At 41.1% G+C, this 128,789-nt stretch overlaps 1 protein-coding gene and 1 non-coding gene across 5 annotated transcripts; both read left to right on the forward strand.

The window, feature by feature from the left end:
* Nucleotides 1-7,067: 7,067 nt before the first annotated feature.
* Nucleotides 7,068-109,860, forward strand: LOC116858884 (metastasis-associated protein MTA3). Of its 4 annotated transcripts, XR_004381037.1 has the most exons (15): nucleotides 7,068-7,224; nucleotides 27,579-27,642; nucleotides 31,528-31,645; nucleotides 43,392-43,494; nucleotides 46,786-46,885; nucleotides 62,609-62,797; nucleotides 72,049-72,123; nucleotides 73,612-73,670; nucleotides 78,781-78,905; nucleotides 82,668-82,819; nucleotides 83,793-84,015; nucleotides 92,245-92,331; nucleotides 95,009-95,155; nucleotides 108,500-108,573; nucleotides 109,359-109,860. XR_004381037.1 is itself a non-coding variant. In XM_032843833.1 (14 exons), exons 1-14 carry the CDS (start codon nucleotides 7,070-7,072, stop codon nucleotides 109,382-109,384), a joined length of 1,623 nt encoding a protein of 540 aa, XP_032699724.1. In that variant the 5' UTR covers nucleotides 7,068-7,069; the 3' UTR covers nucleotides 109,385-109,860. The 4 variants fall into 4 exon arrangements, 3 of the variants coding, with proteins under 3 accessions (XP_032699724.1, XP_032699722.1, XP_032699723.1); XM_032843833.1 differs by lacking the exon at nucleotides 108,500-108,573; XM_032843831.1 differs by lacking the exons at nucleotides 108,500-108,573; nucleotides 109,359-109,860 and adding an exon at nucleotides 100,530-100,639.
* On the forward strand, nucleotides 30,749-30,855 carry LOC116858971. The gene has a single exon (XR_004381052.1). It is a non-coding gene; the product is annotated as a U6 spliceosomal RNA (small nuclear RNA).
* Nucleotides 109,861-128,789: the final 18,929 nt, after the last annotated feature.

The following is a 128,789-nucleotide window of genomic DNA, read 5'->3' on the forward strand; positions in this document are numbered from 1 at the left end:
ACAAGTTTTTGAGATCCATCCATCTTGGTACTTGGATTCACTTATGCATTTTTAGCTACTGCATAGAATTTTATTACATGACCGTACTGAAATTTGTCTATTCTTCTTTTGGCCTTTTGTATTGTGTGTGTTTGATTCCTTGTCTTTTTCTCTTTTCTTTTCTCTCCTTTTTTCTTTAATTTTTTTTTTTTTTTTTTTTTTTTTTTTTTTTGTCAGAGACAGAGGGAGAGAGAGTGAGCGAGCACAGGCAGACAGAGAGGCAGGCAGAAGCAGAGGGAGAAGCAGGCTCCCTGCCGAGCAAGGAGCCTGATGTGGGACTCGATCCCAGGACGCTGGGATCATGACCTGAGCCGAAGGCAGCCGCTTAACCAACTGAGCCACCCAGGCGTCCCTAATTTTCTTTTCTTAACGGCCCAGAGCAAGGTCTTTTATTTTATTTGTCTTTTTTTTTTTTTTTTTAACCATCATGCCTTGATTTCCTAGGGAATGGGTTCCAGCAGTTCAGGCTCCTCTCCACTGGTTCTCACAAAGTGTGCTTATCTGGGTGGCACAGGCTGAGGCTTCAGTTGAACCGAAGTACCTTTCTCTTTTTCTTTTCCTGATCATTTTCCTTCATGCAGCTCTTAGAGTGCTTACTATGTTCAAAATGCACCTTCATTCACCTGGCGAGAATCTTGCCCTGAACGGCAATGCCGATAGCATGCTGCGCCATGCTGTGGACTCTTCCAGTTTGCCATGGTAGCATTTGTGGGGCACTGCTTTTGAACAGCACCTATTCCCTTGGTGTCACAGTACACCTTTCCTGTAGATGGGCATGTGTGGCAGAAGGAGCAACGCCCTGTGTTCTGAAAGGCCTAGAGAGCAGGCCCCTCTCCTGTCCGTTGTGTTGGGCATGTTGGCGCTTTACCAGAAGATGGTGGTTCTGCTGACCTTTTTGCATTTTGACATTTTTTTTTTTCAGGTTTAGCTTTTTTTCTTTCTGGTATAGTTCACATACAATATAATTCTTTTTTTTTTTTTTCTCCAAAAAAATGTATATAACTTAGTAGCTTTTAGTATATTCACAAATTTGTTTAACCATAACCATTATTTAATTCCAGGACATTTTGATCACTCTGCAAAGAAACCTATACCCATTAGCAGTCACTCATCAGCTTCCCCCTCCACCCATCCTCTAGCAACTACTCATCCACTTCCTGTTGCCATGGGTTTGCTTATTCTGGGCTTTTCATATAAATGGAATCATATAATATATGGCCCTTTGTGTCTTTCATTTTCATGATGTTTCATTTGGTATAATGCCTCAAGGTTTATCTATATTGTAGAATGAATCATCAGCACTTCATTCCTTTTTATGGCTGAATAATGCTAGTCTGTGGTAACTATGTTTAGCTATCCGAGAAGCTGCCAAACTGTGTAACAGAGCAGCAGCACCATTTTACACCAGCAATGCACGAAGATTCTGACTTTTCCACGTTTTTGCCAGTGCTTGTTATGTCTTTTTGATTGTAATCATCCTAGTTGGTATGAAATATCTCACTGTAATTTTGATTTGCATTTCCCTAGTGACTAATGATGTGGAACATCTTTTCATGTACTTACGTGCCATTTGTATATCTTCTTGGAGAAATGTCTTTTGAAATCCTCTGCCTGTTATTTAATTGTTGTTTTTTTTTCTTTATTGTTGAGTTGTAAGAGTTCTTTATATATTCTGGATACTAGACCCTTATTGGTATATGATTTGCAAATATTTTTTTCCCATTCTGTAGGTTGTCTCTACTTTCTTTTTTTTTTCTGTTTAAGTAAGCTCTGTGCCCAACGTGGGGCTTGGACTCAGAACCCCAACATCAAGAGTCACATGCTGTACCAACTGAGCCCGCCACGTGCCCCATCTGTACTTTCTTGATAGTGTCTTTTTAAGTACACTTTTAAGTACAAAAATTTTAATATTCAAATTTATATACATACATACATACATATATGATGTATATATCTATCATATATATTTATATGTATATACGTATCTGTATACGTGCGCGCATGTGTGTGTGTATATATATTTTTTGGGGGAGTTGTTTAGACTTTAGGGTGCCATAGTGAAGAAACCATTACCTAGTCTAAGGACGTGAAAAGCTATACCTGTTTTATCTAAGAGTTTTATAGTTTTAGCTCTCTCTCTTTTTTTTTTTTTTTAAGATTTTATTTATTTATTTGACAGGCAGAGATCCCAAGTAGGCAGAGAGGCAGGCAGAGAGAGAGAGAGGGAAGCAGGCTCCCTACTGAGGAGAGAGCCCGATGTGGGGCTCGATCCCAGGGCCCTGAGATCATGACCTGAGCTGAAGGCAGAGGCTTAACCCACTGAACCACCCAGGTGCCCCTCTCTCTTTTTTTTTTAAGAGAGAGAGTGTGTGCACGAGCACAGGAGGAGGGGCAGAGAGAGAGGGAGAGAGACTGCTGGACTTGATTTTACAACCCTGAGATCATGACCTGAACCTAAATCAAGAGTCAGTCGCTTAACTGTTTGAGCCACCCAGGCGCCCCAGCTTTAGCTCTTAAATTTAGGACTTTGATTCATTTTGCATTAATTTTTGTACATGGTGTGAGGGTGAAACTTCATTCTTTGCATTGGTTATCCACCTGTTCTCAGCACCATTTGTAGAATTTCATTCCTCCGGTGAATTGTTTTGACACCCTTGTCCAAAATCAATTAACCATAAAGGTATGGGCTTATTTCTGGAATCTTCACGTATATGTCTATCCTTACGCCAATACCACATAATCTTGATTATTGTAGCTTTAAAATCTGAAAGTATGAATCCTCTTAAATTTGTTCTCTTTCAAAACAATTTTGGCTATTCTGGGTCACTTACATGTCCATATGAATTTTAGGGTTTATTAATTTTTATGAAAAGGCAGTGGGAATTTTGATAGAAGTTGCACTGGATCTGTAGATAAATTTGGAGAGAATTGCTGTGTTAACCATAGTAAGTCATTCAATCTGTGAACATAGTTTCTCCATTTATTTAGGTCTTTAATTTCCTTTAACAGTGTTTATAGTTTTTAGTATACAAGATTTGTCCTTTGTTAAATATTTTTCTAAGTATTTTTTTTCTTTTGGTGCCATTGTAAATGAAATTGCTTTTTTAATTTCAGTTTTGGATTATTCATTGCTAATGATGGACATATAACTGATTTTTCTTTATTATTTGCCTCTAAACTGCCAAACTGTTTCTCTTCATTCAGGTAGTTTCCTGAAATCTCCATTGTCATAAAAATCCTTCTAGTTTTATTCAACTTCCTTATTCCTCTTTTGAAGATTTTTTTTTCTTACTAGACAAATGAGTTGCATCAATACTGAGCTATTTTCGATCCAATAATTTGGTTCAAACATTTGGGTACTTGTTAAAAGCATCTGCAGACAAATGTTTAACTGCCTGCTTTTTTGTACCGTCTGTGCCAGCTAACATCATCATGGGCAACATAGGGAAGCTTGGGAATAACCTGTGGAGGACTCTCCTCCTGTCTGCTTTCCCCTCCATCCCCCACAACTAATATGTAAGAATGAGAATTCTGAACTATTGTGAAAAACACCCAGTTTCAGTTAAGTAACTAGAATCAGTAATGGCTGCTCCTTCCCTGCATTCTGTCCCTTACTGTGCAGGTACCTAAATCCTTCATCACCAGCTCTGGTCTTGTACATGTCACATGCCCGTTCTATAAAGCTTTGCCTGAGTCCCTGATTGTCATCTACTACTGAAAAGACTGATCTCCCATATCCCAGTGCCTTCTTGCTAATAAAGTGTGGTGAAATTACCCCAGCTGTAGAGGAAGTACAGTAAAAAAATTGGTATCATTTCCTATCATTGTATAAAGTATGTATAGAGTATGGGACTTCTACTTTAATAACTTTAGGAAGGTAGCAAATTTGAAGTTCCATCAAGCTTGGTAAAATGGTTTTAAAAAATTATAGATTTTTAAAAATGGTACATGTACCATGTACCAAATTTCTGATGATGATAATTCTATTAAGTCTTTTAATTTTTTCATTGTCTAATTGCCAGTTTTGCCACTGTGGTCATTTCATGTTTTTAGGATGTTAATGGTATGGGAGTTGTTCCTATTCAGAAGCCAGTGTTAATTTATGAAAATATATAAATGGAATTTAACGCTAGTAAATTTTGAAGGTGAGTTTTAGGTGCTGTTTGGTGATTTCTGTCTTTGGCTCGGTTGCACGTCAGAGATTCTAGTCCTTTTCACCCTGTACCAAGAGGTTGTGTAAGAGACTAAGATTTGCTACGATTATTTGTAGAGCTTGTTGGAGTTTTAGTTCCGTAGGGTATGCATTAGAATTCAGTTAGTTGTGTTTTACAGGACAACAATTTATCAAATACTCATTAAGTAAGGAGTATAATTTTGCGGGTGCTAATAGAGCTAATGCACCAGTAATTTTATTGATCTTCACTGGTGAAATGTCTATGGAAGTATCTGGCCGTTTTAGTGTTGGGTTTCTTTTTGAGTAGTTGATTAAAAAGAGTGTTTGAAGAACTTTAAGTCACTTTAGTCTAAGTGAGTCTTTTTTTTTTTTTTTAAGATTTTATTTATTTATTTGACAGAGAGATCACAAGTAGGCAGAGAGGCAGGCAGAGGGAGAGGGGGGAAGCAGGCTCCCTGCTGAGCAGAGAGCCTGATGTGGGGCTCAATCCCAGGACCCTGAAACTAGAACCCGAGCTGAAGGCAGAGGCTTAACCCACTGAGCCACCCAGGGGCCCCTAAGTGAGCCTTTCTAAGTCAGTTTTTCAGGTTCATTTTCAATCGAGAGTTTTAAGAATTTGAAAGTATTGTAGAAAAGATCTGATACTTAATCCCATTCATTGCCCTTACACAGTTCAAAAACACTGCATAATTAGAAAATTATATATGTGATAAAATCTCATTTGTGGTTCTGGGTCCATAAATGAGAATTTACAAGAATAGTGAGAAGCAGAAATATACGTGTGTGTGTGTGTGTGTGTGTGTGTGTGTGTGTGTGTGTGTTGTTGCCCATCAGTGCCCCAAAAGTAAGGCCTCTGAGTCCTAAACTTAAGCTCTTCCTACCCCTTCGACTAGTCTTACCATCTGAGTCCCCTCCACTGCACCCAGCCTGGCCAGGTAAGGCTGCAGAGGGAGGATCTGTGAGCCCCTAGAGGTATTATATTAAGAAAGTTTTGTGTCTAAAATTACTTAGAATTATATTTGTAAATGATACTTGTTCATATTTTTCTTTACTTTAAAAATTTTTTTTTTTATTTTTAAAGATTTTATTTATTTATTTGAGGGAGAGAGAGAGAGAGCATAATACGGGAGAAGGTCAGAGAGAGAAGGAGACTCCCCATGGAGCCTGATGCGAGACTCGATCCTGGGACTCCAGGATCATGACCTGAGCCGAAGGCAGTTGCCCAACCAACTGAGGAGCCCTCATATTTTTCTTTAAAAAGATTATTAAATGCAGTATTTTGTTTTTTTTTTAAACTTTCATGAAATGTTGTTGTCTCCTGTCCCTTGCTTCCAACCCTGCTTCTCAAGGGCAAATACTTTGAATTGTTTCTTCTCTAATAACTTACGCTCACTGCTTGTCTCTAGCATCTCAAATAGTGCCTGTTTGGGCACCTAATAAATCTTGGTTGAATGAATGAAAGATTATTCTTACTCTGTTTCCAGACTTGATAAATAGTTTACAATTTACAAGTACAATTCTAGGTTGATTATCATTTTTCCTCTTGAATAACATTTCTCCACCATCTTAGGATAGAATAGTGTTGCTATTCATATAGAATTCCACTCTGATTCTAGATCTTTGCATGTGACCTATGTTTTCTTTCTGTAAACTTCTGTGATCTCATGTTAGCACTTTAAAAATTTAAGTATGGGGCGCTTGGGTGGCTCAGTGGGTTAAAGCCTCTGCCTTCAGCTCAGGTCATGATCCCAGGGTCCTGGGATGGAGCCCCGCATCGGGCTCTCTGCTCAGCGGGGAGCCTGCTTCCACCTCTCTCTCTCTCTCTGCCTGCCTCTCTGCCTACTTGTGATCTCTGTCTGTCAAATAAATAAATAAAATCTTTAAAAAAAAAATTTAAGTATGCTGGAAATTCAGTGTGGACGTGCCTCTCCCTCAGTAAGGGCAAATGTTCTTGAATCATTTCTTTGATAGGTCTTTCCTTACTCCCTCTCCCCACCAAAAGAGATGAAGAAGTGTGTCTTCCCTATTGTTGTCTTTCTGAAACTTTTAGTCTTGGGATGTTGGGCTTCATGAATTATTTTTATTTTATTTTATTTTATTTATTTTAGCTTTCGGTTTTCACTTATTTATCTCTTTGTCTTAGTGTTGAAATTTCTGGGAGATTTCCTTAGCAGTACCTTCTAATCCTTCCATTAGCTTTTGGTGTGTTATCAAATTTTAAAAGTGTTACCCTATTTTTTGTTTTCCAATTATTCTTTTTTACTTTTTATTTATTTACTTTCTGGCTGTTCTCTTTTTTAAATAGAAAAGTCTGGGATTTAGTTAGAGTGTTGTAGATAGACTTTCAACCTTTCCTGATGTCTTTTTCTCTTGCCCTCCCCTCTTTCTCACAATACTTGATGTCTTTGAGGTCTAAGTCACTTCAAGCTTTGTGCTTGCCTTCTCCTTGCATCTGCCTATACGTATATAGATTATCACTTCCCTCTCTTGGCTAAGTTTGCACCTTTTTTTTTTTTTTTTGCATCTGCTTTCCATCCTCTAAAACTTTTTTTTTGGCTGATTCTTCTATCGTCGTTTCCACTTTTATTGTCATTGAAATGTGTGCGCATTTTAATTGCTATTTGGTGTGGTTTTATGGGGGAAGAGGAGATAAATGCATATGTTCCATCTGCCATTTTAAAATTAGAGTTCTTCCTCTTTGTTTGTGGCCCCAATTCATGTCATTTTATGATTGTAATGCAAATGACAAGTTAGATATGTAAATTTAAAATAAAATAATGAAAGTTGGTTTGAAGAACATTTTGAATGAAAGGTTAATCTGTCTTGATGTCCAGAGAGATAATGTGCCCTGTAATAATGCGTTCTTTGAATTTTATTTGTGTAGAAGAAATTGAGGAAGAATCAGAAACCACAATTGAAGCCGACTTGACGGATAAACAGAAGCATCAGCTGAAACATAGGGAGCTCTTCTTGTCACGCCAGTATGAATCTCTGCCTGCAACGCATATCAGGTAAGAGCAGCTTAGAGGCTGATAGGAAGTATTCAGTAATATCGTGGCAATGAGAAAAAAACACAGAACAGCCTTCTTTGAAGCATTTCTATATTTGCCTCATGATCTTGCTCAACTTGGTCTACTAAAGGCATCATAATGGGATTTCATCTAGGAAATGTATAGTGTGATTACCTTATTAAAGCCCTGCAGGTGTTCTATAGTCAAGTGACCATTTTAGCTCTTCTTGAATCCAGACTTTCCCAATCCACATGCATGCCTGTTCGCATCCTGCAGAAGAGTGTCCCGCAACCACCAGGAAATGCTGTTTTTCTCCAGGTTCCTAGAACGTTACAGAGGCGGACATTAGAATCCTAGAACTAAAACACAAGATCTGGTTCCCAGGCGAGTGATTCTTGACCTTGTAGAATATATGGCCTTTTACTTTCTTTGGAGGATCTCTGGGATGAAAACTATATTCCATATTACTTAACTCGTATCTGCTCTGTACTTTTGATGGGAAGCCAAAGTGAAAAAATTCTGTCCCTGGTTTGTAGTTTGGGGGGTTGTGGAGGAACGCTGGTGGCCTTTTATGAAATATGCTGGTGGTAACATTTAAGCATACATATCTTGGAAGTCTAACAAAATGTTTGAACTCAAAAGGTAGGCAGTTACTGACTGTCAAGGTCAGGTCAGCTTCAGAAAGTAGTTGGCATTTATTCAACCTCAGAGAGACAGTGGGGCTAGCCTGGCGGCCTGTGGGTGGAGGCAGCGCGCTGTGTGCTAGGGAGGGCAGTGTCGTTGTCCGCCTCAAGTTACTGCAAGTTTTTCAGCTTTTGTTCATAATCTTTACTTAATTCACCTCTCTACTAGTCATGATTACCTTAAAAATGGTTTATCTAGGGGTGCCTGGGTGGCTAAGTGGGTTAAGCCTCTGCCTTGAGCTCAGGTCATGATCTTGGTCAGGGTACTGGGATCGAGCCCTGCATCTGGGCTCTCTGCTCAGTGGGGAGCCTGCTTCCCCCTCTCTCTCTGCCTGCCTCTCTGCCTACTTGTGATCTCTTCTCTGTCAAATAAATAAATCTTTAAAAAAATGGTTTATCTAGGGAAATACAGTATATTAATTTTATTTCAAAAATTAGCCCCTTGTCTTTCCCCCAGTGTGGGTATTGAATCTGTCTTTTTTGGCCTAAGTCAGGTTTGGAGACTTACTTAAGCTGTGATTTGGTCCTTGTATCACACACACACACACACACACACACACACCCACGCACCCACCCAGTTCCCAGGACTTTTGTGCATATTTCTCTTTTCAGAAATGGATGCAGAGTTTCTAAAGCAGAAAATGTATGACAGGGATACTAGAATTCCTCGTGCTCCAAATCTTTTCAGAAATAATTTGATCTCAGTAGTTAACATGACAGCATTGCTGAAGAAGTTTTTAATTTTTTTTAATTTGAGAACATTTAAAATATTTATTTATTATTTATTTAAATTAAATTTAGTTAATATATAGTATATAATTAGCTTGAGGGGTAGAATTTAGTGATTTATCAGTTGCATACACTACCCATGCTCATTATATCAAGTGTCCTCCTTAATGCCCATCACCCAGTTACTCCATCCCCCTCCACCTCCCCTCCAGCAACCCTCAGTTTGTTCCCTATTGTTAAGAGTCTCTTATGGTTTGCTTCCCTTTCTGTTTTTATCTTATTTTATTTTTCCTTCCTTTCCCCTGTGTTCATCTGTTTTGTTTCTTAAATTCCACATATGAGTGAAATCGTATGATATTTGTCTTTCTCTGACTGACTTATTTCACTTGCGGATACCCTCTAGTTCCAGCCATGTCATTGCAGATGGCAAGATTTCATTCTTTTTGATGGCTGAGTAATATTCCATTGTGTGTGTATACCACATCTTCTTTATCCATTCATCTGTTGATGGACATCTGGGCTCTCTCTATACTTTGGCTATTGTGGACATTGCTGCTATAAGCATTGGGGTACATGTGCCCCTCGAATCACTATGTTTGTATCCTTGGGATAAATACTAATAGTGCAGTTGCTGTTTTCCAGAGTGGCTGCACCAGCTTGCCTTCTCACCCAACAGTGTAAGAGGGTTCCCCTTTCTCTATGTCCTCGCCAACATCTGTTTTACCTGAGTTGTTAATTTTAGCCATTCTGACTGGTGTGAGGTGGTATCTCATTGTGGTTTCAACTCGTATTTCTCTGATGCTGAGTAATATTGAACATTTTCTCATGTGTCTGTTAGCTGTTTTACTTTATTAGGTTTTTTAGGGGACACTGTGTTTAAATTGGCTACAGTTAGTATATTCTGTATGACTTGGGTCCTTTGCTGGAAAAAATAATCATGCCAGGTAATGTAGAAACAGTCATTTTATCTACCAATGGGGTATTTCAAGAAGTAGGAAAGTAAGCTAATTTTTGTTCAAATCGATGGAACATGGAAACATATTTCATAATTTTCTTAAAGATGTAGATAATAGGGGCGCCTGGGTGGCTCAGTGGGTTTAGCCTCTGCCTTCGGCTCGGGTCATGATCCCAGGGTCCTGGGATCGAGTCCCGCATTGGGCTCTCTGCTCAGCAGGGAGCCTGCTTCCCCCTCTCTCTCTGCCTGCCCCTCTGCCTACTTGTGATCTCCATCTGTCAAATAAATAAATAAAATCTTAAAAAAAAAAAAGATGCAGATAATAAATGCTGAAGAGCCATACGCATTTATTACTTAATTGGAAGAAGCTAGAATATAAAGATTCATTTTAAGCTCAAGAAGTAATGTGGCTAGTCATAAGAATCTTGCCAGAACAAGAATCTGACAAATGGTTTTAAAAATGTATCCAAAACATGCAAGTACATTTTTAATTTACCATCCTGATAGTTTAGAATCTGTTTATAAGTAATGTTTCCTTGAACAGATTGCTTGGAATGGAAAAACTAGTATTGTGTTTTTCATCATCCATAAGAACGGAGACAATATATTAAAATATAATTATTAGGACACCTCTGTGTTGAACACAGAAATTGCATAGAGGATAGGATCATTCATTCAGTCACTGTTGAACATGTTTTCTGAGTATATTCTAGATTAAGGCATTTACTAGGTGCTTGATAAATTAAGATGTAAATTTAAGGAGTTTATCGGGTGAATTTACTGGCAATTCTTTTGAATTATGATGCATTATAAACATTTGAGGCTTTTAATTTTTGCTGTTCTATTCTCTAAGTTGAGAGGGAGTAGTACAGAGCCACAATTTGTCCTCTGTGGCTGTCATTGCCAAACAGCTGAACGGGGTGAGGGGCAGTCTCTGGCCAGAGCACGGAGCCGTGCTAGCCAGCCCTCATGCTGATGTAAACACGTGCACATTGGAGTGATCTTCACAGTTTGCTAATGTTGAAGTCATGCCCTGTCTATTTCTGCTGTAACAGGAGAAAATGACTGAAGCCCCATTGTTCTTTGGCAGCAAAGAGGGGTAATTTGGTGAATACTGGCTTTTTATTCTCCAGGGACATTATCAAGTGCCCAGAATTTCCTCAGTGGCATATGGAACGTAGGAGAAAACCTGACTGAGGCATTCCTGAGGTCCTTTGTAGTCTGTGAGCCACAGTACTCACTGGGTGTTGTAAGCATTTCACAGTGGCATGGAGGCACCTCTTTGTTCCTTCTGATCCCACTGGCAGAGAGGGCGAGTCACCAGCACCAGGACAGTTCTGGATGGTTAGGGATTTACTTGGTGTTCGTGAGCTACGGAGGACTTGAGCGATGAAAACATCTTTGGGATGCTTTTGGGGGTGCAGGAAGAGAGGCAGCTCACATCATGCACAGCGCCTGAAGTCATTACTAATAGATGATACGCTGCGAAGTCTCTAAAGCGCTAGAACATTGTTGTGTCATGTGCTGGACCTGTTCTGGATATATAATACTGTCTTCAGTCTTAGGCCATATTTGTCAGCCTTGGCTTTTAACAATTCTGACATTCATTGAACCTTTGTGACAGATGTTATTCCAGTTGCTTTATATGTATTTTATTTACTCCTCGCACTGACTTTACAAAGTAGGTCCTGTTATCCCCATTTTACAGACGAGACTGAAGCACGAAAAGGTTAAGTAACCTGTCAGTTTCATGACTTTTACATAGCAGATTGGGAGGTTGAACCCAGACCACACGGCTGCAGATGGACAGAATTACGACGTGTACATGACCGGTGGTGTTAAACAGCATCAGAGATAAAAGAAAAGCTATTGAGTTACTTGTTGGATGGGTAGGCTCTTTGATATTTTATTTTTTCACATAATTTTCTACTCAGATGTTCAGGTCAACAGGACAGACTACATTAAAAACTAAGTTAAACATATAAGCTGTACTATTATACTAAAAGATGATGCTGCCGTGCTAGATGTACAGTAGCCGCTGGGAACTACCTGCTTGATTGGGTGCCTGAGTTTATGGATATATCTTGTATTTGGTCCAGTGTCAGTTTTTTCCACATTTTGAACACAAAAAGCTTGGCTTTTTAAAAGCTGCTAATTACAGCATTCTGCGTATGGTGATTAATGCCTCTTCCCAGCCTCTGGTGCAGGTAGTTAGTCATTTAAAAAGAGCCAGTTCTTTCCTGTTTGCCAACTTGGGATTCTGGATCACAGCCTTTGAAGTTATGCTTCATTGTGTCTTAAAAGCATTTTCTTAGGTACCTGTTGATTATTGGCCTCAAATATTTCCTGCAGTAAGGGCTTTTGGACCTGATGATTTGTCCTCTAAGTCTGCCCTTATTGTGAAGACAGAGTGATGGTGGAGAAAGCATTATATCCATGTTGTTAGACTTGGCCTTCATTCAGAGCATCACTGGTAAGGATCCTGCCTGCCTCATTGCTTAACCTTGTCCATGCGTTTTAAGAAGTTCAGAGAAGCTATTTCAGAAAGTGATGTCAGCGGTAGGGTAAGTCTTAAAGACATAAATGCACATAGTGTTCAAGTAGTCCCTTCATGGCAGGGTGCCTCAGAGAAGTCCTTACTTCTTATCCTTTTAAACAAATTTTAGGCTAGGATTCCAGAATATAGATGATCTCTGTTCTTGCTCTGTAGAAGACGGACTGCAACCACAATCGGTAGGAACCTCTCCTTGGTTTCTGCCATGCCATGCTGCTGCTGCATGGTCTCCTCACCTCCAAAATGAGGAGCTTTCTTAATTCAATTGAAAAAATATCTTGAGCAGCCATTAAAAATCTTGGGGCTTATGTATAATTTGTCTCGATTGTTCAAGACAGGCATCATCTTAGAGTGTAAGATTCTTGAAGGTTGGTGTCTTTATTTTTGTTTTTCCTGCCTGCTGTGGAACACAGCATGAAACAGCCAGTCAGAATTCGAAGTTTGCATTGTTTTCATTTAAGTTCCTATTCTTAAAGGGCATAAAAAGTCATCAACAGATAGTAGAATAATCTCTTCTCAACTATTACTGATCATAAGTGAAATTTTAGATTATGTGCCTCCCTCCTTTCATGAGAATGAAGGATTGGATGTCTGGAATTACGGGTTACTCAGGACTCTCAGAGAGAGTGAGTTATCAGAGTCAGCGTCAGGCTTTTACCTGGAGGGCTAGGCAGAGGATAGGAAATTGTTTTTGTGTGCATACTATCACTGAATAAGGTGAGTTTATGAACAGTATATAGCAACCATGAGAAAGGGAGAAATTGAAGTTTCTAGCAAGCAGGAGTTACTTGAAGGATGGAAGACCAGAGTTCTTTTCTTGATCCCTAATGTTGGTAAGGGTAGGGAAATAGATAAATAACTCTAATATATTTGAGTGTTACTATAATTAGAAACATCAGATTATAATATGTGCATATCTAACAGTTCCATTTTTTGGATTTTATTTAACCGAAGTTCTTGATGCAAGTTTGTAGAGATACATACTCATTTGTTGTTTATTGAAGACTTATTTTATTTAGTCAGTAGTTTTTACTTTGTGAATAAATGAGATCATTCTCATTAGTAAGCATGTGTCTGCATCATGAGTATAAATAGGAATTTGGTATTTGATAGGTTTTAGATTTGTTTTAATATCAGAAAATGCAAGCAACTTAAAAAAAAAAGATTTTATTTATTCATTTGAGGGAGAGTGAGAGAGAGAAGCAGACTCCCTACTGAGCAGGGGGCCCAATGTGGGGCTTGATCCCAGGACCTTGGGATCATGACCTGAGCTGAAGGGAGACACTTAACTCACTTAGCCACCCAAGTGCCCTCAAGCAACTTTCATCTTTATGGTTTTCCGTATTTTGGGTTTTCTTCCTGAAATGCAAACACATTAGACATAGAATGGGAAGAAGTTTATTTTATAATTTGCAAATTTGGACATTAGACAGAGAGGGAAAAGACCATTTTGATTTCATTTTTATCACTTTACTTGCTGACAACATGGCTGGTTCTAACAAAGACAGAATAGATGGAAATTCATTGAGAACTCGGCTTTATCCTCCTTTCTCCAGTAGCAGAAAACTAGTATCATTAACTATTGGTACCATGTGATGCAGACCTGTTTTTAATTTAAGGGTACATTTTTCTTGCAAAATGCTCTTTCTTTCAAGAATCATTGTCAGTTCAGAGGCGCTTGTGTGGCATAGTCAGGTGTCTGACTCTCGGTTCTAACTCAGGTTCTGATCTCAGAGTCATGTGATTGAGCCCCAGCATTAAAATTTTAAAGATTTGGGGCATCTGGGTGGCTCAGTGGGGTAAAGCCTCTGCCTTCGGCTTGGGTCATGGTCCTGGGGTTCTGGGATCGAGCCCTATGTCGGGCTCTCTGGTCGGCAGGGGGCCTGCTTCCCCCCACCCTCACCCCCTGCCTGCCTCTCTGCCTACTTGTGATCTCTCTCTCTCTGTCAAATTAAAAAAAATAAAATCTTTGAAACTTTAAAGATTTTACTTGAGAGAGAGAGAGATTACATGAGAGAACAAAAGCAGTGGGGAGGGTCAGAGGCAGAGGGAGAAGCAGACTCCCAGCTGAGCAGGGAGCCTGAAGAGGGCCTCCATCCCAGGACCCTGAGACCACAACCTGAGCCGAAGGGAGATGCTTAACCTACAGAGCCACCCAGGTGCCCCTGCATATTAAAATTTTAAAATAAATTTATTTTCTGATAGTGAAAGAGTTATAATTTATTGTTGAAATGTTGAAAATACAGGAAGAGGCACGTACACAGGCACATACCCTTGTCACTCCTGCATTCAGCACCACTGACATTTGGGTGTGTCATTCCTGCGTTTCTCTTTTCTACTCTTAATGTGTACCGTTGGACTGGGGCTGTGCATTGCCGGAAGTACCCAGGAATGGCAGAGGTACTGCATTCCGTGTGTGTGGGACTTCCTCTCTCATTAGGTAGTGCTTACACTTTTTCTTTGTTTTTTTTTAAGTAGTGCTTACTCTTCAGCGTCACTGGGATCATCTTTGCTCTTTCTAGGTTGGTTGGTTTGTTTTTAAATATTTGAGAAATGTGGTTGGAAAAGGAACAATGGAACAGCAGGAGGAGGGGAGGACCGTTAAATAAAGGCTGGAAAAATTCCATTCTTGAGAAGCTGACAGACATGCCTGATAAGTTTGATATATGTGAGGGAGCAGAATAAAACTAGAGTAAGAATACTTTGTCACTCAGAAACAGTGCTCATTCAAAAACAAATCCAAGTGTCACTGCCCTGGAATAGGCAAAGATTTCCTGTGATCATGAAGGTACTACTCTTCTATGTTTTCTTGAAGTTTGACTGTTTTACCTTTGGTATTTTTTAACCCCCCTTTAAAAAAAAAAAAAAGTAGCGGCGCCTGGATGGCTCAGCGTGTTAATCCTCTGCTTTCAGCTCAGGTCTTGATCTCAGAGTCCTGGGATTGAGCCCCTCATAGGGCTCTCTGCTCAGTGGGGAGCCTGCTTCCTCCTCTCTCTCTGCCTGCCTCTCTGCCTACTTGCGATCTCTCTCTCTGTCAAATAAGTAAATATAATAGTTTTTAAAAAAATAAATAAATAATTTTTTTTTTTTTTTTAAAAGGAAGTTCTATACCCAGCAGGGGGCTCATACTCACGACCTGATCAAGAGTCTCATGCTCCACCAATTGAGCCAGCCAGGTGCCCCACCTTTTGTGTGTAAGTCTGTTTTATGTATATGGTGTGAAGAGGGGTCAGTCAGAAAACTAAGATTAAAAAGATACGTTTAGGGTGCCTAGGTGACTCAACCAGTTAAGCCTCCAACTCTTGGTTTTGGCTAGGTCATTATCTCAGCGTCGTGAGATTGAGCCTCGCTGGGTTCCTCACTGGGTGTGGAGCCAGCTTAAGATTCTCTCCCTCTCCCCTGCTCCCAAAAAAAAAGATATCATTTACAAAAGGCATCAAACACCTAGAATAAATCTAAAGAAAGATGTATGAGAAAAGGCATCTCAGATTCCACTTAAGAACGTTCTTGACAAAATAGTACAATTTATTATTTTAATAAATTTCAATTCCTCTTTAAAAATTTTTTTATTTTTTTATTTTTTTATTTTTTGGGGGTGGGACAAAGGGAGAGGGAGAGGGACTCTAAAAGTAATACCCACCCCACATTAAGATGCTGTTAAACTTCTCTCAGGTCATTTAGAAAATATAGTTTACAATATTGGGAGTTGTCTCTGTGTGTCTCTTTGTCAAGTAGACTTGTCAAATGTTTGGGAAATGCATTGTGACTCTGATAAGTTTATTCACCAGTGAAAAAACATTTCCATCCATTTCTAAAAGTTGGAATTTGAAAATTTTTTTGGTTCATGTTTTATGTAGAGCAAATAATATTTGAAGGTAAAATTTTTCTTTAGGTGGTCATGCATATCAGAAACTAATGAATGGGGGCGCCTGGGTGGCTCAGTGGGTTAAGCCGCTGCCTTCGGCTCAGGTCATGATCTCGGAGTCCTGGGATCGAGCCCCGCATCGGGCTCTCTGCTCAGCAGGGAGCCTGCTTCCTCCCCCTCTCTCTCTGCCTGCCTCTCTGCCTGCTTGTGATCTCTCTGTCAAATAAATAAATAAAATCTTAAAAAAAAAAAAAAAAAAGAAACTAATGAATGAACTGAAAATGTGTATCTATGGAGTAGAGTTGTTTTTTTAAATAAAAAATGTTCCAGAGACTGTGAAGCTGTAGTTAATAGATGAGAGTTGATGGGAATAGATTGCCATAGTGAGTTTATGAATTGGCATGGTTGGGGGATAGTATATCCATATATGGTTTGAAGTAAACTGGCATCCAAAAGCAGTGGATAATAGAGCAAATTTGTTTTGTCGTCAAGATCACAGAAAACTGATCTGCCCCCCTCCTTTTAAAAAATATAAACATTTGGTTGGAAGAACAAATACTGTTAAATGTCTATACTGCCCATAATAATCTACAGATTTAATGCAGTCCCTATCAAAATACCAATAGTATTTTTCACAGAACTAGAACAAATATTCCTAAAATTTGTATGGAACCACCAGAAGACCTCAAACAGCCAAAGCAATCTTGAAAAAGAAAAACTTAACTGGAAGTATCACAATTCCAGACTTCAAGTTATATTACAAAGCGGTAGTACTTAAAACAGTATGGTACTGGTATAAAAGTACACACATAGATCAGTGGAGCAGACTAGAAAACCCAGAAATAAACACATAATTATATGGTCAATTAATCTTTGACAAAGGAAGAACAAATATGCAGTGGGAGAAAGTCTTCTTCAACAAATGGTATTGGGAAAACTGGATAGCTAACTACATGCAAAAGAGCAAAATTGGACCATATTTTTTTACTATATACAAAAGAAAAAAAGCCCACTAAAAATGAGTTAAAGACCTAAATGTGAGACCAGAAACCATAAAAATCATTGAAGACAGCACAGGCAATAATTTCTCTGACATCAGTTGTAACACAATTTTCCAAGATATATCTCCTGAGGCAAGAGTAATAAAAGCAAAAATAAGCAAAAAAAAAAAAAAAAGGAAACCCACTTGCATTGTTGGGAATGTGAACTGGTGCAGCCACTTTAGAAAACAGTATGTAATTTCCTCAAACAATTAAAAATAGAAAAAAAAATTAAAAATACTCACTACTGGGTATTTACCCCCAAAATACAAAAACACGAATTCAAAGGGATACATGTACCCCTGTGTTTATTGCAGCATTGTTCACAATAGTCAAACTATGGAAGCAGCCCAAGATAGGTGAATGGATAAAGAAGATGTGGTGTGTGTGCGTGCACACATACACACAGGAACATTACTCAACCATAAAAAAGAATGAAATCTTGCCATTTGCAAAAAGGTGGATGGAGCTGGAAAATATAATGCTAACTGAAATAAGTCAGTCAGAGAAAGACAAATACCGTATGATCTCACTCATATGTGGAATTTAAGAAACAAAACAAAAGAGCAAAAGAAAAAAGAGACAAACCAAGAAATAGACTCTTTATATAGAGAGAACAAACTGATAGTTACCAGAATGGGGTGGGGTAAGGGCATGAGTGAAATAGGTGATGGGAATTATAGCATTCACTTAATCATGATGAAAAAAAAATTTTTTTTAAATGTAAACAGGGGCCCTTGGGTGGCATAGTCGGTTAAACATCTGACTCTTGGTTTCAGCTCAGGTCCTGACCTCAGGGTCATATGATCAAGCCCCGAGTCAGTCTCCATGCTTAGCACAGAGTCTGCTTGGGACACTCTCTCCCTTTGGGGCACTTGGATGGTTTAGTCATTAAGTGTCTGCCTTTGGCTCAGGCCCTGATCCCAGGGTCCTGGAATTGAGCCCTGTATCGGGCTCCTTGCTCTGTGGGAAGCCTGTTTCTCTCCCTCCTACTCCTGCTTGTGTTCCCTCTCTTGCTGTGTCTCTCTCTGTCAGATAAATAAAATCATAAAAAAAAAAATGTAAACATTTGGGGAGGATATGTAATATATTGACATGGCTCAAAATCATAGTATGGGGTTCAAAATCAAAATGTGGAGTACACAGTAAAATTTCTTGCTCCTATACAGCCCCCCATTCTATCACTATTCCTAGAATCTTGTGTATACTTCTAGAAACATTTCATGTACATAGAAGCAATGAGGTGTGTGTGTTTGTGTCTGTAGTAAGTCGTGGAGTAAATTATACACTATTATACGTTGTGAACATGCTATAAAGGCATCTACCTATTTGAGTTGTGTCTTTCCACAGTAAGCTTTATTCAGTCAAAGCAAGGTTAACATAATTGTAAACCGGGGGGTTTACAGACTCAGTGACAATTGTAATTGTAACAATTGTAAACTGGGGCTCCAGACTCAGTGACATTTCACTATACATTCAATTTGCCTTCATACAGGGCACACAAAGAAAAGCACAGTACAAAGTCACACAGCAGATAAGATACAGTACGGGGTAAGAAGTAAACGAACCAGATGCTCAGTCAGTCTGTGAGTGCACAGTTGAGATGAGGTCTTGGTCCCATCCAGGTCAGCTCTTGGTACTTACTGCTTATTAGGTTCGATCACTGGAGCATCTCTGTTGTGGTCAGAGATCAATCTGGCAGAGCTTTCAGGGGGCAGTTGCCTTTTTAATGCGCCCAGACACGGAAGGGTCAGCATCTAGGGAGTCTGTTTGCTGCAAAAGCCCTTCATTTTTAAAGGGGTATGGTCAGTCTTGGGCCTTTGCAGGTCTCTTCTAGTTGTACTGATTATCAGCTCTCAGTTCTTCCGGGCTGTCCTGGCTTTGTGGGTTATCAGTTTTGGAAGCCATCAGCCCATGCTGGTTTCGGTGGTATCTGGTCTTAGCTGTAATGCCCTTGGCTTTACATCATTGCTTGACATGAGTCACTGCTTGACATGAGTGACTCTATCTTACTGTCTGTGTTGTGGTTTTTAAATGAAATTATTTTGGTAATAATTCCATATCTGATAGTAAAGATCTGCTTCATTCTTTTCTGTAGCTGTTTTATATGTCTAATTTGTTTAATCCTAATTGATAAACAATTGGTTCATTTTAGTCTTTTGGTGTTAAAATGAATGCTGCAAAGAATAGACTTGTGCATGGGTCACTTCACAGTGTGATTTTGAGGAGATGTACAAAATAAATTATACCAAGTAAAATAGATGAGAATGTCCTAATTATGTTTTTTGGATTTTGTATTTATTTGTATTTCTGTGCAGGGAGATTCAAGTGAAAAAGGATTTGTGATTTGTTTTTTGTTTTATGGGTTGTTTTACTTTTTTTTTTTAAAAGATTTTATTTATTTATTTGACAGACAGAGATCACAAGTAGGCAGAGAGGCAGGCAGAGAGAGAGAGAGGAGGAAGCAGGCTCCCTGCTGAGCAGAAAGCCCAATATGGGGCTCAATCCCAGGACTCTGGGATCATGACCTGAGCTGAAGGCAGAGGCTTAACCCACTCACTGAGCCACCCAGGCGCCCCGGTTGTTTTACTTTTTAGGGTTTTGTAATTTTTAAGTCTATTAGGCCTTTTTTGTCATCTTTAGAGAAAACAACAACCAAAAAATTAACTAAAGCTCTGTGCCTAATGTGGGGGTTGAACTCACAACCCCACATGCTCTAGTGAGTGAGTCAGCCAGGTGACCTGAGAAAACAAAATTTTTTTAAAGATTTATTTATTTATTTATTTGATAGACAGAGATCACAAGTAGGCAGAGAGGCATGCAGAGAGAGAGAGGAAGGGAAGCAGGCTCCGTGCCAAGCAGAGAGCCTGATGCGGGGCTCCATCCCAGAATCCTGGGATCATGACCTAAGCCGAAGGCAGAGGCTTTAACCCACTGAGCCACCCAGGCGCCCCCTGAGGAAACAATTTTTAAAAGACTTATGTTTATTGAAAAATAGGTAGTGATGCTAACATAGAACTCCCTTAAATTTGCAGACTCTCTTCAGATTAGCTATTAATATTAAAGGAACTTATTTGGAATCTAAAAAAAGATTCTAATAAAAGAATTTTTCTTCCTGTACTAATTTTTATTATGCCAATGTTTTTATTTTAAGATGTTAGATTTTTGCGATTTTATTGCTGTTTGTAAACAAAATTTTAATTAGCCAAAAGAGTACTGTTGATGACTACAAGTAGTCCTGCTTAAGAAGCTAACACAAGAGGGGCCTGCGGCTCAGTTGGTTAAGCATTTAGCTCTTGGTTTCAACTCAGGTTATGGTCTTGTGGGTCATGGGATAAAACCCCACATTGCGGCGGCGGGGTGGGGGGGGCGTCTGCACTCAGCAGGGAGTCTGCTTGAAGATTCTCTTCTTCTGTCCCTCCCCCTGCTCACACTCTCATGCTCGTAGTCTCTCTAAAGTGAAATAAATCTAATAAAAAAAGGAAACTAACATAAGGAAGTTATTACTTAGCATTCTTAAACTCATTGGATTTCTTAGTAGAAGAAAGAGGAAAAATGCAGTGAGAGAAGATCATACCACAATTTAACATTTTAAAGTCTACATGTTTAGCACACTTCTTGAATATTGTCTTTGTATGGTATAATCTTTACCTTGAAATGATCATCCTCTGTAGGTTGAAGTGTTTCCTTCTCTGACAAGAATCCCAGGGCAGAATGGGCTGGGTGAATCCCAGAATCCCACTGGGCTGGATGAAAGTATATTCTACATGTTGTCCCAAGCTCTGGTGTTCCACATGGTTGTGAAAATGCCTGTGAGATTTTTTGGTAATCAGAACAGTTTGTCATACTGTGCTAGGAAAGAGGACCTTCCTGATGCCTACTGACTTCTTTTGGACATTCCACTTTCTTCTAGCTATAAAAGGCAAAAGCGGGGGCACCTGGGTGGCTCAGTCGTTAAGCTTCTGCCTTTGGCTTGGGTCATGATCCCAACATACTGGGATCGAGCCCCACATCGGGCTCCCTGCTCAGCAGGAGGCCTGCTTCTCCCTCTCTCATTCCCCCTGCTTGTGTTCCGTCTCTTGCTGTATCTCTCTCTATCAAATAAATAAATAAAATCTTAAAAAAAAAAAAAGGCAGAAGTGGTACCAAGAGAAGGATCTTTTTCCCCCTTGAATTCCTCTTTTACAGTTCGTTTTGTATTTATTATCAAATCTCCAGAATCATGGATTCAGGTTTTGTTGCTTTGGTTTTCTCCACATGCCACAGAGAGAATGAGCTTTCCAAAATATTACTTGTCATTTTTCTTTGTAGAATCCATTGATCTGAGGAGCCTGGGTGGCTCCGTGGGTTAAGCCTTTGCCTTTGCTCAGGTCATGATCTCAGGGTCCTGGGATCAAGCCCCACATCAGGCTCTCTGCTCAGCAGGGAACCTACTTCCCCCTCTCTTTCTGCCTGCCTCTATGCCCACTTGTGATCTCTTTCTCTCTGTCAAATAAATAAATAAAATCTTAAAAAGAAGAACCCACTGATCTATCCCATTAAACCCAGACTTCTCTTCTTGGCTTTTTATTCCTTTACCTTACCTACTCAAACACCTGTTCCAGGTTTTATTTTGTTGGCCTTCTTTAATTTTTATTTTCTAACATCTGTTAAAGCAATATTAACAGAAAATGTATCTTTGAATAGAAATATTTAAAGTCCAGGGGTGCCTGGGTGGCTCAGTGGATTAAGCCGCTGCCTTCGGCTCAGGTCATGGTCTCAGGGTCCTGGGATCGAGCCCCGCATCAGGCTTTCTGCTCAGCAGGGAGCCTGCTTCCTCCTCTCTCTCTGCCTGCCTCTCTGCCTGCTTCTGATCTCTCTCTTTCAAATAAATAAATAAAATCTTAAAAAAAAAAAAAAGAAATATTTAAAGTCCAGATTTCTTTCTCTCCTTTTGGTCCTTTTTATAGTCTAAAGATATAAAATCAGATTCTTTCACTTTTGTTTTAGGGTCTTTCAGGTGTTTGTTTCTTAAGAAATGCGTAAGAATACTGGTTCCGGGGCGCCTGGTTGGCTCAGTCAGTTAAGCATCTGATTCTTGATTTTGGCTCAGGTCATGAGGTCTTGGGATCGGGCCCCACGTTTGGCTCTGTGCTCAGCACAGACTCTGCTTCAGATTCTTTCTCCCTCTCCTTCCCACTCACTCTCTCTCTCAAATGAATAAAATCTTTAACTAAAGGAAGGGAGAAGGGGAGGGAGGGAGAAAGAAAGGAAGGAAGGAAGGAAGGGAGGGAGGGAAAGAAAGACTGGTTCATCAGCTCTAGAGCAGAGGTTCTCAGCCAGGGACAGTTTTGTCTCCTGGGGGTCATTCAGCAAAGTCTGAACAGTTTTGGTCGTCTCAGCTAGGTGTGGGGGTGCTACTCTTGTCCAATGGGTTGATGCCAGGAATACTGTTAAACACCCTGTGTACATAGGACAGCCTGCCACAGCGAAGAATTCCCTGGCTTCCTATGTTAATAATGCTAAGGTTGAGAAAACTTGGTGTAGACTCATGGTAAATAATCTTTGCTTCCTGGTATATGTATTAATTATACAAATTTATACACTTTGTTTAATTACGATCTCCCTTTTTACTTTAAATTTAAATTGTATTATTTTTAAAAGTCAAATATATGCATATAGTTATATAATAATATCCAAGGCAGTCATAAGCCTAGTTTCCCCTCCACAGGCATTTTCAGCTTTTCTCTGTGGCTTCTGTATTTACACCACTCTTACACTGCTACTGTTATTTTTTCAATTTTCTAAATCTCTCTCTACTCTCTCTTCTCTTTTCCTTTCCTTCATGTTCCCAATATATCATGTTTTTTAAACTTAATAATCATTCATTGTATTTTATGAACATGTAAGGATTCCCCGTGTATTCTTTCTTGTACAACCTTTTGTTTTCCTTGAAGTTAATTGTTTTGCCATTCTTTTCGATTAGTCTTCTAAAATAGAAAAAATTCTTAGTCCTTGCTTATCTTGAAAATATTTTCTGCACTTAGCCAGTGATTTGTTTAGGCATATAATTCTGCTTTGGAAATCATTTCATTCAGAATTTTGAATCTTTCTTTTAGTCCTATTTAACTGTGTTGCTGTTGTGAAATGTAATTTTCTGAAAGCATTTTGGATCTTTGAACTTCATTATTTTTTTGTTTGGTTGTCCATTGTATTTAGTGGATTAAATGCTGTGTAAAACTGCTTATTCACTGAATTTCTAATCACAGAACCTAGCATTGTTTTTATATGAGAAGCTGTTCAGAATCTGAGCAACTGTAAGACTCATAAGGCCATTGAGAAAAATGCCTTTTTAAAAAAAGATTTATTGGGGCACCTGGGTGGCTCAGTGGGTTAAAACCTCTGCCTTTGGCTCAGGTCGTGATTCCAGGGTCCTGGGATCGAGCCCCGCGTCCGGCCCTCTGCTCGGCGGGGAGCCTGCTTCCCCCTCTCTCTGCCTACTTGTGGTCAAATAAATAAATAAAATCTTTAAAAAATAAATAAAAATTAAAAAAGATTTATTTAGGGGCACCTGGGTGGTTCAGTCATTAAGTGTCTGCCTTCCACTTGGGTCATCCCAGGGTTCTGGGATCAAGCCCCGCATTGGTCTCCCTGCTCTGCAGGAAGCCTGCTTCTCCCTTTAGCACTCCCCTGCTCACTGGCTTGTGTTCCCTGTCTCGCTGTCAAATAAATAAAAAATAATATAAAATAAGAAATGGAAGGAAATTATTAAAAAAAAAAAGATTTATTTATTTGAGAGAAAAGGGCATGCATGTTGTGTGGGCGAGTGTGTGGGAGGGGCAGAGGGAGAGGGAGAATCTCACACAGACTCTCCCTGCTGAGCCTGGATTCCTCTTGGGGAACTTGATCTCACCACCCTGAAATCATGACCTGAGCCGAAATCAGGAGTTGGATGTTTAACTCACTGAGTCACCCAAATACCCTGAAAAATGCCTTTTTTTAGTTAAAAAAAAAAAAAAATTCTTTCATTGAACAAGAAGGGGTTTAGTCAGACCCTGCATCTCTGTACTAGTGGCTTTCAAGTTCACTGTGCTTAACGATCACCTGGTTATGCTTGTTTTCCATGTAGACTCCTTGATCCCTCCCCGAGATACTTGGATTCAGTAAATCTGACTAAGGATCATCTGGTGATACTTATCAACCAAATGGATTTTTTTTTTTAAGATTTTATTTATTTATTTGACAAGAGAGAGATCACAAGCAGGCAGAGAGGCAGGCAGAAAGAGAGGAGGAAGCAGGCTCCCTGCTGAGCAGAGAGCCCGGTGCAGGGCTCTATCCAGGACCCTGAGATCATGACCTGAGCCGAAGGCAGAGGCTTATCCCACTGAGCCACCCAGGCGCCCCAACCAAATGGATTTCTTGATCCCTCCCCAGGATCAGTGAGTCTGGTGTAGCACTAAGAAATTTGCATTTTCCTATGCAGGCACCCTAGTCAAGCTGCAGTACTATGAAACTGAGAGTCTTCAGGCAGTGGGGAAATGGATGCTCATTTCAACTTCCTCTTTTATTTATACAAATAGGGAGTGTCTTTAAATAAAAGAAATACATAATTTGTGTGCACATTTTTACATGTGGTGTTTGAGTCTCTGGGATGATGCTGAACACCTGTTAAGCAGATAACAGGCCGAACAGCACCTGCCGTTAGACATGGGACTGTGTTGTGTCGTAATTATTGATTCACATGTCTGTCTGTCCCAGCACACTGCGCAGTCTCTGAAGCAGGACAGAGGATGTTTTAAAAAACCTTTTTCAGTGATCTGTGGGAAAGTGTGTTGTCTCTGGAAATTCTGTGTTGCCGTATAGTTCCTCGTAGAAGAGTGGTATGAGTAATGATATAGGCCTGTGGTGATCTTTCTTTGTGTTAAGGTCTTTAATGAGTTTTGTATTTATATCATCATCTTTGGATATCTTTATTCCTTAAGGACTAAAGTGTGGTGGAAGAGAACAATTAGGATCATTGCTTGAGATTCATCATTGACCAGCTGGGTTATCTATATAACAGTTTGCTAATAGTTCCTTTGGTTTGGTGTAGTCTTAAAATTTGTCATATTTTTTTCTGTGAGCCAAGATTTGTTCAGCATAAAGGAAACCAGCACTTTAAGTCTCTTTTTAAACTACTTTTATCAACAACTCTTGGCGTGGTAGCACATGTGTTAATTACATATTCATATTTACTTCATAAAATAATTCTGACTCAACCTCCTGCTTTGTTAGCTGTTAGTATATGTACTTGAATATTTTAAGTGTCAGATTTTCATTTTTAATTTGGCAGAAAATACGCAGCTACAGTAAAGAAAATTAAAAAATGAAAATCACCTATTATTTTTTTATCTTTGCATAAAAGCTACATTCCTCCAAATAATTTATATTTTAGATTGGCTGGGTGTCCTCTTGATTTTGTAATCATGTCGTATCTCTAAAACAGTATCTAATCAGTATTTCCTTATCTCTTAATGTAATTATGAAAATAATGGTTTGATGATTCTGTTTAAATCATCTTGTCATTTCAGATGGTATGGAGGAGACTAATGCTGTATTGTTTGTATGAATTTTCAATGTCAGTTAACCCTTAACATCCGAATGGCTCTTAAAGAAAGTGGTATCTAGGGGCGCCTGGGTGGCTCAGTGGGTTAAGCCTCTGCCTTCGGCTCAGGTCATGATCCCAGAGTCCTGGGATCGAGCCCCACATCGGGCTCTCTGCTCGGCAGGGAGCCTGCTTCCCTTCCTATCTCTTTGCCTGCCTCTCCGCCTACTTATGATCTCTGTCAAATAAATAAATAAAATCTTAAAAATAAAAGTATCTATTAAAACATTCAGCTTTCATTAAAAAAAAACAACGAAAAACACTCAACTTAGAGAACTCTAAAAAACCAGAATTTATTTCTTCTAAGTGATTAAGTATTAAATGTTGGAAATACTGCTCTTTCAGCTGTTAGAGAGGCAAAAAAAAGAAACTGAAGCCTATTTTTGGAAAGCCCATTTGGTCTGTAAGCACACTACACGCGTGAGGCGCGCACGTCCACAGGTCACAGAACTTCTGTGGCAGCTGTAGATGTGCAATCCTCAGCAGAGCAGTTTCCCTGCCCGTAATTCTGTCCTTCCTAAGGGCCTGTCAGGTAATTGTTGACTGTGAGTGTTGTTATGTGCTCTGAAGTAATCATGTTAATTTTTCTTCTTCAGTATTATGCACGAATAAAATTAGAAAAACCAAAAACCTTTATAACTCTCGCTAACCAAATTAGAGACTTGACAGGATAATATGGAAAGAACACATGCTCTCAGAAATCTTTTGAAGTGATATTAACTAGAGCTGATTACCAGAAAAAGATGTTTTTATGAGGAGAAATTTTTTTAAATCTGAGGAATATACATTTGCAAAATGTTAGTAAACTGTGATTGTTGATCTGTGTGTGAGCATTCTGCATTTTATTTTGCTTTTGGTAATTTTTTCCTTTCAGTTGTTTTCCACTCTGATATTCCAACAGCCTGCTCTTCCAGCTTCCCATTCAACGGATATGTGATGCGTTTGGGTTTTGCTCGTCATTTTGTGGGTTGCAAGCAGTGACTTCTGTTTACAAAATCAAATGACATTATGACATTTAAAAAAATATTTTGTGTGTCCTGACCAATTATCTATAATCTGTATCAAAAGTCTTCTGTCAAATTTCTGGCTCCACAGAATTTTTCACACTAGTGAGGATAATTATACACGTGTTTGTAATAAATGCCTCTACCTGGGTAACCTTAATTTTTCTCAAGTCTAGACAAGCCTTTTCTTTCCCTTTTTTTTTTTTTTTTTTTTTTTAAATAGACATTCATTTTCAAACTTACACCCAGGGCTATATGATCAAAGGTAAATGCCATCAGACTTCAAGTTCTATAAATCTGTAGATCTTTTATTTTGCCCTTTACTTTATAGCAGTGTCTTTAAATTTTAACTAGGCTTTAGAGCAGTGTCAATAAAGGTAAGTTAGTTAATCTTGATATGAATGTGTATTATTTTTAGGTTCTCATATGCAGTGGCTACTTAAAAAAATTCAAAGATTATTTTAGGTACCGGTTTGCACAGTGAAATCTTATCTAAAGTCTTTGTATAAAATCGCCTAATATTAACTCTTTATAGATTCAGAAACTCACTTCTGATCAGAAGCTTTCATTGTACTCCTTTTGTTTTTCTTTAATAATTAGGAAATACCTATCAAGTGTTTTATGTTATAAAGATTTACTGCCTAACACAGTTCCTTCCACAGGTTAGCCTCGGAGTAAATGTCTACAGACAGTCCTGTGTTTTTTTTTTTTTTTTTTTAGGTTACACAACACCAGGATTGTATAGCAAGTCTAAGTATATACATATATGTATATTCCTAATTGCCATCTAGTTTCTTAGTATCAACTTTACATTCTGTGTATTCTTAATATTGTATATGTCATCACCATGAAGGTGATGTGGCTTTTCTTACATTTATCCACTTTTTCCCTCTTTCAACAGGGGAAAATGCAGTGTTGCCCTTCTGAATGAGACAGAGTCAGTATTGTCGTATCTTGATAAAGAGGTAATTCACAATTACACTTGTTTTGTGTTTTTTTTCTCCCTTGATTTCACACGAACCCCATACCTTTGAGTTTATTTCTTCTTGCACCAAGTTATTGCATTGCGAGAGCAGCATTATATAAAAGTATAATGACTAGAATGCATTTAGATAATTTGATTTTTCTGGTTAACTGAGATAATATTTGGCAAAAACTTCTGTGTCTGGTTTTTTTCGGTTGGTAATGAAAGGCTTTATACAGTAGGATGAGTTAGTTGGTAGTAGAACTGTTTTAGGCTTTATGAAATAAGTGACTTCTGTATACTTGGTATTCCTCCCTGTTTTTTTTGTTTTTGTTGTTTTTCAAATAAACAGTTTTTCTTTGAGACTTTTTCCAGATGAGATCTTAACTAGTGGTCTGCTTTCTTTCTTAAAATCCCAGTAAACTTTGTCAACTAAAAATGTTTCTTTCTGTAAACTTCATTAAGAAACATTTTAAACATTTTTTTAACAAGTTGAATGAGAGCATATGGTTCATCGGAGGGAGGAAGTTCCTCTAAACAGAATAGTCTACAATGGGAAAATTTTTACTGTTAATGTTTTAGTATTTAACCTTTATAATTTCATGGTATTTTTGTTTTCTCAAGTCTATTTTTTGTATGTATGTGTGTGTGTATATGTACTTTATATATGTGTGTATGTGCTTTTAAACAATTAAAGGGGGGTGCCTGGGTAGCTAAGTCGTTAGGCGTCTACCTTCAGCTCAGGTCATGATACCAGGGTCCTGAGATGGAGCCCCTCGTTGGGCTCCCTGCTCATCGGGGAGCCTGCTTCTCCCTCTCCCACTTCCCCTGCTTGTATTCCCTCTCTCACGGTGTCTGTCAAATAAATAAAATCTTAAAGAAAAAAAAAAAGAATCAAAGGGATATATTTTCTGTGAAAAAAACTTTTTTGTTATACTTAAAATTTGCTTAAAATTTAAAAAGTACTTAAAATATACTTTAATAATTATACTTACTATGTATACTTAACATGTTATACTTAAAATGTTGTCCCCTCATCTCAAATGAAGAATACATAACTGCAAAAGATATTGCAGACAGGTAGAACTATTGTACATTAGAAAATCTAATAGAGAAAACTAAGAGAAAGTAAATACTCAAGGCGGAAACAAGATTGATAGTCTTTATAACTTATACATGGGAAATTTAGAAAAGAATGTAGCAGTGTTTTTCAGTCAACATATGGATAACTGTATGGAGAAAGATAATGCTCAGAAATTAGCATTAGTTCACAAAAGCAGAAATAAAAGGAAGAAACACTGAATACGTTTCAGTGTATTTTACTGGTGTATTTGGCTGTTAAGACAGTGTAATTTTTTAATTTCTAATTTTTTTTTTAAGATTTTATTTATTTGTCAGAGAGAGAGAGAGAGCGCTCGAGAGTGAGCACAGGCAGACAGAGTGGCAGGCAGAGACAGAGAGAGAAGCAGGCTCCCTGCCGAGCAAGGAGCCTGATGCGGGACTCTATCCCAGGACGCTGGGATCATGACTGGAGCCGAAGGCAGCCGCTTAACCAACTGAGCCACCCAGGCGTCCCTTTAATTTCTAATTTTTAAAGAAGCTTTATTTTTAAGTAATCTCCACACCCAACATGGGCCTTGAACCTACAACCCTAGAATCAAGAGTCACACGCATGGTCCACTGATTGAGCCAGCCAGGTGCCCCAACAGTGTGATTTTTAAAAAAGTGGTATTTTTGCCTTCTAATTTGTCGTTAGTAATTTCTATGTGCTAAGGATTATAGGAGATGAAAATTTGCAAAGGACTTTAGGATTTTTATCCTGTCCATTTGATTTTTAAGCACTTGGTCCTGTATCAGTCTTTGGGAAAGGAACTGACGTCTCTGGCAGTGTATTTGAGGAAAACTTTTTTTATTCAGAGAGAGCAGTTTAGTAAAAATAAAACTGCTTACGTTATATTCTTTTTTCAATTTGAAAAACACTTTATTCTTTTTTTTTTTAACTTCCTTATCTGTTATAAGACCATCCTTGAGAAAATCTGGTTTTTAAAATATTGAAATTGGCATATTTGAGGATGGTAAGTCAAAGGACAACTTTCTAATCACGATTTTTTATTTGTTGAAAAATTCCATTTACATTTTAAACAATTTCCCATATCAGGCAGGACATATAAATTTAAGGAATTTGTTTTTTTTCTTTTAGAGAGAGAGCACATGTGAGTGAGCACAAGTAGGGGGAGGGGCATAGGGAGAGGGAAAGGGAGAGAGAATCTTAAATAGACTCCAGGCTTAGCACAGAGCCCAACATGGGGCTCGATTTCATGACCCTGAGATCATGACCTGAGCTAAAATCAAGAGTCGGTTGCTTAACTGATGGAATCACCCAGGTGCCCCAAATTTAAGGAGTCTGAAGCAACCTGGGTGGCCCAAAATAATAATTTCATCTCATTTTACTGACAAGTATGGCAGAATCCTATTTTTATAGAATCCTGTGCTGACATATTTTACAGAATAAAAGTGACCAGAGGTGTGTCCTCTTTTGAAGTCGATGGTGTGCCAGTGGCAGTAGCTTTAGTTCCCTACTAACACTCTTTGTTGCTCCTGTCTTCAGAGACACGTAATTCTGATTATGTATTGATCAACCTGTCAACCTATTAAGCAGGTTGATTTATATATTCTGCAGATTTTTCTTTTCCCTGGGTAGTACTTTTATATGCGTAAATTGTCACATTGTTGTGTCTTCTTAGCAATTTTATTGTTTAAGCTTTTCTTCTGACAGTGACCCATGTCACCTTGTTTTGTTCTCTCCTTTCCCTTTATTACGGTCTGTAAGAGCCCGAAAGGAGAAAGCTTTACAGTCTGGCAGGTATCTCTTACTTGCAGCCTGCTCGCCAGGGTCGTGGTAAAATGTGGATGGTAGAAACAGGCCCCTCCAAGATATAAAGCAGAGAGTCATATAGTAGATGACTCCCAGAGTCCTAGCAGGGAGCAGGGACAAGACTTTATAAGACATCTGGTTGTTTTGCAAAATTCAGCAAAGGCCTGGTGCTTGGTCATTTTATCCTTTAGGCTCAGTCAGTAGGGCCGTTTTGCATTCCAAAGGACCTCGGGTGCTGGCTTTGGCAGCACATACACTAAAATTGGAACAATACTGAGAAGATTAGCATGGTCTCTGTGCAATAATGATAGGCAAATTCGTGAAGGGTTCCATATTTTGTGACGAAAGGGGCAGGTGGGAAGGACCTTGGAAAGTTAATGGGTATGCTGGTAGTGGTAGGTATAGTTATGTTTATATGCCTATTTATATGTAAATATGAGTGCTTCAGGATTTAAAGGAGAGCTGCAGAATTGGAATTAATAGATGTTTAAATAATACAATGTGACATTTTAATGAGTAAACTGCAATTAAGCTCAACTCTTCTAAACTTTATTTAATGTGAGATGTGTATGCATTTTAACATACTGATAAAATGTGGACGGACACTTTAAAAGTAAGGGTGCCAGGTGTCCTCATTGTTCAGTATGGGCTTTAGAGATTGAAATACGACTTCAGGAGTCTTACTTGACTTACAGCTTAGCTTTGCTAGCTTTCCAGAATCTTGTTTTAGAGCGGTTAAATGGTTTTCTTTTAGACTAAAACAAACAACAAAACCTGATAGTCTACCTTTATTGTAAGCTGTTTATTTTTGCTTGATTTAGTTTTACGCTATTTTACATGATGACAGTAACATCATTTTCTTGTTCAAGATCTATGAATTTATCCACCAAAATGAAATCTTAAGTACTTTCTGAAGTTTTATGGTTTCTTTATGGTGACATTGGCCTTATTGCTGTATAAAAAGTAGAAGGAATTAAGTTTACCTAAAATTTTCTGTCATTTTTTTTTCAGGACACCTTTTTCTACTCATTGGTCTACGACCCTTCAGTGAAAACACTGTTAGCTGACAAAGGTGAAATCAGAGTGGGGCCTAGATATCAAGCAGACATTCCAGAGATGCTCTTAGAAGGTATGTTTTCCTTTGGGTTTCAGTCCTACGAAAACAAATATATCTTGAAACTCAAATATCCTTTTCCTCATCTGGGAAAGGAGACTTTTAGGCTAAAGTTTAACTGTTATAAGTTCTTCCACTTGTAGAAATACAACAAATAGCAACAGAAAATAATTTGAGGAGTTGTTTATTTATTTTACATTCTTATGAGTTTTCTGGCTGTGTTTTCCTTTAATTTTATTATATTTTATTTTATTAAGTAGACTCCATGCCCAGTGTGGAGCACAACATGGGCCTTGAACTCACGACCCTGAAATCAAGAGGGTCTGACACTTAACCAGCTGAGCCACCAGCTGACCCTATGCTTTTCCTTTTAAATGCAACTTTAAGAATGTTCATATTGTTGAACTTTTGTCTTAATGTGACACATCTACGCCTTGAGGTCCTGAATGCCCGTAAGTCATCTGTCTGAGGTGGCCTGGAATCTAGTGAACAGTTACATTTTGGAATTTGGGCTAATCTGGGGTAGTTTATGTACTGGAGGGAGGACTCAGAGCTTTACATTTTAAAAACAACTTAGAACATAACTTCCTTTCTCCTCTTATAACTGTACATTTAAAATCTTTACTTTCTGATTTTAAAAGTAAAACATTCTTCAGACATAGCAATGTATGATGTAGTGAACGAACACCATCCCCTTTCCTTCACTTCAAATCCCCGTTTCACGCCTGTGGTTGTTTGGGGTGTATTTGCGCTGGCCTGCCCCCGCCTCCCGGGACTGGTCTAGGACTGGTCCAGGACTGGCCATGTTGCACGTGATCTTCTGGAGCTGCTCTTCTCCATTCACAGTGTATCTTTCTTTAGCACCTTCTCACAGGAGTAATGTGACTTTTATTTTTTTCAGTGACCCTGCAGGTCTTACATTTGCCCGCATGTACTATCATTCCCTCTTTCAGTCCCCTATTGATAGATTGTTAGGTATTTACATTTTTCTGTGCTACAAATTGATGCTCCTAGAAAACTTACACATATATTTGTGCTGTATAAATATTTTTCAAGCATAACTTCTTGGAAGTGAGATGGTATATACATTTTACATACTGAAAATGCTCCTCTGCTCTTCCAAAACGCTGTGTTCCTGTACGTTTGAAAGAACCAGGTGCTTTCGCCAACCCTGATTGTGAGGGATTTTTTTCACCTTCCATTCCTCCCCCCCCAATTTTGATATGTCATTGTCTTAGGGGTTTTTGTTTTGTTTTGAAGTTGAGATTATACTTGCCTTAGTTATTTTTAGCTCTCCTTTAAATTTCTTGTGCTTTTTCTCCATGGTTATTTATTTTTTTATGTATTGGCAAGAATTCTTTGACTATTAAAGGTAAGTAAACACAGAAGTATTTACCTTTGTCTATAAATATTACAGATACCCTCCCCCCACATACACTTAACTATTTCATTAAAATTTTTTATTAGTGATTTTAAATTTAAATCTTTAATATTTTTTGTCATACAGAAATTTAAAATTTATTAGTCTTTTCCTTTAAGGCATTTTATGATGTGCATTCTTCACAGAAAGGCCTCCACTTTTACTTTTGCCCTCTGATTATTAAAACATCTGAGTTCGGGGCGCCTGGGTGGCTCAGTGGGTTAAGCCTCTGTCTTGGGCTCAGGTCATGATCTCAGGGTCCTGGGATTGAAACCCACATTGGAGCATTGGACTCTCTGCTCAGCGGCAAACCTGCTTCTCCCCCCACCCCCCCACCTGCCCCTCTGCTTACTTGTGATCTCTATCTCTGTCAAATAAATAAATAAAATCTTAAAAAAAAAAAAAAAAATCTGAGTTCTTCCCGGGCTCCTGGCTGGCTCAGAAGTGTGTGACTCTTGATCTCAGGATCGTGGGTTTGAGCCCCATGTTGGGTGTAGAGATTTTAAAATAAACTTTAAACAAAAATTAAAACAAAACAGGAGTTCTTCCATTGGTTCTTCTCCCTTTTTATCTTGCCATACTTCTAAGAAAATGTACACAGAAAAGTTAAATCAACAATTACTCAAGATAGAGTTTGTGAACTGTAGTACACATTGGTGTCAGTAATGCCAGGCTACAGACATCTTTCTTCTCATGAACTTAAATACCAGGAAAGGTCAGTCAATAAAGATTAAGCTCAAAGGAAAGAACTCTGTGTCTGTGCTCACCTGTGTTTGGAAATGATTTTGAACAGACTGGGAGTAGTGAACCAGTTTATTATAGGTTTGAGAAATTTTATATATATATATATATATATATATATATTTTTTTTTTTTTTTTTTTTTTTTTTAGAGCAGTTTTTTTTATTTGACAGAGCAGCAACAGAGATCACAAGTAGGCAGAGAGGCAGGCAGACAGAGAGGAAGGGAAGCAGGCTCCCTGCTGAGCAGAGAGCCCGATGCGGGGCTGGATCCCAGGACCCTGGGATCATGACCTGAGCCGAAGGCAGAGGCTTCAACCCACTGAGCCACCCAGGCGCCCCGAGAAATTATATTTAATTGGCATTCTTATCTGTGTAAATCAGCTTATCTTCCAGAAGTAGTTTTTATGTTTTTAGTCCTTAATGTTTGATATTAGACTTATATCACTGTACCTAAGTATTCACTAAATATTATTTTATTTTTTTAAAACTTGATTTTTAAATTTCACAAACAGTGCTGTAATGCAAAAATGGATTATTTTGTACTCCAGATATAAGTGGCAAAGTAGATTTGCTGAGTCATAGGGCTTGTGTGTTTGAAATTTTATACAAAATGCCAAATTGTCTTCCAGGTAGTCATTTACAGGTGGGTAGTCATTTATAGGTGGGGTTTTTTTCCTCTTGTTTTAATTAAGGTGTAATTTATATGTAGTACATCCCACCCTTTTAGGTGTACAGTTCTGTACAGAAGTGTTTGTTCCCAGTGAGATAGTTCTCCAAGTCCATCTGTGCACAGGCCAAATGCCAGCAAGGTCCCTTGTGCCCATGTGTGTATGGCACCCAGCCCAAATCCTGCATCCCCTAAGCAGCCTTTGTTACTCTTCCCTGAACGCTCATCCCTCGCATCTTTGAACTGTGCAGATGTTATCTTTTATACTATTTTTTATTATTTGACTTTAGAAATTTTAAAATCAACACCTGAGCTGTTGATTGTATGGTTTTCCCTTAAACACTGAGCACAAGCCTTGATGTATAGAAAGCCTGGAATGTTTTTTTAAATATTTTATTTTATTTTTAAATTATTTTTATTAATATATAATGTATTATTTGCCCCAGGGGTACAGGTCTGTGAAGCCTGGAAATTTTTGAGTATTGCTCGTGGATAAATGCTAAACCAGGTAATGAAGTTGGTATGTTTCGAGTAACAGTGGGCAGAACAATCAGATCATAGAATCTCACAAAATCCCATTTATCTGGAAGACTATTTAAATAAGGTATTTATGGGCTACCTGGTAGCTCAGTCGTTAAGCCTCTGCCTTCAGCTCAGGGCATGATCCCAGGGTCCTAGGATCGAGCCCCACATGGGGCTCCCTGCTTAGCGGGAAGACTGCTTCTCCCTCTCCCACTCCTCCTGCTTGTGTGTTCCCTCTCTCACTGTGTCTCTGTCTGCCAAATAAATAAATGAAATATTTAAAAATAAATAAATAAATAAATAAATAAATATGGTATTTACCCCTGAAAAATGTTAAAGCTACGTAATTTGGAAAGCATATCTCCCTAGATCAGAATTTTAAAAGATGATTTTAGGAAACAAAATGATACATGAAATGTAAAAATTTATTTTACAGTTCCCAAAACAGACTTGAAGTTCTTCTGGGTGAGAGGAATGATTCTTAACAGCTTGTGGCATTTGGGGAGTTACCTGACAAAGGCATACTTCGTATTTAGAAAATGTGATTGAGTGTTCATTTAATGTAATAGATCTTTTATAGTTCTTTAACAAGTATTAATTACCTTTAATATAGTGTTTCTCCTGGCAGTCTTCTGGGTGGGTGGTTTATAAATTTTATTTAGGTAATAGAACACTTTCTTCTAATGAAACACTACACAGTATGACCTTAAATAAAATAAGAAAAGCAGCTTGTTGTGGGTAAGGTAGAAGAGAAGGCCCCACTGGATCTCCTGAGATACCCCAGTGAGCCTTAGGGTTAAGAGAAGGACACGCTGAAGGCTGCTGTTCAGTACTTCACTCTTAGAGTCCTGTCTCTTCAGCCCAGAGAGAAGCCACTCAGATGTGTGTAGGATGAAGTCCCTTTGCAACATAGCATAACAATGGCACTCCACTAGATTCCTGTTGCAAATAATAGGAATTGTGGTAGAAAATGCAATTATACTGAAATCAAAAAGTAGTAGTTCCTCAGATCATCCCTCTTTGCCCACTGTCAAACAGCATTACTAATTTAATATGTTCTCCCTGTTTGTTACCTATCATATTGAGTTCCATGAAATTATATTCAGTGTTTAATTGTGTGACAGATCCAAGTTTATCTGTCTCTTATCCCATGTTTTATGGTAGGGTAAGTTTCCCCTCATTGTTCTTAAAATTTCCTGTGTGTGTGTGTGTGTGTGTGTGTGTGTGTGTGTGTGTCAGGGTGGGGAGGTGTCTCATCTCAGAGATATTTTTCCGACTGTTGATTTTTTTTTAATCAGTTAGTCAAATACTTCCTTCCCAGATTTCATTAGGATTCTGATTAAAATTATATTAATATTTTCTATTACTTTGGGAGGTGACTGGTCATTTCATAATATTGAGTCTATTCCTATGGGTCTGTGGGGGTCTGTTTTGAGGTTTTTATTCTGTCTGACTGGTTTGTTTGTTAATGTTCTAGGAACTCACTGGTTTAATTATAGCGACTTTGTATGTGTGGTAATACCTGGTGAGGCTAATCCTCCTCTTATTTTTCTGAATAAACTTTATTATCAGCTTGAATCTTCCTTACTATGTTTATTGGCATTTCAGTTAATTTTAAAGTTAATTTAGGGAGAACAGACTTTTGATGGCTTTGAAAAATCTTAATTAGAAACAAGGGATATCTTTTTCTTTGTTCAAGGCTACTTCTGGATCTTGTGTTTTTTTGTTTTTTTTTTAGTATAGATTCAGTCATATAGCTCTAAGTATTCATTTTCAACAAAGAAAAACACCATATTTTTCATCATAAATGAAGAAGTCACTTTGGATTCCTATTTCAGCCTAAAGCAGTTAGCATATCCAACGTGTTTCATTTCACTTGTAATTAGGCAACTAATTAGATGCAAGATCTAAAGAGCCCCCTTCTGTTTTGTAATTAATATATTTTCAGGGGAGAAGGGTGTAGGGTGGCAAATAGGTCACCAACAGTTAAACCACTTTTGGAAAACACGGACATTACCATCATAGAAATTCCTATTGTAGCTAGTACCTGTTTGCAGGGAAGTTAAATAGTAGAAAATATCATACTCAAGAACAGATATTTAGGACTTGTTGCAGTCTGGGTTTACCAACCCTTTTGATACTCTTGATTGGGTACGTTTTGACCAGTGTGGCCAGATTCCGATTTGCACTGGCATGGAATACAGAACTTGAATTACTATCTGAGTAGGTGGCAGCATCAGCACCATGCCAGAATATATGACAGGCTTGCTTTGTTTGTGAATGTGTCTTGATGGATTCTAAGACATTGTTGTGGCATTTGTCTTGCTAGTGAATAAATCTTTTTGTAGCTTCAGAATTTTTAAATTTACTTATGGCTACCCACCATCTAACAAACTCTTAAGATCTGGAAAGATCGGTATATAGTTTGCAAAAGAAGGTGAAAGTTTCTTTGATATTTTAAATCTTTTACTGAGTTTGAATAAACCACCTAGAGAACTTTCCATTGAAAAAGATGTGCTCTTGGGGAGTTTTGCTTTATTTCTTCACTGTATTATTTCACTGTAATACTGAAATTTTAAAAGTCCATTTATGTATTAAATTAAAATTTGTAACTGCAGAAAAGTATTATAACATTAATAAACTAAAATGACTGGATTTACAGATTTGTGTAAAACCTGGCAGTAATCAGTTTAGCTGAGTAACGTGGGGAAAACTAACTCCTCGAAGTTCCCATTTTCTCCTCCTTAATGGTAGTATTTGTGCACATATCCTAGTGCTGTGAGGATCCCATGAAGTAATTCTGTAGAGCATTTCGCATGGCTCCTGACTGTCCCTGTTCACTGTTGCAGTTGCTTCTCCCCTGACCCGCACTGCCTACTGCTACTGATTAAATAATTCTTGGGGATTTGGGGAGGTAGCTGTCTTTGAGAATTAAAGAATTGAAGTAGTATAGTCTCTTCTGCTATCATATTCACTTTTTTTGAAACTTGAATTTGTTCATTTGCAGTTGATAAATAGGGAAATATCATAGTATAGTGTAGAAGTTGGGTCAATTTATAGGAGACTTTTCCCAGTGATCGGGAAAGCCAGTATTCTTACAGATAAAAAGAGGTGAAGAGAAAAAAGATGGAAATTCAAATAAAATCTTTAAAAAAAAAAAGATGGAAATTCTACAAGAAGGGCTTTCCTCTAGAGCAAGTAATGGCTGGTTTAGTGGCCTTAAAATCTGTGGCACTTTCCATTATGGTGAAACTATATGGGGAAGCTTAAGAGATACAGATGAAGGGGGGTTGGAAGATATTTTACCTGGCGTTTAAGAGGAAACCTACACCCGTTGTTTTTTTTTGTTTTGTTTTTTTAAATTTTATAGGAACTGTATACACTGACCTGCATCTCAGTGGAAGAGGTGTGAGTCTGGGGTTTAAGGAGATAAAGGGTCAACCAGTGTTTGGTTTTGTTGAAAATGGTGGTAGAGAGTTAACTGGGCTAGTATTCTTATTAGTGAATATTACTTTTTTAATACTCTGGTTACCAAGTGTAATAGAGTTTCAAAGGTTTTTTTTTTCCATAAACCCTATTTTTTTTAGTATGTAATTTTGGAGAATATGCTTTTCAATAACATGGTGGATGTTAACTAACTTAAAAACACCAGCCTATAACTATTAGGTGGAAGCTGGTGTTGATTGCAACCATGTAGAACAGTAATTCTCAACCCATGGGCAGGAGACATTAGACAGTGTCTGTAGACATTTTTGGTTGTCAGAGCTGGTGGAGGGAGTGGAGGTGGGGGGGGTAGGGCACAGATGCCAGTGGCATCTAGTGAGTCGAGGGACCAGGGCTGTTGCTGATCATCCTGTAACACACAAAACAGACCCCCATAACAAAGAGTCACTTAGCCCTAAGTATTGATAGTGCTGAGGTTGAGAAATCTGCAGTAAGGGCTCTTGGGAAATAGTAAACAGTAAATGCTATTTTTGTGTTAGTATTTATGTTATTATAATAATACTTAATTCTCAAATATAAATTATTCTGTGATCTAGTTTCTTTCTATGCTTTTGATTATTTTTGTGCCAGGGCAGCATTGTTTATAGATTTTGCTAGATAATATAATCCCACCCAGTTTAGTTAGTTCTTTTATTCTTCTTCTTTTTTTTTTTTTTTTTAATTGTATTTATTTGACAGAGAGATACAGTGAGAGAAGGAACACAAGCAGGGGGCATGGGAGAGGGAGAAGCAGACTTCCCGCCAAACAGGGAGCTTGATGTGGCACTCGATCCCAGGACCCTGGGATCATGACCTGAACTGAAGGCAGACACCTAATGACTGAGTGACCCAGGCGCCCCTGTTATTCTCTTCTTAATAATGTTTGTGGATATTAATATTCAAATTATTTTATTGGCTTCCAAAATTAAATTTTGTGAAATTTAACCTATTGGGATACTTGTACAGAAAAGATAGCCTTAGGATTTTACTCTTTTTCCTCAAGTTTTCTTCTTTGAAAGTTTTGTAATTTCTTTATATAAACGTAACTCCGGTTTTACTTCAGCGTTTTATATTTTTGTTCCTATAATAAAAAGATACATTTTTACATTGTATTTCCTTTGGAATGGCACTTGAATTTTTTATACTATTTTTATTTTGCCTTTCTAGGTACGTAGTTTTTATGATAATAAATCATATATAATTAACCTATAATATTGTGTAAGTTTGTGTACACTGTGTTGATTTGATGAATTTATATATTGTAGTGTGATTACTGCCGTAGCTTAGCTAACACTGCTATCACATCACATAATTACTTATTTTTTGTTGTGGGAACAATTAAGGTCTAGTCTCTTATGAGCTTTGAAGTTAATAGTATTGTTGATTTATAATAACGATGCTGCATATTAAATCTCCAGGACTTACTAAATCTACTAGTTGGAATTTTGTACCCCTAAACAACATCTTCCCAATTTCCTGATCCTCCAGCTCCCGGTAATCACCATTCCACTGTCTGTTTTTATGAGTTTTGTTTTTTTAGATCCCATGTATTTGTCTCTTATAACTTATTATTCCTTTGATTCATAACTTAAAACATTAGCCAATCTTTCAGAACAATATTAAATAAAAATGGTGACAAATGGCATCCTTGTGAGTTTCTGAATTAAATATAACATAAAAAGTATAGTACTCTAATTGTTGGTACAAAGAAAATGAAAATGAACTGTGTTTAGAACAAAGAATATTTCTAGTTCTCTGGAAAGGTCCCGTAGGATGAGTTCCATACAGTTTTAGTTCTTCAGAGTCTTTGAACATCATGTGCTCTTAGGGTGGTAATACTGAAGAATTATTTTGTCCATATTTCCTTCCTTCCTCCTTCCTTCCTTCCTTGTCCATATTTTCTAGAAACCTTAAAATATAGCTGGAGAGGGGCGCCTGGGTGGCTCAGTGGGTTAAAGCCTCTGCCTTAGGCTCAGGTCATGATCCCAGAGTCCTGGGATTGAGCCCCGCATCAGGCTCTCTGCTCAGCAGGGAGCCTGCTTCCTCCTCTCTCTCTCTCTGCCTCCTTGTGATCTCTGTCTGTCAAATAAGTAAAATAAAATCTTTAAAAAATATATATATAGCTGGAGGGTTAGGGCTATCACATTTAAAATCGTTGCTGAATGTACATTTTTTTCAAAATTATGAAGAACTTATGAACCAAAAACAAGGTGCTGTGTACACTCATGTAAGTAGTTGGTAAATACATTTTTTTAAAAGAACTCAGAAATTAAGGAGACCTTCATGGGCTTGTGTGGGACTAGATTAGAATTGCACAGATTATCATAAATGGAGGTGGGAAGTGAGATTATTATGTTGACTAGAATGAACATGACCAGATCCTAAAATTAATCTTGATCCTATCTCTGGCTCATATCACAGTTACTAAAACCATTCCAAAGATTACTGCTAGCTTAGCTGAGAATTTAGTTTTATAGATTCTAAATAGGTTCTTAAAAGTTGTCCCCTGTGAAGAAGTGACCACACTGTGATATAAATGTAATTAATTATATGGTGAATCCAAAATGGGGAATTCTCATTAGCTGAGAGTGGCTGTTTGGTATGGAACATTTTTGTATTTATTCTTTTGTCGTTGCTGCTGCTGCTATTTTGGTTCTCATCCCATGGTATTGTCTGCATTTTAGGTATTAGTATGAATGCTTCCAGGAATGTTTTATTATTGTTTGTGTGAATTTATTTAGAATTCTTTTTTTTATGAGACTGAATTCTTCTTTTTTTTAAAGATTTTTATTTATTTGACAGAGAGAGAGCACAAGTAGGCAGAGCAGCAGGCAGAGGGAGAGGGAGAAGCAGGCTCTCCATTGAGCAGGGAGGCCAATGTGGGACTTGATCCCAAGACCCTGGGATCATGACCTGAGCCGAAGGCAGCCGCTTAACCTACTGAGCCACCCAGGCGCCCCTTTATTTAGAATTCTTATATTGAATTAATCTTTCTGCTCTGTGCTGCAGAATGTATGGATGGGACTGAAATGTATCAATTTAACTAACTTGAATTTGGAAGTGAAGATCAGTTTTACTGTGACATTCTGGAATATGTAGTGTAATATAGGGGCTTAATACGGAATAGTGTCATCATTTAATCATCTTGATTTCATTTTATCATTATCTTTTTTTTTTTATCATTTTACCTCTTGAGTTTTATTATTCAAAGATTACAGGAAAGTGTAAGTGTGCCATTTAGCTTTCTCAAGTTTCATGCAGGTTGTAAATTTTGGGGGTTTTAACTGAGCTAATGTTGAATGTCTTGGTTTAGTTTGCTGAGAATCGTAATCAAAAACAATGAAAAATGAAATCCTTTCAAACACTTGAGATCTCTTTGGCCTGGTACTCACTCTGTTGTGCTTGTGCCTCTTTATGTTGAGGGTGGAGTTTGGCTCTGTGGTTTCCTGCCTTTGAACCAGGGGCAAGCTGGGCGAGCCCCACCCTGATGGCCGTGGCCGACTTAGGAGACCTGCGGGCAGGAAGGCTGGGTCTGCCACCCTCCCCTGCCCCCTCTCTCCTGCTGAGCCGCTGATACCTGCTTGTTGCTTTGCTAGGACTGAGTGCTACAGTCTCATAGCCAGGGTTTGTCAGTCACTGGGGGTGTCTAGCTTTAGAGTGTGTCAGTGCAGGGCACTCTGCCTCCTGTTATAGATGCGGTGATCAGAAGTAACACAGAGCCAACCCAGCCCCCAGTTTAATAAGAAGTCCATGGCTTCTTATTAGGCTTCTTATTCTCTCAGACTCCCAGTTGCCTCCCAAGTCTCTTTTCCTTTCCTGTCCTTTCTTTGGACATTGAGTCCTGCCTGATGGTTGCATAAGAGGAGAGGTTCATAAACTCTACTCTTAGTTATCTCCTCCCATTCCTCTTAATGTACTCTGGACAAAAAGAGCTGCTTTTCACCTATCCCATTTTAAAGCCACATGATTTTGCTCACGTTCTCATAACTTTTAAGCCTTTCTCCTTGCCATTGCGCTCAGACCCTTTTTTTTTTTTTTTAAAGATTATTTATTTGAGAGAGAGAGAGAGAAAGAGAAATTGTGAGCAGGGGGAGAAACGGAGGGAGAGAATATTCAAGCAGACTTGTGCTGAGTATGGAGCCCAATGCGGGCTCGGTCTCATGATCCTGAGATCATGGCCTGAGCCGAACCAAGAGACAGATGCTTAACCAACTGAGCCACCCAGGTACCCCTCGGACCCTTGAGTTCTTAGCAGAAAAGCCATCCCCTTTATGAGATCGTTCCCTAACTAGTCTGAAGTGATTTCTCCAATCCTCAGAATCTTACAGCCATTCCTTCCTTCTTTGCCCTCTCTCTCTCTCTCTCTCTCTCTGTCTCTTAGAGACAGGGAAGGAGAGGAGGGGCAGAGGGGAAAAGTGGTCTCAGGCAGACTCCCTGCCAAGTACAGAGCCAGACATGGGGCTCCATCTCCCTATCCTGAGATCAAGACCTGTACCAGAACCAGGAGTCGGACACTTAACTGAGCCACCCAGGCAACCCACTACAGCCATTTCTGTATGTCCCTTATGACATCTGTTTCTTTTCATTTGTATCAGAGTTACTTATGTGTTAGTTTTGCTGTAGTGAAAGTGTCTCATGGCAGGAGTGCTTTCCTTTTTGTCTTCGTATCCCTCAGCATGAGGCTTCGTGCCTCACACAACAGCAGGTACTCCGGAAATAAAGGTTACTGACTAAATGAAGATGTCAAATGATTGGTTTAGTTGTATTATTATCCATTCACTTTACAAAGTGTCCATCTGCTGTCTGAAAGAATGTACCAGAACCACAAACATTGATCTTACATTGTGAATGCCGTCGTGACCACAACACCGTATGTGACAGTTGCCTTGTTAAGTAACAAGACTCCATTTCCTCTGTTCCCGGACAGGAGAATCAGATGAGAGGGAACAGTCCAAATTGGAAGTTAAAGTTTGGGATCCAAATAGCCCACTTACGGATCGACAGATTGACCAGTTCTTAGTTGTAGCACGGTAAGTATGGCACTATTGAGTCAAGAAGTATCTTTTCTTTGTAGAAGAGAATTTATAGGTGTATGTATATTCCTTCCCTTGTATTCTACCTTTTCCATTGGTTGTGTTTTTTTTCTAATTATGTGAAAAGACCTAATGACGTATCACACCACTTCCTGAATATGATTAACCATTAGTTTTTGTTTGAGAATAGATTTATTAATTTACAGATTAAGAAACATAATAAATGCTTCTTGTAAAAATTTGACCACTAAGGAATAGTATAAGTGAAATTCAATACCTGAAATCCCTTGCCTTTAATTAGAGCAGTTATCTCTTTTACTCTAGACTGGGACTATTCAGGTGTCAGTGGTAATGTGCACCTTGAATTCCTCTTACAGCACTTGCCTATGAGTAGGGCCTATTGCTAAGCCTATGGCTTTCCTTTGAGAGCTTTATAAGCCTTTATAAGGCTGTCTGACTGACTTGCCACCACCCTCACCCATCTCCCCCTTTAAGAAAATGAATGGGACAAAAATGTATTTTTATTTTTCAATTATAAAAGTTAAATGATGCTCATGGGGGAATTACTGCAAAACAGATGGTAAATGAGATTATCATAGCATTGTAAATAGTGGAAAAATTGGTAAGTGAATTGAGGCATTTTCAGTGGTAGAATATTACTTTACAACAATGAAAATGAATGAATTAGAGGGATATATAGCAAAGAGATAAATCTCAAAAATAATGTTAGTGAAGATAGGCATGGTACGATCACCTATAAAAAGTTTTACAGTGTACTGACAATGTCTCATTTCATGAATGGGCATTATAGATGCATATGCTTATTATATGTATGAATTCTAGGAATGGGAATAGGAGGCTCTAAAATTTCTAGTATTTATTTTCTTAAAAAATTAAATCAAACATGGCAAAATATTAGAATCAGATAGATGTAGATATGATTAGAAGGGTCTTCGTTATGTTCTGTAATTTTCTGTTGAACTTTTATCATAACACAAAGGGGAAAAGGACTTCAGCCCACCTTAGCACTATACCTAGTGTTTGTCTCCTTCGAAGTCACACTTCATGTTGGTGGCTGGGCGTTCAGACTCCAGCGCCCGCACACCTGGCCCCTGGTGATTGGATGGAGACCTGAAGTACATTGTTGGGGAAGCCAGTCCAGGGGATAGATGAGATTGAAGATTTGGGAGTGGGAATGAATCATTGGTGGAACCACTGGCCTAGAGATTCCAGACAGGTTATCCAGGCCTGGGATTATTTAGTAGACATTGCAGTTTCAAATTTGATTTTCATTGTTTTTTCTTCTTTCTGATCGCCAAGGACCATAACAATTTCCTTTTTCCTTGAAACCTTGAAGCATGAGAGACACTACCAAAGAGATGCACCTGACCCTTTTTAAATTTTTGTTTTAAAAAAGACCCTCTAAATACAAATTAAGACCATAATCAGATACAATTGCATGTCCCACTAGAGTGGCTAAAATTTAAAAGGCAGGGCATTGGTAAAGAGGTGGGGCAGCTGGCTCTCCCCCGTCATGCTGGTGGGAGCGGAAGTTGGTGTCATCAGACACCTACATCCTTTACATTTCACTCCTGAATGTGTACTCAACAGACGTGCATACATGCACCTGTGCACCAGAAATAAACATACAGATGGCATTAACGGCACTACCTGGAGTAGCCCCAAACTGGACACAGATGTTCATCAAGAGAGTGGGGCTGGAGAAGGGGCATCAGACAAAGAAATGCTCCATGGCAAGGAGAGTGAAGGAACACGGCTATAACCAGTAGCATGCCTGAGTCCATAAACATATTTTGAACAGAAGAAGCTGGATGTGAAAAGAGTGCATAGTATGTGCTTTTAGTAAGTTCTCAAGTGAGCAAAACTAACCCATGGTGTTAGAATCCATTATGGTGGTTCTCTTTTGGGAAGAAGAAGGGAGTACAGATTGGGAAGGAGCATGAGGAGTCTTCTGGGGTGCTGTTGGCGTTTTGTTTCTTGCCCTGGGTGCGAGTGACATGAATGGGTTCAGAGCAGCACTGTGTATGCTTTTATAAAAGCACCTGTGTTATATGTTGATTAGGACATTTAAAAAATTTCTTCCTCTGCTAACATGCTTAAAATACAGACAACAAGGAAAGGGAATAAAATAAAACACAAGGAGCAAGCAGCAAGTCTTGTGTTCATTTCATGCTTTATGGGAAGGCTTTCTGAATCATTAAGTGAAAAAAGTGTTGTAATTGTTTTTTGTTTTGTTTTGTTTTAATGGGAATCTGTTATATCTTGAGCCCTCGTAGGAAGATGTTGCTACAATTGATGATACCTCATTTCAAGGAAAAAAATGTTACTGGGATTTCACAATTTGGGCTAAAAAAGTGATCAGAGCTTGTTTTGCAGTAATTGTCAAACTCTGCAGCTTTTTTACTTCTCATTTTTTTGAGCACAGCTCAGTACCAAATTGTTTACTCCATGGCATTTTGTAATGGGTCTTTCCCTTCTTTATGGCGCACAAATCACTTTTTCCTCCATTTCCTTATAATAACCCATATATCATAAATTGGCTTGTTGATGCTTAAATCTTACAGAAAATACTTTTTATTTAATATTTGATTCTCAAACATCCAAGAACTTGTTTGACTTTATTTTTTTTTCTTCTCCCTTTCCTTTATTTTTCCTCCATAGCTCATATCCATCTGACAGCTACATTGGCTGTGTAAATTTACCTGTGTAAATTTACCTTTCTTCCTGTGTAAAGAAGAATATTGCCCAGGATGAGCCCCAGCCATAATGATGATGGATAATAATCCCCTGCAGTCTGTTTAGAGGATTACCTCTTGGAGGCTGATACACTTAGGGATGGCACATTTCTGAGATTGCTAGATGCAGACAGAGATTGATTTCATCAGTGTGCTGTCCCCTATGCCAAGGCACATTGTCTGGTGCGGTCCACTCCAGGAGATCGTCCCTGAATGACCGTTCCAAGAGCAAGAAGGAAACGAGTCCTCCTGCCCTGGAAAGGAAATGTCGTGGGGACGAATGTAGCGCTCTTCTTGGCCAACACTGTTCTTTGCACAGGAAGAAACGGGGGCATCTCGCCCAAGGCCCAGCATGTGTTGGAGACAAGGCTGAGACCCACACTCAGACCTCAGATCCCAGCCCCCGAATCCTCACTGCCAACTTTGACAGTTTACATGCACTACCCAAATGCATGTTCTTTGTTTTTTGTTTTTTAACATAAAAAAACAGCAGAGCCTTAATTTTTCCTCTTTGCTTTTGTGGATTTTTCAGTGCCGTGGGGACATTCGCTCGAGCCCTTGATTGCAGCAGTTCTGTGAGGCAGCCGAGTCTGCATATGAGCGCAGCTGCGGCGTCTCGAGACATCACCCTGGTAAGTTGCTTTTTGAAATTTAGGCATTTTATTTCCACTGCTTCTTCAGTTTTAAAGCCAGTATGGCATGTTGTAGATGGGAGAGCTTTCTGGCTCTTTGCCCTGCTAACTGCTAGGTTGATTTGGCTTACCTGATGGGTTAACTGGGGTTACGAGGCCCATGCCTAAGTCCCTTCTTGTGTTTGTGAGCTGAGACAAGTGAGAGGGACTGTTGATGGAGTAGCTATGAAATGGTAAAAGAATGTTCTGGGGAAAACAGCTTAACATTCTGACCCATCTCTTTCCACTTGTATGCTTTTTTCCTTGTAGTCTGTGTACTTAGATTGTTGAACAGCATATATACTGCGTAGTTACATGTACAGCATATATAATGCTTTACACTTTTTTTCCTAGACGTGACCACCTCTTGAAACTGTTGCTAAAGGAGTTATTCTGTTATGTCATTATTCAGTATCAATATTTAAATTTTTGTGTCTGTTCATTAGAAAGAGGTTCTGTTTTTGTGCATTATTTCATTATATTATGGTTGCTGCTTCTAAGACTGTTTGCTTTTTTTCATTTCCTGATCAAGCAAAACTTCCCATGTTCAGTTCATACCACTAATGCCTGCTGTAGCCAGGCACTGAGCTAGGCTCTTGGCTTCTTTCTCTGCACCCTCCAGCAAAGTGGACCTGCAGGTTTTTGCCAATTGAAGTTAATCTGTATTTGACTACCACGACAAGCATAGTAGGATGCTCATTTTACAGATGAGAAAGCTGAGGTTTGGTGAGGTTAAATTATTTGACTAATACCCATCACATGTAATAAGTATTCCTTTTTTTTCCCCCCCAATACCATGGCCCTTTACAAGCAGCTTATTCATGTAGATCATCTTGCCTCTGCAGTTCCCTGAGACCATTTACTAATGCTGGTTACACCATCACTCATGACAACACATTGTCTCTCCTGCCTCTTCTGAATACTAGTTTCTGGTGTCCTTAACGTCACCACTGTGCTCTGTTGGTGATGAGCACAAATGCAAGGCTTGCCCAGAACATGCAGAAAAAATGGGAGCAATAATTTGTTTTTGGGTTCTGTCAAATTTATCATTTAGAGTTTTATGGTATAAACTTAAATACATCTTCCAATCCCGTCTTCCTTTCAATTCTTCAGGCCATAATCACTACCAAATAAAATGCACCAAAAGTCCTAAAAATGTCTCCCCTCAAAATATATCTAAGACCTGACCATTCCTCTTTGTCTCAAGCTCTTCAGTGCTAACCCAGACCTTCTCACTTAGGGGGCTGATTTTCAGTACCCCGTGACAGGTTTTCCCAAGTCTGCTCTTTAAGTTGCAATTTTGTTTTCTGATGGAATGGAATACAGTGATACGTTTTACTACTTTCTGGTTCTATTCCTATTTGAAATGCCACAATAATATAAAAACAACAATAATATTAAAACTCATACTGGAATGCACATCAGATTGGTTTCTTACCCGGCTTTCTTACACTATAGATGATGGTGATAGCATGAATACTCCGTAGCCATTACGGAGCCCCTTTCTTTATGCTTTCTCAGAGACTAGACTCTTGTTCATAAAAGCACGTTTTGTTCTCTCCATTGGTACATGAATATTTTATATAAAAGTTCAGGGGTTTCAAAATAGGTTCTTACTTTGTTTTTTAGAACTTACAGAGTACTTTACTAAAGGAGTGAGAGTACAAATGTCATGTTTGTAAAAACCTTCAAAATCCTGTCACTGATACTTTTGTGAACCAAAATTATATGGGATCTAATCACCACTTACATTTTTTTCCTGTTTTTTCCCCCAATTCTAAAATCAGTGTATGCTTTTATGAAAAATTGACAAATTTAGTACAGCAGCAGCCAAAAAGAAGTCTTGTTCTCATTACCCAGAGTAGAATATTCTTACCATTTTGTAATATTTCCTTTCAGTCACTCTTTGTGCATTATAAACAGTAATACCAGCAAATTACGGAATAGTACAGAGGATAATGTAATAAAACTCCACATAATGCCGCCTAAAACAAATGTTCACATTTTAGTTCTTTGGATTACAGAAAATCTCAACCATTATACTGTTGAGTCTCTAATATTCTCTCCCTAGTTCTATTCTGCACCCTCCCTCCACACCTCTGACGCCCTTCACCCCAGCCTCCTGTCAAGAGGCAGCCACTGTAACAGATCTGCTATGTTATCTACATGTAGTCTGTGTTTTTCTGGTCTCACTCTGTATTTGTGTGTCTGAAAACAACATAAAGATTGTTTTGCATGGATTTCAATTTACTCTATGACATTTTGTTACTTGCCTGTTATTGACATCTAGCTCTGTTAATAAACACATGCCCAGCTCACTCATTGTAAGCACTGGGTAGTATTTGTAGTACTCCTTCATGGTCTACTACACCACATTATTTATGTATTCTCTTAACGATGAACATCTGGAGTGCTTTAAAAACATTTTTTCTTTTGCTGCTACCCATAATGCTGCATTGAAAATTCCAACACATATCCTCTGTGAGCGTGTATGCGAGCTTTCTCCCATAATAAGAATTGGAATAGTGATTCATAGGGTTCTGCTCACTTTGAATTTGACCAAATGCAACCACGTTATTCTGTATACCAAGGTAGAAATTTATAATCCCACAAGCAGTCAGTGGATGTTTTCCTTTCTGCATCCATTCTTTCTTTCTTTTTTTTTTTTTTAAAGATGTTATTTATTTGACAGACAGATTACAAGTAGGCAGAGAGGCAGGCAAAGAGAGAGGAGGAAGCAGGCTCCCCGTTGAGCAGAGAGCCCGATGCGGGCTCGATCCCAGGACCCTGGGATCATGACCTGAGCTGAAGGCAGAGGCTTTAACCCACTGAGCCACCCAGGCGCCCCTCCTCATCCATTCTTATATTGTCTTCAACCTTGTATATTTTCAGCCTAAAATTTTTACTAACCTGATGCTTATCTCATTTTCATGTGTTTTTTACTTAATAAGGTTAAGCAGGTTTTCATATGTTTATTGGGTCTTCAGGGTTTTTCTTCTTTATATTTTAGATTCATATCCTTTGCCCATTCTTCACTTGCATTATTATTTTATTTTTTTCTAATAGCTTTAAAAGGTTATTCATACGCATGATTATAAATATATCTGGAGTTTATTTTTAAGACGGGAATGAGGTGTAGAAGTCTCATTGTGATTTTTTTACCCTCTATGGAAAATAAATACAGCAACACCTTTTATTGAACTGGTTGTTTCCTCATGATTTTGTAATGCTTTCCTCTCTCTTACTTCAAGGTTTCAGATATGATCAGGTCTGCTTCTGGATTTGTAACCTATTCTCTTGTGTTCTGTTGATCTGTCTGTCTCTGTGCAAGCAACACATTATAAAAGAGCTGATAAGACCCACGTGAAATTTCTTGTTAACACACAGTGGAAGTCACTTAAATGGGAGTTTTGTACTTTGCCTCCTCCCAACATATTTTTCCTAACGATATAAAATGAACAGTATAAAATGAACCTTTTCATATCATAAGTATCAGAAAGGTTTTTGTTTTGGTTTTTGTTTTTAATGTTGCATGACCATTCTTGTATAGATAAACTTGTTACTTACATAGCCAGTCTCTTGTGGTTTAACACTGTTCTTCTGAGAGAATGCTTCCCAGATCATCACAGCCGATGCTCTCCCTGGCGTCGTGCAGCACCTTCCCTCCCGGGGCAGGAGTGAGAGGGCAAGGCCTGGTCTGGAGAAGCTACAGAGCTCTGTGACAGTAGGGGCGGATTCGCCTGGAGCTAGGTGTGAACAGGTGAAGAGCAGGGTCGTGGGCTCTTGGTTCCCCATCCAGCGACTCTCTGCTTCCCACTGGTGGTGCCTGGTGGGACAGCGGGTGAATTTTTTTCAAAGAGGGCAGTCTTTCAGACTCAGTATTTGTTTCTGTCCGTGAAGGCTGTTTGTAGAAGCAGCACTTTAAAGAGAACAGGACCGATGTACCGTAATCAGTCTAAACATCATTCTGTGTGTATCTGCTGCAGTCCTGGCCTGCACGCTCCTAGGCAGGGGCTTTCACACGCTCCAGTGTTTTCGTTCCTTCTGTTTCGTTTCCTTTGGTGTTTAGCAGTTGGGAAGCCACTTTGTATTGACATCTATTATCTTAAATTGTTTACTACTCTGTTACTTTTTAAAGCAGAAATGTCCTCGGAGGCCCAAGAAATTGTGTTTTGTCATGTTTGTACAGCTGGTTTCAGAGACAGGATTTGATCTGTTCTTGCCTCTGACTGAGATAGTCCCTCTCCCAGATTACCTCTTCTCCCTCACTCTCGTTAAAATGGTTTAGGCCTAAAAATCTGTATTGTTGTCTGTCTTGGATTAGGCTGCACGGAAGATCTGCTCTTTTGTTTATAGCATTGCAGTGCTATTCTAGGTTCTGCTTTACTTGGACTTCTTCTGTGTGTTGTTCTTGGGTTGAGATTATTATTATTATTATTATTATTAAGATTTTATTTATTTGAGAGAGAGAGAGATGGTGAGAGAGAAGTGCACAGGTGGGGAGGAGAAGGAGAGGTAGGCTCCCCACTGAGTAGGGAGCCCAACGTGGGGCTCAGGACCCCAGGATTATGGCCTGAGCCAAAGGCAGACCCTTAACTGACTGAGCCACTCAGGTGCTCCTTTGGTTGAGATTATTTTCAATGCCATAAAACTGACATCTTTCAGAGGTCACAAAAGCAGGAAGAAATCAGTGGCCTTTGTTATTTCAGATGCCATGGTCTGCACCTCTAATCCTGTTTGAACAGTGGTATCATGCCTTCTCTTTGATGTTAACATATAAGATCCTGGGGCATTACTATAGAAGTGAGAGGGAGTGGCTAAATATTGATTAGTTATAAGTTGCTAACATGAGTCTTACAGATTGTTTTATCATATGAAAAGCTGATAAGTTGTTTTATGTCATTAAATGAAAATTAGATTCATCATTCAGTTGAATTTGGAGAGTCAAGGTCTTATTTTTTCTGTCGGTGTTTTCAGGTCTGTATAGATCAGGTTAGTATCTATCTCTATCAGGTGACCAGTCTGAAGCTGAAGACCTCTCATTCAGAGGGTGGAGTTCTAGAACTGCAGGGCCGGGGTGGGGGGGGCTGTTCTAGGTGATTTTCTCTGTGGTTTGTCCTGTGAGAACTGCCATTGGCTTTCAGCATTCCTAATCCAAAGCATCTGTTTATCTTAGACTCTGTATGCTGCTTGTCGAATCACCAGTCATGTTTTGGAAGCAGGTAATCTGCCTGCAGAGCCTTAGGTCTGACATCCTTGTTTCGAAATCTGGTAAAATCATAGCTAGACTGAATTTCAAACACTACTTTAAGATACATGATAAGATTTATAATTGTGAAAAAATGAAAGTTGTCATGAAGGCTCTATGGATTTCACCCTCATTTCATTAAAATGTAACGTGTATTTTGTACAATAGTCAGAGAGAGAAACGAAATCAGTTTACGGCCTACATTGACCTCACTTCTCCCCTTTGTGAAAACAGAATTCCTTAGAACAAAGTAAATCCAGAGGTGGTCAGTAAGTGGTAGTTGGTGGAAGGCCTAGCCTGTTACTTCCTGTTTGTGGTCTGTACCCTGTGGGTAGAGGGGCCAAATGCCACGTGCACTGGTAGGGAGCCTCAGTCTCAGAGAACAGGTGATTATATATGTATTAGATTTCTCTTTTCCTTGGATCCTGAGGACTAAAGCAAGTTGGAGGACAAGATCTTAGAAGAAGAGTTTTTTGAGTTGTTCAAGGCCTTAGAAATCTTCAAGGATAGATCATATTAGAGATAATACAAAGTAACTTGTATAAAGATTCTTATTTAATTAGTGACAGAATCAGTACTAGAGACAGGTTTTGTGCTGCTGAGTCTGGTTCTGAGAAAGGTCAGGCTGTGTTGATTTTGTAGGGAGGAGACTGCATCCTGGAACATCTCTAATTCTTCTATCTGATCTTTTTAAAATGCATTTCTGATTTTGCTGTCTCCTATCTTACATCCTTTTAGTGGCTTTTAATTGCTTTCAGGGTAAAAACCCATATCCTTAAAACAGTCAAAAATCCCCACCACCATCAACAAAAAACCTGTGGGGTTTTATCTGGCCCCTCTCTTCAGTCCCGTGCTTGCCCTGACATTTTTTCTCTGTGTCCTCTGGGACCAGCCAGCCTGTAGCCTGCCTTTGGTTCCGTGGTGCGCCTCCTGCTACAGGACCTCTGCAACTTCACTTTCCTTTGCCTGCATGCCCTCACAGCCCCACCTTAGCTCTTCTTTCTTCCTCTCTTGCCTAATCCATCCATCTACAGCAGATTACTTTGTGACGTGCTCATGTAGAGAACCAACCACTTTCCTCCATGTTTGTTGTTTGTAATTAAACACTTATTTTTGTGATTATCTCATTAATGTGTGTCTCTCACTCTCTTCTTCCCCTTCCTTACATATTGGCTTGTAGCATCCATTAGTATAGCGACTGTATCCTCATTATCCTCCCTGCTGAATTCCCAGCACCAAGCATAGTTTTTTATATATATCCTAGATGTTCAGTAAATATCTGAGAATGAATAAGACAGTAAGTTTTATTAAAATAGGTCATTGGAGTATTTTTTTAAAAGATTTTATTTATTTATTTGACAGACAGAGATCACAAGTAGGCAGAGAGGCAGGCAGAGAGACAGGAGGTAGCAGGCTCCCCACTGAGCAGAGAGCCCGATACGGGGCTTGATCCCAGAACCCTGAGATCATGACCTGAGCCGAAGGCAGAGGCTTTAACCCACTGAGCCACCCAGGCGCCCCTGGAGTATGTTATTTTTGATAACTGTTACTTAGCATTTTAGTTAATCTTTTACTGAATTCATCTCATCACTAAGAGTGATTACATATATTTGAATTTCTAGCTTCATTGTGTCACCGAGCTGAACAGACACCGTCTAAAGACCAGGAATTATAGAGAGTTTTAGGCATTGGATATACTTGTTTAAAACCTGTGGTCAAGTAGGCACAACATGAAATTTGCCATTTTAATCGTGTTTAAGTGTACTCTTCTCTGGCCTAAAGCATTCACATTGTCATGCAGTCAACACTGGCATCCATCTCCAGAATGTTTTCTTCTTCCCCAGCCGAAATTCTGTACTCATTAAAGAATAACTCCCTATTTCCCAGCCCTTGGCATCCACCATTCTACTTTTTGTTGCTGTGATTTTGACTATTCTAGGTCCTTCATTTAAGTGGAACTATACGGTATATGCCCTTCTGTAACTCGCTTATTTCACTTAGCTTAATGTTTTCAGGTTCTTCCGTATTGTAATCTCTGTCATCATTTCCTTCCTTTTTAAGTCTGCATAATATTTTATCATATTCATTCATCTGTCAGTAGAAATTTGGGTTGCTTCTACTTTTTGGCTATGGTGACTATTACTGCTATGAACATGGAGGTACAAATGGATATACTTTTATGATTCTATGGGCTTTTCCCCCTGGATCTATAGCTTATGATCCATTTAGCCTTAGGCAAGTTACTTAACCTACCTGAGCCTGAGTTTCTGCATCTGTGATGGGAATAAGAGTTGTATAAAACCTGCCTGTCCTGCTTTCGGGGGTTATCTGTTGACAAGAAGAGGGTGTACAGACACACATCTGTAAATTGCGGATGTATGTGTCCAAACATAGAGAAACTGATGGCTCTTCAGGGGTTCCCCAGAGCATGCCTCGGGGCAGCTTCCTGGGCCCCCGGACTCTTGGAGGAGTGTAGAATTCTGAAACTGGCCTCCCAGATTGGGTGAAAGGTAAGTGATTTCTTGCTATGGTACAAGTCTTTCTGAGCTTCCATCAGTATTGCAGAAGAAATTACATTGAATAGTTTATGCACCTTTGTTTAAGGTCATACTCACAAATGCTGGGCTCTTCTGGCTCTTGAGGCTATGTCCTCACTGGGAGGGACAGAGATATGATGTCTCAGTGTCCTGGAGAAGATCTCTGGCACCCTATGGAAAAATCTGGAAAAATCTGTCTCTGGGTTATATAGCATCAGTTTTAGAATTAAACGAGATAGTACTTGTGAATCACTTAGAACAGTGTCCGGCACAGTGAGGGCTTAGTAATACTAGTTGTCTGTTGAGATGATGATAACAGTGATACATTCCCCCCCGCCCCTAGTTTTGTTGTGTCTGATTTACTTCTGATTATGGCATTATTGATTGTCTAAAAGGGCTTTTCTCATGCCATATTTACTGTCATTGTAGTAGATTTTCAAGTTTGAATACTGTCATTACGTTATGATCAATCATGCATTTAATTTTTTTTTTTTTTTTTTTTTCTGAGAGAGAGCATGTGTGCATGAGGGTGGAAGTGGAAGGGGTAGAAGGAGAGGGAGAAGCAGGCTCCCTACTGAGTAGGGAGCCTGACGTGGGGCTCAATCCCAGGACCCCAGGATCATAACTTGAGCCAAAGTCAGACACTTAGCCCACTGAGTCACCCAGGCGCCCCATTTTAATATAATTGTTACAAGGAAATTACATGATTTAAAGATCTTCCCCCTAAAACAAGCAACAATTTTTATAATAAAAATTTTCCCATTAAGAAAAACATGGAAAAGTGATTAACTTACTTTCCTGAAAAGAGAAAGTTGACTTAACCAATAGCAATTTTATTCTTTGGATATTAACTCTGTAAAAAAATGCTAGCCATTAATCATGCCCTTCGTTCTTTTCATTTGTGAGTCCTGTCGAAATCACATACTCATTTAGGCCTTGAGGGTCCTGGGAATCTGGGGATGGTTTGTAAATCACATTCATTGCAACATTTAAAAGAACTGTACTCAGCAGAATAAATCTTTATTTTTTTAAAGAGTTATTTATTTTAGAGAGAGAGAGAGAGACAGTGAGCAGGGGGAGGGACAGAGCTAAAGGCGGGGAGAGTCCTAAGCAGACTCCATACTAAGCGTGGAGCCCAATGCAGGCCTTCATCTCATGACTCTGAGATCACAACCTAAACTGAAACCAAAAGTCAGTCGCTTAACTGACTGAGCCACCCAAGTGTCCCTAGAGTATATAAATCTTTAGATTAACATTTTAGGTACTAGTTTACATCAGAAATGTAGTCTTCAAAATGAGTATTAAATTGATTAACTGAGAATTCCTATAATTTTTTTAACTCAGTTTCCCAAAACTTAAGAGTACTATCCATGCTTCCAAGGCTATAAATTAGAATTAAAACTAGTAAGACTACCACTGCAGTAAAAAATATGAAATAAGAAATTATTCTTCCTTCTAAATATATCATCAAGGCAGGAAATGAACGTTGCTATAGTATTGTTATCTAATCTAGAGGCTTTAGTGAGATATTCCAGATCTAGTTATCTAGTTTCTTTACTAGATACTAGATAACTAGTTGTTATCTACTAGATAACTAGTAGGTAACTACTAGATTACTAGTTACTCTAGTTATCTAGTTTCTTTACAACAAAAGAAAAAATTTTTCCTGGTCCAAAATCTACTTGAGAATCACTTATTACATTTAGTTGTCCTATCGCTTTAATTTCCTTCAGTCCTGAATAATTCCTCATTCTTTGTCTTTCATGACCATGGCATTTTGAAAGTATAGGCCAATGTCCCTTAGTTTGGGTTGTGGTTATAATTAGATATAATTAGGATAAATTTTTATTCTACTTAAGTCCATTTTGATGAGTTAAGAGATTTTCTTTGACCCTAAATTTTCAAATTTATCAACGTGATTTTTCATAATATTCTTTAATTAGAATAATTTGGTAAGTCTCAGTTATAACTAGCTTATCATCCTGTTATTGTTTGTATGTGTCATTTCCTGTTTTTTTTCTTGATAGTTTTGCCAGATTTTTCTCTTTTTATTGTCTAAAAGAATGAGATTTTAATTTGGTTGATTTTTTTTTTTTAATGTATGTTTTCTATTTAGTTTTTTTGTTTTCCTGTTTATTATTTTCTTCCTTCTACTTTTCTTTGGGTTTACTCTAATATTCCTATTCCAGCTTTTTAAGACTGATCTGAACCTATCAACTTTGTCTACTTTTCCATCATCAGTATTTAAGAATGTGAAGAATGTACCTCTCTATATCTATATCTCCTATACTTTGATATGTAGTATTTTTATTATCATTTGGTTCTGAGTATTTCTTAAGTTACTTTATAATTTTGCATTTAATCATGAGTTGATTTCCAAGGAAATGAGGTTCATAAATTTATCTTAATTGCCTTGGGAGTTGTGGTTAGAAAACACTTACGATACCAATTCTTCTAATATATCGTGCTTCCCTTTAGGGCCTGAAACATATAATCCTCCACAGGGTTTTGCTCCCCAGGTCTTACACACTTTTACCTCAGCCTAGTAAAAAGGGAGCTTTCTGTTTTTGTCCATTCTGCCGTGTAGCAGTCTGGAAAATGCCTTCAAGGTAAAAGCTCAAGTCAGTGTGGGAGCTTACCTGTCCTACTTCTTCCTGAATTATTTTAGCCTCCCCTTGCCTGCATTGGCTGTTCTTCAGTTTCCTCATATAGTTGTTAGATATTTGTCTGCTTTGTATCTAAAATCAGAGCCGGCGAGAGGAGGGCAAGAAGTCCTAGTTGTGCTCATGCAAATGACATTTAGGGCCCTGGTGTTGCTGTGGCCCTGCCACCCTGTAGCTTTCTTGGGATAATAATCAGAAGGTATGACTGCACATAAGGACATGACTCAGGGTGTCTTGTAGATTGATGTGAGTGAATGACAACTAAGTCTTAACACATTTGTTGATGAATGAGGGATTTTGATTTGAGTACTATACACTGAAGCAAAAATTGAGAATGGATGACATACTTCTCTTTTATGTATAAAATATTTTGCCTTGATCATGGTTTACAGTTTACTCATAAGAGTTTATATTCACCTTCTGCTTGGAAAAAAAACATATGCTCATTAATTTTCAAATAGCTTTGGTGTTCTGAATGCTGTGATTTGTGCTGGAGGTATACATGTAAAGTTTTTTTGTAAAATGCTAACTGAGCAAATCAATAGTTAGGGTTGAATATATATGTGTATCAGTTAGCTGTTGCCAAAATAATGCTACATGTTACAGGCTTGGATTCTGAGAAACAGACTCTAAGATGGAGATTTGTATGTAGGCAATTTATTAGGAGTCAACACCTGTGGAAGAGAAAGGAAGGAGGCAGGATTGAGCAGAGGAAAAAGGTGGGCTGTGGTACAGTATGAATGAAGGCCTCAGCCAACTTCCTGGGACACTTTGAAGCATTGTCCCAAATCAGCATAATAGGTGAGACCTTTGTATTCCTGCATCATTGGGTGAAGACAGTCCCAGGAAGAGGGCATGGCCTTGGGTGTTGAATCTTTCTTTAATCGAGATCATTCCAGATGTGATAGCTGAGGGCTGTCTGCTCACAGCACATCTAGCATGGAGTGAATAAGTTCTTTATTCTCAAAAGGGAAAACATGATATTTATTACACTACCCAGTATTTCAGTAGCTTATAACAACAAGCATTAAGTCTTAAATACTCCTGTGCAGATTGTCTAGGATTCTGCTGAACTAGACTGGGCCACTTTAGGTGCCAAGCTGCAGAGTCCAGATCTGCTCCATGTAGATCTCAACCTCTGGTGGAAAAAGCCAGTAGCTCAAGAGGGCAAGTCCAGACATGGAAACACATGTCAAGGCTCTATTACGCCACATATCCTGAGCATCTTACTGCCAGTCAGGTCACATGTCCAGGCGCAGTATCCGTGGAGTAGAAGAATGCTCTCCTATGGAGGTCCAGGGGAGGGAGCGAATAAATTTGCTGAATAATAATCTAGTCTACCATAGTGTGATTCTACTTAATGAACAAAAGATGAGAATTTCACTGCCAAGATTTCATTGTCAGTCTTTCTCCTAAAATACTTCTGTTTGTCATCTCCATCTGTTATGAATGAGATGAAATGTGACAACACCTTCACCACTATTTGGCAGAGAGAACAGCTTGTGCTCAGTTCTTATGATTTTTTAAATTTAGATTTGAATGGATCTTGTCGTGTGTATCTGTATCTCTATTGAAAACATGGTATCTTTGCAAAGTATCTAAGAGGGAAGACTTCCAGTTTTTTTACATTTAGTCTTTAAGTTCTTTGTCTTTAAATTGAGGTATACATACAGTGAAGTGTATTAAGTACACTTAGGTGCATAGCTTATAAATTATGTGTGTGTACATTCATGTAATCATCACCCAGATCTAGGTAAAGAGCCCTACCAGAATCCCAAAATGTTCTATCGTGCCTCTCCTCAGTGATCACCCCCCTACCCCCTGCATCTGACGTAATCATTATTTTGACTTCTCTTACTACTGAGTGTTACTTTTCTCAAAATCCATCTAAATGGAATCAGCCACAGGCACCTGGATCATTTAAGCGACCAGCTCTTGATTTCTGCTTGGGTCATGATCTCAGCGTCCTGGAATCAAGTCCCATGTGGGGCTCCGTGTTCAGTGAGGAGTCAACTTGAGATTCTCTCCCTCTCCTTCTCCCTCTGCCCCTCCTCCCACTCACGCGCATGTACTCACTCTCTCTCTAAAATAAATAAGTAAATCTTAAAAAAATAAATAAATGGAATCAGCCAGTGTGTTCTTTTACATGTGTAGCTCTTGAAATTTTTTACTATCTTACTGATAAACCATAAGTCATATGTCAAACTCCCGTGTCTTAGCCTACTTCTGAGAATCTTCACTTAATGTTGTCTCAGTCTGTGTTTTACTTACAGTATAGCTCTTTAGGATAAGATTGGATTATATAAAAGTCCATTCAGAAGGAGCCACCTAGAGATGCCTGGGTGGCTCAGTCGGTTAAGCCACTGCCTTCGGCTCAGGTCATGATCTCAGGGTCCTGGGATCGAGTCCCGCATTGGGCTCCTTGCTCAATGCGGATCCTGCTTCTCTCTGCCTCTGCCTGCCACTCTGCCTGCTTGTGTCTCTCTCTCTCTGACAAATAAATAAATAAAATCTTCTAAAAAAAACAACAAAAAAAGGAGCCACCTATATGTGTCAGAAAGATGGAGTGCGTATGGACTCCTAGCACATAATTTGATCCTCTGGTTTCTTTATGAAGTTGGTCATCAGTGTCAATAAAATTATTCCCTAGGAATTCCACAGTGCATATGTCTGATGGGATGTTTATTTTCTACACATACCGATCACGACAACACTCTCCTCTGGGCTGGGTTTCAAAAGTGGGCTTTGGGGGTTTCAGAGCCTCCAGTCAGCTGTAAGTTGGACCCATTCTTTCCATTTGATTTGTGACAGAGCAGGAGTTAGTCTTCTGAAGGCAAATGCTTATTACTTCAGTGTTCAGTAACACTGTAAAGAAAAGAACCTTTGTAACAATCTAATCAACAGTTGAATCACTTCACATTTTGGTCATAATCACTTATAAAGGCTATGATATTACTTTGGTTCTTTGAAACCTTATTAGATAATAGCCTGTCATTTTTAAAAAGTGCCTGTAAGAAAAGCCTTTTCATTCATCTCACATGAACAAAAGGCTGAAAATCCTTTCATGCTTTGAGTGGCTGGTATAATATCAGCTGAGAAAAACTCAATTCTGTGACTTTTGGTTTCAGAGCACCTGTTAATTATAAAAATGACTTCTACCTCCTGAGGAATCTCAGCAGCACAGTTAATTGGTGTAATTATTGATTTTGAATACCACTGAATCTTTTTCAGTTTTGTTACCCATCGTAAATTTAGTTTCAAAAATAATTGTTTATAGTAATAGATTACTAATTGAAGGGATCCCTAAATGCTCTTGGACTCTGTTTTCACTTTCTTAGATCAGTTATCTAGAAACAGTAATTTCAGGGACGATGTAAAGTGTTTAGCATTGTACAGTAAGTACTTGAACTGTTGAATCTGTCAAGGGGGAAGGTTAGCTAGAAAAGTGTTCAGTTGATTCTCAAGTTTGCAGAGCACAGGCAAAGAATAAAGATCAATTGTAACATTTTTGTAACCCTTGCTGCAGAAGAGTGGGAAGAAATTCTCTTGAAAATTGAAGTTATTATTCCATGATTGTGATACATACAGCAATAAGCCTATACATGGCCAGTGGTCTTAGCTGTGATTGTAACTAGGAAATAGATAATGAAATTCCTACTTGCTTTTGTTTTGTGGAGTCTGGTGATTTAGTTAAGAGAGATGCTAATCCTTGTTAAAGCAGTTAGTTACCATACCTTAAACTTGTCTGTATGTCCTAAATCCTGTCTTTAGTTCTGTCAACAAATTTCTATTCTAGACCTTTTCCAATGTCTTAATGTATGACAGTGTAAAATTTTTTTAAAGATTTTATTTATTTATTTGAGAGAGAGAGACCTGCATGAGTCGGGGGGAAGGACAGAGGGAAATGGAGAGAGAGAAGCAGACTCTCTACTGAACAGAGAACCTGACACACAGCTCAATCCTACAACCCTGGGGTCATCACCTGAGCCGGAGGCAGACCCCTAACCGACTGAAGTCACCCAGGAGCCCTAAATACGTCTTTTTAGTGCATACTGTAGCCAGTAATTCTTTTTAGTAGGTGACTATGATATTTGAGCTAGTTTTATATTCTTGTATGAATAAGGAACTCGCTTACAAGCTACATTTTAAGGGCTGTGTTATCCAGTAGATGTGATGCTATCCCCATTTTGTGAAAATTTCAGAAGATACTTTGTGTATAAGGTCCAAGACTTGGCTTTCATGTGTTAGAAAGTTTAAATAGAACTAGTTCTAACTTGGGAAGGATTTGGTCACCTTGCCAACCAAATCTGGGCCACACCTATATGCTTATCCAGACACAGCAGAGCCAATCATCCCCTTTTGCAGTTTTCCTGCCGCGCATACCAGTGTGCATATATGTTATGAATGAATCTTTCTCTCTGGTAGAAAAACCATCTCAAGTTTTTCAAAGTTTAAAGTTTTGGAACCTAAGTTTATTCACTGCTTTTGATGGGCAGAAGAATGTCTTTTAAGTAAGCTAGACCCAAGGGACTTTTGCAAAAAGCTTGGTGTATGTTCCTTATCTGTCTTCCTTTCAGATGACTCTTCCTATCACTGTCTCTTGAAATGTATAGGAAACCCTCACAGCCTAGTTGATGCAAGCAAGCCTGGTCATCTTTTCTTGGTCTTAAAAAATCCTAACCCAGTTACTGTTTTTGCATGGATATGTACTTTTGTTTCACTTAACATGGATGTATAGTTTTGTTGTGTCACCTCCGTTCTCAATTCCATTGTTTTCTCTATCTCTCCTTCTTAGGACATCATTCTCTTAATCCAACCTGAGAGTTGTTTTTCCCTCTCTGGTATATCATCTCTTTTTCCTTTATCAAGGAAGGCTGTGCCAGCCCTGTGCAGTAGCTGAAGTGATTTTGGTAACCAAGAGGTTGGTGAAATTTACTGGCTTTCCAGTGTAATTACTTAGAGGCCCTGACTCTTCACAGGCAGGTTACTATAACAAATGAATGCATTTTTAAAAATACCCATCTTATAAGGTACAAATCAGCATTTTCTTAAAGTAATAAATGGTAATATAAGGTCATCTGAGGTTTAAATTTTTCTTTATTTTGTTACTTAAAAAACAAACACCTAAATATATTAGTGTTAATTTTAAGTGCATCATGCATTTTAGTATTTCTGTTCTTAAATAACCTAGCAAGTTTGCATTTCTGACCAATCTTTTCTATTTTGTTTTCTTTAGTTTCACGCTATGGATACGTTGTATAGGCACAGCTATGATTTGAGCAGTGCAATTAGTGTCTTAGTACCACTTGGAGGACCTGTGTTATGCAGAGATGAAATGGAAGAGTGGTCAGCCTCTGAAGCTAGTTTATTTGAAGAGGCACTGGAAAAATATGGCAAAGACTTCAATGACATACGTCAAGACTTTGTAAGTAGAAGATTGCAAATAAAATGTTGGGGTGGGAATATTTTGTCTTTATTAGGAATCTAGTAAACCATTTAGCAAGCTCGTGACTTAGTAATTTTTATCTGCTCCACTTAGAATGAAGGCTGGTGGTACAGAGGGAGAAGTTAACATTTGTTTTGGGAAGTAATTTTAAGACCCAAGGTCAGGAAGCTCTGAGTTCCAGGGTTAAAATATGGATAGCTTTTCTCACTGTTTGCACTAAATATTTTTCTGAGCTCTGCTTTTTAAGTTTGTTGCTCTCCTTTAGACCTTGTAAATTTTTCTAGTTACCTTACTAATTGTTGAGCCTAAATTTGATGTGGACCTTTAATATGGAAACAGCCTATACCAAGCAGAATAGGAAAATTCACTTTATAGGTTTTCAATCCTTGACTCCTCTTAATGATACGTGGTATCTTACTTGGATTTTAAATACTGGATAATCTTATCTACTATTATATACTTCCTTTTGTCTTTGTATTTATGGAATTGTTCTCTTTAATTAAGCTTATAACCTCTTTGAAATGGGGAAATTTCTATTTGAGTAGTCCATGGATAGCATTCTAGGGCAATCATCCTTTCTAGATTATCCAGTTTGTGGGTATATAATTGTTCATACCATTCTCTCGGGATCTTTTGTATACTTGCAGTATCAGTTGTAATGTCTACTCTAGTTTTCATTTCTGAATTTATTGCAGTCCTCTCTTTTTCTTGGTCTAGTTAAAGTTGGTCAGTTTTGTTTATCTTTCCAGAAAAGCAACTCTTAGTTTCATTGATCCTTTCTATTGTTTTTCTGGTTTATATTTCCTTTATTTCTCCTCTGAACTTTGTTGTTTCCTCCCTTCTGCTAACTGGATATACTCTCTTTTACTGATTTTTCTTTTTCTTTTTTTTTTTTTTCCACTCTAACCAGATAATTTCTAATGACCTGTCTTTGAGTTCACAGATTCTTTTTTTCTGCTTGCTCATGTCTGTTATTGCTGTTCTGTATTGTATTTTTCATTTAATTCCTTGTATTCTTCAGCTTTAGAATTTTTGTTTGTTTTTATGATGTCTTTCTCTATTGAGTGTCTTATTTTGTTTATTGTTTTCCTGATTTTGGAGTCTGTCTCACAATTTCAGTTCTATCTGTATTTTCTTATAGCTCACTGAGCTTCCTTAAAACCCTTATTTTGAAATCATTGTCAGGAAATCACAGATTTTCGTTCCTTTGGGGTCAGTTACTAGAAAATTACTGTGTTTCTTTGGGAATGTATTTTTCATCTTTCTTGTAACCTTGTGTTGGTGTTTGTGCTTTTGATTGAGTAGGCACCTCTCCCAGAATTTAGCGACTGGTTTTAGTGGGGAGAGACCCTCCTCCTGCAGTGGGTTCAAGGGCGCTGGAAGGGTGGGTATGATGGTGCCAGCTCTTGGGAAGGCCCAGCATCTTCAACAGCCAGTGCTTTGGGTGTCTGCAGCGGCAGTGAAGGCTCTTGGGGTCTTTGATGGCAAAGGCTGCTGGGGACCTCCTGATCTCTTTCTGTCCCATGGGATATATAATTGCCAAAGGAATCCCTGTTGGCATTGGACCTGGCTTTGAAGTACCCTTGCTGTGGCAGCGAGCATGAGGTATGAGCATGCTTGGATCGGCTACAGAGCCAGGCGTGGAGCATGGGGGCTTGCAGAGTGACAGCATTCTGGGGTCTGGTGTGCTAGCTCACCTGCAGTGTCCGTGCAGAGACTGGAGCACATGTGGAGCGGCCATAGAATCGAGGTCTGAAGTGTGGGTGTGTGAGGAGCAGCCAGAGCTCTGGGGTCCTAGGTGTGCACAGGCTTGGAGGTCTGGGCTGACAGCCCTGTTCCTGGGGTGGGGACACAGCAATGTCTTGTGGGAGGGGCGCAGCAGCGTTTCCCTCTCGGCGAGGTCAGTATCAGCAGTGGCTGTTGGTTACCTCAGTGGCAGAAGCTGTCTGTTTCCTCTGCAGAGCATGCTGTTGGAGTCCACACCAACAAATACTGCAGAGTCCTCTGCTGTGAATGTGGCAGGCATTCTGCAGTTGTCCTGAGGGCTCTTGAGGTCCTCGGTGGCAATGGCTGCTGGGCTCCTCTGCACATCAGGCCACTGGGGACCACAGTGGCACCACTACATGGCTTATACTGATAGCCTTTACCCTTCTTTTTTGTTCTTAGCTATTTCCAGATGTCTCAGCTGCCTCTGCAGTGACCCTTTCTTGCCCCACTGTGTCGCCAGAAGAGCTTGCTTGACTCTTCCCATATCCATCCTCCCAGAGCTGTTTTCATTTGTCCATAGCTGTCAGGTGCAGAAACAGGTTTCTCCTACTCCTATATCTTGCTCACCACTTTCTCCTTGTTCATTTGATCTTGAGTTGTCTAGTTTATTGTCATAAAGGGGATCATAATCTCCTATTACCCTTTGAAGATCTTTGGGATGGAGCTGTAGTGATGCCCCTCTCGCATTCCTGATACTGGTAATTTAGCTCTTCTTTCTCTTTTCTTCATCAGTCCAGCTAGGAGTTTGTCAGTTTTATTGATCTTTGCAAAGAACCAGTTTTTTGTTTGATTGATTTTTTTTCTTTCATCAATTTCTGCTTTTATGTTTGTTATTTCCTTTCTTCAGCTTGCTTTAGGCTTAAGTATTTTATCTTTTCCTAGTATCTTTTTAAGGTTGAAACTTCCTTGTAATGTAATCATTTGTTGGTAGTATGTGTTTGGCTGATAGTGATTTTAGCTTTTTCTCAAAACCATCTTACTGTCCTCTTTAACAAAAATGATTTTCTTTCTTTATGGAACTCATTTTTTTTCTTTCTCAGTACCCTAAAGAGGACTCTCTGGCTTACGTAGTTTTGGACAAGAAGTTCTTGTGTATGTAAATGTTTCTTTGTGCTCAAGATTTTCTCTTTACTTCTGTTTGTTTGGGGTTTTTTGTTTGTTTGTTTTGTTTTTTTAGCAATTTTACTGCTACATGCTCCTGGGTATGTTTTCCTTTGTAATTATTCTGCTGAGTTTCCAAGAGCCGGGATCTGCTGTTTGTGTTAGTTTGTATTATTTATATATTTATCTATCTTCCAGTACCACTAATTCTTTTCTTGGCAGTGCCCAGTATACTGATACACTTGTTAAAGGAATTCTTCAAATATGATAGCATATTTTGCTATCATTTATATTTTATTTTTTATATTTTTAATCTGCTTAAATTCCCCATCTAGTCATCTATGCTGTCTTACCTTTTTAAGACAGCCTTAAATATATTAATATATCCTTTAATATATTAATCAAATCTTTAGTTGGGCCAGGTTTGGATCTGGTGCTTGTTCTGTATTGGAAGGCCTAACATTTCATGTGCTGTCTTGACATTTATGAGCCTCACTGGGCCCCAAAAACTTAACTGTGAGTTCCACTGCTCTTGCTGGAGATGGCCCTCCAGCAGGAAAGGCTCCTCATCTGCTCTGTTTTACTAGCATCTCCCCGCCCCTCCTTCAGCCTTTTGGGTTTCACTTCCCTGCCAGCCCACGAATTACTCAGAGAAGCCAGTCACCTCCTCCCATGGGAACCCTCTTTAGAACCAGGCCATACCTCACCCTCTTGTTACACAGAACCTCACTCTCCCAGCCCCTAGTGACTCACTGTGGCCCTACACGGTGTCATCGTCCCCTGGGATGTGTGAGTAGCTGTGACTCATAAACCACTGTCAGTCTCCTCTCTTTTGAATTTTTCTTTTTTTTTTTTTTTTTTAGAAATTTTATTATTTATCTGAGAGAGAGCATGAGAGGGGAGAAGGTCAGAGGGAGAAGAAGACTCCCCAGGGAGCAGGGAACCCGATGCAGGACTTGATCCCGGGACTCTGGGATCATGACCTGAGCTGAAGGCAGTGGCTTAATCAACTGAGCCACCCAGGTGCCCCTCCTGTCTTTTGTCTTCAGTGTTGTGTGTTGTACGTCTGGCCACCTGATACTGTTTGGAGGGGCAGGTCCATCCCTCCGTGAAGGGGTGAATAGCAGGTGATCAGAGCACCCACAGACTTCAGATTCTTAACTGGGCTCGATGAGGGGCCTGGAATGTGGGAGGGCTTCTTCGGTATTCCTGTCTCAACCTCAGCAGGCCCTGTGCTATGGGGCCTCTCTCCACATTTTGATAAGTAGTGTTTTCATTTTTGTTCCTTCAACGTATTTTCATTTTTCATTCTGATTCTCTTTTTGACTCATGGGTTATTTAGAGGTAAGTTTTGTGATTTTTTTTTTCCCATATACTTTTGTTACTGAAGTCTAGTTTAATTCTGTTGTGATCAAAAAACATACTTCGTAAAAAAAATCAAATCTCACATTTTTGACATGTGATTGATTCTGATCCCAGTATATGTTCCATTATGGTGAATGTTCCATGTGCTCTTGAAAAGAAGAGGTATTTTGCTATTTGGTGGAATGTTCTATAAATGCTACTTAGGTCAAATTTATTGATGGTGTTATTCAAGTCTTCTGGAGCCTTACTGATTTTCTGTCTACCTGTTCTGTTATTGAGAAAGCAGGATTAAAAGTCTCTAGTTATGATTGTGAATTTTTCTGTTTTTCTTTTTCAGTTAATATAGGTTTTGCTTTAATTATGTTGAAGCTTTCTTATTGGCTACATACATTGAGGATTGTTACCTTCTAATGAATTGACCCTTTTATCTTTACATCATGCCTCTTTATGGTAATATTCCTTGTGGTGAAATCTGCTTTTTCTCCTGTTAATATTAGCACTCCAGTTTTATTTTATTGATTACATGGTATATCTTGTTTCCATCCCTTTATTTGTACCTTATTTATGTCCAAAGTAGGCTATGTAAACTAAATATAGTTTAAAACCAGTCCAACAATCTCTACCTTTTACTTGGATTGTTAGACCATTTACCTTTAATGTCATCATCAATAATGTAATTTTTGGTTTAAAACCAATCCTCTTACCATTAATTTTCTGTTTGTCCCATTGTTCTGTTCTTTCCCCCTTTTCAAAATTATTTAATTTTTTTTAAAAGATGTTATTTTATTTTAGAGAGAGAGAGAGTAGGGGGAAGGGCAGAGTGAGAGCGAGAGGCAAAGAATCTGAAGCAGACTCCACGCTGAGCGCGGAGCTGGATGGGGGCCTCGATCTCATGACCCTGAGATCATGACCTGAGCTGAAACCAAAAGTTGGACACTTAACCGACTAAGCAACCTAGGTGCCCCTTTAATTATTTTTTTTTCTAGTTTTCTCTCTTCTGGTGGCTTACCAATTAAACTTTTATTTGTTCAGTGGTTTACAATATGCATCTTTAATGTTGTACAGTCTACCTTCAGTCAAATCCAGTTGGATCACATAAATTATAAGAACCATCTGACTGGGGTACCTGGCTGGCTCAGTTGATAGAGCATGTGACTCTTGATCTTTGGGTCATGAGTTCAAGCTCCATGTTGGATGTAGAGCTTACTTTAAAAAAAAAAAAAGAAAAAGAGAGAGAGAGAAAGAAAAAAAGAACCATGTGATAATACACTTCTAGTTCTTCCCTCCCATTCTTGTGCCTTTTTCATCATACATTTTACTTCTGCCCATGTTCTAAATCCCACCGTGAATTATTGCTGTTTTTTCCTTTAGACAGTCAGTGATCTTTTTAAAGAGATTTTTAAAAATATATTTTTTCCCCATATTTGTTTATGTATTATTATTTATTTCCTAAAATGTTATTATTTCTGCTCCTCTTCATTTCTTTGTGTAGATTCAAATTCCCTCACCACCAGCAGGGGCTTTCTCAGGTTTCCTGCTCTGGGCCAGTTCTTTCTGATGAACACCTGTAGGAGATCTGTGGCAAATGTGGATGGATCCCCCTGGTGTCTGGAGCGCCCATAGATGCTAAACAGTTGCCCTAGCTCACTGTTGACCTTTAGTAATTTGGCAAATTTTTGGTTGTTTTCTTCCTTGTTTTTATTTGTTATCTTTGTGTGTGAGTGTGTGTGTGCTTTTCCAAAGTAAAAATAGTTCGTGAGTCTCCTGAGTCTAGTGTTTATTCAGAGTGACTTTGGAGTTTTCAGTTCAGTTGATTGTTTTGCAACTTTAGGTCTGTGGTGGGCTCAAGAATTGAAGTGGTTCCATAGATTATCTATTTTTTTTTTCCCCCTTCTCATTTTTAGGGTGGGAATGACATTCTCTTGTGAATTTTATATCCTAAGAAGCAGCACCTGAAATACACAAAGGAACCTGAGAAATTCAAAGTACAGAACAGTAAAGTCTCTGTTCTTTCATGCATTCAGGTCTCTTGGCATAGAAGCTCCGTTCAGCAAAGGCTATTTCCTAGCTGTTTTTATCATTTAAGCTTCAGTTGCAAATCACAAAATCACATAAGCTATTTTAAACAGAATGGGATTTAATTTTGGATAATTGCTTTTTATAGTTTTATATATATTATATATACCTAGTATCTAATATACAATTTTGGATAATTGATAGGGTTGGAGAAGTAGGCTCCAGGATGGACATCAGAACATTCCACAGAAATGGTCCAACAGGGGAGCGCCTACCTCTGCCCCACCCGGAAGTGGGAAGCTGCTGGGTTAACCTCTGTTCCCGGACTACACTACTTTAACCATGGTCTTGGGGTTAGGAAGCCTCTAGGGGAGCTGATGGCTCTGGAACAGTTTTATGCCTCTTAGCTCTGCTGCAGCTAAACAGATTCCTGTGCACCCTTCCCTCTATGCTGCTTAACTCGCTTCTGAATTTAGGTCTCCTACATCTGTTTGTAAGAAATAAATCACAAGGGAGTCTCAGAAATATATTTCCATTGTAGCCTTCCAGTATAGGAAAGTGAACTTGAAGGAGGTTGGAAAGCCATAATTGCAAACAAGAGAATCCATCTGAGTGAGCTAGTTAAGGAGAGAGGGATTTATTACAGGGTATGTTGTGGGCTAACGGAACCTCCAGGCGGGTCAGGGATCTAAGTTTAGATGCTTCACAGCCAGGTGTTTTGAAACCAAGGACGAACGAACGAATGAACAAACCCTGCAATAGTGCCCCTGCCACCAGTCTTGTCTGATTTCTGCTCCAACTTGACTCTGTCAATAAATGCCACACATTGGGGTGCCTGGCTGGCTCAGTCAGAAGAAGGTGCAACTCTTGATCTCAGGATCATGAGTTCGAGCCACACATTGTATGTGGAGATTACTTAAATAAATAAAAAGTAAATGCCACATGTCTAGGCCTGTTCTTTGAACACTTTACTTCCAGCCTTTGTATGAGCTAGACCACTTTTGATTATGGATAAGAGAAACTCAGCCTCACCCAGTTTAGTATAACGAATAAACAGGATTGGTTGTATTAGTCAGGGTTCCTAGTTGCTAAGTATGAAATTCACTAAATCTAATTGAAGCAGAAACAAATATATGGTATTAGTTTCTCACAGAATCTCTGGGAAGACTAGAGAACCAGGGTTGGACACTTCATTTCCAGGAACAGTGGGGATACCCATGTCCTCCGCTAACATCCATGATGTTAGCACGGATGACTGAAAGGTCAACACAGTTACCCTGGAAGAACATATTTCAATTATCATTTTTTTTTTTTTTAGGATTTCTTTACTTATTTATTTTAAGAAAGAGAGTGAAAGAGAGCAGGGCGAGGGGTAGAGGGAGAGAATCCTCAAGCAGAGCTTGATCCTGGGACCCTGAGATCATGACTGGGGCCCAAATAAAGAGTCGGACATTCAACTGACTGAGCCACCCAGGTGCCCCTCAACCATCATTTTTGGCAGACAGTTCATTCTCCCTGCATGCAGCCTCGTCCTTAAGTTGCTCACTTCTCTATCCGGATGTCATCTTCTCAGTTTGCCTAAACATGACCTAAACATGACCCATATGTCTGCATCTTTGGTCCAGGGTATCTGGGGGAAATGTCCCTTATAGCTTTAATGAAGGCAAGCTGATGCAGATTGGAAGTGGGTATGTAGGATCTGCCATCATCCCCCACTTTGGTTCCTTAGCATCATCCTTGCCTTCTGTACATGCTTCCTTTCCTAATAGCAACTTTGAAACAATTGTAATTATCCCTGAATCATTAGAAAATGTGGTACCATTTCCATGACTGTCCTGAGGTCTTGCCACATGAGGTCTTGTGGTGGGCTCCTTACCCCAATCCTCCGACACTCTCCACCCCATCAGATTGGCCTTCTGGGTCCTAGAAAACAGTACTTGCTTTAGCCGTAGCGCAGACCCCAGTGGCGCTGCAGTTTGGCCCTTTAGGGAGGCCACAACTTTGAATTTCTATTGGAGTTGCCACCCCATTAAGCTGAAAATAGTTTCTTCTCTTAGAACTCCATTTGTTTTTTCTTCAGAGCAAACAGGTGAGTGAAACGTGGAGGTGATGAGAATGGTGCGGATATTGTTCCCGTGGGTTTCAAGCAGACGCGTAGCTGCAGGGCGGTGTGAGAAGTACTGTTTTGACTCTCCAGTCCCGACGGTGCATTAGGGCAAGCTCGCTAGAAGCCCGAGAGCACTGAGTCACCTTTCCATAAGGTCTGGCGCCACAGCTAAGGAGTGTGACTGTCCATAGTCATTTGTTGGAAGGTTTGATCTGTTCCATTTTACATCTTAGATGACTGACAGATTTCCCTTTACAGAGGGTCTGTGGACTATAGTCTTGGTTGTGGGTCTCATTAGTAGGAGCTCATTTGGCCAGTTTTGAGTCATCATAGGAAAATGGCAAAGGTGAGCTTCCTGCTTCTCAAATACAAGCCACACTCAGCTACACTGTCTCTCAGGGGTTTAGGTTTTTATTTCATTTACAACAAAGTAGGTGAAAATAAAGCAGTTTTGATAAAGATGAGAACCATTATGCCAGAGACCAAATGACAGCCAGGTGGAGCTGCATTTTTAGAAGTGTAAAGTAACTTAGGCTTTACCTATTTAAATATCGTTTCTAAAAATTGAACTTCAATCCCACCTGCAGCCCAAAAATAATTTTCCTGGGTAGGTCATGAGATATTTTCAGTCATAATGTTTATAATCTTTAACAAAATGGGAGGTGAGAAATGGAATGTGTTGTATTAGAGTCTCTGACTGCATATAACTTGCTTGGGATACCCTTTGCTAAAAATTAATTTTAGTTTTCCCAAACACTTCTCCTAGAATGAATCTTCCATGTGGATATTTGCCTCCTTACTTTTAAAAAGTGATTTTAAAAAGAAAATTTCTACAGTAGCTTGTTTTCCTTTATCATGTTAAATATTTTTTCAGCTCCCTTGGAAATCATTGACTAGCATCATTGAATATTATTACATGTGGAAAACTACTGACAGATACGTGCAGCAGGTAATTTCTTCATATTGCAACTAATACAATCGCATTAAAGTGAGCTTTCTGTTCATATCTTAATGTTTCTTAGCAATATACTTAATTTTAAATTTGTTTGCTTTATCTTTTCTGTACTATTTTAAACGATATGATTTCATGTCCTTAAGATATTAAGATTTTCGTCCTGATATTTTCTTTACTTCAGAAGAACCATTACGATAAATATTTGGAAAGACAGCGGGGAAAGATGCCACCAGAGAGGTGTTATTTTCCTTGCAGGAGCTTGGTGCTCCATCTCTTTGTGAGTGTAGCCGACAGGAATAATGACCTGAGATGTGAACAAGTCATTTTTATGGATTATTGGAAATTTAGGGGCGCCTGGGTAGTACAGTCTGTTAAGCAAGCTGCCTTCAGCTCAGGTCATGATCCCAGGGTCCTAGGATCAAGCCCCGCAACGGCCTCCCTGCTTGGCAGGAAGCCTGCTTCTTCCTCTCTCACTCTCTCTACTTGTGCTTCCTCTCTCATTGTCTCTCTCTCTATGAAATAAATAAATAAAATCTTTAAAAGAGTTTCTTTATTTGAGTGAGAGAGTGAGCAAGTGAGAGAGAGAGAGAGAGAGCACACAAGCCAGGGGAGAGGGAGAAGTAGGCTTCCTGCCCAGCAGGGAGCCCGATGCTGGGCTCAATCCCAGGACCCTGGGATCATGACCTGAGCTGAAGGCAGCTGCTTAACAGACTGAGCCACCCAGGTGCCCCTCTAAAAGTTTTAAGTTGTCCTCTTAAATATTTTGTTTTCTCCTCACTGAGAATATGGATGATTGCCTTATATTCTGGTTTGTATTCTTTTTGGATATCTACCATATATTGTTTGCCTTCCTTGTTTGTATTCATTTATGAGCAGTTTCTGGATATGATTAGGTAATCTTTCTCCCATTCCTTTTCCCAAATTTGGCTCCTAATTGGCTCCTAAAATCTGATGTGGGTTAGCCAGGCTTTAAAGTATATTACATCTCTCTTAACACTTGAGGGTAAATGATTATTTAACTGTACTTAGGGGAGTTGTTATCTCTTTCTTTCTCATGAACCTTGGAAACTAATCATTTCTAGGAAAAAAAATTTTTATTTTAAAGGAAAGAGTGTGTGTGTGTTTCTTCCAGAAGGGCAAAAAAGAAAGTATAAACAAAATTTGCAAAATAAAAATGGTTATTTCTAAATCCTGTTTATTCACTTGTGGAACAGTATAAAATAGACTTATTCACTGCTTTCTTTTTAAAATCTAAGAGTAAAGTGGTATTAATACTTGCAGTTCTATACCTCGGAATCTAGTGACTTGTCTTACAAACTAACGCAGTTTGAGAATATGTACATGAAAGAAAAGCCTTTGTTAAAATGGCAATTTTTGAATGATGTTTTAATATTTCATTTTCTTATGAATTTTTTAAGACAGTGAAGTGGTAATAATTACTAGGCATTGTATGTAAAATATTTTATCTATCTTTTGACTTAGAAACGTCTAAAAGCAGCAGAAGCCGAGAGTAAACTGAAGCAAGTGTATATCCCAACTTAGTAAGTAACAGAAATCTTTTTAAATATTTCTCATAGTGTGAATTCTGTGAAAACAAAATATGTCATTTTGGTCAATTTCAGCCAAATTTGAATTTCTTTTTGTCTCCTGTTTTCTGACACTACAAAGCACGAGACTTGCTTCCATTATATCACTACAGTGATTTTTTTAGAAAGAGAAATGGCGGGTGGGAGAAACCCCAGGTAGACAAAAGAATAAGAGGGAAAATGCCACATGATATACTTCTATCAGAGGTACAGGGAAAGCATCAGAAAAGTAACTTGTGAAACTCTATTATTTGAAACAAATGTGTTTCAGAAAGCTAGCAGCTTTTAAAACTTCTGTGTTACAGAATGGATTTGGGGGATGTGGTGTACATTGCCGTTTTGAGGTTGCTTATTTGGTTGCGGATTTTACATTGTTTGGGAGAACAGTTAAAGAAAGTAAGAACCATACTTTATAAATGTTGGAAAAATAATGAATAGGTATCAATTGTTTCACATGTCTGGTATTCTATCATCATTATCTTGGGAGCTTAGAGATCATTGTCATATCAAAATGAATGCCAGTTTGCTTTTCATTTGCTACATTTTAAATGAATTACTGTCTTTTTTTTTGAGGTCTTTAGAGTTCCAGCAATCATTTCTTCAGGAAAACTTAGTTTATTGAGCACTGTGTAGATAGGGCTATACTAGGTTCTTTGGGGATTAAAAGGAAATTTACTACAAAGTTTTGTGTGCTGCTCCAAGATTTTTCTCAGTACAGTTGTTTTATACCTAGGCTTTTGTTTACTGAATTTTGATATAGTAATAGACATTTGTATATATAGGAGGCCTCGTAGACAATGAATTATATCTTTTTTTATCTCAAGGCTGATAACATATAATTTGCAGGATTCATAATTTTAATTCAGAGCTGTAATGTCCCTTCTGGAGTGGTTTCCAGTATTTTAGAACATTTTATATTTTATTTGAGTAATTAAGAGAAGAACAACTCCCCAAAGAAAACAGTATGGTGACTCATATGTCAGGTTTTAGAAGCAAGTACAGCAGCTTTCTTGTGCATTGTAGTGCTGTTACATCAAAGGGAAAGTACATCTAACCCGTTTTCACCAAGTAACCCAGAGAATTGTTTCCGTATGTTTTGCATTGAATTCGTTGGAGTCTTGATCTAAGGCAAAGACCAGCAAACTATAGTCTACAGGCCAAATCTGACCTGCTACCCATTTTTGTAAATAAGGTGTCATTGGAACACAGCCATACTCATTCATTTATGTATTATTTATATCTGCTTTCATGCTTGGATGGCAGCATTCAGAGGTTGTGACAGAAATTGTAATATCCACAGAACTGAAAATATTTAGGATGCCAGCCTGATCTTAGTGAATGATGTTTAGAGATCAAGACAGTTTCTAATCATAACTTTTTAAAAGTTATATAAATCTTCCACATAAATAGAAGGTATGAAGTTATTTTGAGTTGGATAAGAATCTGAGTCCTTTGAAGAATTTCACAATTAACTCTGAAATCAAGTATTTTGAAACAAATAATTAAGAATTATTTTATGTTGCCATTTGCTTGAGCCCAGCCGTCTCCTGTATGCAGAGCACTCTGTTCACTACTAGAGGTAGAAAGGTTAAGAAGACAGCCTGCCTTCTAGTGTGGGGGAGGCAGATGCCAGACAGTCACCTAGTGTGGCAAGTACTGTGATGGAGAAGAATGGAATAGTTTTTATGAGAATTTGTACAGGAGAACCAGGCTCAGTTGATGCTGTCAGGAAAGATTCCTTGTGGAAGTGAGCTTGCGTGAACTCTGGAGAAGGAAGAGGAATTAACCAGGTGATGGAGGCTTTCCAGGCCAAGGAGATCCTGAGACTGGAAGGGCAGAGCAGTAGTTAAGGAGCTGAGACAAAGGTAGGAGCTGGTGTCTCTTAAGAGAGTGGTGAGCTGTGGGAGGCTGGTATTGGTAGGGCCAGGAGTTTACCCATCTGATAAACGGTGGAAATGGATTTTAAACAAGTAAGTGTCATGATCAAATTTGTGCTTTAAGACCACTGGCTCTATTTTAGATAATGGTTTGGGGAAGGGGGATAATAGTGGATGTAAGGGGACCCAATTATGAAGTTTTTGAAGAAGAAAGGTGACAGTAGCTTGACCTGGAGTTGTGATCCTGGAAATGGTACACCACTCGGAGGTGACCGACTTGTATGGAGGGATAGAGGGGAGATGTCAAGCTTGAGGTCCAGACTTCTGGACAGCACAGCTATGTGGATTGCTGTGCTTCACCAAGCTAAGAAACTAGCAGAGAAGCAGGCTAGGTCATTTTGAGTTTGCTCTGTGCAAAAAGAGGTGTTGAATGGGATGTCAGATATATTGGTCTTAAGTTCAGGAGAAAGTTGTGCTCTAGAGATACAGATTTGAGCTTCATCAGCATATAATACTGTGTTTGAAACACAGATGAGCTTTCTTAGAGGAGCAATAAGTAAAAAGGGTCTTAGACCAAGGCTGAAGGAATCCAGGATTTATGTATCAGAAAAAGTAGAAGAGCAAGGTGAGTACATTATCACAAAAGCTGAGAGAGGAGTGTGTTTCAGGGAGGGGAAGAGATTAATTAGTTAATTATGTCAGATGTTGGTGAAAAATAGCCTGAATTTAGCAGCGTGGCAGTGGGTCAGTGATCATCTTTAATGAAGTGGCCGAGGACTGAGTGTGAGCCAAGGAACTGCAGACTGTCGAGATGGGCAGCTCTGGGCAAAACTGGCTGGAAGGGTCATTCAACGGGGTTTTTCGCTTTGAGGGTTAGGTTGGAAAAGAGTAATAGAGTTTTTGAAGTTAGAGAAATATGTTTACATGACAGTGAAGAGGGTCCAGAGAAGAGAATCGAATGTACAAAATTCTCAAGAGGGGAGTAGGGATAGAATCTGGAATACAGACGAGGGAGGAGGGGTTTGGGCATTAGCTAAAAGGACAGTTTCAAATAATGCAGCTTTAGAAACTTCTTTTGTATGTTTGTCTTAGAATAAAAGTTTCAGATGGTCACATCGAAATCATCTGTAACCTGAAAATTAACCCGTAGGTACTTGGATTTGCAAAACGGATTTTAAATGATTCACATGTCTATGTTCATTGGGTCTTTGCGCACTTGTTTTCCTTTTATGATTATTACAGTTAAGTTCATTCAGTCAAATAACATGCAAAATTCAGTTGAACAGCTAAGGTTGTATTTGCTTTCATTCTTTTTTTCAGGCAGCTCACCTATAAATTTGTATTAGCTCTTTTTCAACACATATATTTAGCCCTGGGTTAAATGTCAGAAATTTTCATATTTTGGGGGAAGCCTTCTGGGATTCAGTCATTTGATTTAAGGGGACATTCTTTTTATCTATATCTAGTAGATTTTTTTTTTAAGATTTTTTATTTATTTATTTGACAGAGAGAGATCACAGTAGACAGAGGCAGGCAGAGAGAGAGAGAGGGAAGCAGGCTCCCCGCTGAGCAGAGAGCCTGATGCGGGACTCGATCCCAGGATCCTGAGATCATGACCTGAGCCGAAGGCAGCGGCTTAACCCACTGAGCCACCCAGGCGTCCCTATCTAGTAGATTCTTAAAAAACAGAAATATTATGTACCTTTGGAAATCTTAGTCGTTATAAGTCACCACTTCTAATCATGTACATTTTCAGCTGCAAACTATAAGAAGAGAAACGCGTTCTGGCTTGTTTAAAATGTGTTTTAAAAAATGATTTGTCTTCAAAATACATTGCTGGCACAGCTTAGAAGTGTAAATAATAGCCCTATTACAGAATGGGGACCTAGTGCACACGGAGGTTAAATGATTTCTTCTGAGGTGGTGGTGAGGCATCATCTAGGAGTTACAGTAACAATGCCAGAAAGAAATCTTAATTTGCTGTCAGGCCACATTTACACATTAGGCTTTCACTGGTAAATGGAAGTGAAGAAATAGGGAGCAGTAAAGAGGAAACTTCTGAGCCAACCCTGTGTTGAGATTCCAGGTGTCTTGGTAGTTGTGAACTCTCGTCATTTCAGTAGCCGTGGGGAGGTAGCGTATGGTCTGCATTTAGTCATTCAGCATTCATTGCTAGCAAATGGCTGACTAGTTTATTTTGCCTGGTTTCGTCTAACAGATGGGAAAGCTCCTCTAGAATGAAAGCTCCTTGAGATTAGGCACTTTGTTTACTAGGCACTGAATAAATATGTTTAATAAATTCTGAGTTTATTTGAGAACATGTCATGTGCACCTGTGTAGTATTCTAGAGCATGGCTTTATAAGCATGGGAGTTAGCTGACCCCACATGGGGAAAAGTTAGTTAGCCTTGTTTGCTCCAAGTAAGTACCAAGGTAATCTGGGCTCCCTGTTTCTAAGGCATTATGGCATCTGGGAAATTTGCATGTAAACCCTTGATAGATGTCTCCTTCTCGACCTAAAAATTTTTTCTAAAAAAGAAAGACCTCAAAATATACTTGTTAGCTTTTTAAATTTCAAGCGCTATGTAATCTTTCTCATAAAAAATCAGATGTTGTAGAAATTATTATCATGAACGGTTAAATCCCCTGAAATGCCAACTTATGTTCCAGAGATATGCTCTGTTGACACCCACAGTGTCTTTGTTGAACACGTGGCTTTTGTGCCGTTCCTTCAAGAGCCAGCGCACTGTCAACAGCCTCCACACCAGCAACAGGAAAGGCGCGGTGGTTTTCTCTAAACACAACACACTGCTTTTAGCTTAATTTATTTGATCCAAAGAATTACCTTTTATTCTCAGAAGAATCCATGACAAGTGTTAGAGGTTGGAACGTGTATCATTCAAAAGCATCAGAGGGTGTTCTAAGGAAATCGCATCCGGGTGAAGGAGAGCTAGTGGCTGTATTTCCTTTGTGCGTATCAGGAGTAAGAGATTGAGTCTTACACACCCTTGTTATGTACAGATGAATGGTTTGAGTTCATTTTGACACCTTACTTCTGCCAGCTTGTTTCTTCTTTACCAAACATTCAGGTGTTTATATGTAGTTAAGATAAAACAGCAGTGAGATGGAGAGGCTTCTGCCTTGTTATACAAGTCATTGTTATCACCTCACTTTATATTTCATTGAAAGCAGCAAACCAAATCCCAACCAAATATCTGCCAGCAATGGCAAACCTGGTGCTGTGAATGGAGCCGTGGGGACCACATTCCAGCCACAGAATCCCCTCCTAGGGCGAGCGTGTGAGAGCTGCTACGGTAAGTTGTCTCCTTCGCGGCCTGTGACGAGGCGCACAGCACTGTGCCGGCTCCGCGGGGTGGGAGGTGTGGAGCGGCCCTCTCGCTGCGCCTGAGGCGCACGGCTCAGAGAGCAGGACCGTGGGAGGACATGGCCACCCTTCCCTTTGGCCTGGACACTGACGTTTGGTCTTGGGTTTCCTCTGCTTTGCTTCTGTGGGGTGCTCTGTGGAGCATCCCACGGCAGTGTTGGCCAAGCTGCGTTCAGAGCTGTTGCTGGCTTTGTGCAGACCCTGTCCCACAGAATACACCAAATCCTATTTTGGAGTTTTTTAGTATACTTTGACAAAGGCTCCAGAAAATTCTGTCAGGAAGACCTGTGTGTGGATGAGGTGCTATTTGTAATCCTCAGACCCGGTTCTGTCAGAGTGCACTGGTTTGGGAGAAGCTGTCCTACAATGTTTGCCTTTGCTTTCAGGGCCCCCATGTATTTATCAGTATCTGTCCATCTCCGAATCCTATCAGACATGGGCAGTATTACAGTTGATTTGAGCTGGTTGTTAAATTGGTTTGGTGAGATGGAGTAATTGATACACTTTTTAAGAAACTTTTTATTTATGTATTCATTCATTCATTCATTAGAGAGAGAGCGTGTGCACAGGCACAAGCAGGGGCAGGGGAGCAGCAGAGTTAGGAGGGGGAAAGAGAATCTTAAGCAGGCTCCATGCCCAGTGCAGAGCCAGATGTGGGACTTGATTGTTACCACCTTGAGATCATGACCTGAACCAAAATTAAAGTTGGATATTTAATCAACTGAGCCACACAGGCACCCCAATGCACTTTTTAAAACTTCTTGCTATTTTATTGTCTCTCTCTTGGCTTCCTCTCCCCATTTTTTGTATTTTTAAGATTTTTTTTTTTTTAACTAATCTCTACACCCACTGTGGGGCTCAAACTCACAACCCCGAGAGTCGCATGTTCTACCAACTGAGCCAGCCAGGTCCCACTCACTTTTTGTGTTTTCATATATTAAAATCTCAAACAATAGCATAATCTGTTCCTGGACATCAGTGACATTATAATCCACGTTTCCTTACAGTCAAAGTGGCCTGGGGTGGGAGAGGGAAGGAAACGAATATTTATTCAAAGTCTACTTGGTGCCCAATTTTTTCTCTCAACAGCTCTTTGGAGGGGAACAATGTAGCTTACTGCCCTAAGGGCATGGGAAAGAGGGACATTGCGGCCTCTACTCTATACTACATACCAAGCTTCGCGTTAGAAAAGACTTTTATTAAGGGGCACCTGGGTGACTCAGTCATTAAGCTTCTGCCTTCGACTTAGGTCATGATCCCAGGGTGCTGGGATCGAGCCCCGTGTTGGGCTCCCTGCTTGGCAGGAAGCCTGCTTCTCCCTCTCCCACTCTCCCTGCTTGTGTTCCCTCTCTTGCTGTGTCTCTCTCTGTCAAATAAATTTAAAAAAATTTAAAAAAAAGACTTTTCTTTTTTATTTTTGTAACTAATCTGTGTACCCAGTATGGGGCTTAAACTCACAACCCCAAGATTAAGAGCTATATGCTCTATCAGCTGAAGCGAGGCACTCCTCTAGAAAAGACTTTTAAAACCAGGTCACATAGGGGTGCCTAGGTGGCTCAGTTGGTTAAGCATCTGATGTGATTTCTGCTCATGTCATGATCTCAAGGTCATGAGATTGAACCCCGTGTTGGGTGTGGACTCTGCTTAATATTCTCTCTTACCCTCTGCCCCTCCCCCCTCACTCTCTAAAAATAAATAAATAAATGAAAATAAAAACAGGTCATATAATCACCTTACCTGAAACCAAGGAAAGTATGATCCAGGCAAATTGCTGACTTCATAGAAATGGTACATTTCGAACCATTTTTCTGCACCATGGAAGCACAAAGTGAAATAATTTGTGGAAAATTAAATTCTTTTGGTGATAATTTTATATGTATTGTATCATGAGTGTCTTTGAATTGGAAACTCTTAGATAAGTTTATTTGTATTTAAATGAAAATAAAAAGAATCATGAAGACAAGTGGTGGCTTAATCTGTCTTATTTTTGACTTACCCCTTTTTCACTCATACGTAGTCTCACATATCCCTTTAAATAATTATTCTGTCATTTTTATGTGTGCATAACAAGTAAATGATTTTTATAATACTTATTTTAGACTCAGATAATATAAAATGTATCATAATATGCATGTAAGTTTTATCTTTATAGAGATAAAATTTGGTGTTTTCTTTTTGTCACATTTTTTAAAAGAAGATTTTATTTATTAAAAAAAGATTTGATATATTTGATAGAGAGCACACACAAGGGGCGGGGCAGAGGGAGATGGAGAGAGAGAATCTCGAGCAGACTCGTCAGCCTGATGCAGGGCTCATTCTCATGACCCTGAATCATGACCTGAGCCGAAATCAAGAGTCAGACATTGAACTGACTGTGCCACACAGGTCACTTTTTAATTGCATTTGAGTTAATTATGTAAGAGGAAAGGTGTTTGTTGACAAATACTAAAATGCCATGTCATGGTTAACTTGGGTAAAAATGTCTATTTAAATATGAGTGAAATTTTATATTCAGAATAAAAAATAGGTCCATGCCTAATATTTAGGATTCTTAAAATTTGTGTTTTAAAAAAATCAAATTATTTGAGTTATTGTTTCTAAATTATAAGAGGAAAGGTTTTGAGGCTGCTGTTTGCAAGGAGTCCACTAAAAATAACACACGATGGGTGCACAGTATTATTCTTCATAAACTAAGACACAGTTTGATTGTAACCGTCTGCATATTTTCTGTTTTTGACATTGGCTTGTGAAGGGTTAGTTGACACCTTGATGTAGATGTACTGTTTGAACATTTTGACCTGATGAAGGTAACTTACAAATCAGGGGGAAGGTATTCTGAGGCAAATGTAGAGAATTATAATAATTTTTATGTACTTCATAAAGTTAATGTTTCAGTGCCAGTGTTTCCTATCTTAAACTTCAGATCCATTGTGGGAATACGTTGCAGGTTATATGGCAGTAATTCAAAGAGCAGAACAAAACTGACAGCGGCTTGCAGCGTTTCGCTAAGTGATAAATCAGCCAGGTTATTAGATCTTAAGCATCCCATGATCTTGGCTGCATGTGCTTACTTGATCTGAACTTAAGTAGTCTTGAAAGGGATTCTGTTTTTAAGGGGAGAATTATTAAAATGATTATTTATGTTGTTCATTTAGTAAAATAAGGAAATGGAAAACAGTTACTTATTTCTGACAGATTCCTGCCTTAATTAAGTGGGGCCTCTCTCAGCACTGTAAACTCTGAGGTAGTTTCTGAACCATCGGTTTGGAGACCCAGACTTAGACTGTAAACACTAATCTAATAATAATAATACCTTTCTGATAACTTATTTCCAGAAACGTACACATTAGTCAACAAAACTCCCTCAGTAATAGCCCAGTATGTTATTTAGGATACTTCATCTAACAGCTTCTCTTAACAAGAGCCACAAGTACTTGATATATATATAAAAATAAATGGTTTAATGAATTCGGAGTCTTGAAAAATATGTGCATGTATTAGACATTTATGTTTGGTGAACTGGGGAAAGAAAAGTAACATCGTAAACTAAAGATGCCTTTGGAGTATTTTTAACATATTTGATGGTATGCTTATTGATGTTGCAAATCATACAGCACTCTTTGTTTGTTTTTTTTGTTTGTTTTTTTTTTTTGGTTTTGTTTTGTTTTTCATATTTTTCCTCTGTCTTTAGCTACACAGTCTCATCAGTGGTATTCTTGGGGCCCACCTAATATGCAGTGTAGATTGTGTGCGACCTGTTGGCTCTATTGGAAAAAATACGGAGGCCTGAAAATGCCCACCCAGTCAGAGGAAGAGAAGTTATCACCCAGCCCAACTACAGAGGTATATGAGCGTCAATCTTTTATGTTGAGAAATGTCATTCAATCGCTTGATACTCCTTGGAAACACAAGTACAGTACAGGATAACTTAAAAGCAAGCAAAGCTGTTTTTAATAACTAAACATAACACCATCATATTTAAGGTGGGCGTGGAGAGAGGTCAGGGACAAGTCACGTTTTTTCAGGTATTCAAAATATTGTTCTTGTGTGATTACTCAGACAAAGGAACAAAGTGTGTGGGAAGTGTCAGCCTAACTAGAGAGTTTACAAATTAAATGTTTTAATTGCTTTTTTTGAAAACAGTTTGCAACCTTTAAATACTGTCGGAAATATGTCTTACTACATAAAGTAGTAAATAGGAATTGAACGTTTTCCTGCCCCTGGGCTATCCTAGGAGGGACAAGAAGGTGGTATGGACTCAGTCTTAAGGTGAACAACAGGTGAAATGTGATTTTGGTAAAATTCTCATAGATTGCAGGTATAAGCACTTAGGTCGACCAAGAGGGAGACTTCTTTTTAAGGGCTAACAGGATTTCGGGACTCCTTCACTATTACAAAAATAAAATAATTAACCCCCTTGGCAGTTTTTTATGATTGTGAAGGTGATTTCAATGTCAATTTAAAAACCAAAGTAGAGGAAGGAGTGCCCTTGTTGTGACGAGCACAGGGTGATGTCTGGAAGTATTGAGTTCCTATATTGTGCACCTGAAAGTAATGTAACGCTGTATGTTAATGAACTGGAAGTAAAAGAGAAACTTAAAAAACAAAAATGCAGGATAACACAGCCTCCCATCCCTCCCCAGTTTTCTTCTCTACCTGCCCTCTTCTCAAAAATGCATAGCTCTGAATTTTCTCCTTTGGGGGTAGGGTGTTAAGTTATAGTTGCTTCAGCGGAAATGTAAAACTTGCCATTTCTTTGAGCCTGATGCCAGTGGCATTCTATCCTTCACGTGTCTGCCGATGTCTCCTTTGGCAGGACCCCCGCGTTAGGAGTCACATGTCTCGCCAGGCCACGCAGGGGATGCCAGTCCGAACCACGGGGAGCCCAAAGTCTGCAGTGAAGACTCGCCAAGCTTTCTTCCTTCGCACTACGCACTTCACAAAATTTGCTCGTCAGGTCTGCAGAAGTACCCTCCGGCTGCGGCAGGCAGCGAGACGGCCGTTTGTTCCTATTAATTATGCTGCCATTAGGGCAGAATGTAAGATGCTTTTAAATTCTTAACCTTATGTGTTGTGCTTCTGACCATTTTCTCTCCTCGCCCATCTCTCTTTTTTGTTTGTTTTTTTTTGGTTTGTTTTGTTTTTGTTTTTGTTGGCAATAAACATAAGTTCTTGTGTACAGCCTTTTATTTGGTTTATTTTTTTAACATTGTTTTTGTCTGCTGCCATTTGTATCATGCCAACCTAAAAAGGAGACACTGGAAGTCCCTCTGCAGAGTGGACAGTGCTCAGCAGAGAAATGGGAGGAGGTACCCTTGTCCAGGGAGGTCTTGCTGGGGTGGGATTGCCCAAGCACCCTTCCGAGAAGGCACTCGGACCTGTAAGGTCGTGCCGTGATGTAACCCCGAAGGACAGTGTCCCGGTGAAGCCCCAGAGATGAGACATGCAGTCTGCATGGCCTCATTAGGTTTGAATAAAATTTGCCAATTTACATTCATTAGAAATTGCATGTCTTTGTAAATCTCTCATTTTCCCACGAACCTTTTACAGTCATACAATATTATGGAAATTCACAGGGTTTCATAACAAACACGATTGTGGACGTTATTGGAAGATGGAGCAAATTATGAATAGGTTTTAGTGCCTTTGGGTGACTTTTCTGAAAATACATATTTAGTTTTTAGAGGCTAGTGACCAAATTTATGGTTGAGCATTCTTTCTATTTGTCCGATTTGGTTTCCATTTCATAATCATACATATACTACTGCATACCATGTACATGACTGTTACTGTCATTTTCAACATGCTCAGTCTTGCTTATGTTTCTTTTTTTTTTTTTTTCATTAGAACAAAGGTCATGTGTATCAGTGAATTGTGGGTGGTTCTGTTATTACCATGTACCCCTAAAATGTATCCATACTTCATGTGCCAGCTCTGATTCTCGTCTTGCCATGTTTAGTCCCAGGCCTGGCTGCCAAGTTAGAGCCATGCAACTTTCTCCCTTAAAGGATGAGCAAACTTGCTTCTGGCTTAATGGATAGATAGGAAACCTTACAGACATCCAGTAGATGCTCTTTCTTTGTGAGAAAAAAAATTTCTCGTTATGGGATGTTCCATTTTGATTTAAGAAGAGTATCCATATAAGGAGTGATAATTGAAAATCATTTTTTGTTCCCTGAGATGATTTTCAGCAGAACGGTTGAAAGGCTTTACAACTTACAGGTAAAAGCTTTATAAGGAGAAGAAAAGTGCTTTGTAAAGAGGGGGGGGAAATGGCACTGTTCTCTGAGTCCCGTGGAGGGGAATTTAGCTCCATTAGACTCATGTGTGTTTGGAACTTAGGCTGTTACTGATATTTCGTGCTAGCATCTCTGAGTGCATGGATTTATGCTCTTACCATTTTCTTAACCATTTTTAAGGAACTGGAAAATATTTGCATCCATCCAGACTGCTTAGCTGATTTAGAACACATTGATAGAGTTTCTTAACTAAACAGGATAATAAAACATATGAGAAAGAGAATTGAGTGAAATTCTTCCATTAAAATTGGCCAGGATCCAGTATCATCTTTGTTCCTATGAATGGAAAAGAAATCATCACCAACTAAATTGGCAGCTGAGGAAGCTTCTGTTTCCCATGGCTCCTCTGTTAGTTTCTCAGTTAATATGCAAATTGCCTTTATTTTTATTATTCTTCAATGAAGTGTATTTTACTGTTACCTCATTTTATGTATTATTCCTCAATTGAAAAGCCATACTACTAAAAGGGGGGGTCAAAGTTAAATTACATGTGTTTTATTTCTATACTCAAATAGCTATAATAATAATGATGAAAGAACAGAGTCATTTGGTGTGATGATATTCAAGGAGCATATTTTATTTTGCATTTTCCTTTTTTGGTCAAGTTACATATGGAATCACATTCTCAATTTTACCTTGAAATTTAGAATTACAAAGTTTCAGCAGCCATCTACTGTTTTTTGGTTTTTTTTTCCCAGACAAGGAACTAATAAACTCTTCTAGCATCTAATTGATTCTTACATCATCTTCTCCAGTCTTATATGTACCTCTTCAACAGATCCCTTGATCTTGGAGAAGATAAACCTTTAATAATTTGATATCCATAGGCAACCGTGTCTGTGGTCCAGCAGGAAAGCATAGGCGTATTGTTTTTTAGTTAGCTTTCCTTGGTTTCTTAAGGGCGACGGTGACCCCCATCCCTCCTCAAAAAAAGTTAATCCCTGTGATGCAGTGTGAGTCTACGTTCAGATGAGATGAAAGAAGATAGGGATGGATGGATCAAGAGCTCTGATTGATGCATTTTAGAGTAATTCTTCATAATATTCAGGAAGGTCAATAGTTTTCCCTGTAAACTTGAAAGTTCTAAGCACTGTAGAAGCTGACCCCTTCCACGGCTTCTGGCCTTCGCAGCACCATCACAATCAGTGTCCTAGCCAGAGTTCACGGGATGACAGACTGTGCGAGAGTGAGGGGAAGAGCTAAGGAGACAAATTCTCAGATGGTGCAGAGCATAGTGGTAACTGAGTGCTTGGCTTACAAGTTGATTATTTTAGAGGACATTTCGCCCGGGGGTGGGGGCTTATTACAATAGTACTCTTCTGGCCTTTTATTTTTGTTAAGAAAATGGTATTAAAACAGTAGAGTGAAAGGGGGAAATTTTTGTAAACCCTTAAAGTATCACAGAGAAGACATAAGAACAAAAGATGTCCCTGGGAAGGGAAGCTGGGAGGCTAAGGCAAAGGGGTGAGGTGGGAAGGAGTCTCCCCCCGTTTATTCTTTTAAACTTTTTCAGTTTTGAGCCATGGGAATACATTTCTTTTTTTAAAGTTTAAGATTTTATTTTATGTATTAGAAGCATGAGCAGTGGGGATGGACAGAGGGAGAGGGAGAAACAGACTCCCCACTGAACAGGGAGCCTGATGTCGGCTTGATCCCAGGATTCTGGGATCATGACTGGAGCCGAAGGCAGATGCTTAACCGACTGAGCCACCCACGTGCCCCGAGAATACATTTCTTATTTTAAAAAATAATTTTAAAAACTTAAGTATACAGTTTGACACCAACGTGTTGAAAAATAAATACATCCAAGAAATACAAATATATATATAGAGAGAGAGAGAAGGTGATTTTTTAAAACCAAATTCCCCAAATTTCTCTCTGTTTTAATAATACGCCTTTATATGTAATAAGTCCATTACAATAATGACTAACATCAGTACAATTCCTGAGCCTGTTCTACCATGGAGATAGTGCTTATTAAACAGAAAGATATTGTGTCCTTGACACAATTTGCAGACCGATAGCATGGGTTGTCAAGTCTCTGACAGCCTGTCTCTTCTCCCCCAGCCCTTGGTAAGAAAGTCATGATTTGTTAATGGTGTTCTTTTCCTTGGTTCTTGCCATCAAACATGACCACTGAGCTTTCTGAGGACTTTATCAAACATCTGTACAATCACCCATCACCTGATGAGCACAGGGTTACTATTTGAGATTCAGGAACCTCAGAAACTGAGGTTGAGTGGAAGTAGGTATGTTCACAGGACTCCGTAAATGAAGCCAAAGTCCCTGGAGAAGTGGGTCCAAGTGACTGACCTGTCACCTCTGTAGCTTGCATGGGTGACTCTGGTTTCTGAGTTGATAACACCAAGCTTGAATGACCTAGTAAGCAGTTCCTCAAGTGGCACCTGGAGCCACATTCTTCTGTTTGAAGATGCTGATTCAGCTTTGGAAGTATCCCAAGGGCCTGCATTCAGAAGCTTTAAAATAGAAGTTTTCCTAGAGATGTCTCAGCAGAAGTTAACTATTAATAATTGTATGAAGTTGTGTGAAATTTTAAGCTCTAATATTAGGTGAGAACAGGTTTGGTTTGGGTATTTTAGGTAGTTTGTTTTGAATAAAAATTCATTTTTGAATGGACACTTTAAATTTTTCTAAGGATACAAAAGCAGCTACAAATCATATTGCCATTCCCATTTATACCATCCTCAGAGGTAACCATTGTTATCCTGTCTAAAGTATCCAGAGATCCTCTATCTATACCAGTCTAAGTAGGTGTATTCTTTTGGTTGTTGTTGTTTTAATACAGGTGTTAATGTCCACACTATCCTGCACCTTCCTTCTTTAGTTAACAGATCTCAGAGGCCACTCCATACCAGTACACTGAGAGCTGCCTCCTTTTCTTATCAGCTGCATAATAATCTGTTTTATACTTTCATTCCCGATTAAACAGATTTTTGGGTTATTTCCAGTCTTCTCTATTACATGTAATGTCGCAACAAATATCGTTATACAGATAGCATTTCATATTGGTGTGTGAAATGTGTGGGTGGGTCACAAGACAGACCCCTAAACATAAAATAGCTGGATCAAGGAACGTGATTTTGGAGTTTTAATAGTCACTACCCAGTTAGTTACCCTTAGAAAAACCACGATTTGCGCCCCCATCCCCAACGTCTAGGGAATGCCTATTTCTCTAGAACCTTGCCAGCAGTGTTCTCCATCTTTGAAACCCTTGACTAGTTGACAGGTGACCTGTAAGTTATATTAGTTTCATTTCTCATTTTGAATGAGATAGAAGTCTTTGCATATATTTGAAAACCATTTGTTTTTCCCTTTCTGTCAGCTGTTTTTGCCCCTGGCCTGTTTTCTATGAGAAGTCTTACTGACTTGTGAGAACTTTTTATATTTTAAGGACGTTAGCTTTCGATCTGTGATACACAGTGCAAATATTTCCCCCATTTTGCCTTTGACTTTGTTTATGATGTATTTGTCAAGCAGGTTTTTTTAAAACATAGTTGAATTTATTAATTTTTTTAAAGATTTATTTATTTTGAGGCAGAGGGGAAGAGGGAAAGAGAATCTCAGTCAGAGCCCCCACTGATCGTGGAGCCCAACATGTGGGCTGGATCCCACGACCCCGAGATCATGACCTGAGCAGAAACTAAGAATCAGATGCTTAACTGACTAAGCGACCCAGGTACCCCCCCACACCTCTGATTTTCTCTCTCTCTCTCTCTTTTTTTATAATGGCACCTGGATTTTGTGTCTTTAGAAATTCCTTTGCAATTCCTTGAAGAAAATTCTACGGGTGGTTCTATTTTGATGGCAATCTTGGAAGCCCATGTGAATGTTTTTGTGAATTTTAATTCAGTGTGTACTTTTTGCAGTTTTTCTATTTTATTCCCACACACACATATTTGCAAAACATTTTAGAAAAAATGGCTGTGAGTTGCAATGAAAGCAGCAGTGTTTTTCCAGGTTTACCTCAAGGAGCTGTACTCTAGGAAGCCAAAGAAATGTGCCTGTGTGCAGTCGAATGACTTGGGTGAGATGCTCATGTTTTCCCTTTTCCTGGGCAGATTTGATTCCTTCTGGGGTCTTGGGGGATCTCTCAGGTTGCTTGTCTCATCTGTGCACTTTTGATGCATACTAATGAATTATCTCTGTCCAAATAGAGTTAGGTGAATAATTTGACTGATAAGTGGCACCACTGGCCTGCTCTTGAGGGGAGACCAAGATTCTGTTGAATCAGCTCAATTGGACCTGATAATCCCACGTGTATGATCATTCCGCCAGGGCAGAAGGTATTTTTCCCATGCATATTCAGTGTATCTCATGGAATAGATGCAATTTTTATATTCAACAGTGACTAGGGAGCCTTAGCACTTTCTGTCCCAACTTCTTCATAGCGGAGACTGAGCATTCTTGCCCCCAATTACTTTAAAATGTAATGGGGACTAGCGATGCTTCTAAAGAGCTTTGATCGGGGCGCCTGGGTGTCTCAGTGGGTTAAAGCCTCTGCCTTCGGCTCAGGTCATGATCTCAGGGTCCTGCATCAAGCCCCACATCAGGCTGCTCAGCGGGAAGCCTGCTTCCCCCTCTCTCTCTGCCTGCCTCTCTGCCTGCTTGAGATCTCTGTCTGTCGAATAAATAAATAAAATCTTTAAAAAAATAAAGAGCTTTGATCGCCCACTCAGGTGCTCTGTAAACTGTCCCTTGGAACATCACATAATTAATGCTACTGATTTGATGAGAAATTAAGAGCAGATTATGTGGTTTAAAATGAACTATCTTTGGGTATTGTGTTGGTGACCCTTTGATAGACTCCCTTTTGTTGATTCTTATCAAGGTGATAGTTCTAGGGGAGCCCATCAATTGTAACCACACTGACAGTTTTCCTTTGGGCTTTATTAACTGGAATAAAATGCAAAGTTAATCTTATTACTAGTGGGGCGCCTGGGTGACTCAGTAGGTTAAGCCTCTGCCTTGGGCTCAGGTCATGATCTCAGGGTCCTGGGATCGAGCCCCGTATCGGGCTCTCTGCTCAGCAGGGAGCTTGCTTCTTCCACTCTCTCTGCCTACCTCTCTGCCTACTTGTGATCTCTCTCTCTCTCTCTCTTTCAAATAAATAAAATCTTAAAAAAAAAAATCTTGGGGCGCCTGGGTGGCTCAGTGGGTTAAAATCTCTGCCTTCGGCTCAGGTGATGATCTCAGGGTCCTGGGATCAAGACCCGCATCGGGCTCTCTGCTCAGCAGGGAGCCTGCTTCCTCCCTCTCTCTCTGCCTGCCTCTCCGCCTACTTGTGATCTCTGTCAAATAAATAAAGTCTTTAAAAAAAAAATCTTATTACTAGTACTGCAATGGTTGCCTTTGTCCAGAATATTGAGGAAATACAAGCTGATTCAAGCTTTCTCTTATTAATAGAAAGGACAGAATTTTCTCTTGTCCTTATCCCAAGTAGAATTAGTAATATGAGGAAGGAATTATTTAGTATCCACTCACCACAATCTGGCAGAGGTTTGATTTGTGTTGCTTTTTAATGTTTGTTTAGATTACTCCTCCAAAATATGCTCGGTATATTTCTTCCTTTATCTTCACTGTTACTCAACAACATGTGAAAAGCTGCATATCTCAGTAATTTTTTTTCTCCAAAGGAAATCATCTGAGTAAGGAGGAAAAGAAATCAGATCATTTATAGGTGTCCAGGGTTGTATAATAATTAGCCAGTGCTTAGGATACATATTCTGATTCCTATTTTCTGAGGCTCCCTGCAGTGTGTGTCTTATTTTAGATGTTTTCTTTCAAATGCTATTTTCCCCACTCCTTTCTGTTTAATAGTTAATAGTTAAAATAGTTTCCTTGGTGAAAGAGAGGGCTAGAACTTACAAAAAAGTCAATTTTTAATTTTCAGTGATTTATGGTTCCAGATTGAATTGTATATTTTAACACTAACGGTGCAGAGAGAATTCCTATGGATGTCAGGAAATTTCCTGTATGTACACCTAGAAATGTGGTCTCACCACAGAAAACCAGTAGGGCATTTTTGTCAAGTGTTGGAAGGTGGGGAAAAGGCATACATGTAGCAAAATAATATCTGCTAAAACTACTCTGTTAAGTTTTATGACTATAGCTGCAGATTTAAAAAACATTTCAATGCTTTCTTTTTTCTTCCCTCAAACTCTATTTTTGTAACTTAGCTCCTCGGTATTGAGAGCAGCCCTGTTCCACATCTACTCTTCCATCCTAATGACAACTAATTAAAACACAGAGAGTGTGTGTGTTGTATGCCTTACGTTTCTCTGTCAGAAGTGTCTTATGGTAAGGTATGAGGAGTGTGAGGTGAACTTTATGAACACTAACAGCCGTTCCCACAGTATTTTACTGTTCTGACTACGTACAGGCAACCTTTTAAAGCTCAGGACTGCTGCCATCATAGGACATGAAGGATGGCAAGCAAGTGATAAAACCGATGACCCATGTTTACTCTGGTGAGGTAGATGAAGACAAGATAGATGAAGACTTCTGAGTAGTCAGGGATGGCCAACTGTGCTGCCTTTGTCTGCTTTGTCATTTTTGCCTTCTATGCCCGCCCGGTTAATCTTACATTAGGACTGATTTCACTCATCCCACGTGGAAGGTTTTCTAGTCTGAGGAAGCTATGCCATGGCTAGGAAGGAGGCATATATCCACTGTTTTTCAGATGGAAACACACAGGAAGCAAGCACGTGTGTGTAAGATGTGTGTTAGTGGCATTCACGAGGCTTTAAAGCGAGCGTTCTCCAGGTACCTCCTTCAGTAATTTGGAACCAGAACTAGGAACGGTTTTCCCACACCCCCCAGGAAATGATGCAGGAGTCTGGTGGGTATTTCCCACTGTCTTCCACGGGCACCTTTTGTCTCTGCAGTGTGTGTAGAATAGGTAGCGAAATCAGCCTCATTGGTTGTCTCCATGTTTCCTTCTCTCCTCAGATGCAGACAGACATGCCGAGCTATCTGGAAGTCCACTGAAAAGCAAAAGCACTAGGAAACCTTTGGCATGTATCATTGGGTATTTAGGTGGGTATTTTTTCTAATAGAAGGAAAATTTCAAAGAACAATTTTTGTATCTTATAAATATTTGGCTACTCTAAATCAAGAAACTAAATCTTAAACGAAATCTTAGCCTTTCAAGTAGCTGAAATTGGATGCTTTCATGTGTATCATCAATTTATTTTGTTTTAGAAGCTTTTATTTGTTATTACCAAAACATATACACATAACATATATACAAGGTTATGGATATGTTTACTTTTCCAAAAAAATCAATCAAAAATGTAATGTATATTTATGGATATAAATACAGTTTGAGCAAAAAGAGGAAAATAAGAATCACTAGATTATTGTAAGATGAATATTCTTAATGTTTTGATTCAGATCTTTCCACTTGGCTTTTAATGAGATAAAACTCGTTCCAATCTAACTTAAAAAAAATATTTATAGTTTTGATGTTCCAATTAAGGTTACTTTGAAAGGGGAGCATTTGTATTGCTTTCTGGTTTTTACCATCTTATTTAACTTGGAATTCGCCAAAGATAATGACTCCGTATCTGTGTTGAAATATCACCATTAAGAAGAGCATTTTTAAAAATGACTAAGCAATATGTTTTTGGTTTTTGCAAAGTTTTAAGGTAATTTACAAAATAATCATTTCTAAAATGGTTCCTGATGTACCTGGAAGCTACACTGACATGTTTTTAGTGCTTCTAATATACTTGCTTTTTCATTTTCTGGGTAAAAGTGAGAGGTGTACTCAAAGTTGCAATTGAACTTTATTGCTCTGTCAGAAAGATACACAGTTATGAAGTGATCAGACTCTAGGCACACTTAAAAATTAAAGTGTATCCTTGAACTTGGTATATTATCTGGTCTTCATCAGAGCATCCAAAAGTCAGAAACTTTGATTTTACTTGGTCACCTGATTTCTTGTTTTATTTTCCAGGGCCTAAAGAGTTGCTTTGATAGCCCCTAGAATATTCCCTCATTATCATAGGCAGGACCTAGGTACGTCATGGTGATCAAGTCCTTGAAGTCTGCTACCTGTATTCCCTTGCAGGACCTAATCCTACAAAGCCCCTTCCCACCATGCAAGGACAAGTCTCTGATCATAAGAAATAGAATATAACATCACATATTAGTCAGTCATTCTGTGGGTAATTGTGTGTTCCTCCTACAGATAAATTGGTCTCTGTGCCTTCCTGGTAAGCCCAAAGCTGTGCTATTCTTACCCTAGCTGAACCACATCCCCACCTAACATATTTCTGAGTATTTACTATGTACAGGACACTATGCTAAGTGATTTGGAGGAACGCCAAGATGAATTTAGACTTTGCCCTCAAAAGTTTTAGTCCAGTGGGGAAGGCACACAGGTAAGGACAATTAAGCAAAGGATTAGCTCCTATAAAAGAATGAGAGGTAATATTGAACACTTGAAAGAAAGAAGAGTTATTTCTGATGAGATTTGGGGCAGCCTACATGGAGAAAATAGTATTTGATCTCACCCTTGAACAATAAGTAGTATTTAAATAGATAGAAAAATAGGAAAAGAATATTTTTCTCTTTATGAGGCCAAGAGAACTTGATGAACAAAGGCTTTCCTGAGTCCAAAGGCTGGTGGTCTGGTTTGGATGGAGTGTAGTGTGGAGGTTGTAATGAAAAAAATGGGGCTGGCAAAGTTTCAGCCCCATGTTGGAAAAAAAATAGCATCACTGTGTATTGGTTAGCACTTGATCTGTTCCTAAATTTTGGCAACTGTAGATTTTTGACCAGACTAAGTTATAGTAATTCTAACAATCCTAACAGCCTTTCCTAAATTTCGGGCAATGAGGCGGCTAACCTGGCCCTCCCTTGAGAAGACAGGGCGGCTCGTGCACAGGTGGTGGCTCCGAATCAGGGAGCAGCCTTGGCTTTGGACAAGACATTGCCCAGTAACAGTAACAGACTGAGCTCCTTAACTCCAGTTCCTGCAGACTGCAATTTCTGCCCATCTGCTTTATCCAAAAAGTGCAAGTAATTCTAGGCTATGTGGCTGACAACAGCACACTTCATGTAAACACACACATCCCACGTGCACATCACCATTCTGTGATAGATCCTCCATCAAAGCTTTTCTTCTACTACCTCTTGAGTCTAGAATTTGGAGTTTGGTGTCAGGTCACAGCTACATCAAAACGTTCTGGAGTGGGAGTGATTAACCCTGGTCCTGTACCCTCCTCGCAGAGCCAGAGGAAGAATCCTGCTTTCCAGAAATCTCTCACACCTGAGACCTGCTGCATGCTCCATTTCTGGTCTGATAGAGCACTGAGTTCGTTTTCTTGGAGGCTCCTTCTCCAGATAACCTTTCGGTTTCTAAAACCTTGAAGACTTAGCTGCCTTATTCCCTTGGTAAATCTGGGCTTTAGCGACCCTCTGAAGTGCAAGTGGCGTTTTTTTGTTGTTGTTTTCGTTGCTTGTCCCCCAACGGTGAAGCTCAGAGCTCAGCAGAGGAAGCAGCAGCTCACTTTTGATAAGTAAAGCCATGGTAACAGCACTTGAAGCTGATTCATTATGCAAGTCCTTGGGAAAACAGGCTGGGACATAAGGAACTGACTCTCAAGCTCATTAAGAAATAAGATGTGTGCTTATTAGGCAATGTAAGCGCGCACAGAGGTTTTTAATACCATGTTCTGAGTTGAGAAACCTTTTCTCCCCCTGCCAGAGATCCATCCTTCGAAGAAACCTAATGTAATTCGAACTACGCCAAGCCTGCAAACCCCCACTACCAAGCGGATGCTAGCCACCCCGAATCACACGTCTCTGAGCATTTTGGGGAAAAGAAACTACAGTCATCACAATGGCCTGGATGGTATGTAAGCCCAGGAATTCTGGGGGCTGAGCTCGTAGGCCAGGGCCCCTCTACCCTTGTCCGCTCAGAGCATGTCCTCTGCCCAATCCAAGACGTGTAGCAAACAGGTTCTTCTACCCTCTAATCGAACTGAACGTGCGGTGAGGGGATAAGAGGGAAGGCTGCCGTGTGCCGCACGGCACTTGGCACTTTTGCCAAGTGATACGACCTCACCATCCCCTCAGAAGGGACCTTTTGGCCCACATTCCCTGTGAGGAGGCCTGTTTGGAGAGGAAGTCTGTATTTATCAGGTTGTCTCTGCTGGGTGATAATGTGTTTGCTGGATGCCCGCTCGCTGCTCATTTATGTTTTCTTGAGCAGAAGGGATGATTTCACCTTACGTCTGAGGCAGCCGTGCTCTCTGGGCGGTCTTCGGTGTTCTGTGGATCATTTTGGATTTGGCATCTGTTCCTTACCTCTTTCATCTTATAAGATTTTTTTTTAATTGCTCAAGAGTGCTACAGGTCATGAAGGGAATTGCCTGGGTGATGTCTTAAATACAGAAATAATAATTTGTTTGAAATGGGAAAGCTGAGAAATATCACCTCTTATCCCAAGTACTTCCCTTGGGATTGGGCCACATAATGACTCTTCAGGTGGAATTGAATTATCTTCCCATTTGGACTATAAACACAAGCATAATAAATCATCCAGGCAGTATATATTGTCCATTTCAATAGGCCTAGAATTTGAAGCTGTCTTGGTGGTTTAAATGTTGGCATTTATTTATGAGTAATACTCTCTCCAGGCTTTTCATGTCTTCAGGGCCTCTAAATTCCTTCAGTGACAGTAAATTAGTTATAATGAGGCCCTAGAGCAAGGATGTGAAATGGACCTCCTGGTAATACTTTCCCATGGTTGTTTTCCTTCAGTGACTTTTCATGGTCATAGTGATGTCAAAATGAATAAACAATTGAGGGTGAAGAGTTTAATTTGCATTTATAGGTTATCAGTGTTGTTACAGATATGGCTTTCAAGAATTTAGCTACATAGTAGTCTTGCAGAAATACTTCCTTGCTAAACAAGGACATGACATTGGCCATCCTTGCCACAATACAGCCGATATCTAGACAATAGAAGACTAAGGACAGATTGTATCAAAACTTCTAAATTTCTAGACTGGATTTCTTCCCAGCTTTTTCTTGCCCACAGCCTGGGGCTTTTGGATTCAGGCTTAAATGGAATCAGGAATCTTTCTTTTCCATGTCATCACCTCCCTGGTCTCTGGAGGTATGTACTGTCCAACCTCAGGAAACAGAAATAAAGTTCTGGTTCATACATATACACGTACAATACACACGTTAGGGTAAGGTGTGACAAGAGTTGGAAGAGCAGCTCTCTACTATCTTTTTCCACTTGTGCCCTATGGTCACAGTCACTCCAGGCCCCAGTCCTAGCTCCTCATGACAGCTTGCATTGCTCTTTCATCACAGGTACCTGTATCCTTAGAATTTCTAAAAAAGGCCACCTCATGGTGTCCCCTCTCTAGGGCTGTTTGTCCCATTTCCTTCTAAAGATTGTTGCTGCAAGGTCATTGCTTCTCTGCTCTGAACGGGAGGAATGGCCAGGGCGTGCAGTGAATCCCTGGGGTTATGTTAACTGAGACCTTCAAACTTGTTGAGGAAAAGACATCCATCTCATTTTCTGAAGCGACTTAGGGGTTGAAACACCTCTTTGGGGGGGCCTGGGTGGCTCAGGTGGTTGGGTGTCTGTCTGCCTTTGGCTCGGGTCATGATTCCAGGGTCCTGGGATTGATGCCCGTATCAGGCTCCCTGCTCAGCAGGGAGTCTGCTTCTCCCTCTGCCTCTGCCCTTCCCCACCCCCCCCCCATTCTCTCTCTCTCTCAAATAAATAAATTAAAAGAAAGAGAGAGAGAGAGAGAGGGAGGGAGGGTGGGAGGGAGGAAGGAAGGAGGGAAGGAAGAAAAACCTTTTTCTTCACACCCTTCTGTCTTTGCTCTCCCGGCTTGGAAGGCTGATGACATGTTACCTTACCTGTGTTATCTCATTGGACTCACATGACAGAAGGTTCTAGGACGTCAGGGAATTTAACTGCTTTCATAACATTATATTTCTACTGCTTAGCACAGTGCCTGGAACTTAGTAAGTGCTTGATGTTATGAGTCAGCAAAGTAGAAAGCAGAGAAATTACAGCTAATTTAACTTAAGAAGTCAATAGGACAGGTATTGGAGGACAGGAGAGGTGAACAGGAACATGGTGGGGGGCACAGGAAGCGGCCGCCATCCCCAAGGTTGGGGATGAAGTCTTGGGGGTTCTTCCTTTTGCCGGAGGCTCAAGGAGGTGGGAGGAGCGAGAACTGAGGCCCCTGAGGGAAGGCGCTGCTGGCAGTTGCAGCAGGTGTGACGAGGCTGGTTCCGGAGCGAGAGGGAAAGCCGGAACGGAACAAGCATCAGAGGGCCGTGAGGCTGAGGGGAACAGGACAGAGGAAGCGTCTTCACCGTCTTGCCGTGCAGGCTGGCGCCCCCTGCTGGCGCATCAGGGAGCCGTATGGCCAAAGAGCCGTGTGTCTGCAGGGTCCCAGCCCCCGCATCGCCCAGGCTGTTTAGATGGATGGATGTGGGGCTGAGAGACAAATGTGATGGAAACACACATTGCAGAACATGTTCCCACTTCTGTATTCCTGGTGGAGCTTTTCCTTGGGAGAGGGTCTGTTTCTTATTTCCTCGGGATATAGGATCCAGACTAAACATGAGTTTCCAAGGTGAACTCAAAGGACTAGAAAAAAAATATTAGGCTGATAGTGAGTTTTCATGGGATAGTCAATACCGTCATTTACTGGAATTGATGAATACAAATTCATGGAAAAGCCTCGCCCTGTGTGATCCAGTCATAAAATCAATTAGTGTTGCTACTTAATTATCAACGTGTCCGACAGACAAGCACACCAAACAGGATGTTGATGGACAGAACTAATTTAACTGGAAAGAAAATCTGATTGTGCAGAAATACCCAGGTATCTCGGCTTTAGGGCTTCCTGTCCCCTTCTCAGTGGCTCGTCCCCCTGCACTCAGCCTCTACCTCCAGTTGGAGGTTCACAATGATGGGAAAGGAGGCTCTGGATTCCTGTTGGTAGAAAGGATTTTTACCTGACATTTTAAAAAAAAATGATGGACACATTCTTATCATCTTCCTCAAAGTCAGACTTTTGTCAGGTCCTGGCCCCTTCCTGGTGGTTAGGAGTCCTCTGTGTCCCCTGTTAAGTGTAACCCACGGTCCCTGGCCACACATCCCCCTTTGTGATAGCCCTACTGGAACTTAAGCTCCAAAGGTGAAAACAGAGTCTGCATACATAAGAGGCCTCGTTATTTGGGGTCAGTAATGACAGAAAAAATGAAATTTCAAAACAGAGATCTACTTAGTCCCTTCCCAGTCCCCTACACCTCATTCTTTCCTGTCAAGCTATTGGTCCACTGGTGTGCCACATGCTGTCATGTGCCTTCCAAATCCTGTCTCCTTTTCTGACTCACGGATGCTTTGACGATGTTCTTATTGCCAGCAAACCAAGTACCTACCGCATTTGACCCATTTGGTTGACTCTGTGTGTCTGTGGATAGCAAAGGCCCTGAGGTCAATGGGGATAGGAGAGCAATTACTGAAAGGTCTTTCCGTGTCTGAGAGCCCAAAAGAGAGGGCAGCAGGGGAAATTGAATTTATCTGTGCCATGGGGGAAAAAAGTGCCTCCCAGTGTTTGGAATCAGGTGGGATAAACTGCCAACTTCTCTGATTACTTCCTGTGCGGTCTTGGGTGAATCACTTAATTTCTTTAAACCTGTTTTCTCCTCTGTAAAGTACAAATTTCATTTGCCTTAATGGAGTAGTGATAATGGTTAAAAATATTTCACCTACTTTAGACCACTTGATCTCCGAAACTCCCTATGAGGTAGGTGTTACAACCTGCCTTTTAATAGTGAAAAAACCCAAGCCCAAAGAGGTTAAGGGATTTGCTTACAGCCATTCTTCTAACTAACAGCAGAGATGAGATTTCAGCTCCCATCCAGGGTTGTTTCCAACAGGTGAATAAGGACCCAGATTTGTGTGCTGAGTGCAGTAAGTACCTGGGAGACATTTATGTTTTCTGTGTATTGGAGATGAGTGTGTGTTTGGAAATACAGAGAGGAACATAGCAGGTATTTTTCTGTGCTTAGCCTGTGAGTTGTAAGCCAGCGTTGTCTGATTAAAGCTTTCCTTCCATTTCCTGCCTCTCTGAAGCTCTTCTGTCCATAGCACACCCCCTACTTTTTCTGGAATGGAGAGCATAAGAACTTTATTAGTGTCGGAGAAAGAGGAGGAAAAAAGAAATAAGAGAAGATTCACAGAACCACCTAAAGGTGAAACATGTTTAAGTTAAATTATATGGTACCCAGCATCGACTCTGATTCATGGTAGATATTCATTAAGTGAAAAGAGTCTGTTGCCTCCCACCCTTTATTTATTTATTTTTTTAAAAGATTTTATTTATTTATTTGACAGACAGAAATCACAAGTAGGCAGAGAGGTAGGTGGGGGTGGTGAGCGGGCTCCCCACTGAGCAGAAAGCCCGATGCGGAAGCTCGATCCCAGGACTCTGGGATCATGACCTGAACCAAAAGCAGAGGCTTTAACCCACTGAGCCACCCAGGAACCCAGGCACCCCTGCCTCCACCCTTTAAAGGAGCTATTACTAAAGTTTTATTTTGAAAATTGTTAAGATATCAACCAAAGTTTTTGTAGTCATATGTGGACTGTATGTAAATAAAATGTCAACACTTTTCTTATAACCACATTTATTTTTTTACCTAAAAATATGATTTTCAAAAAATGACTCATGGGTTTGCTTGAAAGTAAATGGGTATGTTCCAAAGCATTTTTGCACATTAAAAGGGCCTAGTATCTGTAAAGAGAAATTGCCTTCAATTAAGTTATTTGAAGTTATTTCCTGAAGACAGAAAATTAGTTTGATAAAGAGGGCTCCTGCAATCAGAGACCCTACCAGAGAGGGGAGGGAACTTCATCATCCTGGGACAGTGGCATCTTTTTCAGAGGGAAGGCTGAGTCAGAAGAAGTCTGGGGAGGAGAGGGGCGGATGGGCTGTTCGGGCATCTCTCATCCCCTCCTGACCCCTTAAGATAATGCCCTGGTCCTCCCTGCCCATTAGCACATCTTCCTTTCCACAGCCCAGGTGCCCAGGGACAGGTTGATCACCTGCTATGTCTCTGTCTTTATCAGAGGGGACCCTGGAGAGCAACTTCTGTTTTGTAGTCATACGACCGAGGAGACATCAATTGGAGGTGTGCCCTTTCCATATTTTTCTGAGATGATAAGGTTTTTGTCCCAGGGGTACTACTGAAGCAGGACTCAGTGTCAGGAAAACCCGATCAACTGGCTCAGGAAAAAGGTGAGTTTTCAGTGGGACAGAGTCAGGACACCTGAGCCAAGGAAATTGATGAATTGTACAATAAACTCCTTTTTAATCTGCTTTCTTCTGGCTTATTTCCCCTGGGGAGTGTGAATACACTGTAGATCTAAATTTTTTTCCTTATTTGTTTTCCACATTGAGTAATATCATTTTTCTGAGTCCCCTTTGAAGAGGGTATCCAGTGTGGATGCCTTTAAGTACAATATTATGATCTGGGGTGTGAAGACTGTCCTTTGGATGACTTGTTTCTGAATCAGTGATTCAAGAGCTCCAACTGTTCGCCTCCCAACTCTGAGAAATGGGTGGTGATGAGGTCCATTGTACCAGTGAGAGAGTTCTGGGAATGCATCTGCTGTCTTCACAAATCCCAGTAAAAATAGACCGCCAGCAACAGCTGATGGCATTCCTAGGCATGCTTGGGCCCAGGCCGCCTTCTGTCAACATTTTTATATCCTTTCAAAAAACTACAGTTTTTTGTTTTATTTTTTAATCTTCCAAAATATTGTTGGTGGAAGAACATTGAGTGCCCCTGGACTCTCCTCTGATCTCCTTGTCTCAAGATGTAATGTTACAACCTGGTTTCATAGAAAAAGTGACTTTGAATTTTTTTTTTCCAGTATTTTCTAATGGATCATTATGGCCCCAGGGTTTATTGAATGTGAAGTAATTACTAGTAAATACTAGTACCTAGTATATCTAGAGTTTCAGGACTTCAATAAGCATTATGTGAGGGCAGCGGATGTTTGCTCATACTGTGAAGCCACAAGGGTGGTGTTGTAGAGAAAAACAGACCCAAATGCATTAGGCATGAGTAATTAACAACTGGTGTTCTGGAATATTCTGGAAGGATGCCATATGGGCCACCCTTGGGACCATTCCTGGGCTTACTAACATCAGTTGCTCCCAGAGAATACTTTTATCCTGTTCCTGAGGGATACAGTACTGTGTGAACCTGGAAGAGGTCTAGACGTGACACCCTCTGAGCCATAGAAGCATGACAGAAGTCCATGGTAGTTGCTCAAGGGTCCCCCTCAATAAAGGGTCTTTGTTTGCCTGCAAGGAACATTAGAGAAAACATTTTTAACCAACCTCTCCCAGTGTATTCCCATTCTCACTGATGGGTGGAAGGTGAATCTCTGAGAAAGAAAATGAACCTCTAACTTGAGAGCAAGGTCCCAGGTTTTTTATGGGGAAGAGTAGATGCTTGGGAAAAGAGAGCGAGGAAGACAGCAGAGGAAGGAGATTCAGTCCCTGAGAAACAACTCTTCCATAGAAGTGTGACCCATCCTTCCAAAGAGCTGGCACATATGTCTGAGAAAGCCCTTGAGACATCAGTATTAGACCTTGATGCCCCAGGGGAGGTCAAGACCAACTCCAGAAACCACCTGATTTAGGTTTCCTTCTGAGCAGTCTTTTTGGGTCCTGGTGTGGAAGTGAGAAGTATTCTGAATATGGAGGCCCCCCAGGGCAGTGGAAATGGAAAGATTTGTCACAGTCTAGTTGATTCGGCGACCCCCCACTGGGTTCATTTTAAGCTTCCCAACCTTGCTCATTATTATTTTCTTTTCCTGTTTCCTGTTTTTCCTTCCAGATGACTGAGTACTCTTTAAGCTCAGAAAACATCTGAGTTATAATCTATGCATTTTCCTCCCTCAACCAAATATTTATTTTTATCAACAATTATTTACATATAAATGAATGCAAAAAGTAATTAATGTAAAACTGAGGAGCAAGCTTGAAGGCAACTTTGTTAAATGGAGGTGCCTGAAGAGGATAATCTGAGAAGACTGTTTCCATGACAGTCTGATTGCAGCTTCCCTGAGCGCCTCCGGGAGCCCCTCCCCAGGGCAGCCAGGGAGCAAGGCCGAGAGTGAGTCCTGGGGAAACAGGGTTGACCACATTCAAGGCATCTGGAATCAGTCCACAGAAGAAAGGATCAAGATATTGGACATTGGGGGCGCCTGAGTGGCTCAGTGGGTTAAAGCCTCTGCTTTCGGCTCAGGTCATGATCCCAAGGTTCTGGCATCAAGCCCCACATCGGGCTCTCTGCTCAGCATGGAGCCTGCATCCCCCTCTCTCTCTCTCTGTCAGCCTCTCTGCCTACTTGTGATCTCTGTCTGTCAAATAAATAAATAAAATCTAAAAAAAAAAAAGATTCAAACAGTTAAAAAAAAAAAAGATATTGGACATTGGACCTCTTGTGCTGGTCCTCCAATTTTCTTTCTTCTCTCCACTTCTCTTCCTCCGTGTTTCTTTCTTTCTCTCTCTCTTTTGCTCTCTTTTCTGGGAGAGGTTCAATTTTATATTCCAACCAGATTTGTCTATTTCTCCCTTTATTCTGTCAATTTTTGCCTCAGTATTTTGAAATTCTGTTATTGGTGATATATGTAATCAGAACTTTTATGTCTTTTTTACCTTTTTATCACTGTGAAATAATTCTTTTTAGCTCTGTTAGTACTCCTTATCTTGAAGTCTATTTTGTCTGGTATTAATATGACCACACTATTTTTTAATCCTGTTCTTTTCAGAGTTATTTTTAAATGATTTTTTCTAGGTTTTTTTTTTTTTTAAGATTTTATTTATTTATTAGACAGAGAGAGAGAGAGATCACAAGTAGGCAGAGAGGCAGGCAGAAAGAGAGGGGGAAGTAGGCTCCCTCCTTGAGCAGAGAGCCAGATGCAGGACTCAATTCCAGGACCTGAGATCATGACCTGAGCCGAAGGCAGAGGCTTAACCCACTGAGCTACCCAGGCGCCCCAATTTTTTTTCTAGTTTTATTAAACTTTGAATGATTCTTATGTAGTATCTCTAAAGCCAGCACCTGTTACTCCAGCAGATTTTTAAAAATCCTAAAAAGTTATTTTCTATTATCATTTCTTTTTAAAAACAGCTTTATTGAGGCATAATTGACATTCAACTACATATATTTCTTATATTTAAACAGGATTTTATTTATATATTTATTTATTTTAGAGAGAGAGAGAGCGCACACTTGTGCTCATGAGTAGGGGGAGGGGCAGTGGGAGAGGGAAAGACAGAGAATCTCAAGCAGAATCCCATCTGAGTGCAGAGCCTGACATGGGGCTACATCTCATGATCCTTGATATCATGACCTGAGCCAAAATCACTTAACCGACTGAACCACCCAGGCACCCCTCAACTACACATATTTAAAATATACAACTTGATAAGAATAATGTATGTATGCACCAGGAAACCACAACAATCAATTACCTATCCATTATCCACTTAGTAAACTTATCCATCACCCTCAAAAATATTCTTGTACCCCTTTATAGTCTACCCTCCCACCCATCCCATCTCCCCCACCTCTCTCAGGTGACCACTGATATGCTTTTTGTCACCACAGATTAGTTTACATTTTCTAGAATTTTATATAAATGGACTCATATAGTACATATGCTTTAACAGTTTTAATAACTTTCAGAGATCTTCAAGTTCATTGATTCTTTCTTCTGAAGTTTTGTTTTTTTTTTAAGTAAACTCTATGCCCAATATACAGCTGGAACCCACGACCCCAAGATCACAGGTTGCATGCTCTACTGACTGAGCCAGCCAGGGACCCCTGCCGTACTGAATTTGCTATTAATCCCATCTAACAAATTGTTCATTTCACATTTTGTATTTCTCAGTTTTAGAATTTCCATTTAGTTCTTTTATATTTCTCTTAAAATATACCATCTTGTTACCCTTTTTTAAAAAGATGAGTATCTTTTTAAAAAATTTTTATTTATTTATTTGACAGAGACACAGTGAGAGAAAGAACACAAGCAGGGGGTAGTGGGAGAGGGAGAAGCAGGCTTCCTGCTGAACAAGGAGTCCAATGAGGGACTCGATCTCAGGACCCCAGGATCATGACCTGAGCCAAAGGCAGACGCTGAATGACTGAGCCACCCAGGCGCCCCTGGATTCATCTTTTTTTATAGATTCTTTAACAAACTTATAGTGAATATTTTAAATCCATATCTGCTAATTCTAACATCTGAATCATCCGTTAGTCATTTTCTGCTGAGTTTTTTCTCTGGATGGTTTGCTCAATCTGTTAAAATTTTTTTTTTTTTAAAAGTAGGGCTTAAACTCACAACCCTGAGATCAAGACCTGAGCTGAGATTGAGAGTCAGACACCTACCCCACTGAGCCACCAGGCACCCCTCAGTCTGTTAATTTTTAATGAATACTGGTCAGTATGGATGATAAGTTGTAGAGACTCTGGATTTTGCTATTTTCCTTTGCAGGGCATTGTGTTTTATGCTAGCAAGCCATTAAATTGGCGGGTCACCTTGATTCTGGGGAGGCTTGTTTTAAAGCTTTAATAGGTCTGGTTTATTTCAGGTCTGTTCTTTGTCCCATGAGATTTCAGTGGAAAGACGAAGTTGTTTGCCCAATTCCTCCTACTTGGCAGAACTTAAACTCCAAATTTTGTCTTGCCAGCAGTAGACAGCTGCTGAGGTTGCTCCTCAGCCATTTTTAGCTTTTCAGCTGTTGTTTCCCACTGGGCTCCTTGGAGTCCCACCTCATGAATGCATAGTTCCAGAATCAGCCCGTGATTTGAGGGGAATGTATGTATACATTTGGCGGCTTCCCTTTCCCTGTCCTCTTTCTTCCCAGGATCTCCTCCTGTATTCCCAGCTACACTGGAAGCCTCAGACTCTGGACTCTCCCTGATTCCTCCGCGCAGTTAGACTGCAGTTTTCTGCTTGAGCCATATTCCTTTTGGACTGCGTGGAAGTGTCCTCAAAGAAAAAGCCAGTTAGGGGTGGATCTCATCGAATCTCACCTTTTTTTCAAGGATCATAGCCTCTCCGTTTTTTGCCTGATTTCTGGTTGCTCTCCAGAACCTTCCAACAGTTGTTTTTTGTTTTTTGTTTTTTTTATTTTATCCAGAGTATATTACTACTATTGGCTGGAGGGTTAGTCCGATATAAATTAGCCCACCATTATAGAATATAGAACTCTTCAATCTTTCTATAAGCTCTCTGTCAACTCCCCTCAGTTCTCTCAATTAAAAAAAAATTGGGGTGCCTGGGTGGCTCAGTGGGTTAAAGCCTCTGCCTTTGGCTCGGGTCATAATTCCAGGGTCCTGGGATCGAGCCCCACATCAGGCTCTCTGCTCGGCAGGAAGCCTATTTCCTCCTCTCTCTCTCTTTCTCTCTGCCTGCCTCTCTGCCTACTTGTGGTCTCTGTCTGTCAAATAAATAAAATCTTTTTTAAAATTAAGTTTATTTTTATTTATTTACTTACATAATCTACATCCATCATGGGGCCTTGAACTCCTGACCCTGCAATTGAGAGTCATATGCTCCTCCAATTGAGCCAACCAAATGCCCCTCAATTTTTTTTTTAATGGCATACTGTTTGTGTTTTATGGATACTCTATCTTTTCTTAACTCCCCTGAAGATATTTAATGATAGTGTTTTCTGTTTTTTAAATTCTCTTCTCTATGATGGTCTATTTCCTCCAGTTTTAATTCTTCTCTTTGTTCTTTGCTTTGTCTCTGACATTTATGTTGGAGGTTTTTCCCTGATGACCTGTGGTCGTCTACTGATGTTTAAGAGTAGGAGATGAAAATTAGATTGAAAGCTCTGTGCCCGGCTCGTGGGTGGAGCCTGTAGTGCACTTCATGGTATGGTGCTCAGGCTGGGCTCTTTGTTGCACTGCCCAAGTCCCACTCTTTCCAGGTCTGCTGTCATGGCCTGGCCACATTTCCCAGAGAAGATTCTTACCATCTATCGTCTTCTGTTCAGGATGCTATAACAAAATGCTGCAAATGGACCACCTGTTTTCAGATTTTATTTACTTATTTCACAGAGAAAGAGAGAGCGTGCACACAAGCAGGGGGAGCAGCAGAGGGAGAGGGAGAAGGAGGCTCCCCACTGAGCAGGGAGCCCGATGTAGGGCTCGATCCCAGGACCCTGTGATCATGACCTGAGCCAAAGGCAGAAGCTTAACCCACTGAGCCACCCAGGCACCCCCAGATGGATTACTTGTAAACAACAGAGATTTATTTCTCATAGTTTAGGCCCTGGAAAGTTCAAGATCAGGGAGCTGGCATAGTTGGGTTCTGATGAAAGCCCTCTTCCAGGTTTCAGACTGCTGACTTCTCTCTGTGTCCTCACATGATGGAAGGGGCTAGGGAACTCTGTGGGGTCTCTTTACACCCTTATGACCTAAGCACTTCCCAAAGGTCTTCCCTCCCAATGCCATCACCTTGGGCATTAGGATTTCAAGATAGGAATTTTGTGAGGGTACAAGCCCTAGACCATAGAAAGTCCCTTCCCCCAGAGTTTAAGGTTTAGCGGCGTGCTTCCTGGAGCTAAATGGGAAGAACACTGAAGGTCTCACTACACATGAGGCATCTGTTCACTTGGTTCCTCAATTTTGGAGTAGCCAGCCCTGCCGTCAGTGTGCTTGTTGCCTGGTGTCCCCTGTGAGTGGGACCCTCTTTGGGATCCTCTTCAGAGGACACACACTCAGACTTGTGGCAAGCACGTAATTGCCTGGAAGTGTGGAGTCGGGGGAGGGCTTCTAAGGGTCTGCCTGTTTCTCAAACGGCTCAACAACTCATCTGCATCCTTCAGTCTCCCTTCCTCACCGCCAGTAGTCTCTGGTGTTAATTCCTGAACCATCTGAGGACCCTTTGTGCAGATTGGATTCTCGGCTTTCCTCACTCCTAGCTTCAGGTCTGGCTTTCTCGAGTGCATAGTCTCTTGTCACTCAGGCGTCTGCTTTCCAGCCTCCAAAATTCTGATGGTGGTTTCTCCTCTGGGTTGCAGAAGGGAGGGAATTGAACTCAGAATCCAGCAGCTGGATTCAAGAAGGCAGCTTTCGTTGAGCTGGTTAGTTAGAGTGCGGAATCTCTAAGTCCATGGACGTGAAGTACTTCCGAATAGTGAAACCCAGAGGAAATTTTTGTAAGAAAACTAGTGCTTTTGAATCAGGGTTAGTATAGACAAAAGTAGCAAATGGAGATGAATACTTTTGAGAATTTACAAGCAAAAAGGAGAAATGGCATGGGCTACATCATCTAGGAAGGAGACCTGAGAAAGGGTGCTCTTTGCCTCCAGGGGTTCTCTGCTGTGCTGGGTCCTCTGCATTGGGCCCTGCATGTGGCACTTGTTCCTTGCTTCAAGGAAATGCAGTGGGGATGAGAAAGCTCCGAGCGGGGGGCAGTGCAGTGATAGCCTGACAAGGGCAGGTGGGAAGCATTGGGATTCTTCAGCCGGGAAGGCAGGCAGGTGACCTATCCCAACTTAAAACCACGGCCAGTGTGAAGAAGGCTGGTGTCAACCTGGATGCTAGAGGGTTGCTTTTGAAACATAAGCAGGTAGGTTTAGCCAAAATAAAAGGAAGCACAATTTACTGAAACAGATCAGAAACTTGGGAAATGATTACAAGTGGCTGTTCTTGCAGATGGCTTAATTCCACAGGGGCTGGACAAAAACAGAGCATACCCCCAACCCCCACAAAAAGAAAAAAGAGAGAGAGAGAGCCTTCTAAGAAATCCTGGAGGTTCTGACCCATACATAACCCTCCACTTAGACACTGATGAGGACAGTATGCTCTTACTGGGATGGATGGAAAATGGGGCAGCTTGGGGTAATAGGGAAATCTCGTCCTGAATTAAGAAGATTGGGGTCCAAATCCTCAACTTATTCACTGTGTGACCTTGAGCAAGTTCCTAACCTTTCTGGTGCTCACAAGGTTCCTGTGAAAATCGTTAAATAATGTAGTTACATAACCCACAGTAGGTTCAATGAAACAAAGGTTAGCCTGACTCCAAAACTGAATTATCTGGGTTTTTATTTAGCACGTATTTGCTGAGCCCTATCAAATACCAGGCTCTGTACATATATCTCCCCTATTCTAGAAAGGCTCATGAAGTGAAGGCCCAGCTCTGTTCCATCCTGCAGACCTTCCTCAGGATGGCGGGAGGCTGTGAAGGTGAGCACCCCTGCGTCCTCTCCTGGTTGCAGAGTGTGATGACATTGTCTCCGAGCACTCCCTTGGCTGGGGCACCTGGTCCCATCTCAGCAAACAACCCCCACTTCCCTCCTAGCCACTTCCCCAATAACCAAACAAAAGGTTTCACAACCTAGTGGGTAACACCAGATGGTACTGATACGCTTTGCAGGCACTTCTGCTTTTCATTTATTTATTTCTATCGAGAATCTCTAGATAACAAACTCTGGGAAGGAGAGTTGAAGGATTTGGGGGGAGGTGGAGGGGGTGGGAATGAGGGCCACTGTGACACAGTGTGGGGTCGAGATTCATTCCCCTCCTACAGGAAAAGGTGTTCCTAACCTCTGAGTGCCCACATTACTGTGATTAATCATGGTTACCTCAGATCACGTTGTGTCTCCTCCGGGCTAACTGTGCCCCCTGTTCCTTAGTATCTGGTCAGGGACGGCCTGTGATGTAGGTTTGATAAGCGTACCAGCACCTGCCTGGTGTGCTGTACGCCTTGGCTATAACCACCACACCTGCCTATCCCAAACCCAGCTTTCAACATACTTCAATGTCATTCATGTAATTTCTTGGCCTCCATTAGACCTCCCTTTGGTCCAACCTCAAACTACCCTGTGAGCTTTTATTTGAATTAATGCCTGACTGCCTTTCCTTGATGTTTGTGACGTTATGGGTGGGAGGGCTGACTCTGGTCCTGGATCTCACCTTGCCTCCCCTGGCAGAACTGCTTTAACTTTGACCCCATTTCTTTCCTTCTCCAGAACTCACATGCTGCGTGTCGGACTGAGCTAACCCTATTTCATACTATAAGCCAAGACTTGCTACACTGTCCTGCTGATGTTCGCAGCCGTGCCTGGGAAGGAGGCAGCCCCATTTCCAGCACATTTCAGTGGGAGACCTACACATGTGCCCCCTGGAGACTCGGTGGGGCAGGGGAAGAAACTGTGGGAGTGCACGTCCCCAAAGCCGCGTCTCCATGTGTGAATCAGTGTCACCTCGCTTTCCTCTCAGAGACTTCACTGTCCCATAGCAGGACCTGCCTGAAAATGGAGGGGACAAGGGGGCCCTCAGTCTCCTCCTTCTCCAGCACTCCGTTCCCAGGCACCGCGGCTCCTCGGGCAGCGGAGCGCCTAAGAGCTCAGAGCTGCTGCTGCCCTGCATGTGTCAGCTCAGCCCTATTGTCAGCGCCATGATGGTCTACGGGAGGGACATGGCCGCTTTCTGGATGGATTTTTCTGAAGAAAAGTGCCAGCGTTTATGGAGTTCATGATATTCTCCTCTCCTTACCATTACTGTCACTTCGCTTTTTCTCAATAGGCTTCATCTTCATTTTTTTTTTTAAATGGGGAAGTTTTGCTATCACCCCTCTGTCCTATATTTGGCTTCCCCTCCTCTACCCTTCCTAGGTACAGAATTACGAGATTCTGACAAAAAAAATAAGAAAATCTTCTTCGGTAAGCCTGTGGACTCTTCATATCATCTGTATTTTATTGTTGGAGAGGCTGGTGTTCTACTAGGTGCTGCCTGGTCCCAGACAGCCCAAGCAAAAGCAGGTGTTGAAACCGAGCTGAGTGTATATCACTGTGACAAGCCATTCGCATACTGCCCTGTTCCCCGACAGCCAAGCCAGCCGCCGAGCAACCGCCACCAGGTTAGTCCTTCAACGAGTCACAAATCACCCAGGTTTATTTTAAGCAGATGAAATCTGTTTGGCCTCGGAGGGTGAAATGAGAGACGTGTGTTTGCAGGTGAGTGTGTATATCTGACACCACGAGCCCCCCACCCTTCTAGCCCAGACATTCTGTGAACACACGTGCCTAGGCCCCGGGAGATGTGCCTGTGACCCAGTTTTCACTGGCTTTGGGCGTTTCCTGTCTGCCCTCAGCACCAGCCCTTGCTGGCCCCACAGGCTGGCCATTCTGCAGCTCTGTGCACACAGCTTCAGGCGTGTGAATAACTTAGTGCCCCCACAACTCCCCTGAGCTGATGGGAGCCTGGCCACTCCCTTGTCCTCCATTTGCAGGGACAGGCTGCAGGGCACAGGCTCACAGCACCGTGAAAGGAAACCCGAGTCTGGCCTTAGAGCTGTCCCTGGGGTCTGTAGCCGATGGCCAAACAGCCAGGTGGTTGCAAGACAGAATGACTACAATTGAGTTGACACTCCCCAGCCCCCCACCTCCTGCCCCCCAGCAGAGTGAGATCTCATTAAAATGACGATGACACTGTAGATGCCCAGATCCTCAGAGGCTGGGTTCAGTTCAGCAAAGAGAACGTGATGGATGATGACTGTCGGCGATGCCCAGAGCTCAAGCTGCCTTCTCCTTCTCCTGTTTTGCAGCTAGCATGGTTTCTCTTCCGAGGCATTGCTTCTCATCTTTGGCTCTTGCAAGGATGACCTGGGGCTATTCTCACCACTGCCAACTCTTGGAGCTGTTCTGAGTCTTGCCCTGTGTTAGAGGTGCCCAGTGAGTAGGGCGGAGGTGACAGGCATCGCCCTTAGGGTTCCCCAGAAAGAAGCCCCTCTGAAAAGACCCGGGGAGAGGAGGCAGCTGGCTCTCTGCATCACACCCCCATGGTGTGTTCTTTCTAAAGAAAGACACGGGAAGGCTGTCTGCATGTCCTGCCCGGGTTTTACTGTCTCACATAGACATAGGAGGTACAGTGGCTCCCTGGCCCTTTCCCGCCCTCTCCTGACCCTGTGAAATGTCACTGTTGATTACAGAAAAGTCCGCTTCCGTGTCCCTGCTGCCAAGCTTCTCCGCCTTTTGGGAGAGGCCCTCCTCACCCAGGCCCAGGAGACTTGGAGATTGAGGCCAACCCCTGTCTGCAGGGAGAACAGGGAGTCCCCTGCCCTAGGTGTAGTTCACACTGAGCTCTGGCAAAAGTGCAGCTTGTTTTGAGCCACATGTACCGAGAAAGCTCTTCCTGCACCTTGTAGTAAGAACTCCTGGTTCTGTAGCCCCGTCCTACAAAGAGCAGGCTCTCCAGCATTCTAACTGAACACTCGAGGGAATAGAGGGACGACACCCAGGAGCCTCTAACATTTGCCTTGGCCGTTCTGAGCGCTTGGTGTGAGAGGGTTTCCCAGCCACCCCCTTCCTGGGGCCACAGTGCCTCCATGGCGTGTGCTGGGGACATGTCACTGGGTGCAGCGCACGTGTGGGGAGGACATGGGGGGTCTGTCTGCACAGCCCACGGCAGCTTTACCCGGAGGCGCTGTGCTGAGCCTGGTCTATGCTCCTTTGGATGAGGACACAGAAGCTCACAAGCCGTCTTCCCACTCTGCCTCACCACCTGCCCACCCCTAGAGATGGTGCAAAAGAGGACAGACTGGTTTTCAGCCCACCTCTCACAGCTCCACTTTGCCCACAGCCAGGTTTCTGTCAGTCAGCATCCAACCAGGGACACACAGCCACTCCAAATATTTAAAACAGGGGTTTTCATCCAGAGAATTATTGAACACAGCAAGAAGAGGCCCAACTCAGGTGGGGAACAACAGTGGGAAGCAGCCACCCCCGGAGGCTGGTAGAGGCCATGTTACCAGAGCGCAGGGATTAGGGCCCCTGGGAGGAACAGGGGACCACACAAGGCCTATCTGGTGGGACCTGGGGCCTCAAGGAGGCATGGAGGCTGCTGGAAACAACCCCCAGGCAGGTGTGGGGAGAAATAGCCTGGCTTCTTCTTTTCTCATGCCCTATAGGTTCTTCAGGTGCTTCTTAGTTCAACCTGGCTGGAAGCCGGCTGAGCTGGGTTCCTGGGACAAGCACGCCCCTGCCACTCAGAGCGGGGGATGGGGGGGGGTGTGTGGAGGTAGAGGAGGGGTCTGAGCGCAGGCAGGCTGCATTGGGCGTGGCCTCGGTCTGCTCTGTGTCATGCCCAGCCTGGCATGTCCGCCCCATGCTATCCTAAGACCCCACTGAGGGGAGATGCAGGCCCCGTGGAGGTTCTGCAGATCACTCACCTAGAGAGGAAAACATCTTTGGGAGGGAGGGGTAAAGCCTTATTCTCAGTAGTCGTCCCTGTTTTCTTTGGGGGGAATGTACCTGTTTAGCAAGCCCTCGCCATTCCCCTCAGGAAAGCCATGTCCCAGTTTTCTGTCCATCCCTCCCCTCCGTTCCTCTGCCCCCAATTTCTGATTTGCCCTGCCAGAGAGCACTAGCCCAGACCATACATCAGCGGTCATGAGTGTTTTCCTGGGATAATTCATTCAGAGCGTGGTATTACTGTGGACTGTCTGTAAGTAGGTACCATCTACTAATCAATTTGTGTTGTGTTTCCAATAAATTTCTGGAGATCATGTCTGGTTTGATGCTGTCCTTTGCTGGGATGGTGGCTCTGCTGTGAGGCGAGGCTCTGTGTGTGCTTGGCCCAGCCCGCAGCAGCAGATGCTCCTCATCTTGGGTTCCCTATCCTCCTGCATAGCTCACAGACCAGCCCGGTGAGGCTGACCTTCCCCAGCCACCCTGAGACTCTCAGACACCTATCCCTAGGGTCTGCATTTTCTTCTGCGGTCTCATCAGCCACATCCTGAGGACATGGGCGTTTCCGGAAGGGAGGTGGCCTTGGACCCTTGTCCCCTCCCCCGGAGGTAGGAGGAGCAGCCCTCCCCCATCCACCACTCTCGCACTGCTGTGCCCAGTGCTGGCCCCCAGGTGAGAGCGAGGCTCCAGAGCAGGTGAAGCGGACCCAGGAGCTGCATGTCACACAGATGGAAGTCCAGCACCTTCTTCTCAGGCCTGTAAGTAGAAGAGAAGGGTCGGAGTTTTTGTAAAGGGAGAGGGAGCCTGATCCCAACGGCGGGCATTCTCCCCTGTTTCCTGAGTGCCCTGAGTGTTGAAACCTGCTTGGTAAAAATGAGTCCGTTGTGTATTTTACTGCTTCACACCTGTTTGTGGTGTAGACTGTGTCCCCAGGGCTGTGCTAGAGCCTGTGTAGCTTCCCTTGGGACCCTTCAGCCCCCGTCTGTGAAGGATGCCTGCTTGGGACCCCTGTTTGCCGGGATTTGTGAGAGATGGTTTTCAAAGAGGTGGGGGTGGGGGGTGCTCACTTGGTTGAGCGTCTGACTCTTGATTTCGGCTCTGGTCATGATCTCACGGTCCTGGGATTGAGCCCCGTGGTGGGCTCTGTGCTGAGCGTGGAGCCTGCCTGAGAGTCTCTCCCTCCCTCTCCCTTGACTTCTCTACCTCCCCACCTGTGTGCTCTCTCTGCCTCTCTCTCTCTCAAAAAAAATTAATAAGAGAAATAAATTAAAATAGGAGAGAGAGATATCAAGTTTCCTTCCAGAGTTTCACTAGAGAAGCAAGACATACACACATACACACACATACACACACATAGGGTCACCAGAGACCAGGAGGCTTGTAATCGACGCGGTTGTCTGTTCTGGCAGGAATTCCGGGATGGAGGGCTCAGGAAGGCAGGACTCGGTCAGGGAAGGTTTTGTAGAAGGAGGGAGACCTCTCAGGATGGAACACAGCAGCCCTCACTGAGAATTTTTTTTTCATCGTCTCAAGTGTGTTCACAATTGCTCACTGAAGCATTTTTATGATGATTGCCTTAAAATCCTTGTTAGACAATTTTCATGTCTGTGACATCGCGATGTTGACAATCTGTTGATTTTCCTTTCAAGCTGAGAATTTGCTGGTTCTTGGTATGTTCGTCGAATGCTTTTGATTGAAGCCTAGACATCTTGAGTATTATCTACGAAACTCTAGATCTTATTTAAACACTCAATTTTAGCAGGCCTTGTGCGGGATTGCTCTGGGACAATCTCATCTACTGCTTAGAGGGGATGCCAGTCTGGGATCCCCACTGTGCTTGCAGGGACACTGTGGAGGGAGAGAGGCTCCTCCTTACAGCTAGGTGTTTCGTTTTCTTTGCTAAGTTTTTTTTTTTTTTAATTGAGAAGTAATTGATATATAATATTGCATTAATTTTAGATGTACAACACAGTCATAGATACATGTACATATCACAAAATGTTCACCACAGTAAGTTTAGTTAATAGCCAACACCACACATGGTTACAAGTTTTTTGTTTTTCCTTATGGGAACTTACTCTCTTAGTAACTTTCAAATATACAAGGCAGTATTTAAGTATAGTCACCAAGCTATAAATAACATCCCCAGGACTTGTTTCTCTTATGACTGGAAGTTTGTACTTTTTGACCAACTTCACCCGTCCTCTCACTCCCTACCTCTCACTGCTGGCTGGCAACGACTAATCTGTTCTCTGTATCTATGAGTTTGGTTGGTTTTGTTGTTGTTTTGTTGTTTGTTTGTTTATTTTGTTTTGTCTTTAGATTCCATATATAAGTGAGATTGTATAGTATTTGTCTTTCTCTAATTTATTTTAGCATAATGCCGTCAAGGTCCATCCGTGTTCTCACAAATAGCAACATTTCCTTCTTGTTGTGGCTGAATAATATTCCTGTAGTATGAGCATGTTTTCTTTTTCTTTTTTTTTTTAAGATTTTATTTATTTATTGGACAGGTAGAGATACCAAGTAGGCAGAGAGGCAGGCGTGGGGAGGGAGAGAGAAAGCAGGCTCCCCGCTGAGCAGAGAGCCCACTGCAGGGCTCAATCCCAGGACCCTGGGATCATGACCTGAGCCGAAGGCAGAGGCTTTAATCCACTGAGCCACCCAGGTGCCCCCATGCATGTTTTCCTTATCCATTCATCTCTCAGTGGACACTTAGGTTGTTTCCAAGTCTTAGATATTGTAAATAATGCTACAGCAAGTGTGGGGGGTGCAGATTTTTTTTTTTAGAGTGATTTTGTTTCCTTTGGGTAAATATCCAAAAGTGGAATTGCTAGATCATATGGTAGTTCTATTTTTATTTTTAATTGTTCTCATTTTCATTCATCTCTAAGGATTTTCTTATTTATCCTATGATTTTTTAAAAGATTTTATTTATTTATTTAACAGAGAGAGAGACAGTGAGAAAGGGAACACAAGCAAGGGAAGTGGGAGAGGGAGAAGCAGGCTCCCTGCTGTGCAGGGAGCCAGATGGGGCTTGATCCCAGGACCTTGGGACTGTGACCCGAGCCAAAGGCAGACAACGACTGAGCCACCCAGGCGCCCCATATCCTATGATTTCTTCTTGGACCCACGGGTTGTTTAAAACTGTATTGTTTCATTTACACAGTTTTATGAATTTTCTGGTTTGGCTTTTTTAAATTTTTTTAAGATTTTATTTACTTGAGAGAGAGAAAGAGAGAGCATGTGCAAGAGGAAGAGCAGAGGGAGAGAGCAAGCTGACTCCGTGCTGAGCAGGGAGCCCTATGTCGGGCTTGATCCCAGGACCCTGAGATCATGACCTGAGCTGAAATCAACAGCTGGTGGCTTAACCTGACTGAGCCACCCAGGCGCTTTTATTATTGACTTCTAACTTCATCCTGTTGTGGATGAAGATCCTTTGTACAGTATCAACCTTTTTAAATCTATTGAGACTTAATTTGTGGCCAAACATATGCTCTATCCTGGAAAATGGTCCATGTACACTTGAGAAGAATGTGTATTGTGTTGTTGTTGGGTAGAATGTTCGTACATGTCGGCTAGATCTGGTTGGTTTACTGTGTTGTTTAAGTCCCCTGTTTCCTTACTGGTCCCGGTGTGGCTGTTCTGTCCATCACTGAGGGTAGGATATTGAACTTTGCTGTTGTAGAGCTATCTGTCCCTTCCCTTCAATTCTGTCAGGTTTTGCTTTATATATTGTGATGGTCTGTCATTAAGTGCATGAGTGATTATAACTGTTACATCATCTTATGGTACAGAACCTTTTATCAATATTTAATATCCTTCTTTTGATTTAAAGGCTATTCTGTGATACTAGTATAACCACCCTGCTCCCTTTTGGTTACTGTTTGCCTGGAGTATCTTTGTCATCCTTTCACTGTGAACCTGTTCGTGTCTTTGGATCTCAAGTGAGTCTCTTGTAGACAGCATATAGTTGGGTCATATGTTTTTATCCATTCTGCCAATCTCTATCTTTTCATTGTGAGTTTAATCCATTTACATTTAAAGTAACTATTGGTAAGGGGTGGGGGGACCTACTTCTGTCATTATGCTATTTGTTTTCTATATGCATGATACCTTTCTATGTTTCTCATTCCTACATTACTGTCTTCTTTTGTGTTTAGTTGATTTTTTTGGTAGCGAAGTGTTTAATTTCTGTTTGTGTATATTCTATAGCTATTTTCTTTGTGGTTACCATGGGGATTGCCCCGAACATGCTAAAGTTATAACTGTAATTTGAATTTATACCATCTTAACTTCAATAACATACAAAAAGTCTGTTCCTTTATAGCTCTGTCCCTACCCCTTTTGGTTGTTGATGTTACAAAATTACATTTTTACATATTGTGTGTCCCAAAACATAAACTAATGATTCTTTTAAGTGCATTAGTCTCCTAAATTATTCAGAAAAAAAAGATTTGGAGTTAGAAACCCAAATTACAGTAATATTAGCTTTTACACTAATAATTTTTTTTTCAATGTATTAGTCTCTTCAGTCATGTAGAAACCAAATCAAAGTATAGCTACAAATGATTGTTATAATAATTCTTTGGGATGCCTGGGTGGCTCAGTCAGTTAAGTGTTTGCCTTCAGCTCAGGTCATGATCCCAGGGTCTCTCTCTGGCCATACCTTTGGACAGGTCATGATCTCGTTTCTCTCTGACAAATAAATAAAATATTAAAAATGACAATACTGCCTTGAATAAGTGCCCATGTATTTATGTATCTACCTTGATTGAGATCTTTACTTTTTTTCTTTTTAAGATTTTATTTATTTGACTGAGAGAGACAGAGACAGAGGGCACAAGAGAGAGGAGAGTGAGTGGCAGTGGGGGGCAGGGAAGGCAGAGGGAGAGAAAGAAGCAGCCTCCCTGCTGATCAGGAGCCCAATATGGGGCTTGATTCCAGGACACTGGGAACATGACCTGAGCTGAAGGCAGCCACTTAACTGACTGAGCCACCAGGTGCCCTAAAGTCTTTACTTCTACATGTGGCTTCGAGTTACTGCCCTTTATATATATTTTTTAATTAGTTTATTTTAGAGAGAGAAAGAGTGCACAAACAATCAAGAGAGGAATAGAGGGGGAGGGACAAGTAGACTTCATGCTAAGCATGGAGCCAAGTTCCTGTCCTTCCCTGTCCTTTGATTTCAAAGAGAGTCTGTAAATTTGGATTAGGTCATAAATGCCTGTGTATTAATAAGACCCATGCATGAGTGATATGGATCTCTAATCAAAAACCATTTGCCTCCGTGTTGCTAGATTCAAATCAAAGAAGTAAAGTTGCAGGCAGCTGGTGGCTCAGTTGTTAGGCATCTGCCTTCTGCTCAGGTCATGATCCCAGGCTCTTGGGATCAAGCCCTGAGTTGGGCGCCCTGCTCAGCCGGGAGCCTGCTTTTCCCTCTCCCCTTACTCTGCCCCCACCCCCACTTGTGCTCTCTCTCTCCCTCTTTTTCTCAAATAAATAAAATCTTTTAAAAAGAGATCTTTTTTATAAAAGAAATGACACAGGGCGCCTGGGTGGCTGAGTGGGTTAAGCCTCTGCCTTCGGCTCGTCATGATGCCAGGGTCCTGGGATCGAGCCCCACATTGGACTTTCTGCTCGACGGGGAGCCTGCTTCTCCTTCTCTCTCTGCCTGCTGCTCTGCCTACTTGTGATCTCTCTCTCTCTCTCTGTGTCAAATAAATAAAATCTTTAAAAAAATAAAAGAAATGACATGTATCTATTATTATGGTATCACACAGAATATTTTCAGTGCCCTAAAAAATCTTCTGTCTTCTGTGAATTCGTTCCCCCAGTCTCCACCACTGGCACCCCTCCCCCACCCCCAGAGCAACCACTCATCTTTTTACTGTTTCCATAGTTTGGCCTTTTCTAGAGTGTCATTTAGTTGGAATCCTACACCACGGTGATTCTTTCCCTTAGCAATATGCTTTTAAGAGAGGATTTGGTTTGGGGAAGACAAAATATCAAAAGCTTCTGTCAGGAGTTTTGAGCACTTAAGGTAGGATCATGGATTATTGAAAAACAGCACTTGGCTACCACATTTCTTTTTAAGTTTGTTTATTTATTTTTTTAGTAATCTCTACACCCAACATGGGGCTCAAATTTATGATGTAAAGTCAAGAGTTGCAGGCTCCTCTGAGCCAGCCAGGCGCCCTTGGCTACCACATTTAACTAAAATGACGGTAAAAGGATTGTTAAAGTTAACATAAAAGGAAACATGATTGTAAAGAACCTAACATGATTATAAAGAACCTTAGCTCTTTCAAAAGTGAGAGGACTCTTTGTTCACTTAAATAATCAAGGACATGATAAAGTCAACCTAAAGCATAAGAAATTATTCTGACAAGACACAGAATCTTTGCCCTCGAAGCAGATAACTCAGAAGGTAAAGAAAAACCTTTAATCAAGCCTTCATTAGGAGAAGACTAATAATCCAGGAGAATTTTGTCATTTTATTTTTATTTTATTTTTTTAAAGATTTTATTTATTTGACAGTAGGCAGAGAGGCAGGCAGGGGATAGGGGGAAGCAGGCAGAGGCTTAATCCATTGAGCTACCCAGGAGCCCAAATTTTGTCATTTTAACAGAGAAAGCCAGATTCTAGTTTGGCATCAGCATAATATTTGACACTGAAACTTTTTTTTTGAAGATTTTATTTATTTATTTGACAAAGTGAGCGAGAGAGAGACAAGAGACAGAGAGCAAGCACAAGCAAGGAGAATGGCAGGCAGGGGAGAAACAGGCTCCCTGCTGAGCAAGGAGCCTGATGGGGGGCTCGATCTGAGGACCTTGGGATCATGACCTGAGCCAAAGGCAGCCGCTTAAACAACTGAGCCACCCAGGTGCCCCTAAAACTTTTTTTGAAAATCATGTAAATAAACCCATCAATCCTTAGCTAATTTTGACGACTCAAATAAAATTTCTTTCTGCAAAAGTACAACTTTCTATATCCGTACACATCCTTTGTATTATAACTTTTCAAGGTGGCAAAAACGGACATGTTTATTAATAGACCCTCATATATATATCCTTCAGTACCATATAAAGAGCTAAAAATTATGCTTGAAATAATGTTTCAGTATTTTATTTTACTAAAAAAGGATTTAGGGGGCGCCTCGGTGGCTCAGTTGGTTAAGCGACTGCCTTCGGCTCAGGTCATGATCCTGGAGTCCCAGGATTGAGTCCTGGGATGGAGTCCCACATCAGGCCCCTGCTTGGCAAGGAGTCTGCTTCTCCCTCTGACCCTCCCCCTTCTCATGCTCTCTCTCTTTCATTCTCTCTCTCTCAGATAAATAAATAAAATCTTAAAAAAAAAAAGATTTAGGAATTAAATTGAACCCAGTTATTGAATCCAATTTAGAATCAGTCCAAGATTTTAGGTTACCTAAAGGTATTGGACACTATCTTCTAGGTGACACACTGCAAAATATAATACTCTTGAAATTTACGTTTATCAGAATAACGATTCAATTTGGTTAAGTGCAAATTTTTCATATTCTTTAAGTAGAAGTGGTGCTAGCTTATTTGATCAGTAAATCAGTAGGAGTTTAGGAAGAACATATCCAAATAGAATAAGATGTAAACTTATACTTAACACTGATAACTCATAGGAGACATAGCTATTTTTTTGTTAAACTATATAAAATGAGTCTCATTAGTCTCATACAAAAAAAATTATATAAATTATGTGCTATTGAATTCTTAAAACATTTGAGTTAGTGTGTATGCTTTTTTTTTTTCCCCACACTGAAAGTATTAGAGGTTCAGTTTCCTTAATTTGGGGGAATTTTAGGAATGTTCAATTCATATAAGCTCCCATCTTTACGATAAATAAATCTCAATCAGAATAGGTCTGTAAGAGATTTATAATCTAACTAATTTGATAATCTGAAGGTAAGAAAATACTACATACTCAGACACATATAAACAGGCCTTATAGCATCAATTCTAAAATTTCAGCTATGGGTCAAGAATACACAGAGAAAAAACTCAGTTTTTTAACATTTCCTATCAATGAGTTGTTGTCTTCTCAGTAGGTACAGATTCTTAACTGATGTGAATTCAAAATAAACAAACAGAAGAGTAGCAAGCTAAATGCTTCATTGTCTTTCACCAACAAGGACAAGACCTCTATAAACCATTAAATCATTTTTCAGTACTTTTCCTCATCCCTCCTGAAGATCAATGGAAGCCTGCTAACCTAGGAGAACCCATCTCATATCTATCTCCTTCTCTCCCTCCCTCCCTCACTGTCTCCCTCAGTAACCCCCTCCCTCCCCTTCCCCCACATTTCTTTCCCCTGCCCTCTCCTCCCTCCCTCTCTCTTTTCCTCTCTCTGATTTGGACTCCAAATTCCACTGTGTCTGGTTTGGCTTTCTTTTGCTTTCTATACAAGCACAAGTTTTCTGTTTGTTGTTAAAGATTTATTTATTTAATTTAAAGAGAGAGAGAGAATGCAGGGGAGAGAGACAGAGAAAGAGAGAGTCCTATGCAGACTCCATACTGAGTGCGGAGCCTGATGTGGGGCTGATACCAGGACCCTGAGATCACAACCTGAACCAAAGGAAGAGTGAGACGTTTAAATAACTACACTACCCAGGTGCCCCCAAGCACAGGTTTGACAAGGCTCAAGAGTGGGGCAAAGAAGCCTGCAAAGACTATCTTATAAACTCTAGGTGTTGTTTGCATATGATTGATGACTAGGTTTTTCCTAGAGAAGACTAGTCAAATCTCCTTCTTGGTTCCTGTTATTTTTAAATTTTTATTTATTTATTTATTTATTTTAGAGTGAGAGAGAGTGCATGAGCATGGGGACAGAGGGAGAGAAGAGAGAGAATCTTAAGCAGGCCCAATGCCCAGCACAGAGCCTGACGTGGGGCTCGATCTCATGACCCTGAGATCATGACCTGAGCCGAAAGCAAGAGTCCAGTGTCTAAACAACTGAGCAACCCAGGAGCCCCTTGGTCCCACTTCTTGAATGTAGCTCAACACTAAGCACTATTTACTGGAAACTCTGGGGTGACTCAGATTCTCCACTACCTGGTAAGCTTTCCTCTGCTTATTACAAATCAGAAAGGCCTAACTTGCTGTCTGGACAGAGTCCTTCACTTCCCTGTGAAATGGAAGCCCAGGGGACTATGAGTTCCTTCCCCTCAGGGGTGTGTTTTGGCAAAAGTGATGGAGAAGCAATTTTGGCCACCAAAGACCAGTATCCTTGTCATGACCACAGAGGGCTGTCGGGCTGGCCTATCAGGTGGCCCAGCTCAGCACAAGGCCCCGGGCATCCTCTCAGTCATCACTGACTTGGCAGGGGAACAAGGCTCAGCCCAGCTCCACTGCTGTGGGTCTGTAGCCTGAGACCTATAGCTGGGGTCCCTGGATAGTCACCATAAAGGACACCTGGACGGCTGGTGGCGTTCAGGTAGCAGAAATTGCTTCTGGCTGGCTTATATCCAGAAGGATTTATGTGGAGGATTCTGGGAGTTCCCTGACTCCAAAAATGTTGGGGTGCCCCCAAACATGCAGGGTCTCCCTGGAGCATAGCCACGACCCTGATTCAGCTTCATTAGTCCAGTTAGATAGTGTCTGGCCTGGGCAGGGGGAAAGATAGTGTTGGACCATTCTGGAGATGGCTGTGGGGTATCTGCTGCAACCACAGATGCTACCAACCGAAAGAAGCAAAGGTCAAGATCAAGGTCTGGTAGCATTGGTCTCTGCTGAAGCCTCTCTTCCTGGTGTACAGATGGCTGCTTTCTTGCTAAATCCTCAAAAGGCCCGTAAAGGTGGGCAGTTGGAATTCTCTTATGTCTCTTCTTATAAGGACACCAGTCATACTGGATTAATGCCCCATCCTGATGACCTCATTTAACTTTAATTACCTCCTTAAAGGCCCTACCTCCAAATCCAGCCTTATTAGGAGCCTGCCAGGAGGCTGGGGAATCAGGGAACAGAATTGCTATGATTGGCCTACGTTAATCATGTCCCATGATTCCAGGGAATCCGGGGATGACGCCCCCGACCTAGTTGAAATTCTGTTAGCAAGAGCAAAGGAGAGGTGAGTGTTAGATGCACAACCGAGGGAGCAGCCACACCACTGTGTGGCTCCTGACCAAGCATTTGATCACACTCCACAAGCGCAATAGCACAAGAGCAGATTCATTCTGGCCACCTCCTCCCACCACCCCAGGGCCCCATGCACAGACCTGGGCCACACCGTCCAAGGCCTGGTCCTCTTCTGGTCCTTCAAATTAGTGAGCCACCAGCTCCTTCCCGTACATTTCTTAACTTACCCAGATGGTTCCTGTTGCCTAGCTTCAAAGAGTACTATTAAATACTCATTTAAAAGGTTATAGGGGGGGGGGCGCCTGGGTGGCTTAGTGGGTTAAGCCTCTGCCTTTGGCTTGGGTCATGATCTCAGGGTCCTGGGCCTGAGCCCCACATTGGGCTCTCTGCTTGGCGGGGAGCCTGCTTCCCTCTTTCTCTGCCTGCCTCTCTGCCTACTTGTGATCTCTCTCTCTGTCAAATAAATAAATAAAATCTTAAAAAAAAAAAAAAGTTATAGTGGGATGGGATGCCTGGGTGGCGCAGTCGGTTAAGCATCTGACTCATGATTTTGGCCCAGGTTGTGATCCAGGTCCCGAGATCAAGCCCGATGGCACTCTGCTCGGAGTCTGCTTAAGACTCTCTCTCTCTGCCCCCTTCCCCCTCCCACCTTGCACTCTCTCTGTTTCTCTCTCTTTCTCTCAAATAAATAAATCTTTTTTTTGGTTAGATTTCATTTATTCACTTGACTCTGAGATAGCAAGAGAGGGAACACAAGCAGGGGGAGTGGGAGAGGGAGAAACAGGCCTCTCACTGAGCAGGACCCTGCTCATTCCCTCTCTCAAATAAATAAATAAATAGCCTTTAAAAAAGTAATAGTAATAATATGTTTATATATATATATATAAATTTATAAATATATAAATATAATTTTATATATATAATTATATTTATAAAATTTTATATATAATATAATATATTTATATATTATATTATATATATTTATATACATTTCTATATTATAAATATATATTTCTATATTATAAATATATATTTTTATATATTATATATAATTATTATATATAATATTATATATATAATTATGTATTTTATATATAATATTATATATATTATTATATATAAAATTTTATATATATATATATATATCTTCTCCTCACAGTCCATGGGGGAAGACCTCTCTTCTCTTTTTGGAAGGGTGGGGTGGGGAGGGCTAGAGCAGCATACCTGGATTTTTCCCAATCTGCCTCCCTATTACGACCCAGACATTCAACTCAGTAGCTCATGGGCAAGTGATGTCCAGCCCAGGCTTCTAGGATTGGGCTCCTGGCCCAAGCCCTTCTGCCCCACAACCCTTGCTCATGTGCTCATGCGCCGAGGACCTGACCTGTGGCTGAGATGTGGCGCTAAGTGAGCCCGTAAGCACGCACAGAGAGGGAGGGAGACGAGAACGGCAGCTCTGCGGCAGGTGAGCGACTTCTACTTCCGAGGTCCTTGGCAGATATTACTAATCATGGCATCACTTTCACAGGGAGTCAACTCAAAGCCAAGCCGGGCAACCAGGAACAATGAGATTGGTGCCTGGGGTGAAGCTGTTGACCCCTCTTGACCCAGGCCCAGACCGGACCCAAAGGTCGGGGTGGGGTGGCTCTGCGTCAGAAGCCAGGCAGGAGAGCGGCAGTCACACACAAGCTGGAATTTCAAAAGCCCTGAGGTAGAGGGCAGGGCGGGGGAGGGGGTGGGGTAGCGGAGTGGGGGGTGAGCCGGGGATGGTCAGGCTGGCCAAGCAGAGCTGCAGAGAAGGTGATGATTCATGTGCATCCAGAACCTTACAGAGCACTTTCACTAAATGCCCACAACTCTTGAGGTAGAAATGACTCACTTCCGTATTATAGATGAGGCAACGGAGGCCCAGGGACGTGTGTTGGCCTGACGTCGCCGTTGCCGGTGGCAGCTGCTGTCTGGTCTACCTGGAAGACACACTTCATCTGAACTAATAGTTTAGAACACAAGTAAGCACAGGACAAAAGATCAGCTTCTCCTCAAAATTCATCCAGGAGCTGTGGTCGCCCGTGAGGGCTAGGCGCTAGGCTCAGCCAGGTGGTGCTGGGGAGCCCCCCATCAGGAGGAAGGGGGCCGGGAGCATGTGCTGATTCGTGGGGCGACGTCAACACTCGCACTCTGGCCTAGTTCAAGCTACCAGAGAGGCGTCCTTGAATTTGGAGTTGGGAGGAGATGAGCCAGGAGGAGGCCGCCCCTGGCAATGCCTGGGGGGTGGGGGCGCCTGCATGGCTGCTGTCCCTTGTGTGGTTGTTCAGCTCTCCCTGGGCTCTGTGAGCCCCATGGGCTTGCTCCTGCCTGGGTGGGAGTTTCTTGCTGTTGCTTGCGAGTATAAAGGACCTGAGAACCCTCACTGACCCTGTGGGGGTATCAGTCTCCGGGCTTGTGTTCTGCCTTCCAGTTCCTCCATCTTCCCTAGCCCCCTGCTGCTGCCTCAAGGGGTGGGCGGGGGGAAAGCAGGGCCAAGCAGGAGCCCTGGACACCGCGGGGAAGCCTCCCTGGAAGGGGCTGGTGATGCAGCCAACCTTCTAAGACCCTTGCCTGGAGACCCTTCTCCCTGTTCCCTTCGACCCCTTCCCTCCCTGAGAGGTGGGGGGGGAGTGGAGGGGCTCATAATCAGGCTGGGCAGCAGCTGGCACTTGCTGTGTGCTCCCAGAAGGGAGTAGCGGTGGAGGGGGGACCCCCCCCACCCCAGGAGCTGGGAAGGTGCTCTTAGGACCAGGACTGTGTTCAAGGTGGGGCGGTCACTGGCCTTTCATCAGTCGATAGACCAACCCTCTCTGCATCTCATTCTGGCTCACAGGGCAGAACCTAGAAGTGACCATACTCATTTCACAGAGGCACAGAGTGGCCCAGGGAAAGGCAGAGGCTTTGCATAGCTCAGGAGGTGGGCAGGATGGGGACCCACGCCCACACCCTGTCTAGCCCGCCACGCGTGCCCCTGCTGGCTCGTGCACCAGGGCCCATGCACAGGCAACTAGGCAGCAACCTGACTGTCCTGCAGGCTCATCGGAAGCCCTGCTGAGTTTCCCCAGCAGCGACCTTCTTGGAGTCACTTGCTTAGGAAACTGATCGCGAGATAACAAGGAGGGAGAGCTGCCACCTAGTGGCCGCACGCGGCAGGACTTTGTCGTGGGAACGCTGAGCCTGGGGTGGGCCCGGTGGCCTGGCTGGAGCTGGGTCCTCTGGGCTTGAGGACAAGCTGGTCTGGGTGAACTGGAGTGAATGAGCAGGTGTACCCTGTCCACGGGGCAGCAGCCACTACCAAGCTCCAGGAAATGGTCTCATGCGGCCAGAAATTCTGACTTTTTTTTTAAGATTTTATTTATTTATTTGACAGATATCACAAGTAGGCAGAGAGGCAGGCAGAGAGAGAGAGGAGGAAGCAGGGACCCCACTGAGCAGAGAGCCCACTGCAGGGCTCAATCCCAGGACCCTGGGATCATGACCTGAGCCGAAGGCAGAGGCTTTAACCCACTGAGCCACCCAGGCGCCCCAGAAATTCTGATTTTTTAAAAGAGAAGCTCAATATCCAAAATTTGATATGAAATCTCTTGAATTTTAAACACTGGCAACTAGTTACAAAACATTTATTTAAATGACAAACAAACTAAACACATCTTCAGGCCCCTCTCTGGCAGGCAGGCTCTGGTTTTGAGCTTAAATGGAAATCTCGTCCCTGGGGGGCTTCCCCCGCCAGCCACATCCATGCCCACCCTGAGATGCTCACCCTGAGATACTCCCTTACTGGTCCCTCCAGTATGGGACACTTCACACTCCCCTGTGGGTGCTCAGCGAACCCCTGCTTCCAGACCCCATGGCTCCCCACTGTGAAGATCATGCCTGGAGACCTTGACTCAGGTCCTTGCTGCGGTCCCTCCTCCCCATCCTCATTCTTGATCTTGATCTTGATCTTGAAAACTCAGAGGTAGGCCTTGCCCCAAACCACTGCTGTGCTATTGGGCTGATTTCAAAGCTTCCCACAGCCTGGCCTCCTCGCCCTCCCTCCCTCCCCCCACCCCATGCATTGTTCCCACCAATCCACCTGGCAATACAACAGTTTTAGCTGCCCCCTCATCCCCCCTCAGAAGCCACCAGGATCTATGATCCATTGGTCCCATCCTGGGTCCTGGGTCCCTCCCTCACTCCTCCCCCCAACATCCACTCTGTGGCGCCCCCATCGTGATCACCCTTGCTCAACAGATTCTCTGGTGCATCGTCCACTCATGTGGGAGCCAGCACCCCCCACTCCAACTCCCTTGGCCACAGCCAGTGACCCCAGGTGGCAGAGAGACCACTTCGCTGAGCTAGTCCTGCAGAAATTCCTGCCACTAGCCTCTTTGGGTGGGAACATGGGGCTTTCCAGAAGTCCCACAACCCTGCCCTGTGCAGCCTTGCCCCCTCTCTTGGGGATCTCTGGTTGCCCTTCTCCCTCCTCAGACCTCTAACCCCTTAATGCCCGAGCTCCTGAGAAAGGAAGTACTCGCCAGAAGCGTCCGTGACTCCCCCCCCCCCCCGCCCCCCCTCCAGACCTGTGTTCCCGCCTGCTGCCTGTGTTGTAAATGGGTTCCCCACCCCACTTCCCACCCCCTAGCACTGAGTCCCACCCAGAAACCACAGGCCTCTTGTGAGCACAGAGGCCAGGACCCTCCTCTGCTCCAGCTTACTCTGGGACCCAGAAGGGTCCACACATCCAGCTTCAGCACCTCTCTCTCCACCATCTCTCCCCCATCTCACTCTGCTTCAACCCCATAGGTCTGCTAGTTCCTTGGCCGCACTCCCACCCAAGGCCTTTATCCTCCCCGGCCCCTCTGCTTTCTGCCCCTGGAGCTGCATGGCTCTCTCTGTAGAAGATGCTACCTTCTACTGAGACCTCCTGGCCACTCTGCTTAATCTCTGCACCCCAGACATGGGTGGTGGTGACGGCAGCCCGACCCCATGAACGCAGTCAGTGCCCCTGAGTTGTACCCCTAAAAATGGTGAAAATGGTAAATGTTATGCTAAGTTATATTTTGCCACAAAAACAAATTGTACACTCCACTCCCAGCCCTGTTTGCCTACCTCTTGCTGAACTCCTCCATATTTTAGTTATTCTCTTCCCGCCGTAGAAAGTCAACAACATGAAGACAGGGGCTTGGATGTTCTGTCCACTGAGGTGTGCCTCCCAACAACTGACACAGTGCCTGGCACGTGCTAGAACAGTAGCTCCGTGTGTCAAGTGCCTGACACATGGCCTTCTACTTGAACGGTCACCAGGCAAAGGGGCGGGGATTGTGGGGGTGTCCCTTCCAGAGTTGCCTCCACCCACCGCCGCCCTCATTCCGATTTTGGTACACGCGCAGCCAAAGCAAGCCCTCCCTGCCATGCTCAACAGCTTAAATGCCACAGCCCCACAACCTCAGGCGGTGGCCGCCTCGCAAGGAAAGGCGTAGTCCCCAGAGCAACCACCAGAGGGCACCACCACCACAGCGCTGAACCTTCTGTGCCCACGTTCGGCTGCCAGGCGCACACCTCCCACCTCTGTGCCAGAGTGAGGCCGCTGTGGCTTTGTGGATGGAGGGGCCCCCCAGCGACCCTGCCACATCTCAGGCAGGACCCTGCACACAACAAGCAGCCCTTACCTCCCCCTTCCCTAGGGGAATCTGACCCCCTACCTGGCAGCTCGGCGCCCAGGGCACTTGCAGGGAGGGTGGCAGGGGAATTCAGCCCTCCCACCCCAATTGTCCACCACTCCAGAAGCCTGAAGAGATGGGCAGCATGCGGGTGCATGTGGGAACGGGGGGCTTAGGACTGGAGGTCGGGTAGCTACTCAGGCTGGTATCCGACATTGCCCAGGAGAAAGGTGGGGAATTGAGAGGCCCCTCACAGAGCCAAGAACAGTGACTGCCACCGTCCAACTACCCCATCCCTGGTCCCCACTTGGAGGGCAGCTCTCTGGTCTGTGCCCATCTGAGCTCCCCCTCCACAGGCAGCTTCCAGAATTGGAGGCTGGAAGCAAGAAGAGCCTGGATGGGATAGGTGGGCTGGGTAGCCAACCTCCTGGTGCTAG

This window comes from Lontra canadensis, unplaced genomic scaffold (assembly GCF_010015895.1).
Source record: "Lontra canadensis isolate GAN:19392208 unplaced genomic scaffold, GSC_riverotter_1.0 scaffold144, whole genome shotgun sequence".
Classification (NCBI taxonomy): domain Eukaryota; kingdom Metazoa; phylum Chordata; class Mammalia; order Carnivora; family Mustelidae; genus Lontra; species Lontra canadensis.

Coding starts and splice junctions, on each gene's coding strand:
- LOC116858884 (XM_032843831.1), top strand. CDS start 7,070: ATGCGTTCTTTGAATTTTATTTGTGTAGAAGAAATTGAGGAAGAATCA. Junction 62,798..72,048: donor ATGACATACGTCAAGACTTT/GTAAGTAGAAGA, acceptor ATATTTTTTCAG/CTCCCTTGGAAATCATTGAC. Junction 92,332..95,008: donor ATGTATCATTGGGTATTTAG/GTGGGTATTTTT, acceptor TCCCCCTGCCAG/AGATCCATCCTTCGAAGAAA.